A 108669-nucleotide genomic window follows, 5' to 3' on the forward strand; every position below is an offset into this window, starting at 1 on the left:
TCCGACATATCGCTGTAGGTTTATGGACGTTTCGTGCCACTACCAGTTCGTGCCACTGATATTTGTGTTGAAAATGGGTAGACGTTTCGTCCCACCGATAATATATAGGCGGATAGGTGTGAATAATGCCGTATAGGTGTGAATGATATTGGGTTGTATATAAATGTAGAAAATTACAACAATGTTGACAATTATGATTATAAATAACAAACAAATAAAATGATTTATCGTTAGTATACTAATATTTGTAAATAGTGTATTATATGCGATAAACATAAAGCATAAAGTGTTGTTATTTTTTATGAATCATGTGTATGCGCTTGTAATAATAAAATAAAATGATTTATTGTTAGTATAAAAACGTGTGTGCATAGTTCATTATGTTAAATAAATATAAAACATGAAATGCTGTTATTTTCTATGCTTCAATTGTAGGTATTATATACATAAATAATAATATATTACATGAATGAAAAATAATACAATTTAAAATAAAAGTTGGTCTTTTTCTTTTAAGAAAGGCTTATGCTTTACTATCGACTCACAAACTTTCAATTAGCCGTATGTGTATTTACGTAATTAGCAAACAATTAATTACCTACTCGGGCCTTTAATTTACCGACACGGGCTTTTAATGGCCAATTAGTTACCAATTTGTAAACAACTCACCGCTTTTATTATGATACAAACTGTGTAATTCATTGAAGGAGTAAATAAAGTCAGTTGCACACACTGTATATAATACCGCCAGACGGTACGAACGAACAACGACGTTAAAGGTACTTTTCATATATAGAATAATAAAGCAATATATTATTTTCAATTGATAGTTATAATTTAAATATTATCTTATAAAAACTAACATATCACATTTTCATTGGATAGTTATAATTTAAATATTATTAAATACAAACTAATATACATCATATAGTTCACAACATATGTCTTTTTCCAGGATGGCATCGCAGAATCAACGGCGAGCAGGGCGTCTCGACCTAGGGGGGAGCTAGTCAACTCGTACCTAAGTCAACTCGTACCTTCGGTCAACTCGTACCCGATTTGGTCAACTCGTACCCGATTTTTGGTCAACTCGTACCCCCACTAGTCAACTCGTACCCGAATTGGTCAACACGTACCCTCCTAAAAATTATTTATATATATCAAATACGTGAAATATGTTCTGGTATATGATTTTGATATGAATATAGATAAAGGTTATCAAAAAATGTTGTTGTTTTTTTCAAAAGTAGACAAGTTCATTATTTTTCACACGTATATAATTATAAAGGACGTGTTTGTCGGCGTTTTGTTTGATTAAATGTTGACTAATAACACCTTAATGACAACAGGACCGTCGGCGATTTGTTAAACAATTAGTTTGTCGTGCATCTAAAATGACACGCGCGGAAGTTGTCGGCATTTTCTTTGATGAAATGTTTGATTGTAAACACCGCATGATGACTTGACCAATTAAAGGTATGATCCACTTTGAAGTTAAAGGAGTATGTTTTTCTCACTTTTAAATGAGTAAATCCCCAAATTACTACATAAAGACTTTGCAGATTGGCTTTAATCATTAATATCTTGAAACTAAATACGGACTCTGTGTTTCATGTCTTGGACTTAATATCATTTATTGTTTATCGTGGATTATAATTTAAAAGTGTTTTGTTTAATTAATCTGCTTCATCATGGATGAGGGAGATAGGGACTGTGTTTGTGTTGTTTGTCGATATATTGTTTCCGATGAGTGTAAGGCCATTATGTGCGATGAATGTGATAGATGGCAACACAGACACTGTAAATCTGGTAAGTAATCCCTTTATAATTTTTTAAATAAGTTTCATTCGATAAACGGACCTCTATAGAAGCGTAAACTGAGGAATACAAACCTTTTTTGTTTTGTTTTAACTGATGGTATTTACACCTTTATAATACATGTATGTAGCGTCAGTAAATACGTATATACGGTATCGGGTCCGCGACGTTTGTGAACGTTGGCAGCATCGGCTTTGTGGAACTGGTTAGTTTAATTTAATTTGTCAATTGTATATAATAAAAACATCTAAATAAAATATAACTATTCAGTTTTTATTATTTTATCATTATTACTAGCTATAATCATTTATAATAAACTATTTGGAACGGGTGAGTATGTAAAGTTTAAATTATAATGTACACAATTTAAAGTGCATCATTTATTATTTTATATATAAGCTGTATATATTAAATTTATAAATTATTTGTACATTAATATGTGTATTATAATCATTAAGATTATGAGATTTTGAGTGTAACTTCTTGCGTTGTTTGTGGTTCTTTTATTCAGCAATACATAACCACCGTCTGTCGGATTATCTAATTTATTGTAATCTTGTTTATCCCTGCATAGGCAAATAAATTTAAAATTCATAAAAACATCATTAAATCTCAATAAAAACATCATCAATATTCAATTCACTAAACTGATCAACTTCCAATAATTCTCGCGTGTATTGCGCTGTGTGAAGTAGCAACTGTGATAAATACATTAAGGTATAAGATTATTATTATTTAATTATATAAATATTAAAATGTTAAGCAGCGCAACTTAAAGGCCAATTTCGTAAACGGTCTCCAAATGGAGAGATAAAACGTCAATTTATATTATATTCTTAGTCGATTTCGTCTGCCTTTTCAATTAAAAAGACCATGTATTGTATAAGCAAACCAAAATGACCGATATATATGATAAATTACGTCTTCGGTGATAGGTTTCTATATTGGACATATTAATAAGAAACAAAATAAATATATATATACTTAGGTAATTACTTTAAAGGGATCTTTTCACGCTTTGGTAAATTGACAAAATTGAAAAAAGTTGTTTCAGATTCGCAAATTTTCGTTTTAGTTATGATATTTGTGAGGAAACAGTAATACTGAACATTTACCATGGTCTAATATAGCCATTATATGCATCTTTTGACGATTTTAAAACCTAAAAATTATAAAGCGTTGCAACGCGAAACGATTGAATAATTTGGAGAGTTCTGTTTTTGTCGTTAAATTTTGTGAAACTACGAAGATTGCTTATATAAGGTATAAAATACTTCATGTATATGTACTCGGCGGAATAGCTCAGTAGGCTAAAGCGTTTTTACTTCAGGACTCTGGCAGGACTCCAGGGGTCACTGGTTCGAAACCTGGTCCGGGCAATATTCTTTTCCTTTTTTTAATTTTATTCTTGATTTTTTACTGGAGCTTTTACGATCCAATGTTTACATTTATCGATATAAAGCATTTAATGAATAAGTTAAAAATGCCAAAATCTGTGAAAAGGCCCCTTTAATTAGTCATATCGTACCCTGGAAAAAAAAACATACAAGTTATGTTAGTCTATGCCAAAATATAACTTTATTTGGTCAAATCGTACCTGCGATAAACATAAAAAACATCTAATGCATGCAAACACCCATCGCAATTTGTTTCCATAAAGAACAAATATTAAAAAGGTACGAGTTGACCAATCTGAAAAATGACTAAAGTACGAGTTGACCAAATCGGGTACGAGTTGACTAGGGTACAAGTTGACTTAGGTACGAGTTGACTGGAAACCACCTAGGGTTTTACGTGCTCGTCCCCCTGTTGCGCCGTGAGGCAGAAACAGTGGATCTGACAATCCGCCTTGTGTCGGAGCACGCCCTGACTCGGGTACACCGGAAAATTTTCAAAGAAGTGCACGGGCGGCTCTTCGAGATCTGGGAGAAGTACGAAGACGATGACATGACAACTACTTAACTGCTGAGAGCGTGCAGCCATATAAACGAGCTGGGACCGAGCACAACCCAGGATGACATCCACGATGAGGACTTCTGAAATGCAATACATTGTATATATGATTTGTGTATGTGTATGATAGGATAGTATGCTGTTGTATTTGTGTTTCTATATTTTTGCACTTTTGTATATGTGTATTAAAACAATGTTTGAATATATTTATGTTATCAATTTAGATATTGTTAAAATGTATGCATGCATTCACTTCTGATGTTGTTAATGTCAATTTATTGCAAATGTTTGTATATATTTATGTAATCGCTGCCAATACAAGATAATCCTACCAGATTGGGTAGGATGCAATTTTTTTGTTTAAAATGTATGTTTGCATTCACTTCTGATGTTTTAATATATTTATGTAATGTATTGTTAATGTATTATATGAAGCATTTAAATTGACTCTTTTTCAATCTTGAAAAAAAAATGTTGTTTTCCCATTGAACAGATGTTACAATCAAAGGTGCGAAAGTTTCCTGTTATTATTTCACACCTATACGGTATTATTCACACCTATCCGACTATGTATTATCAGTGGGACGAAACGTCCAATGCCCTCCGCCACAAGTATCAGTGGCACGAACTGGTAGTGGCACGAAACGTCCAGCACCCTCGCTGTATATGTATTCGCGATTTAGACATTTTTTCAGCATTACATCCGGTAAAATGGTGGATGGATGACTACTTTTTCCAGGAAAATATGATAAATTGCGTTGAAACTCTGTATGTAATGTCAGTTATTGTTTTAACAAGCGTTTGATTGAGGCAACGACAAAATGAACTCTCCAAATAACAGGAAACGTCTGGCAAAAATCAGGTGCCTACAGGAATGTATTCAATGTTTCAAAGAAAAACGAAAACTTCCTGAGTCCCTATGTTATGTGGCTTCCGAAATTGTGTACAAGTGTTCTCCTAAATGTTTCATTCAAGTTTACAGTGAACCCTCGACAGAAAGCAAAAGAATCAGGGATTTGAATGCTTCATCAGACTCCTTAGTTTATGTGAGTGGTGAAGAAATGTGCAATGCTGGAGGAAAATGGCTCAAAGTTGTAAAGGTTTGTAGGAAATTACGGAATATCATGTGTTCATGCTTTACCCAACAAAGTATGGCAAGCGAAATGCACATTAATTCCTTAAACCACGGTTTAACAGTTAACTATATAGTTAAGAGACTTTGAACCCGGGTTCAAAGTGCCGTTTGCACATTAATTCCTTAAACCCGAGTTCAAGACTTTGAACCGCGGTTCAAAGTGTTATAAAAAATAGATACAAATCTGTTATCTGAGACTGAGACAAGTTATGGAGGTTTCGGTAAATGACAAGTTCGGTAAATTGATTTATAGAGTAAAAGCCGTGGAGGTTTCGGTAAATTGATTTTATAGAGGAGGTATACCTACAACGAGGTGTTAATGACACCTATTATCGGCTTACAATAACATTAGGGGCATTTATTTGCAAACTGTGGATTAATTTTGATGTACATTAATTGAGTTGTTTGGCACTAATTAATTTATCGGTTTAAATGTACGGACTTGATTTTATCAAATTAGAGATGTTTGCAAAGTGTTATTATTAATTATCCAGGCTTGCAACCTATAAATATTCTAATCGATGGAGGTAAATTATATATTAAGGTCATGGTCGTTTTGTATTTTATATATGTTTTTAAACAATTAGTTGATAAAACCTTAATTAAAGCGTATCAGTTAAAAAAATATAATAATGTGGCTCTTACTAGCATCCCCAGCAAAACCCGATAATCGATTCGCCGATAGTAATTTTCTGATGGTCATATAATTTAACAGCATAATTAATTGTTTTTCACTAAGTGTATAATAATAATTTATATATCAGATTAAAGAGAATAAAATTTTCTTTATTATGGTTTTTACTTCATGAAAATCTATAAAGGATAAGTGTTATAAATCGTTGCTTACTTATTGAACAATGCGGATTATCGGCATTTTCACACGTCCGCGGTAGAGTGCAATATGGTGGACACGGTTTGGTGACGGTGGGTATTTTCCACATGTTTTGCGGTGACGTAAATCCTAATGAATATTTATGAAGTTAAATTAACCAATCAGAGGAGGAATTCCCCTTCATGATGATGCAACTTCCGTTAAAATCGGCTTGTAAACAATTGTGATACAAAGGACCAAAGTCTACGTGAATTTGTCTGAATCTTAATCGGTATGTATAAATAAATCTTATATCATTAAAAAGTACATATTCTAAGCTTTAATTTGATATATGTCATGACCAAATCGGTTCAGGTTTACCCGACCGCATTTTTGTTCAAAGTTCAGTGGTTATGAAAATCCCAAAATCTTCTCGGCCGTAGCAATGGCCGCCATTTTGAATTTCCTTCGCTTAGCGAAAAATTAACGACATATTAGCAGAATAAAGCCTCATTAAGCAAAAGAACAACAGTACAGTGGGTGTTATTCCATATATCTAATATTTAATTGTGTGTTATGTCACTAATATGGAATTTTCGTTTTGTAAGGATGTTTAAATTGTAAAAATATCTGTAAACACCACTGTATATAATCTTAGGATACGCATCATTTCGGACAGCGATTTAAAAACATATACAATAATGTACCAAATAGTTTGCGTACATTGATTGATTTTGCTTTGAATTAATAATAATTAAAATATTATATATGTATTAAGGATTTTTATTATTAAGTTGTTTCAATATTTAAATAAGTACAATATTACATGTGCAGAAAACAGAATAACTTAACTTTCAACTTAACTTAAGACTTAAGTAATAACCAAAAACAAACAAAGAGTAAACTTAATTGTTCAAGAAAGACTGTTATTTTAATTTATTTTATTTACTTTCAGGTGTATTTCAGTTGTAATACAGATAAGTGCCATCTGATGGGAGGATATCAGAATGGACTTCCCTGGCCCTTATTGCGAGCAAGTTGGTTTAACTTGCCAGGCTTTGAATGACTCTACCATTCAGCCCATAACACAAGAACGTCTGACCAATGGACTTGTTCTTGAATTAAGATTGTATGCAAACAAGGTGAATCGTCCATTAAACATACTATTTGAGTGGTTGAGACTGTTACAGCCAACAGAATCAAATGACAGTACGCTGAAGTACCGGATAAAAAATGCCAGTGAAATCAGCAAAAAGTTGAACGGAAAAAAAAAAGTCAAAGGCTTTTCAAACTTAGCAGAATTTAAATCATTAGCTTTTAATGTTGTGGAAAGCAGTGTTAAGCATTCGCCTCATATGAAAATTGTGAATGAACAGCCAACAAGAGAGCTCATCGTCCCAGATAATTCATCGAAGGAGGTACACAGAAAAAATCCAGTAAATGAACCAATTGACAATGATGTTGTTACTGACAGTGTTTTATTGAAACAAAGCAATTTAACAGACTATGAAATACGGAAGAAACAAAAAAATCTGAAAAAACTGCAGAAATTGCTTACATCCGAACGAGAAAATCTTAACATACTAAGACATCGGAAGGGACATTATTCGGTACGAAATGTTGAGAAACGAGATGCACGAGCACATGAAACCAGAAAAAAACTTAATGAAGCAAACATGAAAATATTAAAACAAGAAAAACTCATTAATGACTATGAGTGTGAGAAGCGACAAAAAAAATCAAGTGCCAATGAAGTTCAACGTGATGTGGAAATTGGCAAGATGCAACCTCAAATAATTGATCATGTAAAAAAATCCCTTCTCAACTCAGAAGATCATGTTCAACAACTTTTGAATGAAAATGAAAGTCTGCAAAAACAAGTTGAACGTTTGCAGTTGTGCAGTTCTCAGCGAAAAAAGTCAGTGAACTACTTCAAGCGAAGTCTAAAAAAAGTAAAAAGCAAATTTAAAACTGAAATTGATGGAGAAGAAGTCAAATCTCTGAAAGTCATAATTCTCAACAAAGACAAAGAAATTCAGTCATTGTTATCTGAAATTAATGAACTTGAAGAGAAATTGAGAGACAATGTAAATACCAAAAATGCTGATGGCTCCTATAGTGACAATGTACGACTCTGTGTTATTGAACTAGCTGGACTGGAAGTTGCAGTTGAAAAAATTCCGAAGGTTGTGCAAGTTGTTTCTTCACACTTGTTTGCAAGACATTTAAATAGTTCTGATTTACCATCAAAGTCGACGACACAGGCTATCATTGATGAAGGGCATTATCTTGCCAAAAAATTCATTGCGGAAAGGATTGAATCATCTTCAAGTTTTGGCATAAACAGAGATGGAACAAGTAGAAAAAAACAAAAGATCCTGGATACATCAATCACCCTTGATAGTGGTGAAGTAATGAGCCTAGGATTCACGCGAGTTGCTCATGAAACTGCAAAAGCCATCAATGAGACTACAAAAAAACACATAAAAGAACTCTCAGAAGTACAGACAGCAGCCGATGCTGATTCTTTTGTGAGGAATTCATTGAACAAACTTGCGTTCAGTATGTCAGATCGTGCAAGCAATGAAAAAGCTGCAGATAGACTTCTTGATGAGTGGCGAGATGAAGTGTTAGAAATGACTACAGAAAGTGACAAAATGAAGGTTAAACATTTCCACTGTATGGCCCATGTTTTGCTTGGGTTTCACAAGTATTCATGTGAAGATGTTAAGAACTTTGAAAACAAAATGGTTGAGTCAGATGGCCCGTTAGGGCGTGACAGTCTGTCCCAGTTCAAGTCATGGAGGAAGACCGGAACAGTCGTCGAGCGTGTGGTCCGCATGGTCTCTGAAACATTTGGACCTGCTGGTGACCACCTTGGCCTGCGTGACAGATGGGAGGCACACTGTAGCAAAAATGGTAATAGGCAGATTTTCTCCCTCTTTTAAGTGTATTTTTTATTTTACCTGAAACAAAAATAAATATTTGAAATACATGAAACAGTGCATTTAATGTATGTCATCAATTAACATTATCTTTACCAATATGGTATAATACTATAAAATATAATGTTGAACATATAATAATTGCAATTTTAAATAATTTACAGATCATTTTAAATGTCAAAAAATCTTGTGGAATTTAAATAATTGGAAATTATTCAATAAATTTTTTACTCTTGTTTTGTAAACTTCAGATAAATGTTTATAGGAATGCTTTTATGTTTCAGGCGTGAAGTCTGTGATTGGGAACTACCGTGACAATCGCTTCAACGGACTGTTCCAAACATCCGCAGAAGTTCTGCTACATGCCGACGACATGATATCAGTTTTAAATACTGTGCAGCAGCCTAATAGAAAGCTCATCTCAGTTAAGGCGGACTTGCAGTGCGAACAAATCAAAACCATGCTTAAGTGTTATGGACTCATTTTTGTCAAGGTGACTGGCCCATACTGGAACCTTGTAACATCAGGGTCAGTACCTTATCTCCTCCTGTACAAGAGTGTTCAGAGCTTGAGGATGTACTTGAGCGACTGCGTCAACAATCCAAAGCTGCTTATATCCGAAAGACAGTGGGCGGCTGAGGATGTCGCCGATATACCTAACGGACACCTCTTCATGAAGAAGTTGTTAAGTGGAGACCTAGAGGACACACTGTTGCTTGATACCATCAGCGTTGTTGCCAGTGGAATGGTTAGGTGTATCGATAAACAGTTGGTTGACTTTTTGCCGGGTGGACAATTTGGTGCCATGCCAAGCGAAGAAGACCTCGACCACACGAAGTTTGCTCACTCTACAAACCTGAGCTGTGAACATCACTTCGGGGACTTGGACAGCTCGCAAAGACGTAGGCCCAATGCGTCCCTGCATCACCATTCATCAGTGCAAATGATCAAACGAAGTCGAGTGAACTTGATGAATTGGTTCGACAAAATGTCCTCAAATGACCGTTCCAGTTTGTTAAAAAATGCTCGGAAAGAAGGGAAGAAACTGCGAGAAGAACACATTTCATGTGAGAAGAATGTTTTAAATGAAATAAATAAAGACATGTCAACTGAAAATCAGAAGAAAGGAAGGAAACGAAAAAACGATATTGCTGAAGAAATTGAAAATGAAGCCGAATTTATCAACATGAATGACGACATTCAATTTGTCAAAAATGAATATGTTGCTGTCGCCTACCAGGACAACTGGTACCCGGGTATAGTTCATCAGGTTTCTGACGATTCAAAAACTCTCACCGTTCACTTTTTAGCGCAAACCAAAAATACAGGACATTACATTTGGCCAACTCGTAAAGATGAACAACAAGTGAACCCTCGGTTCATTTTAAGGCATGGTTTCATGCCAGAATGTAAAAACTCTGGAAGACTTTGGTTTGTTGCAGAACATGCTGACATAACAAAAGCTTACCAAACATTCAGCAAGGTGTTTTTTTAGGTTAGTAAATTGTAGATACATGTATTTAATGCGATACTGTAAATTGTATATATTTTGATGTATCGCTGGCTGATGTTGCTTTCTTGTAATTAATGTAAATTCTAAATTGTATATAGTTTATATATATATATATATATATATATATATATATATATATATATATATATATATATATATATATATATATATATATATATATATATTATAAAGAGAGAGAGAGAGATAATACAGTTAAAAAGGAATTAACAATTTTCTGTATATTATTCCTGTAAATAACATGTTTTTACTGGTTTTTTATTTGCTACATGTATTTGTTCACTTTGGAATATTGGTATTACTTTGAAATATTGGTAAAATAAAAGTTTTCTGTTCAAATACATGTTTGTTTAATGTCTTTATATATTATATATTAACAAGATGTACATGTAGACTATCAATGGATTAGGAACCAGTTTGAAAATTACATCAGTCCTATGAATAAGTGCTGCAGAGATGCAACGACTGATAATTAAAAAAAAACACGTACATCACACATGGTTTTTTATGGGAAAAAATAATTTGCACTTAAAGATAGACAAAAATAGACATGAAAAATGAAAAGAGCATGTCAATTTACATGTGCATACCAATTTTCATAAAGATATATTGATAAATATTTTTTTTATAACAATTTATATAAAAATATTATCAGCGTCGGTGCCGCGAATTCCTGCAAATTTGGTCTTCTACAGACCAAAAAAGTGGCTAAATTTGGTGAAAATTCCGCAACTTAAAATTCCCATAACTTTGGATCTAGTAGAGATATTTGAAAAATTCAAAGAGTTCTGAGTTTGTTTTAAGGACCACTTTCATGATGTTATGAATAAACTAACAAGTATGGCTTTAAAAAAATCAGCTGGGGATGCTACTCTTACAAGAGGTGGCCTCCACGTGGCAAGAGCTGGGATACATATTCATTATGTTGGCAAACTACCTCATGTTTATATAATGGTTAAGTTTCGGTGGTTTAAAATACTAAGATCAAATATGTTTGTTTCGTATATAAATAAATTTCTCGCTTCTTTTTCCTAGTTATCAGTTAAATTTTATATATTGTTTTTTCTTGTGTTTTTCTCAACCAGAAACCAGAAAGAAATAATAAAACATATAAATAAATATAAAATTCAACATGAAATCATTTTTATTAAATCATATTTTACAAGAAACTTTTTAAAATAGCATTAAACTTAATTGAAGAGCTTTCAGCTTACATTTAAACTTAATTGAAGAGCTTACATTGATTCCGCCATAAATCATTATTTCTTATGACTATTATGTTACTATTATGTTATTTAAATAAAAGCACCAATTTAAAAAACAAACAACAGTATTGCGTTATTTAAATCGTAAAATTAACCAAAAATTTCCTAACAGAATTCGTTTTTCAGAGGTTGCATTTTCATTTCCCTTAATTCTTTACCTTAGGCATAGCATTAATTACTCTACTCAAAATTAATCCACAGTTTGCAAATAAATGCCCCTAATGTTATTGTAAGCCGATAATAGGTGTCATTAACACCTCGTTGTAGGTATACCTCCTCTATAAAATCAATTTACCGAAACCTCCACGGCTTTTACTCTATAAATCAATTTACCGAACTTGTCATTTACCGAAACCTCCAGCACCCTCTGAGACAACCAATCAGCGGAGCTTAGACCACAATAAGAAGGTAAATGACGCGACTTCATTGGTCATTTCTTAACTATAGGGTTAAGAGACTTTGAACTGCTGTTCAAAGTCTTAAACTGCAGTTAAAAGGCGCAGATGCACATTAATTATTTAACAGTTAATTATATAGTTAAGAAACTTTGAACCCGAGTTCAAAGTGCCGTTTGCACATTAATTCCTGTCTTAACTATAGGGTAAAGAGACTTTGAACTGCGATCAAAGTCTTAAACTGCGGTTCAAAGTCTTAAACTGCGGTTTAAAGTCTTAAACTGGGGTTAAGACGCACGGAATGCACATTAATTATTTAACAGTAAACTATAGGGTTAACAGCATTTTCATTAGGAGGCAGCCGGCGGCCGATTATACCGCCTCAAATGTTATTTGGGCCGGCTCAAATTCGGAAAAAAAATATTTAAAAAATCGGCAAATGTTCACGACCATGACGAGATATTTAGTATTCGTTTATTAACTAACTGTCTGAAACGGAAGTAAACAACCGTAACCGATGTAAACTGCTTTCTCATTGGTTGTTTCTATATAATTGTCAAATCGCGAAGCGGGTAACATGATTGTAAGACTTTGATTAAAGGTCACGATCTGATGTCAACATGTCTAAAAAAGAAAAAGAAACAAATTTTTATTTTGTGTTTCGAGTAAGAACGATAGTTCCTTGTTGAAGTTATTTTGTTCCAGTTTTGTTAACGTCTATCATTTGCCGGCACCTATGGATGAATGCACTTTCCTGTTACATTTCGGTTTTATTTTCGACAAATTTCGTTGATGTTTGGTTCCGATCATGCCGATGTTTGGTTTCTCCGCGAAGTTTTGAACCTCCGAACGGTAAGTGGATTTATTTATAACCACATTTTACAGGAGGGTGAGTATTTCATTAGGATGAATGAAACTCTCGAGCCCCAAACTCACCTGGTATTTTCATGATTAAGGTCGGAGTTGGCCTTGGCACAATGCCTAAAATGCTAAATATATTGAATTAGCACTGCAATGTTTAGCTTTGTCCAAATTTGTATTGGAAAAATTGGCCAAAAGAAGCTTCCTCTGCAACATATTTAAATCCTAAGATTGCCTCACCTGAGGCAACCTATGCACGATTTTTTTGGAAAATCTGCATTGCCAAACTGCCAAATGTTTCTTAAAATTGCTATGCTAGGAGAACCTATTCCCAAATTGTATGCATCTTTTCCAGTGGGGCATCTGACAAAATGTTAATGTCATCCATGATCTTGCACAGTGTCTTCTATATTTAATGGGCCATTTATGCTCTTCTTTAAAAAAATAAAGTTCAAAAGTAAAATGTAATCTGAATTGAAGTTAAAAAGTAAAATTCAATCTGAAAAAACATGCTGCATTTCCATATTGATTATTTTACTATTTAAGTCCTGAAGCCAATCAGCCTATCAAGTAAGCAGTCAAGCTGTGGCTAGACAAGAAGGAGAGGCGGAAGATTCCCCCGAAGCAGGCAAGGGCCTCAGCATCAGCACCAGTACTTTCACTTGTGGGTGCTGGGGTCCAAACCGATGTTACTGAGGGGAATGATGAGCTGAGTCTGATTAAGACAGCTGTCGATATAGCCATACAAAAACTTAACCTGGCATCAAAGGAATATGACTCAGAATCAGATAGTGAATCATAGGATGATAATTTTTGTGGCAACTAGATTAGAATCACATCAAACTTTATTTTGGAAAATTAATTATTAAAAGTCAAATTGGTGTTACATGTTTTAATTTTTTTATACATGTATACATGTATTTGTTTTTATCAAAATCTTGATGATTGCAGAGTTGATGTAAACTGAGGACTTTATTTTTTCTTTACTATTCACATAAATATCCTCTATTGTAACTGAGCAAAATCATGTAAATTATGTGCCCAAAATCGCTCAGAAGCCAGGATTTGGCTCCTTTATTTCAACCCCCCTATCAAAACGCTGGGTTAAGAGACTTTGAACCCGAGTTCAAAGTGCCGTTTGCACATTTATTCCTTAAACCTGAGCACGTAAAAGAACCAAGGGATCTATTCGCAAAGAGCTAGGGTATCCCACCCTGATTTCAAGAGTTTGAACCGCGGTTCAAAGTGTGTCTAAAAATAGATATCTACATAATTCAGAGACAACCAATCAGCGGAGCTTAAACCATAATTAGAAGGCAAATTTCCCGATTTCATTGGTCGTTTCTTAACTATAGAGTTAAGAGACTTTGAACCGCGGTTCAAAGTCTTGAACCCGGGTTAAAGAAATTAATGGGCAAACGGCACTTTGAACCGGGGTTCAAAGTCTCTTAACTATATAGTTAACTGTTAAACCGTGGTTTAAGGAATTAATGTGCATTTTGCTTGCCATAACAAAGAGTGTTAGCTATTTCATTTACTGAACTGTCATTTTTAGATTTAAGTGAAGAGATTTCTTTGAAACTGCAGTAACATTACGCGACCCGGGATTTTTGCATGCATCTGACATGACCCCGATCTATGCAACATGACAAATCGCGGTGATTCCAAGCGATTAGAAAATTTGGATAATGTCTCCTCGATTCCACGGTGACTGTCGCGCAATGTATCTCGCTAAAAGGCAATCAGCGCGAATCACTGCGAATCGCCGTGATTAACCTTTTTTCGCGATTTGCTTTGAAGGTTACACTTACATACATGTGACATATACACTAACATTATACATTGCAATAATAAAGCTTTTGTTGTTGTTGTATACAATGGGCATATGAGCTAAAATACTCCTTCCTTTCACACATTGTTGTTGACTTCCGAAAAGTATAATTATGCTATAATTATTTATTTTTGGTTTCAGGCTCCAATGCAGATAACTCGTGTTACTCTGGTTTCTTTCTGAGCGTTGTACATACATTCACAATGCTTGATATGCCGGAATTACATTACTGTTCTATTTTTAACTATATCTTAACATGGCATCTTGCAATATATTGATGTTGATGTATTCTTTTGACCTTGCAGTCAAGGATAACACATGAAAGTGCAAGCAATTATTTCCAATGGGGTCCTTTGGTTTCGTGCTAAAGAGACAGCAAGCAGAAGAGACAGTATTGGGATACAAGAAATCAGGGTGGGATACCCTAGCTCTTTGCGAATAGATCCCTTGGTTCTTTTACGTGCTCAGTGTATAGCACAGATACACGCGATAATTACCTGGGTTTCATACCAGTACATCTCTAGTTGGGTTGGGAACACTTGAAGCATTTCTGAAATTTTCAGTGCCCCGGCCAGGAATTGAACCAGGGACCTCTAAAATGGTAGACCAGAGTGTTACCACTCGACCACCGCACCAACATATAATATGTTGTTGTTATTAATCTGAAATAGGAAATTCGGCAATCCGGTACAAAGATGGTGATACGATCACAGCTTGTTTTATCTGACTTCATTGAAAGATCCATGGTGTAAAGTTTACCATAGGATTATTTTTCTCAAAGAATTCACTCTGCCCATTCAGAGGCACCCTGTTTCTTTTCAGGACCCCTACCACATTGTTTGTCTGGCTGAACTGAATTTTTGATCAAGTACTCATTCATCAGTCAACTAGATAATTTTACTAATTTTATGTTAACCCTTACAGCGCTGGAACCGAATTTTAAAGGCCTTTGCAAACAGTTTGGATCCAGATGAGACGCCACAAAACATGGCGTCTCATCAGGATCCAAACTGTTTGCTTTTCTGATAGTATTCTTTGAAAAAAATAGAAGAAAATGCTAATTTTAGAAATTCTGCAGACGACATTCAAGCAGACGACAAATTTCCCAGCATGCAAAGGGTTAAAACATATTATATGCTTTTAGATAAATGCTATGTTTATGTTCCAGTTTAAAAGCACTGCTGGTGCAGAAGACATTGTATTTGACACAGATGCCTGGTTTTTGCTGTACAGCACCAAAACCCCCACAGAAGATTTACTTTCACTGCAAGAAGTTTCACCTTCAGTCCCGAAGGATTCCCCGTGCAAAGTGGTGATCAACAAGTAAATGTGATATTATAGTGTTTGAATGACTAACTCTTTCGCCTATCAGAAGCAACGTGAAAATGGCGTTTGCAACCTGCATTAAACCAGAACAGCCTGCGAGTAACTCGCAGTCTGTTCAGGTTTTGGGCTGTTTGCTGGCCATCAGGATCTAATGGTTGGAAATGAAGCCTTTAAAACTTGAATTTAGTAAGAAAGGTGTTTAATTACCTGGTAAATGTAACTTTGGAAGGGACTACAATGCATCAAAATAGGTATCTAAGTGGTAAAGGGTTAAATTTAAATGAGCAGCTTTTAAAATTCATATTGAGTGGTGCTCTGGGAAAATAGAGCTTATTGCATGTTTGTAAAGAAAAGTGTCATCTCAGATTAGCCTATTCAATTCACAAATGCTAATCAAGGATGATACTTTCCGCTTTAATTGAATTTTTTGTTGAAAAGAAGTCTCTTCTAAATAAAAATCCAGTGAAGGCGGCTAATTTTGAAAATCTTTGAATACAAAAACAACCACATTTTTTGTCCACAATTGGTGAACATTTCTACTGAATGCAAGTGTAGCTTTTTAATGTTTTTCAAGGCTGTTTTGGAAAATAATAGGTAGAAAAGCTTGGCAGCTTGATGCTTCTAAAAGCGAGTATACTAGTGTGTCGAGACATTTTTAGGCTTAAACAAAATGAATTAAAGTAAAAAAAATTGGTGCATGGAAAATAGACCCTGCTAAACAATAAGCATAATTATTTTTGTTTCATTTTTTTTTAATTTAGGTGAGGCATATCCAACAATGAATGCCATTTTGTTGTGGTGTAAACATTCTTAAATCAAATCTCAATTGAATGTGGGTAAAAGTGCTTTTTAAACCTTTCAGGTGGATGGATGTAGTGTGTCACCATTTCTCGTTAGATTTACGAAAGAAGAATGTTTATGTGACGCCACCTGATATATGTGCCGTATCCAGACTTCAGACAGTACCAGTAAACTGGAGTATAGAACATGATGAAGCATTAGTGAGACTTATGTCCAAATATGTTTCACCTGATAATGGTCAATTAGGCGCCATAAAAAACTATGTGGATGCAATTGAAGTTTCATCATTTATCGTAAGTATGATATTGTAATCTTTTGAAACAGTTTGGCTGTGCTCTGCGAAAAGGGGGTTTCATGCATGTGCAGAAAGTGCCGTCACAGATTAGCCTGTGCAGTCCACACAGACTAAACAGGGACGTCACTTTTTGCCAAAACTGGATTTTTGCAAAGAAGAGACTTTCTTTAAACAGAAATTATTATAAAAGCGGTAATGTTAGTCCCTGATAAGCCTGTGTGGACTGCACAGGCTTATCTGGGATGACACTTTACGCACATACATTAAACATCTTTTCACAGAGCACGGCCCAATTGTATTCTTATTTTGGTACAGTGCTCTAATCCTTCCCAGTCTGTTTTAGCGCCTTTTCTGTGGAGCACTCTAGTATTCCTTGAATTGCATAAAAAAACGTATATATTAGAATAAGTATTAGCAGTTTGTTTGCTCTCACTATAATATGAAACAAGTTTAATTGGATTAAAATTCATATCAAGAGAAAATTCTAACACAAGCATATCTAAATCACTTGGAATTTAACTTTGCATACAATAAGTTAAACCTGTAAATACTGCTGAAAATTTTCAAATTTTACCATTTGTAATTTTTAGCTCGGCGTTTTTCGGAAAACTCGAGGTATTGTCATAGCCAGCTCTTCGTGTTGTCCGCTTTCTGATGTCCGCCGTCTGCGTCGTGCTAAAACCTTAACATTGGCTCTAAAATCAAAGTGCCTCCACCTACAACTTTGAAACTTCATATGTAGATGCACCTTGATGAGTTCTACACGCCACACCCATTTTGGGGTCACTAGGTCAAAGGTCAAGGTCACTGTGACCTCTTAAAAAAATATATTCAAAACTGCACCCGTAGCCGAGCATGGCACCCATTATGCGGTGCTCTTGTTTTCTAAAAGTTTAGTCACCCTTTCCCACTCAGAAGCTAATTGAAAACAGCTAAATGCAAACAGCATTAAACCTGAACAGCCTGTGAGTACCTCGTAGTCTTTTTATTTTGTATGCTGTTTGCTGCTCATTAGTGGCTTTAGGCTTGGAAATGAAGCCTTTAAATCTTGAATCCTTTAATAAAGGTCTTAAATTTCTTTGATTTTCTAAGGGACTTTAACTCATCTCAGAGCGTTAAAGAGTTAAGTCATTCATGACACACTTTCTTCTATCTACCAGGGAGACTACGGTGCCTCCTGTTTAACTGACGGAGACCCAGAAACATTTTGGGAGAGTGATGGCACAGCAGGTCGACATTGGATCAAACTTAAAATGAAGAAAGGAACAATAATTAAGTAAATGTCATAGGAGGTTTTGACTTCATGTGTTTTTCCCTCTACCTTTTTGGTCAAGGTGGAAAAATAAATTATTCATGGAGTTGTCAGTAGTAGTTGCACAATGTCTCTATTTATTGCCAAGATGCTTAACTGAAATTATCCAGATTTTAAAAACATTAAGCTTCTATGCATCCCCATTCACAATAAATGAGTTACTTTTGCGCTCCATTGGCCTGAAGACAAAGTTCTCAACGGTATAGTATTGTGCTAACTTTTGTCACTGTGTTTAGTTACCAAAAAAACATGGCTGCCAGATGCAGGTATGTTTTCTTAATTAGTTAATATGGATTTGTAAAGACTAATAAAAATAAATACTGTGAAAAAAATGTTCTTGTCTGCGTCTTCTTTCTTGGAATTCATTAAAATTATTTAAAGTCATTTTACAACCTGGCTGATAGTGATTGTTGATAAGAGTTGTGTTTGTCGATTGTGAACGTTTTACTGTCTGCATCCACTGTGGAAATTAAGCAATCTATTATGATGCACTAAACTGAGACACTTTTGGACATACATGTATCTATGTGAGATATGGATTTAGTGAGATTAACCCTGCATGAGTAGCTTTCAAACAGAATTTCTTCACAGACGTCAAGCAATAGTTGAACATTGTACCTTAGAAACAAAAATTTGTCTAAATACGCTGGCTTTTGATACCTTCTAATTAATATCTGTAAGATTCAAATAGACATTTTAGAAACCAAATGTCATGTTCTTTTACAGAAAACTACAGATTTGCTTAGACAGTTCGGATGATAACTACCTCCCGTCAAAGATTGTGGTGAAAGGTGTAGACTTGAGTAATGGAAAAATTCTCAACGTGGTCAACATAGACTGGTAAGCATGGAATTTAAATTATATACTGTTGTGCCATGTACAAAAAATTGGCAAATATGTAACATGTAGAATTTTTTTGAAATATTCTTTTTGGCTGCACAATTTTCTTAATAAGAACATATTTATGAGTGAAAGTGTTTTCTTTCTGATTCAATTTTCCACTATTAAAAAAATATTAGTTGCTTTGTTGTATCAGAGACAATACAATAATGACATTATCTCAGAAGATTCCAAATAATAAGCATTTGTCACTAAAAATTATGTTAGTTTTTCAATCCATTGGAGCAAGATACTAGTAATCCATATGTGTTATTTAGAATAGGTCCTTTTACTGGACCCTGGTTATGACATTAACATAATCACTGTACATATAAGCCTCTGGGAAAACAGAGCTAAATACATGCGCATAAAGTGTCGTCCCATATTAGCCTGTGCAATTTGCACAGGCTAAGTCGGGATGACCCTGTCCACCTAAACTGGATTTTGATTTAAGGAGACTCCCTACAAATTTAAAATTCCATAACTTCTAAAAGTGTTGTCCCTGATTAGCCTGTGCTCAGGGTAATTTAGGAGGACATTTTATGCACATCCATTACGCCAAGTAAACCCAAAACGAGGCTCACGTCAGATCCACTGATTGTTTCCAGGGAAACAGAAGAGGCTGGGACACACACCATCTTGTCAAACATGACTGAGCATTATCAGTGGGTCACTATAAAGATCAAGGACTGCAAAGGTACTCTTGAATATATGCACTTTTATTTAAAAATCAATTATAGCCAAGGTTTTATCCCATATTCAAAGCATGTTAATAAAATAAGTCCATGTGACCTAAACTTAACTGTATTTCCATAGTTATCAATATAGCAAACTATGCAGTTTAATGATGGCATTATAGAATTTTCAAGACTTTATTTCATGTTTTTTGTAATTTCTGGGTATTTGATTAGATTTATTTTCTTAAGAAAGACTGCTGGGTAGATTTGAGTGTTGATTTAGGATAAGTTCATTAGCTCTGCATGTCCATAAGCTTTAGATTCAGTGGATTTTTTATCCCTTTCTAAATAAACCTTTTTTAATTTAACACTAATTATTCTTTATGTGTTAGCGGTGATGAACATTGAAATTGTTCTATGCATATATTTATTCTTATGTTAAAGTGATAAAACAACATTAATAAACACTTTTTAGCTCGACTATTATATATGAAATATATATAGTAGAGCTATCCTACTCACCCCGGCGTCGGCGTTAGCGTCTGCGTGCAAATGTTAAAGTTTTCGTACTACCCCAAATATTTTCTTTCTCCCTTGACATATTGCTTTCTTATTTTGCATACTTGTTTACCAACATGACCCCAACCTATAAACAAGAGCAGACAACTCTATCAAGCATTTTGTCATAATTATGGCCTCTTTTCCACTTAGAATATGCAGCAAATGTTAAAGTTTTCGTACTACCCCATTTATTTTCATTGTCCCTTGACATATTGCTTTCATATTTTGCATACTTGTTAACCAACATGACCCTAATCTATCAACAAGAGCAGACAAGTCTATCAAGCATTTTATCATAATTATTGCCCCTTTTATACTTAGAATATGCATATTATTGATAAATCTGTGTTAAAGTTTGCGTACTACCCCAAATATTTCCTATATCCTTTGACATATTGCTTTTATATGTTGCATACTTGTTTACCAACATGACCCCAACCTATAAACAAGAGCAGACCACTGTATCAAGCATTTTGACATAACTATGGCCCCTTTTACACTTAGATAATTGAACCTTTTGCTTAAATTGCCATAACTTCTTTATTTATGATCACATTTTATGATAACTTTGACAAAACAACACTTAACCTGAATACCACAATGGATTCCAACCAAACCATACCCCACGCCCCTACCAGAATCCCCCCCCCCAACCTCAACCCCCCCCCCCCCCCCAAAAAAATAAAATTGTTTTTAAACATCGTCAAATAAATTGACACACCCCACATTATACCCCCCTCTCACCCCCACTCCCCGTACCCCCCCCCCCCCCGTACCCCCCCCCCAATTTTTTTTTTAAACATCGTCTAATAAATTACCTCACCCCACATTATACCCCCTCTCACCCCCATACCCCAACCCCCCCCCCCCCCCCACCCCAAAAAAAAATTATATTTTTTTTAAACATTATCTAATAAATTACCAAACCCCACATTATACCCCCTCTCACCCCCCCCACCCCACAACCCCTCCCCCCCATCCCCCCCCCCCCCCCAAAAAAAATTATTTTTTTAAACATCATATATTAAACTACCAACCTCCCCCCTCGCACCACCCCCTACCTCCCCCCCCCCCCCCCCCCCCCCCCCCCCCAAAAAAAAAAAAATTTTTTTTTTTTCCTTTTTTATTTTTGAAAGATCGTCAAATAAATTATTGAATATGAACAATTTCTCCATGATGGCGTATGTTATACTGTCAAGCACTCAAATAGTCGAGCGCGCTGTCCTCTGACAGCTCTTGTTAGCTCACCTGAGCACCACATGCTCATGGTGAGCTTTTGTGATCGCTTTTTGTCCGTCGTCTGTTGTCTTGTTAACTCTTTAGAGGCCATATTTATTGTCCAATCTTCATGAAATTTGGTCAGAAGATTGGTTTCAATGATATCTTGGATGAGTTCGAAAATGGTTATGTTTGCTTGAAAAACATGTCTGCCAAGGGGCGGGGCATTTTTATGCCCCCTTTTGAAGGAAAGGGGGCATAAAGTGATTGGACTGTCCATCCGTCTGTCTGTCTGTCTGTCTGTCTGTCCACCTGTCTTTCCGTCACACTTTGCGTTTAAGTTTCGAAAAATGCTAATAACTTCTATGTCCCTTGAGATATAACCTTCATATTTGGTATGCATGTGAATATGGACGAGGCCTTTCCATAGCCCAATTTTTTTCCCTCTGTAACCTTGACCTTGAACTTAGGGTCCGCGTTTAGGTTTCGAAATCTGCGTTTAAGTTTCGAAAAATGCTCATAACTTCAATGTCCCTTGAGATAACCTTCATATTTGGTATGCATGTGTATATGGACGAGGCACATCCATATGCACAAAAATTTTCACCCCTGTGACCTAAACCTTGAACTTAGGGTCCGCTTTTAGGTTTCGAAATCTGTGTTTAAGTTTCGAAAAATGCTCATAACTTCTAAGTCCCTTGAGATATAACCTTCATATTTGGTGTGCATGTGTATATGGATGAGGCCTTTCCATACGCACGAAAATTTTCACCTCTTTGACCTTGACCTTGAACTTAGGGTCCGCGTTTAGTTTTCGAAATCTGCGTTTAAGTTTCGAAAAATGCTCATAACTTCTAAGTCCCTTGAGATATAACCTTCATATTTGGTATGCATGTGTATATGGACGAGGCCTTTCCATACGCACAAAAATTTCACCCCTGTGACCTTGAACTTAGGGTCCGCGTTTAGGTTTCAAAATCTGCGTTTAAGTTTCGAAAAATGCTCATAACTTCTATGTCCCTTGAGATATAACCTTCATATTTGGTATGCATGTGTTTATGGACAAGGCCTTTCCATACGCACAAAAATGTTCACCCCTGTGACCTTGACCTTGAACTTAGGGTCCGCGTTTAGGTTTTGAAATCTATGTTTAAGTTTCGAAAAATGCTCATAACTTCTATGTCCCTTGAGATATAACCTTCATATTTGGTATGCTGAGGCCTTTCCATACGCACACAAATTTTTACCCCTGTGACCTTCACCTTGAACTTAGGGTCCATGTTTAGGTTTTGAAATCTGCGTTTAGGTTTCGATAAATGCTCATAACTTCTATCAAAGCGTTTATAGGTGGCATATGTCATCCTATGGTGACAGCTCTTTTTTTATGCCCCCGAAGGAGGGCATATAGTGCTCGGACTGTCCGTCCGTCTGTCCGTCTTTCCGTCACACTTTGTGTTTATTTGTTATTAATTTACTAAATCGGTTGCAAATGGTGCGTTTGGGCTTTGTGAGTTTTGGATTTCAATGGTCTTTTTAGCTCGAGTATTATATATGAAATATATATAGTGGAGCTATCCTACTCACGTCTGCGTTCCGTTTCCGTTAGCGTGCAAATGTTAACTTTTTCGTACTACCCCATTTATTTTCATTGTTCCTTGACATATTGCTTTCATATTTTGCATACTTGTTTACCAACATCACCCCAACCTATAAACAAGAGCAGACAACTCTATCAAGCATTTTGTCATAATTATTGCCCCTTTTATACTTAAAATATGCATATTATTGATTAATCTATGTTAAAGTTTGCGTACTACCCCAAATATTTCCTATATCCTGTGACATATTGCTTTTATATGTTGCATACTTGTTTAAATGATATAATTATAATTTCTTTGATGTTCATTACATACCTGTGGACTTATGTCCATAAATACATGATCAACTCTGGCTATGATCTCTTTTAAACCACAGGCCTTGGTTGTCAGTGATGTCTGACATGGTCATAATTGACTTTGAGACCCTTCCTGCTCCCCCCCCCCCCCCCCCCTGGTTGGATTGGACAAATTTCAAGGGAAGTAATAACCTTTAAAGGGAGATGATTTCTATACCTGCCAAATGATAAATAGAAATGTTATTTCAATGCGGCGCAGTAGGGGGCAAACACATCTCTTGTTCCTTATATGGCTATAGTAAAATCTTGTTAACACTCTAGAGGCCACAGTTATTGTCTGATCTTCATAAAACTTGGTCAGAAGATTCATCCCAATAATATCTTGGACGAGTTCGAAAATGATGCCGGTTGGTTGTAAAACATGGTCGCCAGGTGGCGGGGCATTTTTCCTTATATGGCTATAGTAAAACCTTGTTAACACTAGAGGCCACATTTATTTTCCGATCTTCATGAAACTTGCTCAGAAGATTTGTCCCACTGATATCTTGGATTAGTTCAAAAATGGTAACCTTTGCTTAAAAAACATGGCTGCCAAGGGGCAGGGCATTTTTCCTTATATGGCTCTATCAGGCTATAGTAAAATCTTGTTAACACTTTAGAGGCCACATTTATAGTCCGATCTTCATGAAACTCGGTCAGAAGATTCATCCCAATAATATCTTGGACGAGTTCAAAAATGATGCCGGTTGGTTGAAAAACATGGCCACCATGGGGGCGGGGCTATTTTCCTTATATGGCTATAGTAAAACCTTGTTAACACTCTAGAGGTCACATTATTTTCCGATCATCATAAAATTTGGTCAGAAGATTTGTCCCAATGATATCTTGGATGAGTTCGAAAATGGTTTTGGTTGCTTTAAAAACATGGCTACCAGGGGCGGGGCATTTTTCCTTATATGGCTATATATGGCTAAAGTAAAACCTTGTTAACACTCTAGAGGCCACATTTATTGTTCAATCTTCATGAAATTTGGTCAGAAGATTGGTCTCAATGATATCTTGGATGAGTTCGAAAATAATTATGTTTCCTGTAAAAACATTGCTTCCAAGGGGCGGGGCATTTTTCCTTACATGGCTATAGTAAAATCTTGTTAACACTCTAGAGGCCACATTTACTGTCGGATCTTCATGAAACTTGGTCAGAAGATTCATCCCGATAATATCTTGGAAAAGTTCAAAAATGATGCCGGTTGGTTGAAAAACATGGCTGCCAGGGGGCGGGGCATTTTTCCTTATATGGCTATAGTAAAACCTTGTTAACACTCTAGAGGCCACATTTATTTTCCGATCTTCGTGAAACTTGGTCAGAAGATTTGTCCCAATGATATCTTGTTATCTCAGGTGAGTGACTTTGGGCCTTTCAGGCCCTTTTGTTTATGCACACTTTTGTTCAACAGTAAGCAATCTTTTTGAAATCTCTATTGACTAGATAGTGCAAGTTTTATATACATGTTCTCATAGAGAATGCCTTTTAGCAACAGGGTATGGCGTGACTTGTTACCAAATGTTGATTTCAGCTGGTGGAATCGATACCCGAATACGTGAGTTGAAGTTAGTCTCAACCGAGGAAAGAACATTAGGATTTTATCGTGACTTTTTTCGTAGTGAAAACCTAGTCCGATTTCCCATCCTGGAGACCTACTCAAATGAGGAGCTTTATCATCGCTCTCAGGTGCTTCAAAGGTATTCTTCCTAGTTTTCGGTGTGCGCAAGCGCGTGCAAAAATAGGTCTAATGCCATATGCGGACAGTCTGGGCAGGATTTATCTTTTCTTTTATAAAGTCAAGTGTTTGTGTCCTAAATAGCAGTCATGGTAGCTCCAAACTAGACTGTGCAAACAGGCTAGAAGTTCTGGAGCTGCTCTTGCTGCATGTGGCATAAGACCCATTTTCGCATGGCACGTATATACTATATAGTATATACTATTTCTTCATCAAAATACTTGTGCCTGCAACATTGTTTAACAATGTGACTTAAACATGCACTGGATCTATGTGAAAATCGATCCCATTAAAAAAAGTGTAATTGTTCAGTTTGTGAAATTAAAATCAAAGATACTATAATTATATTGTGTGGTGTCTTACAGTGTAGATTAGACTTCATATACATTTCTCAAAGAAGAGAAATTCCTAGCAAAAACCCATAGGTCATTCTTATTCATTTGCAATATTAAACAGACCTTTTGTATTTAATATACACTTGTAACATTTTTTTGGAAATGTTCATTGCAACTGTTTGTTTCATAGAGGTTTGAATATTAAAGTTCGTTTTTTACTTCTGCCTTATATTTGGCATAAATAGTGAAAAGGTAAAAAAAAAGCTAGTGAAACTTAATAAATCTTATAAACTGTTGCAATTTAGCGTCTGATAAATATGGCCGTATAGAGTGAATTGTATGTTTTCCTTGTGGCTAAGGATATGAAATCAGAGAGGACATGGGATGTTAAATACCACCAGATAAGCATATTGACGCATTTGTAGTCCCTTAGAAAGTTAAATTTATTTAATCTTACGAGATTCAAGTTTTAAAGGTTTCATTTCCAACCCTTAGATACTGATGAGCAGCAAACAGTATAAAACCTGGACAGGCTGTTCTGGTTTTTTGCTGATTGCAAAAGCCATTTTCACTTTTCTTCTTATGGGGGAAAGGCTTAAGAAGTTGGAGATTGCTGATTTAGAGTTTAAACATACCTGTATTATGGTTAATAGTCTGTCAATAGCCAGGACTTGTTATTAGTTTAAATTAGTTATAATAGTATCCCCTCATGGACTGCATGTATCGGAGTCACTCTGTCGGTCAGTCAGTCCATTTGTTGTTTGTTAGGTGTGTCCGCATTTAATGTTATGAGCTTATAGAGCGAAACAGCATTTTGAGGCCTTTATATTGAAACATAAGGATGACATCTACATGAAAGGTTGATTCAGTAGACACTTTCCATATCCAGTGAGTCCCACATTTCTGAGTTTACTTGCTCTCGAACAAGTGATGTTTCAGAGCAAGTTCTAATTTATGTATGTTTATGGGTCTTGCATCTTGATAATATTTGAACCAGTCTCTTGGAAAATAGGGTTTAATGCATATGCATAAAGTGTCATCCCAGATTTGGCTATGCAGTAAGCACACTCTAATTGGGGACGACTTTTTTAATTTGATTTTGATGTAGAAGAGACTTCCTTTAAGCGAATTATTCCATAAAAGCTGAAAGTGTCTGATAAGCCTTTGTAAACTGCACAGGCTTATGTGGGAGAACACTTTATGCACAGGTATTAGGCCCCTTTTTGCTAGAACAGGGCTTCATTTTAATAGACTGTCCAGAGTCAACCAGGGATATGTGTGAATATCAGGGACATTGCGTTTGTTAGTTTCTATACCAAACTTTTTTGTTATCATTACAGGTTTATGGAGATTGTTGACTGTGTGTTGTTGTACATTGTGCCAGCTTGGGAATTCTCTATAGGATCCTACAGTTCACTAGAGGTATGTTTGCCTATTGTATTAATTGATCCATGTACTTATAAAACTGAGCATTGTGCATATGTATCAAGTGTCTTCTCAGCCTGTGCAGACCGCACAGGCTAGTCAGGGGCGACACTTTCCCAGACCGCACAGGCTAGTCAGGGGCGACACTTTCCACTTTTATTATGTATTTTGTTATAAGGATTCCTCTTCTTAGCAAAAGTCCAGATTAGACAGAAAGTGTTGTTCCTGACAAGCTTGTGCAGTCCAGTTTTTACAAAACTTTATCAATTTGAAGATGAAAGCGTACTTTGTAACAGACTGAATCTGATACGTTGTGCATTCTGTGTCTAAAGGTGTTTTATTTACTTTGGAATCACTTAAGTAAGTTTGCACAATTCAAATTTTGTGCAATTGTAACGCTGTAATATTTTCCCATCCTTTTAAATTTGTGCTTTTTAAATTAAATTTTTGAAACAAAAATGGTACAAAATAGGTATTGATTAATTGTTGTTATGTCCTGTCTGTCCAAATGCCTGTGAAATAACCAATTATGACAGCTTTTTTATTGAATATATTGTATTGTTCTGTCTAAGGTTAACTCTTCCAGTGCTGGAACCAAAATTTGAAGGCCTTTGCAAACAGCTTGGATCCAGATGAGACGCCACAGAATGTGGCGTCTCATCAGGATAAAAAATGTTTGCTATTTTGATAGTATTCTTTGAAAAAAATCAAAGAAAATGCTAATTTTAGAAATTCAGCAGACGACATTTTGGCAGACGACAAATTTCCCAGCATGCAAAGGGTTAAAACCCGCAATGACAGAGGTCCTGGTCTAATTGAGGTTGCTTAATGAGATGTAGAACATAGATAATAATGTTTATCACATCTTGTCAAGCCAGGGTTCTCGCAAGTTGGCGAAGACAGCAGGGAATATTAATTTCACACATTAATTTCATGAAGGCGAAATAACATCTCCCCCTATAAATGATTTACTTTGTGCCAGACATTGACTGATTAAAATCAATTAATGCGGAGTATTGGACACAGGAGAATTCTCAGTCATAAGTTGCCCCATTTACAGGTCATGTAAAGTTGAACATTCAAATGAACAGTCAGGAGCTATAAGAGTTCTTAAAATTGTCCATATATGGTGCCTAGATTAATTGCCTTGTGCTGGCTACAAATAACTATGATTCAGGACGTACGCGGCAGTTTAGTTTCACACAAATATTGTTTTACTGAAACACCGGTTGCGAAATAAGTGCAATATATTTCGGATATTCGGGTAAAAAAGAATGTAAACAATGTAAGAACAAAAGAACAACAAAACATGCTGAAAATGAACGCAAGGTACAAAAAATGGACAGTTTTTGTTCCTGAAAATGAAATACCTTTGATATGCCCCTTGAAAGGGGCCGTCCAACAGATAAAGTGTTGTATCGACGCGAAACGATATTTTGGGAAACTACGAGGATTGCTTATATAGGTAAAAAATACATACACTCTCAATATGAGCGTGGATGGTGGAGTGATATAAGCGGTAGGCTTTTTACTCCAGGAATCCAGGGGTCAGTGGTTCGAGCCCTGTTGAGGGTTACTTTTTTTCCTTTTTTAGCTCATCTATTTTTTGAAAAAAAATTATGAGCTATTGTCATCACCTTGGCGTCGGCGTTGGCGTTGGCGTCCGGTTAAGTTTTGCGTTTAGGTCCACTTTTCTCAGAAAGTATCACTGCTATTGCATTCAAACTTGGTACACTTACTTACTATCATGAGGGGACTGGGCAGGCAAAGTTAGATAACTCTGGCGTGCATTTTGACACAATTATGTGCCCTTTTTATACTTAAAAAATTGAAAATTTTGGTTAAGTTTTGCGTTTAGTTCCACTTTTCTCAGTAAGTATCGATGCTATTGCGTTCAAACTTGGTACACTTACTTACTATCATGAGGGGACTGGGCAGGCAAAGTTAGATAACTCTGGCATGCATTTTGACAGAATTATGTGCCCTTTTTATACTTAGAAAATTGACAATTTTGGTTAAGTTTTGTGTTTAGGTCCATTTTATTCCTTAAGCATCAAAGCTATTGCTTTCATACTTGCAACACTTACTAACTATCATAAGGGGACTGTGCAGGCAAAGTAATGTAACTCTGACTGGCATTTTGACAGAATTATGTGCCCTTTTTATACTTAGAAAATTGAAAATTTGATTAAGTTTTGTGTTTAGGTCCACTTTATTCCTACAGTATCAAAGCTATTGCTTTCATACTTGCAAGATTTATGAACTATCATAAGGGGACGGTGCAGGCAAAGTTATGTAGCTCTGACTGGCATTTGGACGGAATTATGGGCCCTTTATACTTAGAAAATTTAAAATTTGGTTAAGATTTATGTTTTGGTCCACTTTACCCCTAAAGTATCATAGATATTGCTTTCATACTTGGAACACTCACAAACTATCATAAGGGTAAAAGGACAAGTTGCATAACTCTGGTTGTCATTGTTATGGAATTATGGCCCTTTTTTGACTTAGTAACTTTTAATATATGGTTAAATTTTGTGTTTCGATCCACTCGAAGTATCAAGGCTATTGCTTTCAAACTTCAAATACTTACATGCTATCATGAGGTTACTGTACCTGGCAACTTGAATTTTACTTTGACCTTTGAATGACCTTGACTCTCAAGGTCAAATTATTAAATTTTGCTAAAATTGCCATAACTTCTTTATTTATGATTAGATTTGATTGATACTTTGATGAAACTACTCTTACCTGACATACCACAATAGACTTCACCCAAACCATCCCCCGTGCCCTCCCCCCCTCCCCCTCCCCCCCCCTATACACCCCTCTTCACTCCACTCCTCCCTCCTTTGTGATTGAAAATGAGAGTCCCTTCACCTTTAAAAAGAAAATAGATGAGCGGTCTGCACCCGCAAGGCGGTGCTCTTGTTAAAAATTGTATTCTTGTTTTTTTTACTGGAGATTTTTAGTTCAAATGTTTAAATTTATCAATATAAAGCATTTTAAGTATTTAATGACAAGCTTCAATACATGCCAAAATATGTTGGACGGCCCCTTGAATATATTGTATACATCATGTTTTCAGTTATTTACTGTATTATTCTCCTTTTACTCATCTTGCTACACATAATTCGTGTTTTCATTTACATTTAAATCTACATTTTAATTGGCATACAGCAATACATGTACTAGTATGTTTTTTGACCTGCACCATGTACATGGCTTTCACTGTGTTTTAAATTGCATTTTAATACCTTCGGTAAAACTGCATTTGTGAACAAACGACATCGATGACCTATTGTTTTCTTTTTATATTTGTATTAAGTTATAACTCATTTAACATTTAGGTAAATTTTGGAAAAAATCTAGGTGCAGGAAGGCACTTAAAAATGCCTTTAATGAATTTTATTCATTTTCATATGTGAAATTCTGTTGTTTTTGTTTATGTTTAAAAATTGATAAAAAACATAAATCAATCGATTGATGTTATGTTTTTTTTAATTTACAGTCTAATTAAATCAGTATTACATATTTTGTGATAAATAGAGGTTGTTTTCAACACTTTTCTCAGTAATTTACTCTAGTTTTTATGTTATTATTGTTATTATGTTATGTTATTGGTGAATTGTTCTTGTTCTAAAATATGCTTGTTGTTCAAGTGCGAATTTAAAAAATGAACAACAATGGTGACACATGATTTTTTGATTTTTTTTTATCCACAACAGATGGTTCTACTTAAATACCAAAACTTATCAAAGTCTAGGTGTAGCAAAATTTGCATTAAAACTGCCGCGTACATCCTTAAGCAAAGTTAAATGGCCCATTATAAAAACAATACTCAAGAATGATCAAATGGGAAGAGGTAACCTAGCTTTGGCAATAAATATGGGGCTCATTTACAGGTCAGATTGGGAATCTCTGCTGTAAAATGAGATTTTAAATGAATGTTTACTTTAAAACAAATATTTTTAACAAAATATGAATTTGATTTAACGTTGAATTGCTTAAAATTAACAAGGAAGTTAAAAGACTCTGAACATTACTGGCTTGTTACAATTGAAGTTTATTTGATACACCTGTTCAGGAAAAAAAAAAAAAGTACCATCATTATCAACAATCGACCAGAAATAAGAAAAATGTAGGTTTTATACACTTAACATGTGAAACAAGTGAAGAGATGATTAAACGCTGAACAAAAACCACTTATCCTTTAAGTTGCCGCAAAATATATGTAAAACTAAGATCTACGACGCAAATGTACCATTTCTCCCAAAGATGTTACCATTTCTCCCTATTTTGGCTTTAGGGAGAAGTGACTTCTTTCTAAATTTTGAGCCTAGCTAGACCCCTGCAAACTGATGTAATATTTCAACCTGTGAATTTTCAACTTAACCTACTATGCTTCCAAATTTATACAAACGTAAATTACTCTATGTTCTCTGAAATACAAAGTGTTTTAATTTAAAAAGTATTCACTTTCCTTGAAGCGAACGTGACGTTTGACATGTCAGCAATCATTTTGAGCACTTTCTAGCAAAATAAATTATTTCTATTACAAACACATGCAATATTATGGTAAAATATATTTTGTTTACATAATTTTTAAATATATTGGACAAGTAGTTATATTATTCAAATACTCCTGTTAGTTTTTTTCCTATATTTATGCAATTGAAACTTTTGCTAACTGTACAAGTAATCTTTTTTTTTTTACAGCTTGCATAAAATATTTAAAATTCATACAAAACACTTGATTAATTTTTAAATTGTCAAAAGACATTTTAAGAACTATGATCTCCTGTACATGGATGGAAAAAGTGTACCCTGACAAACTGATTAATGGTAGAATCTGTAAATATTTACTGTGGTCATAAATGTGTGTAATGGCGGAAGGGATAAAAGCTGTAAAAAAAAAAAAAAAAAATTCCTTATGTGTGTTTTTTCGTTCAAATTTTGGGCCTCCAAGGGGACCCGTTCCCAATGGAAAACATATATATTTTTCCCTAATAGGATCCAAAAAATCCCAATTGAAGGTTTATAAAAACAATATTAAAAAAATACAAATCAATCTCAACATTTAGTTCATTTCCCATCCAGCTCTATTAACCCTTTCAGTGCGGGAACCGAATTTTAAAGGCCTTTGCAAACAGTTTGGATCCAGATGAGACGCCACAGAACGTGGCGTCTCATCAGGATCCAAACTGTTTGCTATTCTGATAATATTCTTTGAAATTTTTTTGAAGAAAATGCTAATTTTAGAAATTAAGCAGACGACATTTTAGCAGACAACAAATTTCCCAGCATGCAAAGGGTTAAGTTAAACCTTAGTAAATATTCGAATCACGTTTATTCTCATTTTTTAAGCATTTGTTAATAAAAAGATAGCAACACTTATTTCCCAATTTAAGCCAAAACAATGTGATTTTTCACAATCCAAAGGGACCCGGTCCAATCTCCAAAATGGTGAAAAAGCTGTCGTTTAAAATTAGTGATTCCACAGTATAAGTTATATCATTTAATTAACCTGATGAACAGAAGGAAAAGTTTATTTTATGATATTATGATTTTAATTTATGTGGACGTTTTACAAAAGAAGACAATCCAAAGTCAGGAATTAGGAAGTAAAAGTTTGTATATGAAAACAATCCAAATACCCTGACTTTGCAACTAGATGAATAATGTAACAACATTACCAACAAATACGTGAGGATTTAGGGAAATATATAATACTTTGACAAACCTACATATACAAACCTTTCCTTTATGTGCCCTTGTTGCAATAGTCGAAAACAAACAATACTTTATTTTCTGGCTCAATACTAGTGTGGTGATTTCTTTTTCAGTTTGTCCGCCAACTGTTGCCGCTTTCAAAGAAAAGACTCACCTTAATTGAAACATGCTTAAAAGAGACAGCTCTTAAGTGAGTAACTTTTCAACAACATATATGCTCATGTGCATAAATATATAGCTAAAGAAACTATAGCGTACAGTTTATATAGTATTGACAGACCTGTACGCTGAAGCGAACCCCGTATTGAAAGTCAACCAGAGTCGTAACATATTTATGTCACGCTATAAATCAAAGACAGTTCATTTTCTTGGATACATTTCTTCATATATTGGTGAATGAATATAAATAACTGCATCAAGGATTATTTTAAGGTTCAAATGTTCCAAATGCATCTTACAATAGATGAAAATAACTCTCATCAGACTGAAATTCACAATTTTGACGCCATTGTCGCTTTGTCACGTGACGAGTTGTCATTTAGATACTTTTGGATCGACCTTGACATTTTTTGCTGAAATTGTAAACATAACTTTCGTTTTCTGAAATCTATTATTTGTGATTAACAACTTACGTCTGGTGGATTAAAACACTGATTTCAATGTGAATTTGGTAATTTTAATTAGTTTTTACTTTGAGTTTGTATTTACACTACAAAACAAGCAAGAATAATTTAAAATACCGGGAAATGTCATTCTGCATTTGAAAACACTTGAGCACATGGTAATGTTACTAAAAATAGAAATAACATCATATGACCATGAAATCTCGGGAGATTCGCATTTCAATCATGTCTGTTGCATCGCTGTTTTTCTCGATATGTTAGAGCAGAAAAGATAAATTTTAAATGTTTTAGGTAGTATTTTGTGAAAGAATATATCAATTAAATGTAAAAAATGTCAATCTTTCCGATCAAGTGGCTGATTTGGGCCGATAACTGCATTTAAAAGCTGTTTTGGACTGGTCTTTGTTAACTGTCAACTTTTCGGGAATTTCTGGTTGACTTTCCTAACGGGGTTGGTCCATAACTTTAATGTCGCGCCAGTCAAAAATCATAAAAAGCGACTTTTAAAGTTATGGAAGCCAGAACTAATAAATATATGAATGTTTTGGATTTATTTAGAATTAATCAATCAAAGGATTTTTACTAAGTTATTTAATGTTAGTTATTTCTTAAGCAGTTTTTTTACCCATGTGTGATATTAATGATCTGGATGTCAAACCAGCTGAGACAAAAATCATTTTCATAATTTCAAACAATGTTATTCTAAAAGGTCCCCCCCCCTTGTAATATAACTTTTCTTACCTTGTTCATAATTCTTGTTTTTAGCTCACCTTTCACAAAGTGACATGGTGAGCTTATGTGATCGTGTGATGTCCGGCGTCTGTTGTGTGTGCGTGCGTGTGTGCGTGCGTCCGTCCGTCAACAATTTGTTTGTGTAGACAGTAGAGGTCACAGTTTTCATCCAATCTTTATGAAATTTGGTCAGAATCTTTATCTTGATGAAATCTGGGTTGGGATTGTATTTGGGTCATCTGGGGTCAAAAACTAGGTCTCTAGGTCAAAAACTAGGTCACATAATAGGTCAAATAATAGAAAAACCTTGTGTAGACAATAGAGGTCACAGTTTTCATCCAATCTTTATAAAATTTGGTCAGAATGTTTATCTTGATGAAATCTGGGTTGGGATTGTATTTGGGTCATCTAGGGTCAAAAACTAGGGCACTAGGTAAAAAACTAGGTCAAATAATAGAAAAACCTTGTGTAGACAGTAGAGGTCACAGTTTTCATCCAATCTTTATGAAATTTGGTGACAATGTTAATCTTGATATAATCTGGGTTGGTATTGTATTTGGGTCATCTTGGGTCAAAAACTAGGTCTCTAGGTCAAAAATAGGTCAAATAATAGAAAAACCTTGTGTAGACAGTAGAGGTCACAGTTTTCATCCAATCTTTATGAAATTTGGTCAGAATGTTTATCTTTATATAATCTGGGTTGGAATAGTATTTGGGTCATCTGAGGTCAGAACTAGGTCACTAGGTCAAATAATAGAAAAACCGTAAACAATTTGTTTGTGTAGACAGTAGAGGTCACAGTTTTCATCCAGTCTTTATGAAATTTGGTCAGAATGTTTATCTTGATGAATTCTGGGTTGGGATTGTATTAGGGTCACCTGGGGTCAAAAACTAGGTCACTAGGTCAAATAATAGAAAAACCTTGTGTAGACAATAAAGATCACAGTCTTCATCTAATCTTTATGATATGTGGTCAGAATGTTTATCTTGATGAAATCTGGGTTTGGATTGTATTTGGTTAATCAGGTGAGTGATTTAGGGCCATCATGGCCCTCTTGTTAATTTGGTTTAGCCATGTCCCATGCAGACCATGTATTTTTCCAAATTATGTTGTTAGTTTTTCATATTAGGTTAGTAATATTAAATGATATCAAGAGAATAAACAAGGCGCTAATTTAATTTTAATGAAGCATTTCTAGCTCACCTGTCACGAAGTGACATGGTGAGCTTATGTGACCGTGTGATGTCCGTTGTGTGTGCGTGTGTGCGTGCGTCCGTCAACAATTTGTTTGTGTGGACAGTAGAGGTCACAGTTTTCATCCAATTTTTATGAAATTTGGTCAGAATGTTTATTAGCTCCACTGGCCAGAGGCCAGCGGGGCTTATGTCATTTTCCTGTGTCCGTCGTGCGTGCGTACATGCCTTAACTTTTTATCCCCCGCCAGAGGCGGAGGGATATTGTTTTGGCGTTGTCCGTCCGTCCGGCACTTTTGTGTCCGGAGCCATATCTTGGAAGTGCTTTGGCAGATTTCATTGAAACTTCGTATGAGTATATATATATGCATAAGAGGATGATGCACGCCAAATGGCATTGTACATCATCTGTTAAAAACAGAGTTATGGCCCTTTGTATCTTGAAAAAATGCTTTTTACTATAGGCACTTTTGTGTCCGGAGCCATATCTTGGAAGTGCTTTGGCGGATTTCATTGAAACTTGGTATGAGTATTTATATATGCATAAGAGGATGATGCACGCCAATGGCATTGTACATCATCTGTTAAAAACAGAGTTATGGCCCTTTGTATCTTGAAAAAATGCTTTTTTCTATAGGCATTTTTGTGTCCGGAGCCATATCTTGGAAGTGCTTTGGCGGATTTCATTGAAACTTGGTATGAGTATATATATGCATAAGAGGATGATGCACGCCAAATGGCATTGTATACCATCAGTTAAAAACAGAGTTATAGCCCTTTGTATCTTGAAAAAATGCTTTTTACTATAGGCACTTTTGTGTCCGGAGCCATATCTTGGAAGTGCTTTGGCGTATTTCATTGAAACTTGGTATGAGTATATATCCCCCGCCAGAGGTAGAGGGATATTGTTTTGGCGTTGTCTGGCTGTCCGTCCGGCTGTCCGTCCGTCACTTTTGTGTCCGGAGCCATATCTTGGAAGTGCTTTGGCGTATTTCATTGAAACTTCATATGAGTATATATATATGCATATGAGGATGATTCACGCCAAATGGCATTGTACACCATCTGTTAAAACCAGAGTTATGGCCCTCTGTCTTAGTTTTAAGTTATTGTCCTCCGTCCGTCCATCTGTCAGTATGTTCATCCATCCGATTTGCACCCATCCTCAAACAAAGCATATGTTGCGGGGGATATCAATTCTACGAATTTGCTTGTTCTTTAAACATCTTCTTCTCCTAAACTACAAGTCCAATTCTGACAAAACTTCTCACAAATGTTCCTGGGGTGAACCTTTTTCAAATTTGTTGAAATAATGCCCCTGGGGTCAAATTTGACCCTGCCCCGGGGGTCACAAAATTGAAAATTTACTTTTATAAGGCCTATTTTGTGAAAACTTTCAAAATCTCCTCCATAACCATTGGGCCTAGGGCTATCAAATTTGGTATGTAGAGACATCTAATAGTCCTCTACCAAATTTGTTCAAATTATGCCCCTGGGGTCAAATTTGACCTTGCCCTGAGGGTCACACAAATGAACATATGCTTATATAAAGCCTATTTTGGTCAAACTTTAAAAATCTTCCTGTCCATAACCATTGGGCCTAGGGCTACCAAATTCAGTATGTAGTGACATCTTATAGTTCTCTACTTAGTTTGTTTAAATTATGCCCCTGGGGTCAAATTTGACCCTGCCCCAGGGGTCACAAAAATGAACATACGCTTAAATAAGGCCTATTTTGTGCAAACTTAAAAAATTGCTTGTCCATAACCGAATGGCATAGGGCTACCAAATTTGGTATGTGGTGACATCTAATAGTCCTCTTCTAAATTTGTTCAAATTATGCCCCTGGAGTCAAATTTGACCCTGCCCCTGGGGTCACAAAAATGAAAATATGCTTATATAAAGCCTATTTTGTGCAAACTTTAAAATTCTACTTGTCCATAACTGTAGGCTCTAGGGCTACCAAATTCCGTATGTAGTGACATCTATTAGTTCTCTACTTAGTTTGTACAAATGATGCCCCTGGGGTCAAATTTGACCCTGCCCTGGGGGTCACAAAAATGAACATATGCTTATATAAAGCCTATTTTGTGCAAACTTATAAAATCTTTCGGTCCATAACCGTAGGGCCTAGGGCTACCAAATTTGATTTGTAGTGACATCAAATAGTTCTCTTCGTAGTTTGTTCAAATTATGCCCCTGGGGTCAAATTTGACCGTGCCCGGCGTCAAAAAATTAACATATGTTAAATAAGGACTATTTTGTGCAAACTTTAAAAATCTACTTGTCCATAACCGTATGGCATAGGGCTACCACATTTGGTATGTAGTGACATCTTAGAGTTCTCTAACAAATTTGTTCAAATTAAGCCCCTGGGGTCAAATTTGACCCTGCCCCGGGGGTCACAAAAATGAACATATTATTATATAAAGCCTATTTTGTGCAAACTTTGAAAATCTACTTGTCCATAACCATCCGGCCTATTTCTACCAAATTTGGTATGTATTAAAATCTTAAAGTTTTCTACCAAGTTTTTTCAAATAATGCCCCTGGGGTCAAATTTGACCCTGTCCCGGGGTTCACAAAAATGAACATATGCTTAAATAAGGCCTATTTTGTGCAAACTTTAAAAATCTTCTTGTTCATAATTATAGAGCCTAGGGCTACTAAATTTGGTATGTAGTGACATCTAATAGTCCTCTACCAAATTTGTTCAAATTATTCCCCTGGGCTTAAATTTGACCCTGCCCCAGGGGTCACAAAACTGAACATATGCTTATATAAAGCCTCTTTTGTGCAAACTTTAAAAATCTTTAAGTCCATAACCATTGGGCCTAGGGCTACCAAATTTGGTATGTAGTGACATCTTATAGTTCTCTACCAAGTTTGTTCAAATTATGCCCCTGGGGCCAAATTTGTATATAAAAATGCTCACCCTTCCAACTTTAAGCACCCAGTGGGACGAGGGATAGAAAGAGAATGTCACATGCTTAAGTACATTTCAACCCATGAGCATTGCACGCTTTTTTCGCATTCAAAACAGTGGAGCGATACAGGGCAATCATGGCCCTCTTGTCTTGATGAAATCTGGTTTGGGATTGTATTTGGGTCATCTGGGGTCAAAAACTAGGTCACTAGGTCAAAAACTAGGTCACATAATAGGTCAAATAATAAAAAAACCTTGTGTAGACAATAGAGGTCACAGTTTTCATCCAATCTTAATGAAATTTGGTCAGAATGTTTATCTTGATGAAATCTGGGTTGGGATTGTATTTGGGTCATCTGGGGTCAAAAACTAGGTCACTAGGTCAAATTATTGAAAATCATCAACAATTTGTTTGTGTAGACAGTAGAGGTCACAGTTTTCATCCAATGTTTATAAAATTTGGTCAGAATGTTTATCTTAATGAAATCTGGGTTGGGATTGTATTTGGGTCATCTGGGGTCAACAAATAGGTCACTAGGTCAAAAACTAGGGCAAATAATAGAAAAACCTTGTGTAGACAATAGAGGTCGCAGTTTTCATCCAATCTTTATGAAATTTGGTCAGAATATTTATCTTGATAAAATCTGGGTTGGGATTGTATTTTGGTCATCTGAGGTCAAAAACTAGGTCACTAGGTCACATAATAGAAAAACTGTCAACAATTTGTTTGTGTAGACAGTAGAGGTCACAGTTTTTATTAGGGATGCAAGAGGTTAACCGGTTAACCTACCTAAATGACCGTTTAACCAGTTACATTTTTGGGAAAAGGTTAATCTGGAAAAATAACGCTTTTTTCTTGGAAAAATGTTTTCTCTTTTTCATTGTGCAGTTCGTATGATTTTACGTTTTGTGCGCGACATATTGCCAATTTTTGCTGGCGACTAGTAAGAACAACATACCTCACCATCGACGGTAGTCAATAACGTGTGAACAAACAAGGCAATAGAGCAATAAATAAATACCTTTGTGGAAACAAACAGGGGCTACGTTTTGATTATTGGCTCTTTTGTTTGTTTAACTCGCGACAATTTAACTAGTGAACTGCTGTTAGTGGGGGGCTATTAGCGAAGACACAATTGACACGTGTATCAAACTCGCGATCCAATATAGTTGAGAATTATGGCTTATTTTGATGTTTTGTTAACCAATATCCAACACTGATTGCTCGCGAAAATAAAGTACCGCTATAAAAAGGAATAGTTTTATGAATAATCGCAGTGGTAGTTAAAATCTTGTTGAGTTAATGTATTATTTGTTCTATCAGAAATGTAAATAATTGTTAGCAATTTACGTCATCCACGATGTCACCGCTACCGTCTGAGGCAAGTTTTATTAAAGAAAGCTTACAGTTAACTTAATTTAATAAATACACATTTATTACTAACTTAAACAGAATAAACCATGAAACACACCATTTGTGAGCAATACGACGCGAGATTGGGATTGTATTTGGGTCACCTGGGGTCAAAAACTAGGTCAATAGGTCAAATATTAGAAAAACCTTGTGTAGAAAATAGAGGTCACAGTTTTCATCCAATCTTTATGAAATTTGGTCAGAATTTTTATCTTGATGAAAACTGGGTTGGGATTGTATTTGGTTAGTCAGGTAAGCGATTCAGGGCCATCATGGCCCTCTTTTTTATGAAGAACATCTGTGGGGACGAAAAATAAATATTTTCTTACAATTTAAGCAATAAGTTATTTAAACATTTGATTTTGGCCTCGCTCTGAGAAAATCAGGTTTAATACAGGTGTATAAAGTGTTGTCCCAGATATAGGGTTTAATACAGGTGTATAAAGTGTTGTCCCAGATATCGGGTTTAATACAGGTGTATATAGTGTTGTCCCAGATATAGGGTTTAATACAGGTGTATAAAGTGTTGTCCCAGATATCGGGTTTAATACAGGTGTATAAAGTGTTGTCCCAGATAAGCCTTTGCAGTCTACATAGGCTTATTAGGGACGAAACTTTCAACCTATTTTTTTCCCTGATAAGCCTGTGTGAACTGCACAGGCTAATTTTGGACAACACTTTACCAGATGCATTTAACCCTGTTTCCCCAATTTGCGGCTAATTTTTAATAATATTGTCGCTAATATCAAGATGAACACATTTTCCCCCAGATGGCCGCCGGACATGCCAAAGTTGTTCATCAACCGGCGCACTGCCATGGAGCACAGGTGTGACCCAGCAGCTGACCCAGAGTACAAGAACTCCATCTTCATGCAGATCTATGAGGGCCTGAAGCCCCGCGACAGAATGTCTAAACCACTGAACTATCGGTACTCACAGTTTTGTACAATTTTGGGTAGCACAAAGCCTTGAGACAGAATGTCAAAAACAATGAACTATCAGTACACAGAGTTTTGTACAAATTTGGGTAGCACAAAGCTTGAGACAATGTCAAAACCACTTGACTATTGGTACAGAAAGTTTTGTATGATTTTGAGTAGGATAAAGTCCAGATACAGAATGTCTAAACCCCTGAACTTGGGAGTTATGTGTGTATTTGGCTAGCATGTTAATTTACTGTGTTAACGTAAATGATGGCATAACATTTTGAACTCCAAGCTTGTTGTTTGTGCAGCATTTAATATAGACTTCATACTAAACTTTCTAACAGTTTTAAAGCTGTATTTTGTTTAAATAAGAATTTTATCAAATAAAAATGTCAAGGGAATGATAATTTACACCATCAAGTTATATAGTCCTTTCCCTAAATATTGACACAGTTAAAAGCTTTTGTTTTTAAGACCTTCTCTTAAAAAAATATCAAGCACAGATATAAAAAAAAGCCTTATTGGTCAGTTTCTTTTAGACTTAAGTTGAAAAGTAAATAAAAAAGAAATTATTTAATATGAATCTTGCCTTTTGATTTGAATTGAAATAATGCATTGCATCTGATTTTAATCTAGATATGAGTATTGCTGTGGGAAAAGAGGGCTTAATGCATGTGCTTTATTTAGTTCAAGTGTTGTATGGGATAAGCCTGTGCAGACCGTGCAAGCTAATCAGGAACAACAATCTACGATTTTTGCTTAGAATAGACTTCCTTAAAATGAAAAATACAATAAAAGGCAGAAGTTTTTACGCTCTTGTATTTTACCCTGTTTCCCAGAACAAGGCTTAAATAGCATGTGTCTGTACAGGCCTGTTGCCACATGTATGGTGTGTCTGTACAGGCCTGTTTCCACATGTATGGTGTGTCTGTACAGGCCTGCTGCCACATGTATGGTGTGTCTGTACAGGCCTGTTTCCACATGTATGGTGTGTCTGTACAGGCCTGTTTCCACATGTATGGTGTGTCTGTACAGGCCTGTTTCCACATGTATGGTGTGTCTGTACAGGCCCGTTTCCACATGTATGGTGTGTCTGTACAGGCCCGTTTCCACATGTATGGTGTGTGTCTGTACAGGCCCATTTCCACATGTATGGTGTGTCTGTACAGGCCCGTTTCCACATGTATGGTGTGTCTGTACAGGCCTGTTTCCACATGTATGGTGTGTCTGTACAGGCCTGCTTCCACATGTATGGTGTGTCTGTACAGGCCTGCTTCCACACGTATGGTGTGTCTGTACAGGCCTGTTTCCACATGTATGGTGTGTCTGTACAGGCCTGTTTCCACATGTATGGTGTGTCTGTACAGGCCTGTTTCCACATGTATGGTGTTCTTCTTTTGTTTTAAAAAAGTCCCTTTAAGCAAAGATCTCGTTAAGGGGGAATGCGTCATCCCTGATTAGCCTGTGCAGACTGCACAGGCTGATTTGGGATGACACATTAGGCACATGCCTTAAGCCCTGATTCAGATCAAGAATCAAATGTGTCCATTTTTCTTTCAGCTGGTCGTCCCGCTATGAACAGTGGTGGGAATGTAAGTTTGTGTCCGAGGGGGTCATAGACCAGGGCGGGGGGTTCAGGGACAGCATGTCTGACCTTTCCGAGGAGCTGTGTCCCTCTTCCAGCGAGGGACTTGTGCCTCTGCCATACTTTATACGCTCACCAAACCAGGTGCGTGGAGACTTTCTTAAGAATGTTTAATTTGACCGTCTACTAGTGTAATTGCTTACTGGAATGCAATGAAAGAAGATATGAGGGGCCAAATGGTGAACGCTTACTGGTATGCAATGAAAGAAGATATGAGGGGCCAAATGATGTACGCTGGCTTTTAAAATACGATTCAAATAGCAATGTCCTTTAGTCGGTACTTTATATGCTCCCCAAACCGGGTGCATGGAGATTAACTTTTGAGTCCAGCGAGTGCCCTTTTATACTTTATATGCTCACCAAACCAAATGTGTGGGGGTTTGATTTTGAAATTTTAATCTGACTTTAAACTTGGTGGAAAAGTTTGTGCTACGAAACAAAAAGAGTAGCCAAAATGTTGTGGTGCAAAATTTGGTGAAAAGTTGGTTATCCATAAATTGACATAGGTTTCCAATGAAATTACCATTAAAACAATCTCAAATGTTTCATTATATTGTTTCATTCTTAAGTATATTTGACATTGAAAAATAGAAAAATGACGCTAGGTTTCTACTTAGACTAGAGATCTGCATTTGAAAGAGTTATTGAATGCTTGTATTCACAATCACACCTGAGTCCACCAAATGTTTTGTCTTCAAAGCTTGAAAAGATTTTTTGTACAACTGTTTCAATGTAAAAATAAATAAACAAAATTTACATAGGGGATTGGCTTCCGGGCTCTTCATGATAAAAGCAGAGAATACTGTATTGCATTTCTCAAACCCATTACAGATTGCCCTTGATTACATGTTGGAAAATGCTGACACTTTTTTTTCAGTTCTGTGAAGACTCAAACATAAACCGTGACGTTTTTGTGCCTAACCCACAATGTCGCGATTTCCCGCGCTACGAGTGGATTGGTCAGCTGATGGGGGCGTGCCTCAGGGGAAAGGAGAACCTCGTGCTGTCGTTACCTCGCTTTGTGTGGAAGAAACTCGTTGGTGAGCGGGTCACTTGGGAGAGAGATTATTCAACTGTTGATGCTTCATCTGTAAGTTGAGCAGATTTTTTTTACCTTATTAAAATATTGATGCTTCGTCTGTGAAAAGAGCAGATTATTGAACCCTATAATATTCAACTGTTGATGCTTCATCTTTAAGTAGAGAAGATCATTGTGCCATTATTGTTATATCTGTCAGTACAAAGAACTGCAAAAAGGGTTTCATGCATGTGCGTAAAGTATCGTCCCAGATTAGCCTGTACAGTCCGCACAGGCTAATCTGGGACAACACTTTCCTTCTAAACTTGATTTTTGAAATGAAGATACTTTCTTGAAATGAATACCACCATAAAAGCCTAAAGTGTTGTCCCTGATTAGCCTGTGTGGACAGCACAGGCTTATCTAGGACGACACTTTATGCACATGAATAACCCCCTTTACACAGAGCACGGCCCATATAACTTTGTTTCGATCATGGTTTTTGTTAAAAGCCTTATAAACAACACTTGGTACTGAGATGGTTTGTTCATAACTTCCTTTTTCTTAAATATTTTAATAACAAGCTATTTTTAAAGCAAAGGTCCTGCCTGCAGGCACATTTATCATATATTCTCTAGAAATCTTAAAAAATGGTGGTAGTGAGTTTTATGATTCGTCAGTATCTAGTCCTTAGTTTGCAATAAAATCAGCTTGCAAGAAAGTGTCTTAAGCCATTTCAACTCACAAGCAAAGTGAAAATGGCAATATGCAACCAGCATAAAACTCACAGGCTGTTCAGGTTTTATGCTGTTTGCTGCACATCAGTTTATCTTAGGGTTGAAAATAAAGCCTTCGAAATTTTTACCTATTAAGAGAGGTCTTTAGTATAATTTGATTTTCTTAGGGACAAGAAATAAGTCAAAATGCCTATACAAATTAATGGGGTTAAATTTTAAAACATTTTAAAACTTGACTTGCAAATACCTGTTTTGAGAATTCAATGTATCTAAGTGGTGAAGGGTTAACAATTCAGAGTTTCTAACTTTTGAAATCAGGTGAAGCTTATTGACACGCTGGAGATGTCGGAGTCTACGGCAGATTTCGCGTCCTCACCTCGTAGTTGGTCATGCACGTTGAGTGACGGGTCGATGGTGTTGATTAAAGTCGACTGGGAGGGCAACTCTGTGCCACTGAAGTACGAAGACAGAGAGCGATACTGTAGCGAGGTGCGACGAATACGAATGACAGAGTTTGATGAGCAGGTAAAAACTTGCATAGCTTTAATATATTCTTACATGCCCACTGTCAATAATATTTACAATGACAGAGTTTGATGAGCAGGTAGAAACATCGTTGTTGGCTATATATCCGGATTCTTTTGTGTTTCTTTCACATTGTGTGCTTGTTTTATTGTACATGTACCGGTATATATCCCAATCTGCTCCGCGTTTCTCAAATCAAATCAAAATTTATTTATTTATTGTCGGTATGAGAATAACATGTATATAACATAAGCTATGTATAGCTTTTGACCGACCTTTCTAAGTCTATCTAGTTGTTGGCTATATATCCATATTTTCTCCGCATTTCTGTCGGGTTGTTGGCTATATATCCCAATCCCCTCTGCATTTCTATCTCATTGTTGGCTATATATCCAAATTCTCTCTGCATTTCTATTTCGTTGGTGGCTATATATCCAAATTCTCTCGGCATTTCTATCTCATTTTTGGCTGTATATCCCAATCATCTCTGCATGTCTATCTCGTGATTGGCTATTTATCCCAATACCCTCATGTTTCTATCTCGTTATTGGCTATATATCCCAATACCCTCATGTTTCTATCTCGTTATTGGCTATATATCCCAATACCCTGTTCTATCTCTATGTTGGCTATTTATCCCAATACCCTCATGTTTCTATCTCGTTATTGGCTATATATCCCAATACCCTGTTCTATCTCTATGTTGGCTCGGTTTGTCTCCAGATTGCTGCCCTCAGGTCAGGCCTGCTGAAGACCATCCCCCAGGCAGTCCTGGACCTTCTCACCTGGCAGGAACTGGAGCAGAGGATCAGCGGAGACCCGGAGATCTCCATAGAAGCACTGAAACTATCAAGTTAGCATTGTTCTGCAAAAATGGGGCTTAATTCATAACAGCGACTGATCCAAATCAGTTCTATTTGAACAACATCCTCACAAGTATTTTAATTAATGCAAGAAAAGAAACTATCCTACAGAAATATGTGGTTGTTATTACTTGAGCCTTGCTCTGGGACACTTGGGCTTTATGCATGTGCATGCTGGGAAATTTGTCGTCTGCTAAAATGTCGTCTGCTGAATTTCTTAAATAAGCATTTTCTTCGATTTTTTTCAAAGAATACTATCAGAATAGCAAACAGTTTGGATCCTGATGAGGATCCAAACTGTTTGCAAAGGCCTTCAAAATTCGGTTCCAGAACTGAAAGAGTTATGCATGGGCATAAAGTGTAGGCCCAGGCAAGCCTGTGCTGTCTGTACAGGCTAATAAGTCTCTCCTAAACGAAAATACTTTTAAGGTGGAAAGTGTCGTCCTTGAAAAGACTGTTCAGACTGCACAGGCTAATCTGGGACAACACTTTGCACAAATGCATTAAGCCCTGTTTATCCAGAGCAAGTTTCAATTAATAGCAACCATATATTTCTTGAAAATCATTAGATTTTGTTGCATTTATGAATTTATCTGAAGTACCTGTAAGGATGTTGTTGAAAGATTTTGTATGTATTAGCCCCTTTTTCATAGGTGGAAGTGGTCATTTTAAATAATAGCAAATATAATCCCAAGTTAACCTCTGATTTTGAGTACATAATTTAAAAAGTTTCAAAAAATGTTTATATTGCAAATATTAGATCCATGGTGTTCTTCAAATGCTTTGAATACTGTTAAACATTTTTTATGTCCCCCACCACTATAGTGGGGGACATACTGTTTTTGCCCTGTCTGTTGGTTCGTTTGTTGGTTTGTTTGTTGGTTTGTTTGTTTGCCCCAACTTTAACATTTGCCATAACTCATCCTTTAAGGTCAAAGGTCATATATATGGGGACATAGTGTTTCACAAACACATCGCTTGTTTGTAAATTTTATTGATTTTGTGGGTTAAAAAATCCATGAATTTAACATAAACTTCAAAATTGACCTACGCACATTCATTTTATTTTTAACAAAATCAGAAATCAGCAAAATTTACCTGTCTCACAAAAATTCATTTTTGAAAACCACTAAATGTCATGCCAACGAATAAACTTGATTTTCTGTAACAGAACAAATATGTATATCAACCTCAGCTCACTATGACGACGTAGATGAGAAGGGTGTTCGTGTGAAGTACATGTGGGAAGCACTGAGGAACTTCTCAAACGAAGATCGGAGCAGGTTTCTACGTTTCATCACAGGCCGAAGGAGACTGCCAGCAACTGTGCATATATCTTCAGGCAGAGAGTATGTTCACATAGTTATCCCCGGCCATAAGCGGAGGGATATTGTTTTGGCGTTGTCCGTCCGTCTTTCCGTCTGTCCGGCACTTTTGTGTCCGGAGCCATATCTTGGAAGTGCTTTGGCAGATTTCATTGAAACTTGGTATAAGTATATATATGGATAAGAGGATGATGCACGCCAAATGGCATTTTACACCATCTGTTAATAACGGAGTTATGGCCATTTTTATCTTGAAAAAATGCTTTTTTGAGTGTCAAATATAACACTTGTGTCCAGAAGCATATTGGCGGGGGATATCAATTCAACGAATTTGCTTGTTCATTTTCTACTGGGCAGTTGATTGGATGTTATATTGTTTGAGTGTATTCAATGTGAGAAGTTTATCAAATAATACAAATTAATAATTAATAGACTAGTGAACGAGATTGCTATGTTGTGTTCAGATTAAAAAACAACAACATGATTTTAGTATGTAAAACAAATACGTGTCTTTTTGTTATAATGCTGTGTTTTTTCTTCAGAAAATACGTTAATTGAGCTCTGAGAAAACAATATGTTCTCTGGGAAAACCAGACTTAATTCATGTGTATAAATAGTTTTATCCCACTTTTACAGCGAAATCGGTTGATTAAAGCCCCGTTGATTAAATTTCATCTATAATCAACGGCAAGGCTATAACCAATGGCACGAAATGACGTCATCAACTGCCGAACCGGGACTACTTTTTCCCACGCACCTCGTCACCTGTATTTGCCAAGTGCATCAATAATAAAAACAATCTCAAATGTTTGTCAATCTTAATGACCTTAAAACAAAGGAAAGTAGCAAAAAAACGAGTTTTTTGTCATTTATTGTCATTAAAACCTAGTATTAGGTAAATTTAACACTATGCAAATAGGTTCTGTTGTTGTTGCTCCCCTTTGAAGAAGTCAGTTCGAGTTGCTCCCCTTTGACCGTAGAAAATAATCGTCTGGACCAAGAAATCCTGTGTTCATTTACAAGATGTACTCGGATATGCGTCCATCTGATTTTTCTTTAAAGCATCTTTTCTACCTGGCAATACGCACAAATGACACTGCATCCCGGTGATTCTTGCGTCAACAATTGGGTGTCAACAAGTTAGGTCAGATGCTGAAGGCCATGGCAAAAGACGCCGGCTTTCTCAAGCACAAGAGAATAACGAACCACTCAGTTCGCAAATTCCTGGTCCCAAAACTTCGAAATGCAAACATTCCACCCACTGAAACCATGGCCATAACAGGGCACAAAAATGTCCAGTCCATAACCAATTATTCCAACATATCTGTTGAACAGCAGCAAAAGTGTTCATTCTTGCTCAGTCCAGTAAATGTAACAATCCAACAGATTCCTCTTGTTCACCTTCACGCACTGAAACTATGGCCGAAATGCAGCCTAGACAACCGATGTCTACCGTCGAAAAAGTTGATCTTGATGTTCGCCCCACCCAGTCACTTCACTTGCAAATGTCTTTCTCTAGTTCGAACAACTTTGCCTCACAATTCTTTGGTGCCACTTTCAACATTCAAAATGTTAATGTATATAATTAGCTTAAATCCAAGTAATCTTTGTTATTTTGTCACGAAATAACCACATATTATAACAAAGAAGGAAATATTGTGCACCTCGTGATCGACTCGATAGTTTGATATCGAAAGTGAATTGTTTGTGGTGTTAGGCTACGTTGTAAACAAATGTAGTTCCTTGTATATAACAACTTAATGTCATATTGATATCATAAAACTTAAAGATTTGCAATTCAATATTATTAAAATTGTAATAAATAACGCTCGACACTTTGTTACAGAACGATATTCTGATTAAAAAAAATATGATTATTTGATCAGCGGTTATTTTTGGAAAGCGGAGTAATACACTGACCTTGGTTACACTACAGTCATTATCAAAGTACGACAAACACTCATGAAAACTTATTTTGTTTAAATAAAAATAGTTTACTGAATAAAAAGTGGGATAAATAGAATAATAGGTTAATGTTGATTATAGATCAGGTTTATCATGCTCGACACGAAAACGAATAAGCACTCGCCAAGGCTCGTGCTTTTTGTTTTCTAAGCCTCGCATGATAAACCTGATCTATAATCAACACTAACCTATTATTCTCTATATCAGTGATTAGCCTATGCAATCAGGGACAATATGTTCCACCTAGACTGTGCAGTGCACACGGTCCAATCAGGGACAATATGTTCCACCTAGACTGTGCAGTGCACACGGTCCAATCAGGGACAATATGTTCCACCTAGACTGTGCAGTGCACACGGTCCAATCAGGGACAATATGTTCCACCTAGACTGTGCAGTGCACACGGTCCAATCAGGGACAATATGTTCCACCTAGACTGTGCAGTGCACACGGTCCAATCAGGGACAATATGTTCCACCTAGACTGTGCAGTGCACACGGTCCAATCAGGGACAATATGTTCCACCTAGACTGTGCAGTGCACACGGTCCAATCAGGGACAATATGTTCCACCTAGACTGTGCAGTGCACACGGTCCAATCAGGGACAATATGTTCCACCTAGACTGTGCAGTGCACACGGTCCAATCAGGGACAATATGTTCCACCTAGACTGTGCAGTGCACACGGTCCAATCAGGGACAATATGTTCCACCTAGACTGTGCAGTGCACACGGTCCAATCAGGGACAATATGTTCCACCTAGACTGTGCAGTGCACACGGTCCAATCAGGGACAATATGTTCCACCTAGACTGTGCAGTGCACACGGTCTAATCAGGGACAATATGTTCCACCTAGACTGTGCAGTGCACACGGTCCAATCAGGGACAATATGTTCCACCTAGACTGTGCAGTGCACACGGTCCAATCAGGGACAATATGTTCCACCTAGACTGTGCAGTGCACACGGTCTAATCAGGGACAATATGTTCCACCTAGACTGTGCAGTGCACACGGTCTAATCAGGGACAATATGTTCCACCTAGACTGTGCAGTGCACACGGTCTAATCAGGGACAATATGTTCCACCTAGACTGTGCAGTGCACACGGTCCAATCAGGGACAATATGTTCCACCTAGACTGTGCAGTGCACACGGTCCAATCAGGGACAATATGTTCCACCTAGACTGTGCAGTGCACACGGTCCAATCAGGGACAATATGTTCCACCTAGACTGTGCAGTGCACACGGTCTAATCAGGGACAATATGTTCCACCTAGACTGTGCAGTGCACACGGTCTAATCAGGGACAATATGTTCCACCTAGACTGTGCAGTGCACACGGTCTAATCAGGGACAATATGTTCCACCTAGACTGTGCAGTGCACACGGTCTAATCAGGGACAATATGTTCCACCTAGACTGTGCAGTGCACACGGTCCAATCAGGGACAATATGTTCCACCTAGACTGTGCAGTGCACACGGTCCAATCAGGGACAATATGTTCCACCTAGACTGTGCAGTGCACACGGTCTAATCAGGGACAATATGTTCCACCTAGACTGTGCAGTGCACACGGTCCAATCAGGGACAATATGTTCCACCTAGACTGTGCAGTGCACACGGTCCAATCAGGGACAATATGTTCCACCTAGACTGTGCAGTGCACACGGTCCAATCAGGGACAATATGTTCCACCTAGACTGTGCAGTGCACACGGTCCAATCAGGGACAATATGTTCCACCTAGACTGTGCAGTGCACACGGTCTAATCAGGGACAATATGTTCCACCTAGACTGTGCAGTGCACACGGTCCAATCAGGGACAATATGTTCCACCTAGACTGTGCAGTGCACACGGTCTAATCAGGGACAATATGTTCCACCTAGACTGTGCAGTGCACACGGTCTAATCAGGGACAATATGTTCCACCTAGACTGTGCAGTGCACACGGTCCAATCAGGGACAATATGTTCCACCTAGACTGTGCAGTGCACACGGTCCAATCAGGGACAATATGTTCCACCTAGACTGTGCAGTGCACACGGTCCAATCAGGGACAATATGTTCCACCTAGACTGTGCAGTGCACACGGTCCAATCAGGGACAATATGTTCCACCTAGACTGTGCAGTGCACACGGTCCAATCAGGGACAATATGTTCCACCTAGACTGTGCAGTGCACACGGTCTAATCAGGGACAATATGTTCCACCTAGACTGTGCAGTGCACACGGTCCAATCAGGGACAATATGTTCCACCTAGACTGTGCAGTGCACACGGTCCAATCAGGGACAATATGTTCCACCTAGACTGTGCAGTGCACACGGTCCAATCAGGGACAATATGTTCCACCTAGACTGTGCAGTGCACACGGTCCAATCAGGGACAATATGTTCCACCTAGACTGTGCAGTGCACACGGTCCAATCAGGGACAATATGTTCCACCTAGACTGTGCAGTGCACACGGTCCAATCAGGGACAATATGTTCCACCTAGACTGTGCAGTGCACACGGTCCAATCAGGGACAATATGTTCCACCTAGACTGTGCAGTGCACACGGTCCAATCAGGGACAATATGTTCCACCTAGACTGTGCAGTGCACACGGTCCAATCAGGGACAATATGTTCCACCTAGACTGTGCAGTGCACACGGTCCAATCAGGGACAATATGTTCCACCTAGACTGTGCAGTGCACACGGTCTAATCAGGGACAATATGTTCCACCTAGACTGTGCAGTGCACACGGTCCAATCAGGGACAATATGTTCCACCTAGACTGTGCAGTGCACACGGTCCAATCAGGGACAATATGTTCCACCTAGACTGTGCAGTGCACACGGTCCAATCAGGGACAATATGTTCCACCTAGACTGTGCAGTGCACACGGTCCAATCAGGGACAATATGTTCCACCTAGACTGTGCAGTGCACACGGTCTAATCAGGGACAATATGTTCCACCTAGACTGTGCAGTGCACACGGTCCAATCAGGGACAATATGTTCCACCTAGACTGTGCAGTGCACACGGTCTAATCAGGGACAATATGTTCCACCTAGACTGGATTTTTGTTTGGATGAGACTACTTTAAAATGAAAACATTTACTAAATTGGATAGTAGTCCATGAGGAGCCTGTGTGCACTACTGTATAATCTGGTATAACACTTTACTCACATAAATTAAATAAATAAAGCCTAGTTTTCCCAGTACACGGCTCAATTTGCTCATATCACATCATTAAGACAGCAATGTTAATGTTTTCTTTAGTGTAGACCAAATACAACATTTTCTTCTCAAAGCCTCAATTAAACTGTACTGTTCCAGCAGTAAAATAGTAACCTGTGAACAATTCACACTTGACCAGTAAAAAGTTATTGTTCCCTACCGGTTTCACCAGAGGGGACTTATGGTTTGCGCTCTGTCTGTCAGTTAGTCAGTCAGTCACACTTTTCTGGATCCTGCGATAACTTTAAAAGTTCTTAATATTTTTTCATGAAACTTGAAACATGGATAGATGGCAATATGGACATAATGCATGTCATTTCATTTTGTTCCTACTTCAAAACTTCTGGTTGCTATGGCAACAAATAGACTAAAATTACTGCTGAAAATGGTGGTTTTCGGGATCCTGGGATAACTTAAAAAGTTCTTAATATTTTTTCATGAAACTTGAAACATGGATAAATGGTAGTATGGACATTATGCACGTCATTTCATTTTGTTCGTACGTCAAATATTCTGGTTGATATGGCAACAACAAAAAATCTGACAATGGTGAAATTTCTGACAATGGTGGAGCCGGTAGGGGACTATATTGCTTGGCAATAGTCTTATTTAAAATGATTGCCGTGGCATAATGGATAAGATGTCCACCTACCAACAGGGAAGTCAGGGGATCGATCCTGATTGTTTGAGTTTTCTTTAGATTTTCTCCAAAGATACCAAGTACTGGTTGTACCCAGGAGACAAACTCAAGAGTTTAAATAAGTCTTAAGCTTTTGATGCTATCGAGCTTAACCCTTTATCACATAGATGCGTATTTGAACTCATATGAAGTCCCTTAGAAAGTTAAATTTCATTGAATACCTTTCTTACGAAATTCAAGTTTTAAAGTTTAAAGGCTTTATTTCCAACCCTTAGTTATTGGTGAGCAGCAAACAGCATAAAACCTGAACAAACTGCGAGTAACTCGCAGGCTGTTCTGGTTTTATGCTGTTTGCAAAAGCCATTTTCACTTTGCTTCTTATGAGGAAAAGGGTTAAATAAATTGGTTTTAAACTTGATTATAACGTTCCATTGCAGCAATGCAGTGGACTGCTTGCCCGAGTCCAGCACGTGTGGGAACACCCTCTACCTGCCCAACTACTCGAGTGCCAAGATGGCAGAGGAGAAGATTCGATACGCCACGTACAACTGCATGGACATAGACACAGATATGAACCTGTGGGAGGACTGATACTTGCATTCTATTTTAAGGTTTTAACATTATGAGAGAAAATGATATTCAAACATCTAACATCTCGAAGGTCAAGAAATTAAACAACAAATTTGTCAACGGTTTTGGTTCTATAACTTTTTTATTCTGACGTCTACAGTATTGAAACAAAAACCGAGGGAGCACAACCGCCGTAGAGCCGAAAGGGCTTATTCATTTAAAAGAAATATAAATATAAACTAGCTTACCGGGTGAAAATATCCGCTACTCCTTCACGAAAAACACGAAAATGATGCCATCTTTGAAGTTTAGTTACAACTAACCTCACCTAAACCCGTATACGCATGCCCCCCTGTTTAAAGGAAGTTCTAAATGAAAATCTAGTATATGTGAAAAGTGTCGTCACTGATAAGCCTTTGCTGACTGCACAGGCTTATCATGGATGACACTTTAAGCACAATGAACTTGTGGGGGAATAATGCTTTCTCAGACATTGCATGATTTGGGGAAAAAACAGCCCCAAATATGTGTATTGTTCTGAGAAAACTGGGCTTAATGCATGTGCATAAAGTGTCGTCCCAGATTAGCCTGTGCAGTCTGCACAGGCTAATCAGGGACGACACTTTCCGCTTAAACTAGATTTTCGGTAAAAAGGGACTTCCTTTAAACGAAAAATACCATTCAAGCGGAAAGTGTCGTCCCAGATTAGCCTGTGCGGACTGCACAGGCTAATCTGGGCAACACTTTATGCACATGCATTAAGCCCAATTTTCTCAGAACAAGACACATATATATTTCTTCTATTATTCTGTAAAAGATGAGGATTTAAGCCTCGCTCTGGAAAAATATGGCTTAATGCATGTGCAAAGTGTTGTCCCAGAATAGCCTGTGCACTCCACACAGGCTAATCAGGGACAACATCTCTTAAAATGGAATTTCACTAAGCAGAGACTTCTTTTAAACAAGAATAACAAAAAGCGGACAGTGTCATCCTTGATTAGCCTGTGCATACTACACATGCTTATCTGGAACAACACTGTATGCTTCTGCTTTAAGACCCGTTTTCTCAGAGCATGGCTAATTTATATGTTTAAAAGTATTGATAAACCAAAATTTCTAATATGCCATTGAATGGCTTCTTTACTTTTTTCAGCAGTATACTCTAGTTTTCTCTGACACAGATCTTTCCTCTACTTGTTGTGATACAAAAAAATGCTGCCTGTGATTCTGTAACACATAATATTGTGATGAATATATATCTTAATGAGTTTAAACTTGTTAAAGAGAAAATCTCTGTTACGTATTTTGGTTATGGGCCTATGGTTAAATGTAGACTTTATACCAAAGGTATTGGGGTGCGTCTATTTGGCCTTATTTTTTACGAAATTTGAGCCATATAATAGTAAACAAGGAGAGCCCATTCCTTAAATATATTTACCTTTGTAATCTCAGAAATGTAATTGAGATTTAAACAGTTTTCAGTTTCTACATAAGCCATTTACGATTTCCTTTAGTGCCAAAGACATATTTGATAAACAGTTGTTGTCCTGTTTACAAACATTTTATTGCATGGTAAATATTAAGTTGGATAGTTCTATAATGGCACTAAGAAAGAAAATAAGTTTTTGATGTTTGTGTAGGGTGGGTCGTTTATAAGATTTTTTTTTATTTGTGTGTCAATGCCATTTCTGAAGAAGTTGTCAGAACAATATAAGTTTCATCTCAATCCATTTATTACCTAGATTGTATTTATATTCTTACATACACAAGTAATGCTGATTTAGATTTCAGTATGCATGTATATAACGGTGTGGACAACTGACAGTATATATGAAGAGTGTAAATCATATTATAATATACTACATGTATATGGTGGTGTGTTAAATCAAAATTGACATGCGATAGCTGCTGACGTTTTATTTTAAGATTTTTTATTATTATTTCATAGACTTCTGTCACTAGCTTACTCAAAACTAATATTTTCTCTATGCACGCCTTATTTTTCATATGGTGACTAATAGCCATAATGTTAAGCAGTACATGTGTGCACTGTTTGTACTTTCACCTGATCAACACAAACTGTAGACATACTTTATAAAGTTATTTATGGCAAAACTATATTTGGCTTAAAGGAGATGCAAGCATTATCAACTGTTCTATGCAACAATTTACGCATGTAATATCTACTTTGCTTGAAAGAAAATAAACACAGATGTGTAGTTTTCATTTTATGTCTTTTGTAATTTTCACTGTGCTGGTATCTTACACAAAAGAGGTTGTAATCCTCAAATGAACTTTTTAGACACATACAGTTACATATGATCGTCCTCATGCAAAAATGGGTCTTAAGTCATGTGCAGCCAGTGTAGTACCAGACCAGCTTGCGCAGTCTGGACAGAATTGCCCTGTCTGCTATGGTCACAGAGAGTTGCCCTGTCTGCTATGGTCACAGAGAGTTGCCCTGTCTGCTATGGTCACAGAGAGTTGCCCTGTCTGCTATGGTCACAGAGAGTTGCCCTGTCTGCTATGGTCACAGAGAGTTGCCCTGTCTGCTATAGTCACAGAGAGCTGCCCTGTCTGCTATAGTCACAGAGAGCTGCCCTGTCTGCTATAGTCACAGAGAGTTGCCCTGTCTTCTATGGTCACAGAGAGTTGCCCTGTCTGCTATGGTCACAGAGTTGCGCTGTCTGCTATAGTCACAGAGAGTTGCCCTTTCTGCTATAGTCACAGAGAGTTGCCCTGTCTGCTATAGTCACAGAGAGCTGCCCTGTCTGCTATAGTCACAGAGAGTTGCCCTGTCTGCTATGGTCACAGAGAGTTGCCCTGTCTGCTATGGTCACAGAGTTGCCCTGTCTGCTATAGTCACAGAGAGTTGCCCTTTCTGCTATAGTCACAGAGAGTTGCCCTTTCTGCTATAGTCACAGAGAGTTGCCCTTTCTGCTATAGTCACAGAGAGTTGCCCTGTCTGCTATAGTCACAGAGAGTTGCCCTGTCTGCTATAGTCACAGAGAGCCGCCCTGTCTGCTATAGTCACAGAGAGCCGCCCTGTCTGCTATAGTCACAGAGAGTTGCCCTGTCTGCTATAGTCACAGAGAGCTGCCCTGTCTGCTATAGTCACAGAGAGTTGCCCTGTCTGCTATAGTCACAGAGAGTTGCCCTGTCTGCTATAATCACAGAGAGCTGCCCTGTCTGCTAAAGTCACAGAGAGCTGCCCTGTCTGCTATAGTCACAGAGAGTTGCCCTGTCTGCTATAGTCACAGAGAGTTGCCCTGTCTGCTATAGTCACAGAGAGTTGCCCTGTCTGCTATAGTCACAGAGAGTTTCATGGTCTCATTAGGGGACATGGTAGATCTTGACCATATGGCATAAGACCTATTTTTGCATGCTGCAGGTCATATGATCCACCATTTTTCGGCGTAAGCTGCATAAGCCAGCTTTTCACCTTAGCCTGACCTTTGTAAGTGTCCAATAAAATTCCAATAAAATTTCCCGCGGCTAGGTACGAATGAATACACTTCATTTATTCCATTGGCTGATTTGAGTATACCACCAGAACATTGGAAACATATCCGCGTCTTTGTAACACTGTTTTACTGTATGAAACAATTTTATCTCGAATGAAAAGGCTTAATAGATAGAACAGTTTTACACTCAATTCTCGACATCAATACAGTTTCTGCGTACACCTTTTATTTTCAGAGTATTACCAGCGCAAGAGCGTTTATACTTAAAAGGCTATGTTCTCATATTTAGTACTTACTTCCTTATTCCTGTCAACATGTTAACATGTAAAAGTATAAAGAGCAATGGAAGCGAGGCCTCACTTTAAAGCATTGCATTTCAACCCGCGAGGTATATCGGGTCAATCGCGGACATTCAGAGTTTATATACAGGTCATCACCGGAGTTGGCGGCCAGTAAAATAATCGTTATATAATAAAGACGCTATCCGTGAACTAGGTGACCTGGAATTTTCTTTAGACCAGAAATATGTTAAATGAAGATATTCAGCAATATAATTATGGTATGTAAATAATAGATTCTTAATGTGTTTTCAACAATACAATGATAAATATTATTGTTGATAAATTTAACAATAATTATTCGTCCATATTGCCTAATGTACTAAAGTGATATTATGAGCATGTAACAGTTTATAGGTGTCTATCGCAACCGTTGATTATTTTTGATGTTTCTACTTCATATACACTTATATTAATTAATGCAGCATCATCATACTAAAACAATATACCAGAAAGAGAAAAATAATGCATTTGAATATCAACCGTACTTTCGTTTGACAACTGATCATGCGTTTACGAGTTGAACCTAAATTTAGTTTTAGTGCAGATTTGTTTATACGACACAAAGACACGAAATTGTTTTACGGATCATTTCAGCTTACAGGACTGGGTGGGTCACGTAAGAATATCGAATATAAAATATATTTTTATAAACAACTGGTAGCAAGGTGAGTTGCAGATAATTAATCAGTAACCACATTTTAACTAACTATTTTGACCTGTTAATTCTTTTCAGCTCAATTCAACAGTGCAAAATGCCCATAATATCACTTTAAGCATTAGCACGATGATAATTGATACTGTTAATAATCGAATCAAATAGCAATGCCCGACAAACCACTAAAACAGGTTTGTTCGAAGAACGCGCCTATAAATACGGATACTTCTCGTGTGGCCGGTTGACTCATATGTTTAAATTTCACTTCCATTCTTCTTTTGGTTTTCTGTTTTGTATCTATATGTTTATGACCAGCAATATGTTATAATGTAAAATAAGCCGCGAAAACTCCCCGTAACATCCCGTACTGCGTGTGATGCAGCTAAGAACTGCACAGAAAAAGACATTCGCTATACTTGATCTCATTCATTTAACTATTTACGCCGTATATCTTTTTTAAAGATATTTCTTGTTAATAATTAAGGAAACTATTGTTACTATTGTTAGTGAAAATCTTGTATAACATTTGTTGAATTCTCTGTTGTCTGCAAACTTCCCTGAACTGACAGTCAATAAATTTAACTGTTTAACTTTGTCACAAATATATATGTGGAAATTAGCATTTAATGTGTAATATTTAAGGAAATGATCTTGAGTTTTAGTGATTGTATTTTAACATCATTGATCTTGGGCCAAGGTAACATAGCTGTATAGTTATATAGAGAGACAATACACCAAGGCTTATTCAAATGCAGTATTTGTGATTTTATTGGATGGTCTGTCTTGTGAAAGTGCGTTACATGTATTCTTGTAATTTATAGTATGAACATGTGCTTGCATAATTGTTAATGTTGCATTATTATTGCGTTGTACAACATTCATTACTGTATTAAAACAAATGTTAAACGTGGTTTTGTTGTTGATTTTTCAGGAATGTGCAATAAATTGGTATTAAAGTTGCAAGTTAAAATTGAACTAATTATTAAAGCCTGAACAATATGCTTTCACTGCAAGTGCCAAATGCCTCCGAAGTATTATTTTAACCCATAAGTGTATAAATGATTTTCAAAGTTGGGAAAGAAAGAAAAGTTTAAATAATTTTTGAAAACAGAAATCTCAATGTTCTGTATTGATATATTAATGCTTGTTACAATCCTTTATAATACTAATATTTGATATGCACAAAAAGGTCCACATAGAACGAATTATGGTTTTTGTATGGTTGTTTAACTTCCTCTCAAAGTCCTAAAGATTTATATAAAGTTTTATTTGAATCCCTTAAATGCTTCTGGAATTATTGGCTGCACATAGCCACTATGCAATTGTAAAACTAATAAGGACTATCACATCAAAACACTTAAGAATTATAATTCCACTGACCCACAATGATCTATGAAGGTTGTTTTTAGCTCACCTAAGCACAACGTGCTCATGGTGAGCTTTTGTGATCGCCTTTTGTCCGTCGTCCGTTGTGCAACGTCAACATTTGCCTTGTTCACTCTCTAGAGGCCACATTAATTTCCAATGTTCATGAAATTTGGTCAGTAGATTGGTCTTAATGATATCTTGGATGAATTCGAAAATGGTTACGTTTGCTTGAAAAACATGGCTGCCAAGGGGCAGGGCATTTTTCCTTATATGGCTATAGTAAAATCTTGTTAACACTCTAGAGACCACATTTATTGCCCAATCTTCATGAAATTTGGTCAGAAGATTAATCCCAATAATATCTTGGACGAGTTCGAAAATGATGCCGGTGGGTTGAAAAACATGGCCGCCAGGGGGCGGGGCATTTTTCCTTAAATGGCTATAGTAAAACCTTGTTAACACTCGAGAGGCCACATTTATTTTCCAATCTTCATGAAACTTGCTCAGATGATTTGTCCCAATGATATCTTGGATGAGTTCAAAAATGGTAGCCTTTGCTTGAAAAACATGGCTGCCAAGGGGCGGGGCATTTTTCCTTATATGGCTATATTAAAATCTTGTAAACACTCTAGAGGCCATATTTATTGTCCGATCTTCATGAAACTTGGTCAGAACGTTCATCCCAATGATATCTTGGACGAGTTTGAAAATGATGCCGGATGGTTGAAAAACATGGCCCCTAGGGGGCGGGGCATTTTTTCATATATGACTATAGTAAAACCTTGTTAACACTCTAGTTATGTTATAAAGTGCTGCTTTAATGTATTCTTACAATGAAGACAATGTTAAGTTAATATCCTTCCTATTTTGCATATTAAACTTGCAATAATCTATAGATTCTTAAAATTAAATAACACCATAAATTCATAACCTCTTTAAAATTATTTATTTAATTCAGTTGCCCAATCTTCATGAACTTTGGTCAGAAAATTTGTTTCCTGTGTTGTAAAGTTTGGTTTTATTATGTCATTATGTACCATTAACTGTATTATTTAATTTTTCATAACACAGAATTTTCATAATTAACATAACTGTTTTAGTCATTATTACTAATGGTAAGCCTATCAACTAAGAGATAGCTGACAGAAAGACAACATGTACACAATTTTGCAGTATCTATCTCCCTTGTTTAACCTGCTGAGTTATGTTTCCCAATCTATGTTTCGGCGTTAGCTGTATACGCCAGCTTTTCACCTTACCTGACCTTTGTAACTGTCCAATAAAATTCAAATAAAATTTCCCGCGGCTAGTTCAGAATGAATACACTTCAGTTATCCCATAGGCTGATATGAGCATACCATCAGAACATTGAAAACAAGTCAGCGTCTTTGTAACACTGTTTTACTGCGTGTTCAGCATGAAACAATTTTATCTCTAATGAAAAGGCTTAATAGATAGAACAATTTTACACTCAATCTCGACATCAATACAGTTTGTACGTCCACCTTTTATTTTCAGAGGCAACAGCGTTTTTACTTAAAGGCTATGTTCTCATTTTAGTACTGACTTTCATATTCCTATCAACATGTTAACATGTAAAAGTATAAAAAGCAGTGGAAGCGTGCCTCACTTTAATGCAATGCATTTCAACCCGCCAGTTATCAGGGTTTATTTACATCCGTGAACTAGGTGAACTGAGATTTTCTTTAGACCACAAAAGATGTTAACTGAAGATATTCAGCGATATAATTATGGTATGTCAATATTAGAGTCTTTATGTGTTTTCAACAATACCATGATAAATATTATTTTTAATTAATTTAACAAAAATTATTCCACCATATTGCCTAATGTATTAAGCATGAGCGCGATGATTCTCGATACTGTTAATAATCGAATCAAGAAGCAATGCCCGACAAACCACTAAAACAGGTTTGTTCGAAGAACGCGCGTATAAATATTTAAAATATGTACGGATACTTCGCGTGTGGCCGGTTGACTCATATGTTTAAATTTCACTTCCATTCTTCATTTGGTTTTCTGTTTTGTATCTATAGGTTTATGATCAGCAATATGTAATTATGTAAAATAAGCCGCGAAAACTCCGCGTAACATCCCGTATTGCGTGTGATCCAGCTAAGAACTGCACAGAAAAAGACATTCGCTATCCTTGGTCTCATTTTTTGAACTCTTTACCTTTCACAAACTCAAACCACAATCAACGCCGTATATCTTTTTAAAAGATATTTCTTGTTTCTTCTGCTCTAGAATTCGTTAGACCCCTTGGTTTCAAAACAAAAGGGTAAATACTTCAAAATGCATATTTTTCTAATATAATGACATTTTTGGCTAAGTTGTAATTTCTTGTGTAAATCTGTACTTATTGTTTTGTCACATTTGTTATCAGTTTGTAGCAAATTAATATATAATGGGAACTATTACTGATAAGCCATCTTTGAGAAATTCCCTGCAGATATTGATCATTGCAGTGTGTAACTTTTTATCCCATCATCAGACGTGGATTGTCGAAATAAACCACTGTGGAATAAATTTACCTTTATTTCAGCAGTGCTGAAATATAGCTGTCACGCGCGGCGAAGAATGTTCATATTACTCGGAATCAACTATAAAGTAATCATTTTTAGTAAAATCGAATCAGATTTAACAAAACAAACAATTTGATACCAAGATGTAATATAGTTTTTACACATAATGCAACTCAAAAAGCAAATAAACATTATTTACAAATATTAAGTGCGCGTACTCGTGACGTCATTATTAATACGTCATACGACACAATGCATGTTGTTTCACGCTAAAGATGCAGTTGTTTAGTGTCTTTTTTTTCATTATTTCTTAAAAATCGGGGACGTAGAGGTATGATAAACGAAAAACAGGTTGGTTACTGATCTTTTTGTAATGTATTAGGCTCGACACGATTAAAATAATGAAACAATGTTTGCTTAATATATCTTTGGGATTTTCCGTCTAGTTCGATTTTCCTATTCTTTGTTTAAAGAAATAATTTACGACTAAGAAAATTGATGGGATAAATCGAATACTAGGTCGGTGCCGAATAAAGCAATGTTTATCTTGCTCGGCACGAAAATCTGAACCACTCGCCAAGGCTCGTGGTTCAGATTTTCTAAGCCTCGCAAAATAAACTTTGCTTTATTCGGCACCGACCTAGTATTCTCTATTTCTAAGCCTCGCAAAATAAACTTTGCTTTATTCGGCACCGACCTAGTATTCTCTATTTACCACTCAGCTTTCTTAGCCAGGTAGTGTCTGATACAGTTAGAAAACCAGCATGAGTTGCCCTGAACAAATTGATAATGACCACAGACTGACAGAATCATGATTCCTAGGTACTTAATTACCCTCTCACTGTGCTCTATGCCAGATGTTAATATCAGTGGTCAGTTATACAAGCTAGTTGAAGTGTTTGATATATTTTATTTCACAGAAGGAGTATTAAATGCATGTTTTTAACAATTAACAAAAAATATGTAAGTTAAATGGGAACTTCATATCAAAACAAGATTCCATAATAATTCACTCTATATAATCATATTTAAGATATGTTAACACATATCAAATGAATACTCTATGAAAACAATAAAAAAATAATTTCAATTATAAGTTTCTGGAGATAGAAATCAGAATCAGAATAACCTTCAAAGTCAAGATTTACCTTTCTTATTTGCAGAGTTCATTTATCAAGATTTAATCATTTTCAGGCTTTATCTATTAAAACGATGTCAGAAAATTGAAAATAAAACAGTAATGAATGATACACAATATTAATGAAATGAAATATAAAATCGATACATTTTCATATTTCGAAATTGTTTAGTGTAAAACAGCCTACTGTTGAATAATATGTTTATAAAATTATATTTAAGATAACGGCAATACCTTTAGTTAATTGAATTACCACCAATCAGCGGTGTCATCCTGACCGGAAATAAGCGTTTGTCGAATAAATATTTTCGCATTACATAAGTGCTCACAAAGTAACATAACCCGTAACCATTCCGTGACCGGTTCACTTGCGTACGCAAACGAGACCGCAATACCACACCTACGACAGTTGAGTTCGAAAATGGTTTGGATCGGTAAAAAAACATGGCCGCCAAAGGTTTTTTTTGCTTATATTTATATAGTAAACAAGAAATATCTTTTAAAAAGATATACGGCGTTGATTGTGGTCGATGTTTATGAACGATCAAAAGTTATCTCTATGAGATAAAAAGTAGCGGATGCCTTTTTTCTGCGCAGTTCTTAGCTCCATCACAAGCAAATCAATTATGGGGTGTTGCGCCAGATTTCGTGGCTTATTTTGCTTTAAGTGATATTATTACTCAGATATCTATATTTACAGAATAGAAAAACACAAGAAACATGAAAATAAACGAGTGCATATAGGTCAGCCGGCAATACTCGAATCTTATTTAATTGCATAATTATAGTGTAGTGAATTATTGTGCTCATGCTTAATAAACTGGTCTAAATGGATAAATATTTCTAATTAATTTTATCAAAATTGGTCCTTATCATGCAAATGTTGAAAACATATTAAAAATCGATGATTGATATACCACAATAATATCGCCGAATATCTTTATTTAGTATCTTTCTGATCAAAACAGACTTCAAGTGCACAAAGTTTACGAGACGGCGTTTATATAAAGATTTCTGCAACTAACCGCAAACTGACCTTGATACCTTGCGGATTGGCATGCAATGCATTAAAGTTAGGTAACAATTTGTCACGTAATTACACATTGTTCGTTGATAACACACAGTAACAACCAAAGTTCTTTTCTGTTTTCATCGATATTTATTTCTGTTGAATATTCTCTAACACAACGCTTGCTATTGTTCATGAAAAACAATTTTACAGCGCGGTGGCCGACATGGCCACCACGTCAAAAAGACGTGACAAATCTCTAACCGCCAACTCCCCGAATGGCTCAAATGGCTCCCAATGGCTCCTAGTCCGTTAAAATTACTCCGCTTTTATACCAATTTCGTTACGTACTCGCCTAATTCGTGACCCACGCCTGTTATCAAGTAATGGGCGTCAAACGTGTGCATACCGGACTTTTACGCCTCTGTACTCGCGGGTCTCCATTTAATTTGACATCTCCAATTTGTATTGCTTAATGTACCTACTAATTGTTTATATGCATTTTGCTAGTCACGATTCTTATATTTTTCTGTTCGTTACATATTACTGAAATATATCTATTATCCTTTCATAAAATAAACTCATAATAATAAAATACATTGCATATACATTTTACTGAAATATACCCATTATAACCTTATATTTTTCTGTTCGTTACATATTACTGAAATATATCTATTATCCTTTCATAAAATAAACTCATAATAATAAAATACATTGCATATACATTTTACTGAAATATACCCATTATAACCCGTTACATTACACAGCTTCCCCTTTATTTTATTTTTTTTAATATTTTATGATATTAAAAAAATCTTTTAAATTTTTTACTATTAAATTACTAATTTAATGAAGAAAGAAACTAGATTCATATAAACACACACAAATGATGGAGAATATGCGGATACCAATAAGATTTCCTTGACAAGCGTCTCTGCTGAAATAAATAACATTAGTAATTGTTATACAATTTAAATGTCAATCAAAATGTTGTGTAGAACATCATCTGTTGATCGTTGGCCATCTGTACATCTGGTGTCGTCCATGTTGTCTTGAAGTTGTAGCTCGCGGCGAATACGATGTTTCATTGAAGTAATTGCCGCCGTCATGAAGATAAGCCGATTGTAGGTTCGTCCGTGGCGATTGGAATGCGTTTGTTGATTCAGCTCTGCTTTCCGATGTTTAACTTGCGTCGTCGATTGTCGTTTCCGTTGTATTCATCGTCGTTGTTGTTTTCGTTGTCGTTTGTACGTTTGTTGATGGTCCCAGCGTCTTCGTTTCTCTCGGGACATTAAGATCTTCTATTGGCCATAATGCTCACGAGGTATTAACTATAGCAGTGTTCTCCTTGATGTCTTAGGCCTCGGAAGTATCATTCCAAATGCGTTATCTACGCACGTCAAACAGTTGAACGGCTGCATCTACTCTATGGTGTTTAACGTCACAAGTATTGTGTCCAGTGTTGCGTCACTTGTTGTCCTTCGAAATCTTCTGGCGTTGGTCTTCTTTTAGCGATAGAACCAGGTATTCATTTTGAGAGTAAACGCCGTGAGATTCCATCTTAATCATGTTGTTTGTTTCTTCTATTCGTTGTAGAAGGCGTTGTCTCGCGAAGTCGCTCTTCTTCGGCGTTGTCTTCAAATCTCGATATTTTTATCTGCGTCGTGGTGATACAAGTATCAGGTGTTCAAAATCATGGCAAACATTTATAAATATCCCTTTAGTTATTGTTAAATATCGTCATGACAACTTACTGTGATATCTTATTCAAAAAAATAAATTCTTTACAACAAAAAAATATAAGTCAATTCCTCAAAACATACGTCGGATAAGTACATGACAGTTTGACATCTGACAAGCCATTTACTTAATATGACCTGTGTACCGCCGTAGGCATCATATGATTACTATTTCGACTATTTGGTATATTGTCATTTTACGCACGTGCAGCCAGTAAATTTTTGACAGGCGCGCGCCACTTTATTGCCCTAGAGTAATGGGTAATGATAGACGTACCTGTTCATATCATGATTTCATAAATCTCATCTTTATCACTATAGTTTTTCCGTTGGGCATAGATTTATTGACATGTTTGACCTGTGCACTTGTAAAAATGCGCAAATATGACAAGGCAGACTTTTATATATATGCATTTATAATATAAGAACACGCATCGGTATACTTCAAAATTCAGGTCTTTGTTCCTAATCGAACTACTCAAATAATTCTTATGCGACATCGCATCTTCTGTCCATAGCGTAATTTGCTTCGATGGCACAGGGATAAATTCTCTTACTCATGAGGACGCTAAGGTTATCAGAACCTCGGGCTCGGTATGTCCGAACGCTGATCAGTCAGCCGTGCTCATAAAATATAATTGTAACCCTTAAACAATTATATTAGAAATTTAATGCGTACATATCGTTATATTTTAACTGCGCTATACGCGTCAGATCGCATTAAATTCTTACTTAAAATTACTCAAGACCTTCAATATTACCGATATCCTACATATATTTGTATCAACACAATGACGTATATACATATGTACATTATTTTATTTTTTGTGTCTGCCCTATTCATATTCGCAATTACCATTACTGTTCTTATTTCCTATTTTCTTTCTTTTACAATTTGGAAAACTATTTTTAAATTTCCCAATAATTTTATTTATTCGTCCTCTTGAATTTTCTTTATCATTCTAATAAACAAAACCCGCCTTATTTTCTTTATTAAAATAATAAACAAAACTGTCTTAAATAATCTAAACTCCTAAATTCTTAATTCTGCCAATGTAAAATACTAGGTAAATTTTTTGAATATTTGTATCATCTCCGAGTTTTTTCTATTATATTAATAAATAAAACCACCGCCAAAGTTTCTTTATTAAAATAATAAACAAAACTATATAAGATATTATTATTTCCTTGTACGTTTTAATTAAATGGAACTTTACAAAAACTACCAACAATTTAAAATGGATTTGTGCGCAAAAAACGCACGTTCGTATACAATCTATATTATAATCATACACAATTTATATAAAATTCTTTAAATATTCTCAATGATTTGTTCGCCTCTAACTTCATTATTTCTATAACTCAGAAAATTCTGTAAATTTAAATTACTTTCTTTTTTATTTATTTTATTCTTAATTTCCCGATATTTTAGAAAAACTACAGATCAATGAAAAACTGTATGATTTTGATACTTGCATAATTTCTTCGTACATGATTAATTATTTCTTTAAACACTTAACTTCGTAAAATTCTTTAAAACAATTCTGAAAAAGTTCGTTGCCATGACGCTTTTGTTTTACGTTTTATTTCTTACTTAATAAAATTTGACATAAAATCCTGTTTGCCATAATTTATGAAAACACTGACCGTTTTCCATGTTGCGTTGTTTTTCCACGTTGACCTGTGATTCCGTATAGTGTTGTTTGTACTCCGTTTTCCATGTCGCGTTGGTTTTTTCCCTGTTGGTCGTTAAAATGAGTGGCACTTCTGGTTCATCCTGGCACTGCGTACCATAAATGTACTGTGTCACGTAATTACACATTGTTCGTTGATAACACACAGTAACAACCAAAGTTCTTTTCTGTTTTCATCGAGATTTATTTCTGTTGAATATTCTCTAACACAACGCTTGCTATTGTTCATGAAAAACAATTTTACAGCGCGGTGGCCGACATGGCCACCACGTCAAAAAGACGTGACAAATCTCTAACCGCCGACTCCCCGAATGGCTCAAATGGCTCCCAATGGCTCCTAGTACGTTAAAATTACTCCGCTTTTATACCAATTTCGTTACGTACTCGCCTAATTCGTGACCCACGCCTGTCATCAAGTAATGGGCGTCAAACGTGTGCATACCGGACTTTTACGCCTCTGTACTCGCGGGTCTCCATTTAATTTGACATCTCCAATTTGTATTGCTTAATGTACCTACTAATTGACCAGTCGCCAAATTATCGATCGCTCCGCCCACATAGTCACGTGGTCTAGTGATTAGAAAACTCCGACAAGCAGATCGCAATTATAGCGGATTACGTGAGGGAAATTCTATATTTGTAATGATGTATTATGCTATTTTCTATAATATAAATTATTAAAGCCGCACACTAAACTAAACTGCTTTGTAAAACGTTAATACAATCATAAAAACTTTAGAGAGAAATGGCGTTATCAAATTAAATGAGTAAACGGCAGACTGACTATCAGAAACGATTCTTATACATATTATATAGGGAGTTGATGAAAAATCCGTTGTAAAAATGAGCATTTATTTCATATTGATTTTGAACTTGTATTCAACCGTCTGACAGTAAACCCGGTGGCTATTCATAAATAATTTTGAAAATATTTTTATTAAATGGTAATTAAATGGTAATGACATATCCATATCATGATGGGTTTTTTGTTTATTAAAAATGTTTAGATTTTTGTTTTATTGTGTTATTTTTAAAAAGACACGGATTTTTTTTTAGATATAAATTAAATTTTGATTGTAACCATAATTTAATACAGGCCTAATTTCGTGGTTTCATTAACAAATAGTCTAATATGCATTTTATTTCATTTATTTTTAATGCGAACCTGTTACATTTCACTATCAAAAAATGAAGTGTTGGTATTACGGTGCTGTTCACGAACATTCGAATTGAATACATTTAGCATATTATGCATTTGCTTACTTATTACAAGATGGCCCTTATATGTTAATTGCAATTTTCACATTTCTCCCCGTATCAATATATGTTGTATAAGAAATGTTGTTGTTGTATTATAAGCCGTACATTTTACACTTGAAGTCGCTTTAAGCTGGCTAAGCCGCGTTGAAATCACCTTTTTGTTGTTTTTACTTTAGTTAAAACAATATTTAAGTAAACAATTTATAATGATTTCCCTTGTTTATGCTCCACAGAAAATAAATATATAATTGGAAATCATTTAAGTAATCAAAAAGTTTTCTTTTCTTGTGTACAGTACCTTACAATGCCTTAATGTTCCTTCATTCTGAGATCCACGCAACATACTGTTATTTATTAATCATCGACAATTACGCTGAGATTAATAAGCACGTGTGGCAATTATTACGTTGCCCAAACTGCTTAATAATATTGTGCATCAAACGGTATAACACGTTTTATAGAACACACACCTGGTGTGGTTAAACTATTTATTGTGTTTGTTTTCTCATTACTCGTTCATATGTTCAAGAAATAAAGATAAAATAATAACCTTTTATAAAGTATGTTTATATGCATTTTGCGAGTCACGATTCTTATATTTTTCTGTTCGTTACATATTACTGAAATATATCTATTATCCTTTCATAAAATAAACTCATAATAATTAAATACATTGCATATACATTTTACTGAAATATACCCATTATAACCCGTTACATTACAAATTCTGCTGCTGAAACGACGGCTTGTTTAAAGCTTTAAACATTTTCTTGTTTAACGGTTAATTTACTAAACAATTTTTAATATGTTCGTCAAAGCGTATATCAGGTTACTTAACAACGATTCTTATATGATCTAAAAATTTTGAGTGCACATAATGCAATATCGTAGTAATTACCAAATATGAGAACACAGCCTTTAAGCTCTGGCGCTGACATTCTTCTAAATATAAAGGGACACGCACTCTGTATTGATGTCGAGAATTGAGTGTAAAACTGCTCCATCTCTCAAACCTAATTATAAGAGATAGAGCTACAATTGTTTCATGCTGAATACGCAATTAACTTCTTTGCTAAACGAACTGTAGTATCCCTGTCCCTACACTTCCCAAAAATAGAAAGTCGATGGAATAACATATTAATGTTAATGTGAAATCTGTTTGTAGATTGACCGTTTTCTACTGCGAAAAGTTTCAGGCCTACCGGCGGAAAATTTTATATTCGAATTGATTGGTCGTTTACAAAGGTCAGGCTAAGGTGAAAAGCTGGCGTATACAGCTAACGCCGAAAAAGCTTGTGAACACTCTAGAAGTCACATTTTTTGCCTACTCATCATGAAATTTTTGTCAAAACATTAGCTATGTGGATGTCTCGGACGAGTTTGAAAATGGTCGTGATAAGTGGAAAAGCATGGGCACCAGGTGGTGGGGCAGTTTCCTTTATATGTATAAAGTGAAAACATGTGAATAGTCTAGAAGACACATTATCTTCATGAAATTCTGACATATCTTGTAAGAGTTAAAAAATGGTTCAGGTCTGTTAAAAAAAACATGGCCGCCAGGGGGCCATTTGTTGTTCATTCTTCATGAAACTTGGTTAGAACATTATTGTGTTTCATTGATATCTTGGGCTGCAAAGAACAGGTCATTTCTTTTTATCTCAGGTGAGCGACTTTGGGCCTTTCAGTCCCTCTTGTTTTTAAATATCTCCAATTGTAATTGAATTATAGAGTGCACATGAGAATAAACAGACGGCAATAAAATCTAAACAAGGGCTGTTTGTAAAACATGCATGCCCCCCACAAGTTGTAGTGACAGCCATTTTGTAAATATGTTTTTTGTCACTGTGACCTTGACCTTTGACCTAGTGACCTGAAAATCAATAGGGGTCATCTGCGAGTCATGATCAGTGAACCTATGAAGTTTCATGATCCTAGCCATAAGCTTTCCTGAGTTATCATCAGGAAACCATTTTACTATTTCGGGTCACTGTGACCTTGACCTTTGACCTAGTGACCTGAAAATCAATAGGGGTCATCTGCCAGTCATGATCAATGTACCTATCAAGTTTCATGATCCTAGGCATAAGCGTTCTTGAGTTATCATCCGGAAATTATTTTACTATTTCGGGTCACCGTGACCTTGACCTTTGACCTAGTGACCTGAAAATCAATAGGGGTCATCTGCTAGTCATGATCAATCTACCTATCAAGTTTCATGATCCTAGGCATAAGGGTTCTTGAATTATCATCCGGAAACCATTTTACTATTTTGGGTCACCATGACCTTGACCTTTGACCTAGTGACCTGAAAATCAATAGGGGTCATCTGCTAGTCATGATCAATCTACCTATGAAGTTTCATGATCCTAGGCATAAGCGTTCTTGAATTATCACCCGGAAACCATTTTACTATTTCGGGTCACAGTGACCTTGACCTTTGACCTAGTGACCTCAAAATCAATAGGGGTCATCTGTGAGTCATGATCAATGTACCTATGAAGTTTCAAGATCCTAGGCCTAAGCGTTCTTGAGTTATCGTCTGACAACCACCTGGTGGACGGACCGACCAACAGACCGACCGACCGACATGAGCAAAGCAATATACCCCCTCTTCTTGGAAGGGGGGCATAAAAATACCTAAGAAAATGTTATGGTTCTTCTTATCTGCACTTCCTCTTAGATACCTTTATCAAAATATGAAGTTTCAATTGCAACCATTTAATACTTGTTAATGTTTGCTTTGCGCAGTAAGAAGTTCTTCTGTTCATTAAAAAAAAATAAGGCGAGATCTCAGAAAAAATACAGAAACAATATTGTTCTTATTGTCTGCAACGTCTCTGATTTTCCTGTATAAATGTATGAAATAGAATCTTAATTTCCTAACAAGGGCTGTTTGTAAAACATGCATGCCCCCCATATGGGCTCTTCGTTGTAGTGACAGCCATTATGTGAATATGTTTTTTGTCACTGTGACCTTGACCTTTGACCTAGTGACCTGAAAATCAATAGGGGTCATCTGCCAGTCATGATCAATGTACCTATGAAGTTTCATGATCCTAGCCATAAGTGTTCTCGAGTTATCATCCGGAAACCATTTTACTATTTCGGGTCACCGTGACCTAGACCTTTGACCTAGTGACCTGAAAATCAATAGGGGTCATCTGCGAGTCATGATCAATGTACCTATCAAGTTTCATGATCCTAGGAATAAGTGTTCTTCAGTTATCATCCGGAAACCATTTTACTATTTCGGGTCACCGTGACCTTGACCTTTGACCTAGTGACCTCAAAATCAATAGGGGTCATCTGTGAGTCATGATCAATGTACCTATGAAGTTTCATTATCCTAGGCCTAAGCGTTCTTGAGTTATCATCCGGAAACCATTTTATTATTTCGGGTCACTGTGACCTTGACCTTTGACCTAGTGACCTCAAAATCAATAGGGGTCATCTGCGAGTCATGATCAATGTACCTATGAAGTTTCATGATCCTAGCCGCAAGCGTTCTTGAGTTATCATCCGGAAACCATCTGGTGGACGGACCGACCGACAGACCGACATGTGCAAAGCAATATACCCCCTCTTCTTCGAAGGGGGGCATAAATATTAATTAATGTATAGCACTTACAAAATCATAAAAGGGCAATAGCTCTGCAAGTACTAAAGAATGTTTGTCATTTTACTTGGCATTTCATATTAAAGCAATCATTTGAAAACCTTCAATAAGTTTATGCTTGCAAAGTTATGAGATGCTTTATGCACCCGGATCGAATGATCGATGGTATATTGTTTTTGGCCCGTCTGTCATTGTGTGTGTCTGTCCAAAACTTTAACCTTGGACATAACTTTTGCAATATTGAAGATAGCAACTTGATATTTGGCATGCATGTGTATCTCATGGAGCTGCACATTTTGAGTGGTGAAAGGTCAAGGTCATCCTTCAAGGTCAAATGTCAAATATATGGCTTCAAAGCGCTGTAGGGGGCATTGTGTTTCACAAACACAGCTCTTGTTTGTGTGTGCAAAGGGGTAACAACACTAATAAAACAAAACAAATCTTCAACATACTATTTGTTAATTTATTTCATGATGTATAAAAAAGCTGTACTGTATAACATGGTAAATGAATATATATACAATGCTTAATGTATATGGAATGCACAAGTCATCAACTGTAACACAAGAATGGGAAATTCACACGTTCAACAGACTTGCAGGTCAAAGTGTTGCAAATTTAAAGAAATTTTAAAATTAACTGCTTTTCTTCAAGAATTCCTTTAAAAGCTAGTCACTGCACGCTAGGTCCTAATTGAGCCTTATTTTAAGAATTCTGGGTTTAATGCAAGTGCGCTAAGCGACGTCTCAGATTAGCCTGTGCAATCTGTGCTAGCATTAGCCAGCAACAAATCACTCTAAAGTTCTATGAGAATTTTGTAATTAGAGTGTTAAAACTTGAATTATGGACACTACAAAGATTAGTTAATACAAATCTAATACAAGTTATATATAGGTATTGTACAATAGTCCTTTATATACAACCATCTGTTTTCTACACAAATAAAATACAAGAAATTTACAGAAACATGATAAGGAATGTGATTTAATCGGATATGTTCTCATAGAAAATGTACAGAAATATAAAAAAGATATATGAATCATATACAATGAGTTGCAAATTTATACAATGAGAGTCAAACTATATGCGAGATTAAAATGTTGTAGCACGCAGGACAATATATAATATTCATAAGTACACATTTTGTCAACAAACATGTGTTTCAAGTTAACACATTTATTACTATTTTTCCACAACCAGTAAGACATTCTGTCTTTATTGATGACTCACATAATGAATGAATTATCTCATTCTGTCTCATATATACTACTCAAAATTTGCTAAGGATCACTTTTTATAGAATGTGTAATTTGAAGTTCAACCCTAGCTAGATTCAGCCAGCGTCACGCATCAATGATAAATTAATATATAAGAATAAAATCAAAAACACACATTCTAATATCAAAACCTACAAAATAACAATTTAAATTAAATTAAATTGAAGATAATGTGAAAATAAAAATCCTTAGTAAATTTTGAGTAGTATATCTTTACTTTTTAGGAATTTGATCATTAATGATATAAATACATTGTGTTTACTGCAAAATGCTCCAATTTTTTACACAGCCACCTAGATTTGTAAATTTCGGTACAAAGACATCAGAAATTAATATACATAAAAAATTGATCAAACAAATGTAATGGAAGCAAAGTAGAATCACCAGCTCGATTGGACATCAGTTTGATAATTTAAATGTCTTACAAGACAACTTATTTCCAAAGTGATTAATGTTTCTGAACTCTGATGATAAAAATGTATCACATAACAACCTTGATTAAAACAGTTGAGTGCATTATTGAGGAGTTATATAATAAGAACCCTGTTACAAGTTCAAAAGGACTTTTTAAAGCAAATTAAAAGAGCTTTTGCCATATTGAAACGTCATGCAAAGCAAAAAACGACTTTCAAAGAATTATTTAACAAAACATTTGCAACAATTTGAACAATATAATCCACCTTCAAGTATCTATTTCTTTTAGTCCATTTTCACAGCCAAGCTGCGTTTAGCACTGTTGCTATGGAAACTATGAGCAGGGCCAGGGTTGGCACAATGGTGCTGGTTCCACTAAGCACCCACAGGGTGATGGGCTTGCTGTAAGGGTTGTTTCCGGGGTCAAACCTCTGGGGGCAGTCATCGACTGAAAACAGTGGGATAAATAAAATTAAGCTCTAGAACACTGACCTGATTCCCGAGAACACTTTTAGCAAAGAGAACTCTTTTGAATTGTGTCCTATATTTATTTTATTTTCTGTTTGTGTACGTCTTTTACTAGATATTTGACAACATATTGAATAACCAGGATGTTCTTGTTTCAATTTAACCTGAGTCAAGTAGAAAACCAATGTATTCATTATAACAGTACTTGAATACTTTCATGCATAACCCTTTCAGTGCGGGAACCGAATTTTAAAGGCTTTTGCAAACAGTTTGGATCCAGATGAGACGCCACAGAACGTGGCGTCTCATCAGGATCCAAACTGTTTGCTATTCTGATAGTATTCTTTGAAAAAAATCGAAGACAATGCTAATTTTAGAACTTCAGCAGACGACAATTTAGCAGACAACAAAGTTCCCAGCATGCAAAGGGTTAAGGTCAGTAAACCTATCCCGCTCAGAAGCAATGAGAAAATGGCAATATGCAACCAGGATAGCGCCAGAACAGCCTGCGAGTATCTCGCAGTTTATTTAGATTTCATGCTGTAAGCTGCTTATTAGAACCTTAGGGTTGGATGTGAAGCCTTTAAAACTTGAATCTGATAAGAAGGGTGTCAGATCCTGAACTTTATCATATTAGGGGAGAAGTTGTGTGGTGGCCTGGTGAGCTCAGTTAGGGGAGCCCTCAACCTGTTAACGAGGTTTCTCAGGTGTGAATCCCGGACTGGCCGCACAATTTTCTCACCCTGCGACAATGTTAAGGCCGTGACAATGGCCTTTAATTTACTTTGATTTTCAAACCGACTACAAAAGCGTCAAAGTGCGTGTCTGAGTGGTAAAGGGCTAATATTGGAGAGCATGAACTATTACACAAAGCGTTTTCATACAAAGTTCTTCACTCTCTAGTGAGTACAATTCAATAGCTCAGTTAGGGGAGCCCTCAACCTGTTAACGAGGTTTCTCAGGTGTGAATCCCGGACTGGCCGCACAATTTTCTCACCCTGCGACAATGTTAAGGCCGTGACAATGGCCTTTAATTTACTTTGATTTTCAAACCGACTACAAAAGCGTCAAAGTGCGTGTCTGAGTGGTAAAGGGCTAATATTGGAGAGCATGAACTATTACACAAAGCGTTTTCATACAAAGTTCTTCACTCTCTAGTGAGTACAATTCAATAGCCAATTCCATAAACACTGAAGTGTCCTCCCTGATAAGCCTTTAGGAACAGAACAAGCTTATCTCGGACGACACTTTACACACATGCATTGAGCCCAGGTGAGGTAGACTGAGGCTCATACGTACACAGTCGTTCACTCTCAGAGAGGTCAAGGTGAAGACCGGTGCCCGGCAGCTGGTAGTCCAGGGCCTTCTGCACCCGTGGGCATCGGGCATTCTGTGCCCGTGACATGTACACTCCTGTCCAGCTCTTCCTCTCATACACCTGGAGAAGAATGTAATTGTCAGAACACATTATTGTTAGAACACGTTATTGTTAAAACACGTTATTGTTAGAACACATTATTGTTAGAACACATTATTGTTAGAACACATTGTTAGAACACATTATTGTTAGAACATGTTATTGTTAGAACAAGTTACCGTAAATCTACGAATATAATACGCACTTTTTTACCTGCCGATTTTTTCTTTAAGTAGGGGGTACGTATAATATACGAGTTTAGAGCAGAACAAAATTTTTCCTTTGCAAATTTTCAACTAAATCGCTGTTATTCGCTTCGCGGCAGCCATTTTGAACTACACCATTACATCAAAGGGGTGCAACATGGCTCGCGCTGTCGTTGGCCATTTAAGTCATTTGCGAAAATATTGAATATTTGGCTCAATAAAAATCTTATTTGTGAAACTGCAAAAATCTAGTAAAATTTCATTGAAAACATCCGCCATTTATATCGGACTGGTTTTCTATATTTGTCTCTTTGTTTTAATGAAACTGTTCGCAATTCGAACAGTAAACAAAACCCGGTCTGTACCTGATTATGAGACATCGCTTGACCTTATTGTTATTGAAGTACGCATGGTAGCTGGCCAATCAACATTGAGCTCGCTTACACATGAAATGACGTTGTCGAATGAAACATGAGAACAGGAGGAGCTATCGGATAAAATTGGGTCATCCATGCGCAGACACTGTTTACTTTGAATACACAGTTAATATCGTCGTCTGCCTACAAAATAGCGACTGGACGCTAAGTCGTATTAAGATATTAGCAAATGAAAAAAAAAACTGACAATACCCGTAAATAAATATTTCTTAGCTGACCACTATTTATCTTTCTACCGCATATTTACCATATCTGAAGTAAAGAGTGGTAATTAAATAATTAGTTTTATGATGCTAATAGAGTCTATTACACCTGTCTGCCGATTGCCGAATTAAATTGAAAGGCGATAATTAATTAATTTGTATTTTACTCCCAAACTAGCCTTAATGACAGCAGCGTATTTTAATTAACTAGATCATGAAAAACACGAGCGGTTTAATTGTATTTTAAGTTATATTAAAGTATCGAGTTTGTAATTCGAAAAAAGAAAAAGTAATTCATCAAGACAACTATAAAAACAGAAGTAACCATTTTGTCTTCTTATTACTTTATTATTATTATAATTATTATCGTCCCGAATATTGTCAAATTGAATTAAATGTGAAAACAAAAAACAGCGTCTCTGCTTCTTTCTTTTGTAATTATGACTGCTTGACCCGGATGTCAGCAAGGGGCCCGTGTGTTATCGGTAACAATCAATGGTAATATAAACAATAGACAGAGATATTTATTATGCAACTGTCATAACAACAGCACTATAACACATCCCAATCAATAAACCGAGGTAACAGATAGTTGACAATACCAAATTGATTTGCTATTTTCACAGCACAAAAATATATTGACACATTTTTTCGGAAATGGCCGATTTTGGACACTGATTTTTTTAGTGCGTATTTTACTCGGATTTTCAATTTTTACCGATAAATTTTGACCAAAATCGGGGGTGCGTATGAACGAGGGCGTATTATATTTGTGGATTTACGGTATTGTTAAAAACACGTTATTGTTAGAACACATTATTGTTATATCACGTTATTGTTAGAACACGTTATTGTTAAAAACACATGATTGTTAGAACACTTTGTTAGAACATGTTATTGTTAGAACAGGTTATTGTTAGAACACATTATTGTTAAAAACACGTTATTGTTAGAACACATTATTGTTAGAACACACATTATTGTTAGAACACACATTATTGTTAGAACAAAAATGAAAATTTTGGTAAACCTCGGCTAAAACTAGCATAATGCTGGTTAAATTTGATTAACAAATTATAGTTCACAGTGGTATAGTGGATATGGTGTCGGCCCTAGCAATTGGGAGGTCATGGGTTCCATCCTCACTGTGGGAGTGTTCTTTAGATTTCCCCCATAGACACCAAGTACTTGTTCTAGTCCCAGGAAACGGACTCAAGAGCGTTTCAAATAAGCCTTAGGCTTTGTATGCAATCGAGCTAAAATAATTAATAGTTCAATGAAATTGCAAGTTTATTTTTTCAAAGCTAGCAAACGAATTGCAAATGAAATTTTTGAAAAGGCCGTTTTAAGTTTTATGGGTATATTATTTTTTATGGTCAACTTAATCAACAAACAAAATATGTGTTTTTCCGAAACACTATGTCCCCTTCTGCGCCGCTTTGAAGCTATATATTTGACCTTTGACCTTGAAGGATGGCCTTGACCTTTCACCAATCAAAATGTGCAGCTCCATGAGATACACATGCATGCCAAATATGAAGTTGATATCTTCAATATTGCCAAAGTTATAGCAAAATGTTAAAGTTGGGGCAAACAAATACACCAACAGACAGGGCAAAAACAATATGTCCCCCACTATAGTGGGTGGAGGACATAACAATACCACACTCGCCTAATATTACCGTTTTATTTAACCAGCTTATAAGGCATATGCCACTAATGACAACTATGTTTCACGGCAGAACATCCCGCTTGAGTTATAAGAAGCTGAAATGAATGCTGTGTCTTTACAGAAATGACACAGATCACAGAATATGTGATCACAGATCACATGAACATAGATAGCATGAAGCCAAGTCACAGTGTACTTACCCAGCATCTGTAGCTGGAGATGGCGTCCTCCTCGTCCCATGTGAACAGGTACATGAACACAGATCAGAGATAAAGTGAACACAGATCACATGAACACAGATCATATGAACACAGATCACAGATAAAGTGAACACAGATCTGATGAATAAAGGTCACAGTGTACGTACCCAGCATCTGTAGGTGGAGATGGCGTCCTCCTCGTCCCATGTGACCAGGTACATGAACACAGATCACATGACAGGGTTTTTTTTAGAAAAAGGGGAAGACGCTGAGCGCTGGGTGAAAGGGGACAAGGGACAAAATTGTCACAAAACCAGGTTTTCATTGTGAAAAAAAATCTGATAAAGGGAGAAAACTCAAACTGAACTTTTGAAATGACCAAAAAAAATTAACCCCCTTTGTAAGTTTTTTTTTTTTTTTTAAATCTATTTTTAGTCGTGGCGACCTTGACATTGGAGATATTGACGTGATTCTTTCGTGGGACACACCGTCCCATGATGGTGAACAAATGTGCCAAATGATTTTAAAATCTCACAATGAATGACATAGTTATGGCCAGGACAAGCTCATTTATGGCCATTTTTGACCTTTGAACTCAAAGTGTGACCTTGACCTTGGAGATATCGACGTAATTATTTCGCGCGACACACCGTCCAATGATGGTGAACAAATGTGCCAAATGATTTTAAAATCTGACGATGAACGACATAGTTATGGCTCGGACAAGCTCATTTATGGCCATTTTTGACCTTTGAACTCAAAGTGTGACCTTGACCTTGGAGATATCGACGTAATTATTTCGCGCGACACACCGTCCAATGATGGTGAACAAATGTGCCAAATGATTTTAAAATCTGACAATGAACGACATAGTTATGGCCCGGACAAGCTTATTCCGCCAGCCCGCCAGCCAGCCAGCCCGCCAGCCAGCCAGCCCGCCCGCATTCGCCAATCTAATAACCAGTTTTTTCCTTCGGAAAACCTGGTTAAAAATAGAGTGCGAAAGAGACATATTTGGGGAAAAAATAAAAACACTTTTTATCAATGTCTATATTATATATATACTATCAACTGGTTTATTTTTCTTTTAATGACAACAAGGGCATATCACATATCATAATATAACATACAGTTTTCAATATAGAAATAATGATTATGGTACTTGTCAAAGTGCAAACATAAGTTATTTTATACATGTTCATTTAAGAGTGGTGTCGATTGTCCCAAATTTTAAATCCTGAAAATTAGGCCGGGGGTCTTGGAATCGCAGCCGTGTGAACCCATAAGAAATAAAGAGAAAAGCCCTCGACTTCGCCCAGAGCCCTTACTAATTGTTTTTTTAAATAGTATTTCCAATTGAAATTTCAGGTGAATACAATTCTAAATATTATAAACCACACCGTCCGTATCACCGCATGTGTATTCGTCATTCTATTTCTTCAATAAAATGTGCATATTGTTTGACTCCAGACAATGAAAACCAGTTACCAAGCAAATACGTTATTAATATACAATTTTATTGACATATTGCTTTACAATAGCATAGATTGTGGGTAAAAAACTACTTATTATCACCTTTTAATTTCGAACGATAGTCGATAATCGGCAAAAACTGAGAAAGGTGTTAAATTGTCGACATAGAACTAATTATTTAATTATCATCCTTTAATTCAGATCGATAGTCGGTAAAAAGGTGTATAAGTGATCAGCTTAGAAATTATTTATTTATTGTTACTCTTCTTTTTAATTTATTTATATTTAAAAACGACGATTGCCATTGGCCGCTATATTGTTGGCAGACAACAATATAAATGTGTATTCCATGTAAACAGTGTCTGCGCATGAATGACCCAATATTAGACTATGTGTGAGCGAACTCAATGTTGATTGGCCAGCGACTACGTGTGCTTCAATTACAGTAAGGTCAAGCGATGGCTGATGTTCTGGTGCAGACCGGTTTTCGTTTATTGTTCAAATTGCGAACAATTTCATTGAAACAAAGAGATAGAGACTTTTATTTTCCTCCATTCATGGAGAGCATAATATATAATACAGCAAGGAAGTACAATCGAGTATATACATTTACAGCAATAAAGTGCAAAATGTTCTGCAAAAATTAACAGGAACCGCACACTATACATTCTAATCCAACTCCGTAGACGCTTAGTTCTATTTTAACGTGTTTTTGCGACCACCGCAAATGAGCTAGTATTACGATGGATGATTAAGCAATCAACATTAACAATATTTGATTTAAAGCTTAAATAAAAATGCTAAAAAAAGAAATGTATTTGTGAAAAATGATATTCTTGGAGGGGAAATTGTATTTTGAGGGGAAATAATTCTGGTAGGGGAAGACGCTGACTATCAGCGTCACTTTCTTAGTAAAAAACAAGAGATGTGTTTGTCAGAAACACAATGCCCCCTACTGCCCCGCATTGAAATAAAATTTCTATTTATCATTTGGCATGTATAGAAATCATCTCCCTTAAAAGGTTATTACTTCCATTGAATTTTGTCTAATCCAACTGGGGGTGGGGTGGGTGGGGAGGGTCTCACAGTCAATTATGACCATGTCAGACATCACTGACAACCAAGGCCTGTGGTTTAAAAGAGATCATAGCCAGAGTTGATCATGTATCTATGGACATAAGTCCACAAATGTAATGAACACCAAAGAAATTATGATTATATCATTTTAAAAAACTTTGACAAATCAATCATTTGGGTTATAAATAATCAAAATAATAAATCTGTACAGTAACTGTGAAAAGAACTTAAATTCTTGGTAAGGAAATATATAATATGAGATTTATAATTATATAAATTACTTCCCTTGAAAATAATTGTCTGTAACAAATGTCTATTTTTAGTAGCAAATAATTAAAAGCCAGTACCGTGACTGTAGATTCACCACTCAAAATGTGCAGCTCCATGAGATACACATGCATGCCAAATATATAAAGTATATTGAATAATTTTCTCCTTTTTTAAAGCTTATTACTTCCCTTAAATCTGTATTTTTACCGTAGACCATAAAGGATGACCTTGACCTTTTACCACAATGTGTTTGTCAGAAACACAATGCTGCCTACTGCGCCGCTTTGATTTATTTAACAAAAATATATACGTGGGCAGGTCAGATAACTATGTCCATTTAAAGCTTATTACTTCCCTTGACTTTGTTTTTCGACCCTAGACCTTGAAGGATGATGTTCACCTTGAAATTTTACCACTCAAAATGTGCAGCTCCATGAGATACACATGCATGCCAAATATCAAGGTGCTATCTTCAATATTTCAAAAGTTATGGCCAATGTTAAAGTTTTTTTTCGGACGGACGGACAGACACACTGACTAACGTACAGTTCAACTGCTATATGCAACCCTATCGGGGGCATAAAAAACCTGCATGAACATATCTAACATAAAGCCAGGTCCCAGTGTTCTTACCCAGCATCTGTAGCTGGAGATGGCGTCCGCCTCGTCCCTTGTGACCAGGTACATGAACACAGATCACAGATAAAGTGAACGTAGATCACATGAACACCGGTCAGTGTACTTACCCAGCATCTGTAGCTGGAGATGGCGTCCTCCTCGTCCCATGTGACCAGGTTCATGAACACAGATCACAGATAAAGTGAACACAGATAACATGAACACAGGTCCCAGTGTACTTACCCAGCATCTGTAGCTGGAGATGGCGTCCTCCTCGTCCCATGTGACCAGGTACATGAACACAGATCACAGATAAAGTGAACACAGATCACATGAACACAGGTCACTGTACTTATCCAGCATCTGTAGCTGGAGATGGCGTCCTCCTCATCCCATGTGACCAGGTACATGAACACAGATCACAGATTAAGTGAACACAGATCACATGAACACAGGTCCCAGTGTACTTACCCAGCATCTGTAGCTGGAGATGGCATCCTCCTCGTCCCATGTGACCAAGTAAGACTTCATGTCCTCCATCCAGAACCCAACACACGTCAGGATGTTGTCAGGCTCATCTGAAAGTGGACATGGGTCTGTGCAACCAGAATAAAACAAGTGGAAATGGGTCTGTGCAACCAAAATAAAACAAGTGGACATGGGTCTGTGCAACCAGAATAAAACAAGTGGAAATGGGTCTGTGCAACCAGAATATAACAAGTGGATATGGGTCTGTGCAACCAGAATAAAACAAGAACAGCCTGTTAAGTTTTCATGCTGTTTGCTGCTCATCAGTATCTCAGAGTTTGAAATAAAGGTTTGAAAACTTGAAACTATGTAAAATGATTATATTTTCAATTAGATTTTCTTACCAACTACAAATATGTCAAAACCAGTTGAATGATTGTCTTCAAGTTATGTCAACAGAGTGACGAATCAGTGTCTTTTGTTGGGAGTACTTTAATTTAAATATATTCTTGAATTTCAGAAGGCAAACCAAATTGTTTTAGCCAAACATTAAAACTGAACCATTTAAACAAATCAGAACTTGATATATCTGACAGTTTAAGCACAGATGATTGAAATATATTTATTATAAGAAGAAATTCACAGCGATGCCTATTACAGGTAAATGGATCATTACCCCATTTCATGTGATCTAAGTATCTACTTCAACCATCTCTAACATACAAATGTCAATAAAGCAACATAAAAAAAAACACACTTTCCTTGTTGCATGGTGTTTAAAATGGAGCCAGGGCTCTTTGGATGGGGGAAAAAATGTAGTTGTTTTGACAAAAATTTGACAAAAAAAAGTATCCTTAGACATTGGGAATGGGGTGAGCCCAAAATTTGAACAAAAAGAACACACTGACATACCATACTCTCCAATGGGACGACCCCTGTAATCCACAGACTCGCAATACTCAGAGTCAATCTGTATACGGGTCATGGTGTTACTGCACGACTTGAACTCCGTCACCCAGTTGCGGCAGTAGATCTGCACACGAGGTTTCTCGGTGACACCGCGCACACGCGTGCGGTACTTCTCCTGCACTGACATGAACAGCTGATTGAAGCTGTAGCGGCCTGCTATGGGGCAGGGGACTGGAGACGGGGGATCCACTGCAAGAAACAGTTCAGCATCTTTTGATTGTTGCATGACATTTATGCAAATTCAGCATCTGCGATGGTACCTTTATATTATAGATGAGCCTCGCTCTGGGAAAACGGGGCTAAAAGCATGTGCGTTAACACTTTGCATGCTGGGAAAATTGTCATCTGCTAAAATGTTGTCTGCTAAATTTCTGAAATAAGCATTTTCTTCAACTTTTTTCAAAGAATACTATCAGAATAGCAAACAGTTCGGATCCTGATGAGACGCCACGTTCTGTGGTGTCTCATCTGCATCCAAACTGTTTGCAAAGGCCTTCAAAATTTGGTTCCCGCACGGACAGCGTTATGTTTCATGCCAGATAACCCTGTGCAGTTTTCACATTTTTATCCGCGAAACACTTTCTGCTTATATTTATTTTTTCGTTTCAATAGGTTTCACAAGGTGAAAATAGTTGTGACTGCTAAATTTTGTTACTAGATTTTGAAATAAATTTTATCAAATGTTTATCCATTATAATTTAATTGATAATAACAATAATTTACATTGCAACATTTCAAGAGTTTTAATTAATGTCATTTAAAAACAAAAGTAGAAGAAAGGCCATAATTATGCCAAAACTTGTTGCATCAAAAATTAATTTCCTTACAATTATCCACACATTTAAGTCATTGAAATGTAAAAGTTAAAGCAAAATTCACAGAGTATTGAAACAGGAGTTCAAAATGCAAGCACGTTGATGTACAGACTGACATATGCCATACTTAATGCCTTCTGCTCCATGGGGGCATGAAAATGGGCCTTATTCTGCTAAATTGCAGATCAGAGTTATGGTCATTGGTCAGTACCTCACACAAGGACTTTGAACCCGTGTTAATTGAAAACCTTTAAATTAGTAGTTACAGTAAAATAAAAGAGTTGCATGTTTACCTTAACCAGAGCTTTAAGCCGAGGCTGATGCAGACAAATAAAAGAGTGCTAGAGCTTGAACTATTATGTGTATAATCACACTAAGAAATTACTTATAAGCTTTATTCAGGAAAAACTGGGCTGAATGCATGTGTGTAAGGTGTCATCCCAGGTTAGCTGAATGCATGTGTGTAAGGTGTCATCCCAGGTTAGGCTGAATGCATGTGTGTAAGGTGTCATCCCAGGACTGGGCTGAATGCATGTGTGTAAGGTGTCATCCCAGGTAGGCTGAATGCATGTGTGTAAGGTGTCATCCCAGGTTGGGCTGAATGCATGTGTGTAAGGTGTAATCCCAGGTTGGGCTGAATGCATGTGTGTAAGGTGTCATCCCATGTTGGCTGAATGCATGTGTGTATGGTGTCATCCCAGGTTGGCTGAATGCATGTGTGTAAGTTGTCATCCCAGGTAGGCTGAATGCATGTGTAGAAGGTGTCATCCCAGGTAGGCTGAATGCATGTGTGTAAGGTGTCATCCCAGGTAGGCTGAATGCATGTGTGTAAGGTGTCATCCCAGGTTAGGCTGAATGCATGTGTGTAAGGTGTCATCCCAGGTAGGCTGAATGCATGTGTAGAAGGTGTCATCCCAGGTTAGGCTGAATGCATGTGTGTAAGGTGTCATCCCAGGTAGGCTGAATGCATGTGTGTAAGGTGTCATCCCAGGTTAGGCTGAATGCATGTGTGTAAGGTGTCATCCCAGGCTGGGCTGAATGCATGTGTAGAAGGTGTCATCCCAGGTTAGGCTGAATGCATGTGTGTAAGGTGTCATCCCAGGTTAGGCTGAATGCATGTGTGTAAGGTGTCATCCCAGGTTAGGCTGAATGCATGTGTGTAAGGTGTCATCCCAGGTTAGCCTGTGCAGTCCTTACAGGCTAATCAGGGACGAAGCATTACGCTTTTATTGAATTTTCATTTAAAGGAGGTCTGTTTTAAACGAAAATTCAGTCCAGGCTGACAGTGTGGCTCTGATTAGCCTGTGAAGATTGGGCAGGCAAATCTGGGACGACACATTTAGCACATGCAAAAAGCCGAGTTTTCACAGAACAGGGCTCTTATAATAAGACAGATACATACAGATCAGTGTCTCATAGTTCCACTCATAGTTGTCTCTGTCAAACACAAAGGCCGTCCAACTGCAGGCTTCACGGAACGTCTTGGTCAGGAACTGGTTAGGATTCAGCTCAGCAGTGTTTGACTGAAACTGGTATGGCTTACCTGAAAGATGAAATTAAAACAAACTTGTATGTACCATACTGTAATCAGATTCTAAGAATTTAATTAAGGTCACTTGTTGAAGTGAATATGTTGTATATCTAGCAACCAGTAAGTCCCAGATTATGGGTTGGTTCATGAATGTGGGAGCATTCTTTAGATCACCCAATAGACACTTAACCCTTTGCATGCTGGGAAATTCCTCGTCTGCTAAAATGTTGTCTGCAGAATTTCTAAAATTAGCATTTTCTTCAATTTTTTTCAAAGAATACTATCAGAATAGCAAACAGTTTGGATCCTGATGAGACGCCACGTTCTGTGGCGTCTCATCTGGATCCAAACTGTTTGCAAAGGCCTTCAAAATTCGGTTCCCGCACTGAAAGAGTTAAGCAACAGACTGGAAGGAGTCGAAATAAATAATCAGCCTTAAATCTGTTATCTTAGTTAAATTTTAAGCTTTCATTATAGCGTGATTGAATACAAATCCTAAGGCTTATTTAGGCACTCTCGAGTCTGTTTCCTGGTTTGAAACAATAAGTGGTGCATTAAAAGAAGATCTCTGTAACAAACCCAGAATGAGGTTCAATGCTTCAAACTAAAATAGTATCCCATTCTGACAAAACTGGGCATAATGCATGTGCGTAAAGTGTTGTCCCAGATTAGCCTGTGCAGTCCACACAGGCTAATCAGGGACAGAACTTTCCGCCTAAATTGGATTTGATTTTTAACGAAAAATGTCACAGGCTAATCTGGGACGACACTTTACGCACATGCATTATGCCAAGTTTTCCCCGGACACGACTCAATTTATTGACACAACTCTGAAGGCCTCACAAATTTTCATGTACTTACCCACTCTGTATCTCACAATGCTGTGATGCCTGGACACGATGTCAAAGCATGTGAAGTCAATCTCACTGAAATAGTTTAAATATCCATTTATCGCATTTTCAACGCGACATTGACGGTATAACACCTGATGAAATATACTAGCCTGTATTCAACACTGTGGGATATACCTGTCGCGTGCACAGACTATTTTTTACCTTACCACTGAATGATTTTTCATAAGAAATAAGTCAAGAAAATTTTAGCTTCAAAATTATACGACCTTCAACCTTTAAATCTAGTCATATGACATAATTTTTCGCCATCCGTATAATGATGAATCAGCTGAAAATGACACTTATTGCATCATTTTCCCCCAAAAAAAATTATTATAAACGCAACTTATTTCACATGTACATGTACTGTATATCGACATATTTGAATTGTCAATTTATCACATTTTCCTTATTTCGTGTAATGTGCATTGTTTATTACCCATGCATATACTTTTGAGATTTAAGAATGTACAACAAGCCATACAAATATCGCACAATTCATAAATAATCTGCAATATTTGCTTTCCGATTTAATTCACGTTAGGCATAGAGCTGTGTAAAGTATAAGATGGTAAAAATAGCACCACACTGGAATTTGGAACGTCTCATTTTGTACACGGGTATTATCCACTCATTTATTTGTTGTGTAATGGAATGTTTTCATTCTTTGTGTATTTATATATTAAATTATTTTCTTGTGCAATAAGCGCATTTACCATAGACAAATAAAAAAATGTGCAGGTTTAAACAAAATTATGTTTGTATGCAGAAATCTGCAAATGCAACCAAGTTTACCACTGGCTATTATTTGATAAACTGCTCCGCTTCATTTTAACATCAGTAATGTAGAGTACATGACGTAGCGTGTAACGAAGAAGGAAGTTTATTGAGTTCGTAAACTCATTTGAATATAGTGATAGGATGGCATAAGGGTCTTTATTTAACTATGTTAAAATAATTATTAAAGACCCTAGATGCAAAATCGTCAATTATTGAGTTAAATGGATTATTAGATGGATTTTAAAGGATAATTAAAGGTAAGATACTAGTTCGAACGTGTTTTGCTTTTTTTGTACTTTTGTCGTTCCCTGTTCTCTGGAAAATGATTTTAACATGGACGTCATTGATGCATCTGATCACACACGGCATTCCCATAACATTATATAACAAGGGACAAAATTGTCACAAAACCAGGTTTTCATTGTGAAAAAAAATCTGATAAAGGGAGACAACTCAAACTGAACTTTTTAAATGAACAAACAAAATTAACACCCTTTGTAAGTTTGTTTTAAAATAAATCTATTTTAAGTCGTGGCGACCTTGACATTGGAGATATTGATGTGATTCTTTTGTGCAACACACCGTCCCATGATGGTGAACAAATGTGCCAAATGATTTTAAAATATCATAATGAATGACATAGTTATAGCCCAGACAAGCTCATTTATGGCTATTTTTTACCTTTGAACTCAAAGTGTGACCTTGACCTTGGAGATATCGACGTAATTATTTCGCGCGACACACCGTCCAATGATGGTGAACAAATGTGCCAAATGATTTTAAAATCTGACAATGAACGACATAGTTATGGCTCGGACAAGCTCATTTTTGGCCATTTTTGACCTTTGAACTCAAAGTGTGACCTTGACCTTGGAGATATAGACGTAATTATTTCGCGCGACACACCGTCCAATGATGGTGAACAAATGTGCCAAATGATTTTAAAATCTGACAATGAACGACATAGTTATGGCCCGGACAAGCTTGTTCCGCCAGCCCGCCAGCCAGCCAGCCAGCCCGCCAGCCAGCCAGCCAGCCAGCCCGCCCGCATTCGCCAATCTAATAACCAGTTTTTTCCTTCGGAAAACCTGGTTAAAAAACACGTTCTGCGCGTACTTAAATTTGTCGTCCTAAGTCGGAAAACGTATTGCCCTGTATATTAGGTCAAATAAAGTGTCTGTCGCTGCAATTGTCTGTTTACTCGTCGAAATTGTCAAATCGTCAACGGTGTACATGTATGTTGACATCGACATCATTTTGTCAGGAAGTAATCGCCGCCATATTGGATTTTGATCATTTTCTTTCGAAAATAAAATGAATTATAGTAAAGTAAAATCTTCTTTTTACGGTCGTAATGTGTTACAATTCGGATACTGCGTGAAATTTAATCGAGGCATATGGTTATATTTTTACTTGTTTTACAGTTTGTGTGTGAATTTTTTAAAGACTATTTTGCGTACCAGAACAAATACATTTATATCACTACGCATGGTTACATTCGTTAGATTTTAAGGGCTTTTAAGACTGAATTAAAATTATTGTTAAGGTTATTAGATCTATTTATGTTAAATGTCAAGTAGAAAAAAATCAAATGGGATAAATAGAATACTAGGATTAGCGTTGAATACAGAGAAGTTTATGTTGCTCGGCTCGAACATCGAAAGCGCTCGCCAACGCTCGCGCTCCCAGTGTTCTAAGCCTCGCAACATAAACTTCTCTGTATTCAACGCTAACCTAGTATTCTCTATATCTAAGGTTTGTTCCATATGATATACATGAAGTGTAACTTTCATTTAACAACGCAACATATTAATAATTTCAGGGATTTCAATAGCTTTTGAGAACTAGGAGTCAAATCACCCCATGGTTGAAATTCTAAGGGGTCAAATGAAATTTTCAGGGGTCAAAGTCAAAAAGCAGGATTCTGTTTCAATTTAAATTGTAACTTGCAATGAGTGATTTCTTTCAGAGACCATATCACAGACTAAGTTAATAACGTTTTTTTGCAATCATTCAATACTGGCATAGATGATACTTATTGCAGAATGTAAGTAACATGGGACATTCTCTTTGCATAATAAACAATATCTGACATTATGACTCTCAACATCACAAAATATAGATTTTCCACGTTAACTCAATACTCACCATTTGCCGACGACGACCTTGGTCATAAGGTACCTGGTCCCCTGCGACTGCTGACAGGAATAATACGTCTCCTGGTATTCGTACTCATTGATGCGCGTGTTGAAGTAGATGTGGGTGTCGTTGATGCGGATGTTCGACATGTACTGGACACCCTGTGTAAGCCAGGTGCCTGTCAGGTTGCGTGGCAGGCTGCACTGGGGAGTGAGGAACTGGGTTGCCGGCGTCACTGGAAACATGTCAATTGTCAATTGATCCGCACTCTGGGTAAAGAGGACTTGATGCATGCGTGTAAAATGTTGTCCCACAAAAGCTTTTCATTGAACCCTTTACCACTTCAGGGGTGTGATTGAGGTGAAGTCTGAGGGGAGGACAATTTTGTAGACTGATTTTGACTACCCGAATCGCGTGCATAACGCAATGACAAAACTTAAAACACACATTTAAACAAGGCTATTGTCAAGCGATATGGTCCCCTACCAGCTCCACCATTGTCAGAAATTCCACCATTTTCAGATTTAAAAAAAATAAATTTGGTTGCCATCGCAACCACAATTTTTGACGTAGGGAACAAAATGAAATGATGCGCATAATGTCCATATTACCATCTATCCATGTTGCAAGTTTCATGAAAAAATATTAAGAACTTTTAATGTTATCGCAGGCTCCAGAAAAGTGTGACGGACAGACAGACTGACTGACTGACTGACAGACAGACAGACAGAGCGCAAACCATAAGTCCCCTCCGGTGAAACCAGTAGGGGACAATAAACACCATCTTAATCTTATCAACAAGATTGTTTTATGAAAATATTTTTAAAATCACTTAACATGTTATGCAAAGTCACCAGTATTATTTGTGATCAAAATCAATGAGTGTTCCGATACCTGTGAACGATGACAGCAATCTTTCGTTTGAGCTCAATGCCTTTAATTTCTACATAAGGTCAACAATGTTACAGTGTTCAACTTATGACAATTTACCACAGTTTATTTAGTTCTAGATTTTTTCACATGAATAGAATGACTACAGCCTTACCAAGACAGTAGATCTTCCGTACCCATTCAGAAAGTGGTATCGCTTTTTGATTTATATCCACTGTTGTTTTTTCCCTTTCCCATTTACATTTGTTTTTCAATAAGTGTTAAATCTCCGAGATTTTGTGAGATTTGTTCGTTCGTCTTCATTAACGCTTCACAAAGGTTCCATTTGCAATCAAATCAACAAAGAAATATCAAACACATTTTGAAAGACCGATTTTAATTGGAAGATTGGGAAACAACAGCCAATGACATCGCTCGTTTAAAAAAATGCTAAGACAGAATATAAAAAAACAAGTGTAATATGCGGAGAGGTTTCGCAGGCCGCGGATTTTTTGTGCCGCTTATGAAATTTAACCGTACTTTCACTCAAATTTATGCGGAAATGACCCCGGACAACTCGATCTGCGGAAATCTGCAGATCCGCAGAAAAATCACTTATATACGTATTTTGCGAGTTACTTGCAGGCTGTTTTGGTTTTATGCTGTTTGCATATAGCCATTTTCACTTTGCTTCTAAGTAGGAAAGGGTTAAGTAGGTGTAATACATTACAGTTTTAACAAGAGATGTTTGTCAGAAACACAATGCCCCCTATTGCGCCGCTTTGAAATAACATTTCAATATATCATTTGGCAGGTTTAGAAATTATCTCCCTTTTAAAGCATATTACTTCCCTTGGATTGTATTTTTTTACTTTTGACCTTGAAGGATGACCTTGACCTTTCACCACTCAAAATGGGCAGCTTCATTAGATACACGTGCATGCCAAATATCAAGTTACTATCTTCAATATTCAAAAGGTTATGACCAAACTTTAACCAAGGTTAAAGTTTTGGGACACACACAATGTATGACAGACAGACAGACAGACAGACAGACAGACAGACCAAAAACAATATACCCCCGATCTTTCGATCCAGGGGCATAAAAATATTCTTTATTTAGACTAGACTTAAGTTTAAGAATCAGTTGATGTACACTGGCCTAGGTCCGGCTAATTTACCTCTTGTGAGCACCAGCTTGAAGGGACCAACAAAGGCGCTGTCTAAGTTCGTGCACTGAGCAAATCTGGACATAGACCATCGAATCTTGTTGAAGGCTTCTTTCTGGTTTCTGTTGGTCATCTAAAAAGGCAAATTATTTATTTGTATCATCAGTACATTTGTGGTAACCATCTATGTGTATTCCTAAAGAAAGTTCATGGATAGAAATTTCAAAACATATATTATCTCTTGCATATATAAAACCTGCTGAGATCCCAGTGTGACATAATCTCCTACATATATGAAACCTGCTGAGATCCCAGTGTGCCATTTTCTCCTACAAATATAAAACCTGCTGAGATCCCAGTGTGACATTTTCTCCTACATATATGAAACCAGCTGAGATCCCAGTGCAATTATTGTCTCCCGCAATAATGGAAACTGCTGAGATCCCAGTGTGACATTTTTGCCTGCGTATGGAACCTGCTGAGGTCACATTGTAAAATTTTCTCCTGCATATAAGAAACCTGCTGTTATCCCAGTGTGACAATTTCTAAGTTCCTCCTGCATATAAGAAACCTGCTGTTATCCCAGTGTCACATTTTCTCATGCCTATATGGAACCTGCTGAGATCCCAGTGTGAAATTTTCTCCTGCATATAATAAACCTGCTGTTATCCCAGTGTGACATTTTCTCCTGCAAATAAGGAACCTAATGAGATCCCAGTGTGACATTTTCTCCTGCATATATGGCATTTGCTAAGATCCCTGCGTGACATTATCTCATGTACATAAGAAACCTGCTGAGATCTCAGTGTTACATTTTCTTCTGCATATATGAAACCTGCTAAGATCCCAGTGTTACATTATCTCCTGCATACATGAAACCTGCTGAGATACCGGTGTGACATTATCTCCTGTACATAAAAACCTGTTGAGATCACAGTGTGACATTTCCTAGTAAATATAAGACATCTTTTGAGATCTCGGTGTGCCTTTTTATGCTGAGATCTCTGTGTGGTGACTAGTATCAGTGGAGGTCAATACTCTGCCATAATTTAAAGAGTACTCTTGCTATGAAAGTCAGTCTTGACAATAGATTGCACATGATATCAGATTTTATGATAGCTTAAAAAAAGAGCAAAACAATCCTTAATCTAGTCCATTCCTTGTAAAGTAATAGCTGGTGTTACTGTGCTGTTTCCTATGGGATGACCCCAGCATAATATATTTGTATATAAAATGTTACATGCATCATTCTTCGCCAGGCAATTAACCACTTAATGTATAGCCAGTCTTGTCCAAGAGCTTGCAGCAAATTAATAAAATTATGTAGACACTATATTTTGTTAAATGTTACTTATATAAACCCTCGATTGGTCAACACATATAAACCCTCGATTGGTCAACACATATAAACCCTCGATTGGTTAACAGATATAAACCCTTGATTGGTAAACACATATAAACCCTTGATTGGTCAACACATATAAACCCTTGATTGGTAAACACATATAATCCCTCGATTGGTAAACACATATAAACCCTTGATTGGTTAACACATATAAACCCTTGATTAGTCAACACATATAAACCCTCAATTGGTAAACACATATGAACATTTTATTGGTAAACACATATAAACCCTTGATTGGTCAACACATATAAACCCTTGATTGGTCAACACATATCAACCCTCCATTGGTAAACACATATAAACCCTTGCAGACAATCCGAAACTCCGTCGGACCTACGGACATGTCCGACATAAAAAGTCAAGGGCCGATCGAAATTCTTAACTCGTCGGCCCGGAATGTCCGATAAAATATTTTCAGGTTTTTACAATGAAAATCAAGTTATTTATAGAACATCGGCGGACTTTGCCGAACATGAAATACCATTGTATTCGCCGATAAGTTAACCCGCTTTTGATTGGTTCAAAATCATCTCGGCGAAAATCGCCCATGTTCGAAGCTGAATTTTTTTCCGGAATTAAACAAACAAGTAACGGTGGTTCCCTGCACTTTTGCGATGAGTAAATGGGGGAATGCGTAAAGCCGGGATCGAATCGTTTAACCTTCGTTCGACACGTTTTTTCGACCGAGTTAAGTTCGCGACTTTTTACAGAAGACCAAACAAGTGCTAGGCGTTACCTTTCAACAGAGACGCACGGAGTTCAACGGCAATTATTAATAATCAGGTGATTTAGTTTTCATTTTTCTTATTTTGTATATTGCATTTTATCCGTAATGTGGAAATTTTTTAATATTTCAAAACCTGAAAGTCCTAAAAGGCATGCAGACGACGATTTGCAAGCGCCCACTAGCAAGTGGAAAAAGTATGAGGATAAGCGCCCCCCTCGTAAATTTGTTGAATCGTGGAAGACAGGCAGACCATGGTTGTCATTTAGTCCAGAAACTGGTAAAATGACATGCAAGGTCTGTCTGGATTATTGTGGGGTGGGTGGGGGATCGAACCATGTTAACTTAAAAAATATGAACACATTTGTTACAGGTAGTACAAATCTTAAAATTTCAACAGTGAATGACCATGAAAAGTGTACCAGTCTTGCATTGACAAATTTATTTTATAATCCCTAAACAAATTTGTAGTACATTTTATCTTTTTTTTCCTCAGCACATACCACCACTAACGAGCCAGAGCCTGGGTTGATGATAGATGAGGATGATGAAGATGAAGCTGAGGACGATGACATACACCTTTTAAATAAATATGACACTGACAGTGATTATTGCAGCGACTTTCAGGCTGAGGAATTTAACATTGAAAGAATAATGTGCTTCCCCAAACAATATGATTTAGATTAACATGATAACATGATAATAAAAACACTGTGTCTGTATTTCTAACGTGTTACTTTTTTGTCTCAGTTTTTTATTAATTTTACTAATTTTCTTTGGTCTGACAGAATAACCTAAGGTCTGACAGAAAACTCTGACCAGTCAGACCAAATGTCTGACAGGAGGCTGTTGAGTTTCGGGAAGTCTGCCCTTGATCAGTAAACACATATAAACCATTGATTTGTCAACACATATAAACCCTTGATTGTTCAACACATATAAACCCTTGATTGGTCAACTATGTCATCAACATGCAGTAACTTGCATTAAATAAAATACATGCGGTTGAATAAAAAATTTACTTCTGATAATTTATCTTGAGTTTCATTATTCCTCCTTATTCTATTTTTAACCCTATCCCACTCAGAAACAAAGTGAAAATGGCTATATGCAACCAGCATGAAACCTGAACAGCCTGCGAGTAGCTCCCAGTCTGTTCAGATTTTAAGCTGTTTGCTGCACATCACAACCTAAAGGCTTGAAAAATGAAGCCTTTAAAACTTGAACCTAGTAAGAAAGGTTTTTAATTTAATTTGATTTTCTAAGGAGGGACTACAACACATCAAAAGTTGAGTGTTTAAAGGTTAACCTACCAGGCACTTAAACTTCTCACGCTGGTCATTCTCGACAGTGTCTTCTATGGCTGCGTAGGTATATCCTGTACCACCATTGCCATCAGTGGACTGCCCCTTGATAGCGTACCACGTGCCCAGACACTTGTAACGCACAACTAGAATATGGAACAAATTTATTATTAACCCTTTGCATGCTGGGAAATTTGTCGTCTGCTAAAACATTGTCTGCTGAATTTCTAAAATTAGCTTTTTCTACGATTTTTTTCAACTAATACTATCAGAATAGCAAACAGTTTGGATCCTGATCAGACGCCACGATCAGGATCCAAACTGTTTGTAAAGGCCTTGAAAATTCGGTTCCAGCACTGTAAGAGTTAACATTACTAGTCTATCCTACAGTGTTTTATTTCACCCTTTATGGAATGGAGCCAGGCCATTTGAATTTGGAAAAAAACTAATCGTTTTGACCTTGAACTGGGAAGTTAATGTATTTTATTTTTTGCTTACTTATACTTGTAATTTGACAAAACAATACTGTCATATCAATTCATCTCACAGTGATCGACAAAATAACACCCCCAAGAGAAAAATGTGTGCGATCTTCACATGCTGTGGAAAAAAATGGCTAATTGTTTTATTTCTATGGTCTCATGTATATGCTTGCATTAAATACTCAGTGTTTTTATAAAAATACAAAACAAGAGCGGTCTCCATCGGAAGACATATGCCCCCGAAAACGCTTTTTTCGAAACCTAAACGCAGATTAAGAAACCTAAACGTGGACCCTTTGTTCAAGGCCGCGGTCAAATGGGTCAAAATTTGTGTGCGTATGGAAAGGCCTTGTCCATATAATACACTTGCATACCAAATATGAAGGTTACATCTGAAGCGACATAGAAGTTACGAGCATTTTTCAGAACCTAAACACAAAGTGTGACGGAAGGACAGATGGACTGAAAGGCTGACAGTGCGATCACTATATGCCCTCCTTTGGGGGCTTAAAAAAATAGTCTTTAATCTAATTTGATTTTCTAACGGATTAAAAATGGGTCAAAATGCATATCTGGGTGGTGAACCTTTGTTGAAGGAGGTAGAGACGTCTCTGCACACAGCGTATGTCATTCGGAACACCTGGTTATCTATATAGCTGGAGCCGGGGTCCTGACAGGCCTGAATTATGTTGTTGGGACTGTCACAGATACCACCACCTCCGTAATTCACTTCATATGTAAACTGGTAGACGCCTTCGAATGTGGAGATGCAGTTTATGTATACAGTGTCTGTCATTCCTGGAGAAGATAAAGAAATAACAATTATGACAAATTGTTATAGAAAACATACAAAACAAAAAAGTAATGAAGGAACAGCAACATTTAAAACTCTCCCTCATTACATTTAGTATGACATTATAAACTCAATACATTAAATTTTCAGAATATTATACCAGAGAATTCCAAAGAAAAAACATTAAAAAAACAGTTAAAATCTTCACTAGCTATCTCAGAAGGATGCATGCACATACATTCAAGGATTGTTATATTTATATCAAACTTTCAGCACGCCATCTTGACCAAACCTGTAATATCAAACCCCAAAACAAATATACAAACAATCATCCATCAAACAAACGATGAAAAGAATGTTTTCTTCCATTTAGCCTACAACAAGGGACAAAATTGTCACAAAACCAGGTTTTCAGTTGAAAAAAAGTCTGATAAAGGGAGACAATTCAAAATGTGTATTGTAAACCCCCTTGTGTAAAATTGACCTTGATTACAATTAGAAAACAAGGCTGTTTGTAAAACATGCATGCCCCTCATATGGGCTGTAAGTTGAAGTGGAATCCATTGATTGAATACGTTTTTTGTCACTGTGACCTGGACCTTTGACCTAGTGACCTGAAAATCAATAGGGGTCATCTGCCAGTCATGATCAATGTAACTATGAAGTTTCATGATCCTAGGCCTAATTATTCTTTAGTTTTCATCCTGAATCCATTTTACTTTTTTGAGTCACTGTGACTTTGACCTTTGACCTAGTGACCTGAAAATCAATAGGGGTCATCTGCCAGTTATGATCAATGTACCTATAAAGTTTCATGATCCTAGGCCTAAGCGTTCTTGAGTTATCATCAGGAAACCATTTTACTATTTCAATTCATTGTAACCTTGACCTTTGACCTAGTGACCTGAAAATCAATAGGGGTCATCTGCCGGTCATGATCAATGAACCTATGAAGTTTCATGATCCTAGGCCTAAACGTTCTTGAGTTATCGCCCTTTCATAGTTCATAGTTGTTTCAAAATCAATCTATTTTTAGTTGTGGCGACCTTGACCTTGGAGATATTGACGTAATTCTTTCGTGCAACACACCGTCCAATAATGGTGAACAAATGTGCCAAATGATTTTAAAATGTCACAATTAATCACAAAGCTCATTTATGGCCTTTTTGACCTTCAAACTCAAATTGTGACCTTGACCTTGGAGATATCGACGTGATTCTTTCGCGCGACATACCATCTAATGATGGTGAACAAATGTGCCAAATAATTTTAAAATCTCACAATGAATCACAAAGTAATGGCCCACACAAGCTCATTTATTGCCATTTTTTACCTTCAAACTCAAATTGTGACCTTGACCTTGGAGATATCAACCTAATTCTTTTGCGTGACACACTGTCTAATGATGGTGAACAAATGTGCTACAGGATTTTAAAATCTGACAATGAACCACAAAGTTACGGCTCGGACAAGCTCATTTATGGCCATTTTGACCTTCAAACTCAAATTGTGACCTTGACCAGGGCTCGAATTTAACTTTTTTTTTCTCCTTGCAAAACATTGCGAGCAGCTTTAATACCAACTCGCAAAATCAAATTCGACGTAATTCTTTCGCGCGACACATCGTCTAATGATGTTGAACAAATGTGACAAATGATTTTACAAGGGACAAAATTGTCACAAAACCAGGTTTTCATTGTGAAAAAAAAATCTGATAAAGGGAGAAAACTCAAACTGAACTTTTGAAATGACCAAAAAAAATTAACCCCCTTTGTAAGTTTTTTTTTTTTTTTTAATCTATTTTTAGTCGTGGCGACCTTGACATTGGAGATATTGACGTGATTCTTTCGTGGGACACACCGTCCCATGATGGTGAACAAATGTGCCAAATGATTTTAAAATCTCACAATGAATGACATAGTTATGGCCAGGACAAGCTCATTTATGGCCATTTTTGACCTTTGAACTCAAAGTGTGACCTTGACCTTGGAGATATCGACGTAATTATTTCGCGCGACACTCCGTCCAATGATGGTGAACAAATGTGCCAAATGATTTTAAAATCTGACGATGAACGACATAGTTATGGCTCGGACAAGCTCATTTATGGCCATTTTTGACCTTTGAACTCAAAGTGTGACCTTGACCTTGGAGATATCGACGTAATTATTTCGCGCGACACACCGTCCAATGATGGTGAACAAATGTGCCAAATGATTTTAAAATCTGACAATGAACGACATAGTTATGGCCCGGACAAGCTTATTCCGCCAGCCCGCCAGCCCGCCAGCCAGCCCGCCCGCATTCGCCAATCTAATGACCAGTTTTTTCCTTCGGAAAACCTGGTTAAAAATCTGACAATGAACGACAGAGTTATGGCCCGGACAAGCTTGTTCCGCCCGACCACCAGCCCGCCCGCCGACATTCGCCAATCTAATAACCAGTTTTTTTCTTCGAAAAACCTGGTTAAAAAGAGTAACTATCAACTTACTGAACAGTGTGATGACCTCATTCACTGTTGGTAGTAGTTTATAGTTTTGAAACACCTCGCAGTCATTGATATTTGCTGTGGCTGTTCTCAGACAATTTCCTGAAATATGTTTATGAACCCATGGACAGTAAAAGCGTCAGCCTGAACAGTTGACAAAGACCAGCAAAAGAGTTCTAAAACGTTGCTAAAAATGACAAAATTGATGGATAAAAAAGTTATCAAACACACTTTTTTAACCTTTTACCACTTAGATCCATGTATTTTTACGCATTTGTAGTCCCTTAGAAAGTTAAATTTAATTAAATACCTCTGTCACAAAATTCAAGTTTTAAAGACTTCATTTCCAACCCTTAGATACTGATAAGAAGCAAGCAGCATGAAACCTGAACAGACTGCGAGTTACTCGCAGGCTGTTCTGGTTTAATGCAGGTTGCAAAAGCCATTTTTACTTTGCTTCTTATGTGGGAAAGGTTTAAAATGACAAAATTGTTAGATAAAAAAGTTATAAAACAAACTTTTTTAATCATGAAACAATCGATCCTTATGTTAAAAATATTAATTATGAATTATACAAATTATACCTATGTAAGAAACATAAAATATATACATACCTAGTTTGTACTGTAACACATTTTCAGTTCTCCAGAGAACATCCAGGCAATGCCAACAATTATCCGTTCTAAAAATAAAACACAATTGATAAATATTCATTAAGCACATTTGTGTTCTCCGGAGGCACCGGCAGCCAGCGATTTCACCGACTACCTACAATCTTGGCGCTAACTACTTTTCCACAAAAAATAGATTCAAAACAGCGCAAAAACGCTTGTTTTGTTCTTAGTCGCTGGCTACTTTGAAATGTTATCTTCACAGACGTGGAACAGATATACATATTATGTATATTATCTGGATACTGGGCTAGTATTTGGATATTTGTACAAGTTAAAACTAGAAAAGTGTCCCAAGTACATATTTTACCGAAAACAGAATCATGTGTTGTGTTCAATATATAATACTTATACAAACAATTAATACAATATATATGTACCATTCTTTTGTAACTGTCGCTACACATAAAGCCTATTTCACATGTGCAACATTGACCTTTAACCCTTAAAGCGCTGGAGCTGAATTTTAAAGGCCTTTGCAAACAGTTTGGATCCAGATGAGACGCCACAGAACGTGGCGTCTCATCAGGATCCAAACTGTTTGCTATTCTGATAATATTCTTTGAAAAAAATCGAAGAAAATGCTAATTTTAGAAATTCAGCAGAAGACATTTTAGCAGACGACAAATTTCCCAGCATGCAAAGGTTAAAGCAAGTTCCACAATAGCTGGTGTAAACAACATGCTGTATTAAAATGTCCACATATTTGCCAATGCACTCAGCAGAAGTAGAAGTAACAGTGAAATAAACATATCCTATCTTTATTACCATAAAAAGACTAGGCACAAATTTAAAGTGTTTACTGTGACCACAAGCTTGAAGTGACCCACATCGTTGTTTCATGCAAAACATTGTCCAGATATGATCATTATATGTGCCAATTTATTTCAAATCCCTTCTTGAACGATGAAGTAAAATCCCTACCACTTAGATACCATTTTTTAAGTGTTTTTAGTCCCTTAGAAAGTTAAATTTAATTGAAGACCTTTCTTACCAGATTCAAGTTTTAAAAGCTTCATTTCCAATCCTTAGATACTGATGAGCAGCAAACAGCATAAAACCTGACCAGACGGCAAGTTGCTTGCAGGCTGGTCTGGTTTTATGCTGTTTGCACATGGCCATTTTCACTTTGCTTCTAAGTGGGAAAGGGATATGCCAGACAATAACATGCTATTTCACTACATGCATATCAGGAATATGAAAAAAACTCAAGCATCAAAAGTGATCATGAACTTGAATCCATCAAATACTGTTTGCATGCAACACATTGTCTTTATATGATGACATTTAAGCCAATTGATTTCAAAATAAAATTATGCATAACAATCTTATTGGCCGGACATAAAAATGATCTTTCGCTTTTTACATCCAAGGATTATACTAAAGCTTAGTGTCCAATGTGACCTTGACCCTGAAATAAGTGTTAAATGAATTTGCACATGTGACATGGTCTTCCTAGGCTGATCATTTGTGCCAATTATTTCGAAGACCCATAATGTGCAACAAAGTTACACGTCAGACACGAAATATTCCACACACACTTATCATAAACAAACAAACCTTATCCTGGTGGAGGCATAAAAAGGAACACACAATATTTATAGTTTTTAGCCTACAGTATAAGGACATACTTGTATGCATGTATATTGATAAAATCTACACGTATTAAAGGCAAGTGCAAGTGGTCTTAACTCATTCTCAGACATGCCCCAAACATATAGAGGATATTGGTTCATGTCAGTGTAAGATCATTTGTTATTTCATGAGTGATCATAGAAAATATTCTTTTTCTATGATCACTAGTCCGCACAGGCTTATCAGGGACGACACTTTCTGCTTTTATGGTATTTTTAGTTTCAAGGAAGTCCCTCCTTACAAAAAATCAAGTTTAGACGGAAAGTGTCGTCCCTGATTAGCCCGTGTGGACTGCACAAGCTAATCAGGGATGACACTTAATGCACATGCATTAAGCCCAGTTTTCTCAGAACATGACTCATATGTGAAATTTCATTTCAATGTCTGTTAGAGAAATGGAGAAGTTGAACATATCTGTTGATTCACATTGGTCAGTGGGTAGTGGAAGGTGTCCCCTATAGACCTGGAGGTCAAATAAGCACTGAAAGATTGTCTTTTAATATCCCCCCAAAGACATCAAATAAGGGGTGTACCAAAGAAACAAAGAAACTGACTCATTGTATAGTGACAGTGCATTGATGGTCCAGAGGAGCCCTGCACTTAACGGGGAGAAGATCATTAATCTTATTTACCAAGTACACAAGGCACACAATAATGCTAAATTGCAGATCAAATTTATGGGCTTGGTAAGTGACCTATCAGCGATTTTCCTCCTTCTTTATAAAGTACCGGTAAACGGTACTTTCCCAATCGAACGAAAATTCCCAAATTCCCAAAACGGTACTTTCCCAATCGAGCAAAAATTCCCAAATTCCCAATCGGCATCTGGAAAAATCCCAATCAGCGTCCGAATTTTTTCTCAAAACGATAGAAAGTTTCGTAAAAAAACCAACTTTCGGCTAGCGAACAAAGAAAATCGTATAGTTGTGTGTAACCACGCGCTCGATTAATTTCGGGTTTTATTATTCAGCGCATTCAATCAATAGAGTTGTTACTGTTTCCGGTTCTTTTGCCAGGCAGCCAGCGTACTGTTTTACGTCGGTTTGTAACCTTATCGTAGTTTGAAATGAGTCATAATAGCAAATATTATGCCAAAAAACCAATCGGAACCATCTATCACAGGACACATTGACAGCAATAATGATGCTGTGCAGGGAGGGATGCAAGCAACTGAGTGATGATCAAACATCAAAGATTGTTGAAATTTTCACAAAAATGAAAGAGAGAGACATTGCTTTAAAAGAGATTAAAACAACTAGTAATTGATTTGGTGTGTTCTTTATAATATTTTGTTATTTATATAAACTTTATAACTTAATGGTCATTAAGGCATGCCTGCAAATGATTATTTAAATGGGTATGTTCAATTAAGTATGAACTGTATGATGTATTCAATAAGACCCAAACTTCACGACGCGATTTTCCCAATTTTAGGATTTCACGACTCGATTTTTCCCAATTTTGAGGTTTTCACGACTCAATTTTTCCCAATCAGACCGGTACAGGTACTTTTCCCAATTGGACAAGGAAAATCGCTGCCTATATTGTCCAAAGTTTTATCAAAGTATAAATAGTGAAATTTGTGACAGAATAGTTATTTAACTTTGGGCTGGTTAAAACTGATTTCTATTGCTGGTTAATTTGTTAAGCTATAAGCCTGAATAGGCTTGAGCAAATAAAATAATGTGAAGACTGACTTTTAAAAGAAGTTTGTTTTCTGCCTATTTTCTATCATGATAAACATGCATCACATTGCTTCAAATCAGTTAAATGAAGCTCTTATTTTCTCAGCTTCTGACAGCAGGTGACAACAAGATAAAACAAGAGCACCACATAGCGGGTTCCAACGCTTGGCTGTGGGTGCAGTTTTGAATACATGAAAGCTTGTCAGAAGTGACCTTGACCTTTGACCAAGTGAACTAAAAATGGGTGTGGCACGTAGAACTCATCAAGGTGCATTTACATATGAAGTTTCAAAGTTGTATGTGGAAGCACTTTGATTTTAGAGCCTATGTTAAGGTTTAAGCATGACACGGACGACGGACACAGACACCCGACGACGAGCTGGGTATGACTGTACCTCGGGTTTGCTCCGAAAACAGCCGAGCTAAAAATTATGCAAAGTGCAGTAAAATTCAAGTAAAAATGTAGGAAAAGGAGAATCACACACTAAAACAAAATAGAAATGCAGTTACACATTAAGTTTCTTAGAATAATAAAACACTACAACAAGATTCCTGGACAACTCACTTTGTATTGATGCCAAAACCAGCTTAAACCATTTCAATTAAGAAAACTCTGATTTATATGCATTTAATGCTTGTAGGTGTGGTAACTGCAGAACTCCAGATAAGGGACGTACAGCCGTAAATACACCTTTTTAATGAAGATTTACGCATTTATTTTTATAAACTGGACGTACAATTACGACATTAATATCCATTTTACGCATTTACGAAAAAATCTGGCCGTACCGATATGTCTGCGTCAGGGCGGCGTGATTTGTTGATCTCTAACCTAACTGCGCTTTTGGTTAATTTAAATTACTGAAAAGGTGTAGACTGGGTTCATATATTATTATCTATTCTGTCGCGTGATTTCCTGTCACTTGTTAATCCGTCAAAAACGATATGTCTGCGCGCAATTGAATGCCGGCTTAACCGAAAGCGGCTCAAAACAACACTTTGTTGTCATATAATGACTACATACGGTGTCTTCTAACCATCCTGACATTAAATCTGTAAACCCAGAAAAGGACATTGTCACCCCAATATTAAACGATTTGATTGCATCGGTGGCGTAAAAAGTTAGAAAACACGATGGGAAACGGATCTGACAGTGAAATAAGTGTTCATTTACTTAGCTTACTAGTTGGCTTGTGTTTTCTTGTCAAGAAAAATGAAGAAATAGTATTAGTCATGAGTTTTAATGTGTAGTTGTATTAACATCATAATTCAGAATGGAAAACCTAATACAGTAACTGTTTAAGAAGCTACATATATTTATTATAATTGCTGCAAATGTTTCTGTAAAGTCAGTTATACACCCTTCAATATCCAAGAACATGGGTAGTACAGTACTACCTGTATTTTTGGATATGGTAGTACAGGTAATAATTGATTTTAAGCGTTACTCCTTTTCTTTCTGTCAGTGGCAGTACCGTTACTAATTTCACAAATCCTTATCTGGAGCTCTGAACTGTGAATAACTGTTGATTTTGATTAAGTTATATAAAAGTTAAAAAATATATATTCTTGAAGGTGGTTCCCTCAACCAAATACAAGACCAACCACGGGTCCATTCCTCTTTGGCCAAACTAACTCCAGGCAATAGGCCTGTTTCCCTGCTTGTGGAACTGTGGAAAAGGGCAGACTTACTGACTCTTCAGGAGAAAGGTATGATTGGATCCAGTTGTGCCAGCCACAGGCTTTGGATGGGTGTAGTTGGACATGCAGCGCAGCTCGCCCCATTTATCGTTGTCCACCAAGAGATTCACACTCTCACCGCCCACCATGGCAAAATACTGACCCTTGAGGTAACCGGGAAACACGCATTGTGCATCTGAAACAGATGTTATAAAGTATAGTGTCTCAATTACATAAAGAGGAAAGAAAGTAAAATGCAGTGCGATTACTTTTTCTTTGGATACAGCACTCCTTCTAAATAGAAGATATTGTTCCTGCGACTATTGGTTAAGGGGTGGAAACTGTACAAAGGTGCTCAGTTGGGTGTTTATGATTATAACTTGACCTACGCTCCAGGAGTGAAATAACGTAATACTCAATTTTGTTTATTACACGGGTGTTATTACACTAGTTATATAACTGTGAAATGACGTCATTATTCTAGCGAATTTCTTCAGTTAAACTATTTTACAATGTGAATAAATGGTGAAAAGGGCATAAAATAAAAAGAAAATGTGTTTTGTCATGCTATAAATAGAATCTTATATTCGTGGTCATTTTGTATTGAATTATTTAAACTCGTCATCTAAATAAAGAAAAAAACTTGGCAAGCCTTGTTTTTATCTTTAGTTTGATAGCCTTGTTTGTATCTTTATTTAGATGACTTGTTTAATAAATTCAATACAAAACAACCACTCATGCAAGATCCTATATTTATAAACGTTTCCAATAAGTAATAACAAGAAAAATGGTTACTAAATCTACCTAATTTCCCAAAATTTAAGGAGTTGTTAAGCGGGATGGGATGACTGGTTTGTAATATAAAATAGAGCTGGTTACATTGACAATTATTAACATGATATTTGATAGTTCTGGCTTCCATAACTTTAAATGTCGCTTTTTATGATTTTTGACTGGCGCGACTTTATAGTTATGGACTAACCCCAATAGGAAAGTCAACCAAAAATTCCCAAAAAGTTGACAGGTAACAAAGACCGGTCCAAAACAGCTTTTAAATGCAGTTATTGTCTCAAATCAACCACTTGATTGGAAAGATTGACATTTTTCACATTTAACTGATATATTCTTTCACAAAATACTATCTTAAACATTTAAAATTTATCTATTCTGCTCTTACATATCGAGAAAAACAGCGATGTGACAGACTTTCTTGAAATGCGAATCTCCCGAGATTTCACGGTCATATGATGTTATTTCTATTTTTAGTAACATACCATGTGCTCAGGTGTTTTCAAATTCAGAATGACATTTCCCGGTATTTTAGATTATTCTGGCTTGTTTTGTAAACAAATGGTAGTGTAAATACAAACTCAAAAAATGCATATTACTTAAAACTACCTGATTCACACTGAAATAAGTCTTATAATCCACCAGACGTAAGTTGTTAATCAAAAATAATAGATCTCAGAAAACGAAAGTATTGTTTACAATTTCAGCAAAAAATGTCAAGGTCAATCCGAAAGTATCCAAATGAAAACTCGTCATGTGACAAAGCGACAATGGCGTCAAAATTGTGAATTTCAGACTGATGGTAGTTATTTTCATCTACTGTAAGATGAATTTTAAACATTTGAACCTTAAAATATTCCCCGATGCAGTAATTTATATTCATTCACCAATATGTGTAGAAATGTATCCAAGAAAATGAGCTTTCTTTGATTTATAGCGTGACAAAAATATGTTCCGACTCTGATTGACTTTCGATACGGGGTTCGCTTCAGCGTACAGGTATGTCAATACTATATAAACTGTACGCTGAAGTTTCTTTAGCTAGATATTTGATTACTGAACTGCTTTCATAAAATGTATATCACTGAACTGTGCGGCATCTCTCTGTCTTAATATTAGTAGTCATCAAGAGGTTAGATAATAGACCATATGTTCGAAAATGTATGCTTACGATCAGTTAAACGTTTGAATATTTTAAACCTGAGCTATCAATTGCAAAATGCGGAAATGGCCATTTGTACAGGTAAAGACAGGTAAATAATAAATAATTTATAAACATGGGTTATATGCTCGTCGCGAACTTATTTACAAAAACTGTTTAATTGTTCAATACTTACCGGTCGCTGTAATGGTTAATGACAATGACACATAAATACAAATTAAAAGAATAAGGCACTTCTCCGCAAGCGCCATTTTGAATGTTTTTCATAACCTGCTACCTGAGTCACTGCGCATGCGTGCAGGTAAAAACGGAAAGCTTGTCAATGTGCAGAATGCGGTTATGCAATATTATGTTTTCCAATTTTGCTAGTAGAAATACTTGGCTAGTACGTCGTTGCGTACGGTTTCGTCTTTCAATTAAAGCTATCGTTTAAAACTGGGAAAAACTGATAACAATGCACTAATAATATTTACTATATGTTTTAAACGCGCTGTATAAAGAAATACGTATTATAAAAATTCAAAATAACACATAACAATGTATTACATTTGGAAATCAATTTTTATTAATTTTTAATCTCAACCTACGTATATGCGTTTACTGAGTATATCAAGTGTTACTGAATGCGAGTCATTATAATTAAATTTATAGCATTTCCAGTTCCAGACGTCAGCAAGGACAAACATGGAGTATAATAAGGTTGTCGAAAAATTCACTCAAGGGTCTATAGCCCCTGATTCACTCAACATCCGCAAAAAATGACTCGCGAAAATCGGACGGACGAACGAACAAATCGTTGACTACTTGTCCTTGTCCCCGCGCCACTCCACGGGGCATGATTACATACACTCTAAAATGCTAGAAGTATAGCTATTCAAAATAAAATTATACAACCGTTAATAAATTTCACACGGCGGAGTTATATAGAGAATACTAGGTTAGCGTTGAATACAGAGAAGTTGATGTTGCGAGGCTTAGAACGCCGGGAGCGCGAGCCTTGGCGAGCGCTTACGGTGTTCGAGCCGAGAAACATAAACTTCTCTGTATTCAACGTTAACCTAGTATTCTATTTGTATCCCATTTTTATACCGACATTGACGGTATAACACCATATGGAATAAACTAGACTGTCTCCCACCTTGTTGAATATAACTGTCGCGTGCACGGACTACTTTTATTCTATCACTGAATGATTTTTCATAAGAAATCTCTAGAGTCAAGAAAACTTAAGCTTTAAAATTATACGACCTTCAACCTTTAGATCTAGTCTAAGGACATAAATTTTCGTCATCCGTGTAATGAATCAGCTGATTGATGGCGTCTTAAAATAATGGTATACTTATTGCGTCATTTTTGTGTTGCCATCTTGGTGTAGACGAAACTAGTAATACTAGTATCATCGAGTGCCCAATTTCGACGCATACAAGCAGTTTGTTGAAGTTTTGTTGCTCAATATAGGGATTTATGTAATAAATTTTGTTATTTCATTACACATTTACCTTTTATTTACACATTTTAAATTCAATTGATTGTGTTATCAACACAAATAAGTAGAAATACGACATGACCCAAGTCTATGTAACGGCGGCAATATCTGTTGAAAGTGCCCTAAAACGACGCATCTGATTGGTTACCTGATTTCAATGTAAATATCACTCATGTGCAGACTGAATGCATAAAATATTATTTCATTATTGTTGTACTAACATTTGCATCACTTTAAAAGCAATATAGAACTGAAATTAATTAAATAAATTAAGATTTTTAATTTTGGGATGCCATACTTTCTGGCAGTGGTTTTAATAGGGGCCCCTGTCAGCAACCCCTTGTCATAAGCTGTGTGTATGAAAGTAGGTGAATATAACCTGTACTTCTTTTGTGGAACCCACAATTATAATTAAGTTAATGAAAATAAATAAGTAATAAACATAATATTCAATTACATACATAAGCATTTACTACATGTAGTTAAAATTGTATTACAGCATAACCACGACATTCTCGCGACGTTCTATCGACGCTCTCTCGACGCGCGACAAATCAGTCGCCAGTCAATATTTGAGTGTCGCATATCGCGCTGGGTTTTAGAAAAAAAAATCGCAGAAAATCTTGACTGTCGACTGATTTGTCGCGCGTCGTATTGAGCGTCGCGAGAATGTCGCGAGAATGTCGTGTGTCGACCTTCGAGCGCGACACTCGACATTCTCTCGACGCACGACAAATCAGTCGACAGTCAATATGATATATCGCGAGAATGTCGCCTGTCGACTTAAAAATCACACGACATTCTCTCTTCGCATGACATTCTCTCGACGCTTAATACGATATATCGAGCCAATATCGCGCAATCGTCGCTTGTCGACCTAAAAACCCCTAGGTCAACACACGATATTCTCGCGACGCGCGACAAATCAGTCGACAGTCAATATTTGAGTGTCGCATATCGCCCTGGGTTTTAGAAAAAAAAATCGCAGAAAATCTTGACTGTCGACTGATTTATCGCGCGTCGTATTGAGCGTCGAGAGAATGT

The 108669-nt window shown here is 36.6% G+C and overlaps 2 protein-coding genes and 1 long non-coding RNA gene across 3 annotated transcripts; 1 reads left to right on the forward strand and 2 right to left on the reverse strand.

Annotated features, from left to right (window-relative positions):
- The first annotated feature begins 4443 nt into the window (after positions 1–4443).
- On the forward strand, positions 4444–58489 carry LOC127873637 (E3 ubiquitin-protein ligase HECTD3-like). The gene is made up of 16 exons (XM_052417525.1): positions 4444–4871; positions 15714–15868; positions 16734–16965; positions 18128–18243; positions 19006–19119; positions 19767–19855; positions 25086–25251; positions 26965–27046; positions 32896–32972; positions 40442–40600; positions 42158–42326; positions 43120–43332; positions 44316–44522; positions 45246–45375; positions 46581–46734; positions 52987–58489. Exons 1-16 carry the CDS (start codon positions 4593–4595, stop codon positions 53138–53140), a joined length of 2496 nt encoding a protein of 831 aa, XP_052273485.1. The 5' UTR covers positions 4444–4592; the 3' UTR covers positions 53141–58489.
- Positions 58490–72401: 13912 nt separating this feature from the next.
- LOC127873641 (uncharacterized) lies at positions 72402–106451 on the reverse strand. The gene is made up of 14 exons (XM_052417529.1): positions 106315–106451; positions 104201–104384; positions 99132–99199; positions 98521–98619; positions 95822–96034; positions 94764–94900; positions 91331–91451; positions 89289–89514; positions 86329–86393; positions 85339–85479; positions 83065–83310; positions 82156–82262; positions 75411–75549; positions 72402–74091 (listed from the first exon to the last, which is right to left on the reverse strand). The coding sequence occupies exons 1-14, from the start codon at positions 106388–106390 to the stop codon at positions 73940–73942; spliced, it is 1974 nt and encodes a 657-aa protein (XP_052273489.1). The 5' UTR covers positions 106391–106451; the 3' UTR covers positions 72402–73939.
- Positions 97754–98451, reverse strand: LOC127873642 (uncharacterized). Its single transcript, XR_008046310.1, has 2 exons — positions 98151–98451; positions 97754–97988 (listed from the first exon to the last, which is right to left on the reverse strand). It is a non-coding gene; the product is annotated as an uncharacterized LOC127873642 (long non-coding RNA).
- Positions 106452–108669: the final 2218 nt, after the last annotated feature.

This window comes from Dreissena polymorpha, chromosome 3 (genome assembly GCF_020536995.1).
Source record: "Dreissena polymorpha isolate Duluth1 chromosome 3, UMN_Dpol_1.0, whole genome shotgun sequence".
Classification (NCBI taxonomy): Eukaryota; Metazoa; Mollusca; class Bivalvia; order Myida; family Dreissenidae; genus Dreissena; species Dreissena polymorpha.

What these genes read in the sequence shown, in the direction of transcription:
- LOC127873637 (XM_052417525.1), top strand. Translation starts at nt 4,593, where the DNA reads ATGAACTCTCCAAATAACAGGAAACGTCTGGCAAAAATCAGGTGCCTA. An exon ending in CGCTCTCAGGTGCTTCAAAG is followed by an intron (nt 25,252 to 26,964) that starts GTATTCTTCCTA and finishes TTATCATTACAG; the next exon opens with GTTTATGGAGATTGTTGACT. An exon ending in TTATACGCTCACCAAACCAG is followed by an intron (nt 42,327 to 43,119) that starts GTGCGTGGAGAC and finishes CTTTTTTTTCAG; the next exon opens with TTCTGTGAAGACTCAAACAT.
- LOC127873641 (XM_052417529.1), bottom strand. Translation starts at nt 106,390, where the DNA reads ATGGCGCTTGCGGAGAAGTGCCTTATTCTTTTAATTTGTATTTATGTG. An exon ending in GTGAGAAGTTTAAGTGCCTG is followed by an intron (nt 91,452 to 94,763) that starts GTAGGTTAACCT and finishes TTGCCTTTTTAG; the next exon opens with ATGACCAACAGAAACCAGAA. An exon ending in GAACTATGAGACACTGATCT is followed by an intron (nt 83,311 to 85,338) that starts GTATGTATCTGT and finishes TGTTTCTTGCAG; the next exon opens with TGGATCCCCCGTCTCCAGTC.